At 43.8% G+C, this 144,179-nt stretch overlaps 1 protein-coding gene and 1 non-coding gene across 2 annotated transcripts; one reads left to right on the top strand and one right to left on the bottom strand.

Moving 5' to 3' along the window:
• Positions 1 to 2,203: 2,203 nt before the first annotated feature.
• PLPP3 (phospholipid phosphatase 3) lies at positions 2,204 to 92,932 on the top strand. The gene is made up of 6 exons (XM_043875616.1): positions 2,204 to 2,944; positions 48,445 to 48,602; positions 64,685 to 64,965; positions 65,364 to 65,421; positions 76,680 to 76,856; positions 90,982 to 92,932. The coding sequence occupies exons 1-6, from the start codon at positions 2,806 to 2,808 to the stop codon at positions 91,105 to 91,107; spliced, it is 939 nt and encodes a 312-aa protein (XP_043731551.1). The 5' UTR covers positions 2,204 to 2,805; the 3' UTR covers positions 91,108 to 92,932.
• On the bottom strand, positions 55,641 to 55,713 carry TRNAE-UUC. Its single transcript has one exon. It is a non-coding gene; the product is annotated as a tRNA-Glu (tRNA).
• Positions 92,933 to 144,179: the final 51,247 nt, after the last annotated feature.

Genomic DNA, 144,179 nt, shown 5'->3' on the forward strand with positions numbered 1-144,179 from the left:
TATACCATTTAACTACAGTAAAAGTCTAGCTTTTCAAAATGTGCATTCTTAAATTAATAAAAGTCATTCCATAGAGAGGGAAAAACAGACAGGAGATATAAAGGGAGGTAACTTAAAATTCAAATAATAGAACAGAGGACTCTACAGTGGGATTTAAGTGGCTGTGGCACTTACGATCCTCAGAGGACTTTTGATGCTCAGAGGAGGGAAAAATCAGAGAGGGCTGCTGAAGTCTCAGAGGCTTGTTTTTACTTTTCATCTGGGATTCCAAAGATGTAGTTTGGTGACTTAGAACTTTAAGGATGATTGTCATAACAAGGAGAGTGGGGTGGGCAAGGGTAGACACCAGAATCCCAGAGTTCCTTTTAGAATGTTAGTAACGGTGAAATTGACCTTGTATTGTTTCTGCTATTTTAACACGTCAGGAGGAAGCATTTCTCACTGTAAAGGTATCTAAGGGATTGGTTCTCTTAATTTCCCTGACTTTTACTTGCTGCTATTTGAATGGAGAATGCTGGGTCTAATCTGCAGCTAGATACCGCAGCTCCAAAACTGTCTTGGAGCTTCAATTACTCTCTCTTTCAGAAGACAACAATTTTGCCTCTCTTTGCCAATCTACTGGTTGCTATGCAGTCTAGACTTGAGCTTAATTCTGCAGGCACCAAACTCTGTGCGAGGTACCTGGGAGATGCTTCAGAGCTGATAATCTACAGAGGGCACTAGTCTTTACCAACTATAGCATCAAATCAGATTGTGATAAATGCTACGAGAGTGAAGTATTGAAGGAGAAGTTAATTCTATCCAGGGGTCAAGGAAGGGCTCAGAGAGAAGATGACATTTCAGACCGTAAAACAAGAGAAGCGTTTTGGTAGTTAGAGAAGGGATGGATGTGTATTACAGGCAGAAGAAGGACAGTGCATGGAGTGGGAAATGACAGTTGGAGAAAAGGCAAGTGGCTGGTGGTGGCTGGATATAAGGTTACTGAACCCCATAACAAGTCACTATAAAAAAGAACATGATTAATATAATGTATAAAAAAGCTACAATATTTCTATTTCTGGATGTACAAAAAAAAAAAAAAAGACACCTGGAAGGAATACCTATTTATGGTACTGTGTGTCCAGTTTTCCTATAGGCACTACAGAAGTTAAAAGGAAAGGCCCTTGCCTTGGAAATGTTTGTACTCTACCTGGAAGAAAAATTAAGAATTAAATAAATTTTAAAGTAAAATTAAAAATAAAGTAATTGAAAAGCATATAACAATCTCTAAGGCAAAGTATTAGATCACCCTCAAACTACCCCCCACCCCCTCACTCCCCCACCCCCACATAGTGGTACAGGTAGGTAGGTTGGGGAGCCAGCTGATGTAGTGGAGGGCTTGGAACGCCTTCATCCTGGAAACAGGAGTAAAAATCACGATTAACACGTATATCTGGCACTGTTCTAGGCCCTGAGGTAGATTAGCTATTTAAGTCTTCACAATTCCTCTATTTTGGAGAAACACATTAACTTCAGTTTACATATCGGGAAATCGAAGCACAGAGCCGCGTCCAGGCCAGGATTTCAAACCACAGGTCTAATTCCAGAGTCCTGCAGTTCTTTTCCTGTTTCTATCCTCGGAATCCTGAGCTTCCCTGCCTGCAATGCAGGCGATGCAGGAGACGAGGGTTTGATGCCTGGGTCAGGGAGATCCCTTGCAGGAGGAAACTGGCTACCCACTCCGGTATTCTTGCCTGGAAAATTCCATGGACAGAGGAGCCTGGCGGCTACAGTCCCGGGGTCCATACAGTCACAAAGAGTCAGACTCGATTGAGCATACATACACACATGCACCCTCAGATTTTACCCCAGTAAAAAATCTGGTGCTGGGAGTCAAGATCTTAAAAACAATTAAAAAAAAAAGATTTTTTTTTTCCTTTGAATATTTTTGGGATAATACGATTCAAATCAAAATAAAGGCTTGAAAGCCCCAAACGTTTCATGGAGAAGAAACGCTTTTGAGCTGTACAGTCTAAACTTTTGCCTGACCCAAGGCCGGCAAGAAAATGTTTCTTTTTATGCTTTTTTCCCCCTCTCCTTTTGTGACAGTTCAGTATTTCTGAACGCTAGGGGCTCCCGGATTCTCTGGTTTGAGAGTAACTTTTCCTTTTAGGATTTTTTTTTTTTTTTTGGAAGGGGGTGGGGGAAAATGTGGCCTTAATTATCCTACGTCTTAGGCTGCTTAAGGAAGGGGCTGTGCTTTCAGAATCCCTTCTGAGCCAAGTAAGGAGGTCCCTCTCTTTCCCTCTCTCTTTTTTAAAAGGACCTCGTGCAATAAAAGTGCTGAAAACAAACCCTGGTGATCACAGCGGCAGCCGCGGCGGCAGCAGCAGCAGCAGAAAGAGGAGGAGGAGGAGAAAAGTTGGAGTCGCGGCAGCGCTCCGGGGTGGCTGGGCTCCGCTCAGCTCCGCTCCGCGCAGCTCCCATTCATTAAGCAACCAGGCGCGGAGGAAGGTGGCCGAGCGCCCGGGCTGCCCACTCGCGGCTTTGCGCACAGACACGCCAGCTCTGCGCGTTGCAACCAGCGCAGAGCTGCAGAACTTTCCCCTCGAGAAGTTGGCTCTTTTCACCCTGGACTTTCGAACAATTCGGGGTTGAGACAGGAAAAGCAGAGGAGCCTCAGGGGGAGCAGAAAACACCACCGCCTGCCTTTGGAAGCGGGCAGCGGGACGGCACTCTCCCGCCGCGCCCCGAGCAGCCTCGGCCGGGAGGCGATCCGAGCGTCTGGGTGTGTGGTTGCTGTCGCCGGGCGTCTTGACCAGCGCCATGCAAAACTACAAGTACGACAAGGCGATCGTCGCGGAAAGCAAGAACGGCGGCAGCCCGGCGCTCAACAACAACCCGAGGAAGGGCGGCAGCAAGCGGGTGCTGCTCATCTGCCTGGACCTCTTCTGCCTCTTCATGGGTGAGCCCGGCCCCTCTGTCCCTCGGGCCCTCGGCGCCCGGCGTGCGTCCCAGCTCGACTCGGGCTGCGCGCGGGGCGGCGTCTCCCGGACGCGCCGCGCAGTCCGCCTCGGGGGCCCCTGCAGGCTTCTCGGGGAGCCTTCGTGCGGCTCTCGGCCCCGGGGTCCCCGCCCTCTCGGTTCCCGCCGCCTCCCCGGCCTGTGGAGGAGTGTCGGGAGCGCTGTAGGCTTTCGCGGGCCACTTGGACACAGAGCCCTAAAAGCCGAGCCGCAGTTGGAAGCCCGGGCAGAATCCCACGAAAAGAATAGGCTCGTCCCGTTAGGAAAGGGGAAGTCGATGGAACAGGGACCCGGAGCCGGCGTAGAGCTGGTTGGACATCCATCCAAGTAAGATGGATCTCCTGGAGCGCCGGGCTCCCGCCTGGAGAGCGCTGCCTTCTCCGGGCCGAATGTAAACATCCAGCCCTTCCGCTGAGACTGCCCTGGGCTTTTCACTTGCTGCTCTCCTGAACGCCCCCCAGGGGTTGGGAGGGTGCTCTCGAGGGGCTTGAAGCTTGGTGCCGACCCAACAGTCACTTTGAAAGCGTCTACTGTGTACCAGGTGATAGTTTTTACTGGCCCTCTCTGTGACTCGGTGCAGTACAAGCGAGGAGGTCCATTTCAGGGAGGAAACTGAGGCACTGGGAAAACTAGCCACCGTCCTGCATTGGGACCAGGATTAATTGTACTCCCGAAAAGTTGAGGCAGTAGCTTGCTTCTGTTTTCCAAACTATTTGGAAGTTACAGCTAGGAGTATAGGCAGTGGGGTGGGAGGGTCAGGAGGATTTATGAACTGCCCCCGGGGCGAGGGGTGGATATTGACAAGAATCTACAGGAGTTCCAAGGTTGAAGTCAGCTTAGTTTTTTTTTTTTTTTTTTTAAGCGAATCCTGGTGAAATGGAAAGCGTGCAGGACTTGTCATCAGAACAGGGCCTCTCTGCCACTTGCTGAGTGTGCCACCTAACTGCCTCTTTGGCCTCAGTTTCCTTATCAATTGAGTGAGTGGGTTGAACTAGTTGCTCTCTGAGGCCCCTTCCTGCATTAAGAACTCGGATTTGGTCCAGGGGCTGTTCTGCCAACTCTGCTAACTGAAGAAACATCTGTGTTCCCAATTTCGTTCCCTTAAAATAGAACTCCTGCACAGGAGGTTCAAGTCCCCTTTGAATTGGATTTGTGCACGCAGAGTGTGCAAACCAGAGACTTCTTGGGCTGGAGTCCCAGGTCCCTGTGTTCATGACTCTGTAGCAGGGTCCTTAGTGAGGTCCATCTGTCTTGAGGTCGATTTGGCTTGACTGTCCATAGTGAATTTTCAGAGTCAAAGAAAGAAGAGACTCTTGGAGTTTAAATACAAGAATGGCCTTTAGATACCGGAGACAGCTGAAGGTCAGTTGTGCTCTGTGGAAGAGAAGAAAGGTGCCTGTGGTTCAGGTGGCAAATCCCATTCTCACCTCTTCATGTAAATTCAACATTAAGATGTTATGTAAAGGAGTTGTCACTGGGGGGCCCACCTTCCTGAAGGCAACTGACTTATGCACAGTGGGGAGATTAGCGCTTAAAGTCTCCTTGCCAAGCTATTGAATTTTTAAGAGATCCTCCCTGGTCCTGGGAGAGTACCTGGAACCCAGAAGCACACTGAAGCTGTTTGCTGTAAGCTTATCTGGGGGCTTCCAGTCTTCACTGGTGCGTTTTGTTGGTGGAAGGGTGAACTCTTTCTAGACTGTCTGTTGCCATGTACCCTCCTATCTCCTACTTGGTGGTTAGGGAAGCAGAGCTCAGGCAGTTTTGTTACTCTTCCCTCCGCTTTCCACTGATTTCAGAAGGCAATCCCAAGAGATGGTGTGTCTTATCAAAGGAAAAAGTGTGAAGGAATTTGCAGAAAGACACACCTATCAGCTATAGGTTAGCCAGGGACACACAAATCCCAAGATACTGATATGCATCGAAGGTATGAGTAAGGTGTACATTTGTGCATTTCAGCTATTCATCTGCCCCAACTCTCCCTGTGTCCCTTCCAAAGCTAATATTCTATACCTAGCTGTTTGTTAAGTTTATTCACTCTTGGCCTGTTCCAGCAAATGGTTTTGTTTACTGTCAAAAATGTTTATAAGATAATAGGATCTTTTATTTTACCATAAGAATCATACAGCTATCCATTTTAAGGGTACATGCCTTGCCATTAACATCATGTCAACCAAGTCATTTAAAAAGTGTCTCCCCTGTGCATAGACCAAATGACAATATCACTAATTTGATGCCTCTTGGCCTTCTTTAATAGGAAACACTGCAAGTTAAACATTTACTTGAGAAATTTATACAGGAGAACTCCCTTTGACATCCAAAAGAAAATTATTAACACAACATGTGATTTTAATATTCCACACATCACAGTCCTAAAAAATTGTTTATACTTGGTTCACTTTTTGCCTGGGACTGTCAGTCATGATTTAATTTTTATATAGTCTATTGATCATGTGGTCCGGATTACAAAGCCCTAATATGTGAAAAAGGGAGACACAGTTTTCTGTTTATTCTCTCACAGGAATATACACTAAGATTCCCCTCCTTGTGTCTGGAAAAAAATAAGAGGCAACGTGCAACATATGTGTTGTTACCTTTTTGGAATGTAAAATTCTTGGTGAAACAATAGATGTCCACTCGCCTTTTGAGGGCGAAAGGAATCTGGTGTCAGAGAATCACCTCTGGGAGTTTATATCTCAGAAAATAGCTATCTTTGTCAATTATTGCTTATAAATATGGTTATGAATCTTTGCATAGTAGTTTTTCTGAAATCGATTTTGTTTTCCTTTTGGTTGCATAATATGGATGGCCTTCTGTGTTTTTAATGCAATGCTTTTGCTGTACCAGATTACAAGAGAGCAGCAGAGACCATTCCTATGCAAGGAGGAAGGAGCATCTTTTCTTTCTAAGCTCTATTAGACTCTTTGTCAAGTAAATTAGTTACGTACTTTTCACTGCAACTGATGAAGAGACTATCTCCATCTTATAAATGAGAAAACTGAGATTCACAGAAATCAATTTGAGTTGATCCCTAATCTTCAGCGGGCATGACTGGAGTTCATCCCCCTTCCCTCATCAGAAGAATCCTAAAACTCAGATTATTAGAAAATTTTTAAAGCTCTTTTGGCAGAAAGCCAGGATTTCTCTGGTGGTTCAGTTAATAAAGAATCTGCCTGCAATGCAGGAGACCAGGGTTTGATCCCTGGGCTGGGAAAATCCCCTGGAGAAGAAAATGTCAACCCACTCGAGTATTCTTGAGTGGGAAATCTCATGGACAGAAGGAGCCTGGTGAGCTACAGTCTATGGGGTTGCAAAAAGTTGGACACAGTGAGCAACTAACACACACACACACTGCCCGTCCACATTTTCCAGCTAATTATTAGCAATGAAGCAGGTGGATAAAGGTGGTTCAGCTCTTCTGGTCAATGATATGGTCTCATTGCCCTAAGGCATTGCTTTGATTTGGGGCTGTTCTAACACTGAGTAATTCCCAAATTTTGAGGGTGCTTTTTTACCCCATGAGACAGTGGTTCCAAAGAAAGCACAAACAGCAGTGCATAACTGTAGTGCAAATGTGCGAATCTGGTAAATCTATGTGGAGCTTCTCTGCTTCATCTCATCTCTTCCATGTCTCTCTCCCCAGGTATTTACTGACTGCCTCCTCCCAGTCCGTGCATTTTGATAGGTGGGCAGAATCAGGTCTAGCTTTTTGTCACGGAGAAGGCAATGGCACCCCACTCCAGTACTCTTGCCTGGTAAATCCCATGGACGGAGGAGCCTGGTAGGCTGCAGTCCACGGGGTCGCTAAGAGTCGGACACAACTGAACGACTTCACTTTCATTTTTCACTTTCATGCATTGGAGAAGGAAATGGCAACCTACTCCAGTATTCTTGCCTGGAGAATCCCAGGGATGGGGTCGCACAGAGTCGGACACGACTGAAGTGACTTAGCAGTAGCAGTAGCAATAGCTTTTTGTCAAGGGCTCTGTTCAAGGTCCTTCATCTTCTGAGGTCAGTGAGCCCATCTGTGAGATGATGATCAGAGTAGCCACTCCATTACGTTACCATGAGCATCAGAGGAAATATTGGATGTGAAAATTATTTGTCATCTCTCAATACTTGGGCAAATGCAAAGGATTTATAACCCAGACCCCTAGATGAAACTTTCGTGGCTATGTTTATATGCTGTGTTTGAGGATCATAGGTAGATGAGACCATGAAACAAAAACTCAATAACAATATTATAGCAAAGACCACAAAGCATCCATGTCCAAAAGGAGAAGTTCACACTGGCCTAGTAGGTTGAAGACAGATGATTTTCATTCGTTGTTGATCTAAACTTTAGCTGAGAACGCGACCCCTAAAATTTAGCAGTATTTTGAGCCATCACATGTTCATAGTATATTCTGATCATGCTTTAGAGAAGGTTCTTGGTTCATAATTTTGAGCATTACTTTGCTAGCAGGTGAAATGAGTGCAGTTATGTGGTAGTTTGAAGACTGTTCCTCCTTGGACTTTTGATACTAGAAGGTGGGGTAACTGAGTTTGTGGTGGGGGTGGGAGATCTTTGAAGGAGCAGGTGTGAAGACTGTGCCTCCTTTGATTTTTGATACTAGAAGGTGGGGTAACTGAGTTTATGGTGGGGGTGGGAGATCTTTGAAGGAGCAGGTGTGAAGACTGTTCCTCCTTTGACTTTTGATACTAGAAGGTGGGGTAACTGAGTTTATGGTGGGAGTGGGAGATCTTTGAAGGAGCAGGTGCTCAGGCAGGTTTGGTTTGAAAGGCTTGGCTCCTCTGCCATTCCTCACCAGGAAACATGGTTAGTGAGGCAAAGAGAAAGAAACTCAAATGGGTAAAAATAGAGAATTTGGATAGTCAGCAACTATGCTCTTAACTTAGTGGTTCTAGAATGTTTTTGGACATTTCTTGATTTGCAGTTAAATGGCTGAAATAAAATTCTAGAACTGGCTCAGTCTATGGGATAAATAAAATTATCATGTATTATTAAACTCTTCACTTTTAATAGTGAAAGGGAGGCAATGTGATGTAGTGAAGAGGATGGGAGACTTGGAGCCAGAAGTTCAGGTTCCAGGGTGGCCAGTGCCAGCAGCTAGTTGTGTGGTTGTGGCAAGTTACTTTTTAATGGGTCTCAGTTTTTTCCGACAGTGAAATGACAGGTTGGGCGGGATGATGTCTAATGTCAAAAGCTGTCTTGTGACATTCCAGGACCGATTTCTAGTAGAGAAGAATGACACTTGGGTTTATTGAATGTCTACCTGGTACCTGATACTTGTGCTCTGCTTAGCTCTTGGTTGTATATTAGCTCAAGAAGTCACAAGAATAAGGGTCTAGGAATAGGAGCTCTGGTCTTTTACGGCCGTGTTGCTGTGTGACTTTGATAACCTTCCCTTGACTTTTGTGGGCCTGATTTCTTGATTATGATCACAAAAGAAAGGGATTAGACCCCTACTAGCACTAACGATTTTATGATTCTGTGCTGATAGATAACTGGTGTAGAAACCCAGAAACTGCTTCTCATAGATTATTTATCAACAGTTGAATTTTTATGTTTTTGTATCAAAGTATTGCTGACAATTAGCTTGAACTGGGGTTCATTCTGAGGGATAAAGAGCATTATCTTTTCTTAGAGTTCATCCAATATGCTGAGAAACTGGCTAGTTTTTTTCCTGACCAGATGCGTCCTTTCACCTGCTTCCTAAAATTTATAGGAATTACAAGCAAACAAGGAAGCAAGCCCAACAGGTTTTTCCTTCTACTTTTTTTTTTTAACTCTGCTGTTTTAGTCACTAAGTGTGTGCTTTTAATAATGCAGCAGATTTTGATAACTTAATCTACCACATGAACCAAAGAATTTAGAAATAGATTTTCACTTAATAACTAGTGAACCTTCTAGCCAAGAAGCATCCTGCACTGATTGGAATGAGAAGGGAGCCTCCATTTCGCAGGTAAGCCCTGCTGACTCTTCCAGGACAGTTGAAAACCTCTATTTCTTCATTGTCTGGATTGGCTAGTTTTTTTTTTTTTTTTTCTCTTAGCTCTTTCATCCCTTTTTCTTGTACTTGATATATACTATAGGGGTATAGCTGTCTTTGTAGGAGACTGTTAAATTTAGAATTGGTGGCCTCTTCCACTTTTGATTTCCTGTCAACTTGAGATTCTTTCTTTTCCACTTCCCGTGCAGTTGTTTGGGCTGGCAAGCCCTGTTGTGCATCTCATGATGCTAATGGTGCCAAACCCCTGGGGCTGCTTCCCTGTTTAAAAAGTTTTATTAATGGAGACTCACTACCCTGGGTGTCAGTTCAACATGGTACAGATTATTTGGGGAGGGATAACTGTCAAGATTCCTGATATATCAGTACTTCATAGCCTCAGCTAATAAGGACACCTGTCTGGTGTGAAATATAGATTCTCAGGCTTCTTTCCAGAAGATTCAAATTCAGTATGCTCTGGACCACAGCCTAGGATTCTGTGTTTCATAAAAGCTTCTAGTGATTCTTATCAGGCTAGATTTGAGAATCACTATTGTTTAATAGCTAGTGTCTTAATGGTGATTGAGAAAAAGCTATTGGTTCATAGAGAAGGATTAAATGTTCTGGCACTTTTTAAATTGTTAGGTTGTTTTTTTTTTTCTTTGTGGCCAGTACACCTGTCTTTTCCAATAAAAATGTTTAGGACGCCTAGAGATGATCATACTAAGTGAAGTGAGTCACTAAATAACATATGATAGTTCTCATATGTGGAATCTAATTTTAAAAAATGATACAAATGAACTTCTTGACAAAACAGAGACAAACTTGCAGATGTTGAAAACAAACTTACCAAAGGGGAACTGTCTGGGCAGCAGAAGGCGGGACAAATCAGGAGCTTGGGATGAACCTATACACACACTATAATATATGAGATAGATAACCAACAAGGACCAACTATATAGCACAGGAAACTCTACTCAATATTCTGTGATAACCTACATAAGAAAAGAGTCTAAAAAATGAATATGTATATATGTATAACTGAATCACTTTGCTGTACATCTGAAACTAGGACAATATTGTAAATCAACTATACTCCAATAAAATTAAGAAAAAGATATTCAAGATTTTTAGAATTCTTTCAAAAGGAAAAATTACCACTGGGTGCTTGCCTGAAAGTCTCCTGTGATTTTTAGTGCAAGGACTTGGTGAATGTGAAAGTGTCCAAGTCTATGCAACCCTATGGACTGTAGCCCACCAGGCTCCTCTGTCCATGGGCTTCTCCAGCAAGAATACTGGAGTGGGTTGTCATTTCCTAATCTGGGGAATCTTCCCCATCCAGGGCTTGGTGGTGTCTCCTAATTGCTGAGAATCTTGGATTTTTACTTATTTTTAAACTGAGTTCTCTGTAGTGTACTTATTGAAGGCCAAGTAACCACTTTGGATAAATGAAGTGTAAACTCTATAAATATTTTCTTTTGAGATATTTAAGTTCGTTGTGTGTGAGTAAAAAGTAAAATGAATGAATTAGATTTCTAAAGAGAGCCTTTAAAAAATCAAAGTTAGCTTGGCAGAGTACTGGAGAAACAGTGCAAGCTTTGGATTCACCCAGAGCTGGGTGACAGAATCCTGACAGAATGTCATCTGCACATGTGACTTGGACAAAAACTGTTTAATCTTTCAGGCCTTAGTTTCCTCATCTGTAAAATACAAAAGCAAACCTCATGACACTCGTGTATGGTGCAGCTTAGATGATATCATAAATCTGAAACTACTTGGAAAAGTTTAAAAGCACTAAATCATTATTGGGTAGTATGTGGCTATTATTATTCATAGTAATAGAATTTTCCTTTTCTTCCCACTGTTCTTACTCCTCAATAGTTCTATGAAATCTTCTTTAATGTTTTGGTTGCAAAGTTGCCTGAAATATATTAGCGGAAACAATTGTGAAGAGAATCTAAGAAAAAGCCAGACAGGGAATACAAGTGTTTTCTATTAGCCAGAGGAGAGCAGTGGCAGGTTTGGGGAAAGTCAATGTGTGGGAACCTCAAGAGCCTTTGGTGGTTACTTTCTTCTCCTCTGGAAGTGACATGGCCATATCACTTTAAGGGAAAGACAGATACACCTTAGGAAGGCTGGGACGAAGTTTGGACAAAGGGTCTGTCTTAGGGTTAACTCTTATATGTGTCTTTTGAAAGCCCGGGGGGCGGGGGGAAATCTAACTAAAAAGAGCAGCCGTGTTTGAAAATAATAGAAATGCTTGACGTCCAGGGCACTCTCCATGTCTCTTGAGGAAGGGAATAACTGTGATAATGATTATATTTATTGTTCATGCCAACCATGTGCTATAGATATTAGATACTTTTAGAAAGGAGGAAACTGCAGTTCAGAGAAGTTAAGTAACTTGAACAAGAGCACCCAGCTAATAAGGAGTCACTAAATTTTCCAGAACTCTTGTCAGCTTACCTTGCTGCCCACTTTCCAATGCAGTTTATGCAATGAAGGCTCCCTCTTTCTATTCCATTCCATTTCATTTATGTCCATTTTATTGGGTCCACATATGTGCAAATGTGTTCTGCAGGCCCAATATTGCTTCTGTTTTATGTCTTAGTTCTTCAACCAGAAGGCATGTGGGATCTTATCTCCCCAACCAAGGACTGAACCCGTACCCTCTGCATTGGGAGGCAAAGCCTTAACCACTGGACCACCAGGGAAGTCCCAATATAGGACACAAATATGGGTCTTAATGCAAGGATCATATTGGACAGCAAAGGGGACAGAGTTATATAGAGATAGCTGCTGAACAGCTTGGCGTATGCTGACAAGCCTGTCTGTGGACAATAAAGAAAATTCCATCAGAGCAATTTTTCAGTGCCTAGATTTGTGGACACTTTAGAATTTGAAAGTACCTTGAGGATTTCATTATCAACAATACTGAGATCATTTTTCTGTCTCAGTCAGAAAAATAGGCCTCTTTGAACAGGGGACAGGTAGGAGATCTGAGGAGGAAGCACAGGCTCTGGAGACAGACAGGTGGGAGTTTGCTCATGGTTATAAGCTGTACACCCTTGGGCAAGTTGTGACTGTCTCTGAGGTCTCTGCTTTCTCACCTATGAATGGGATAGTATGCACTGGGGACCTGCGAGGGGATGCCTGGTATAGTGCATGGCGCTGGGCACTCACAGCTGCGGTTGTCATTGTCACCACGTCCTAGTCAATGCTCTTCACATAGGAAGACTTGGAGGCTTGGACTGGTTAGTAGTTGTGCAGTGAAGGAGCAGGGCCTGGAACCAGTGCCTCTTTACCATTTTGTTTTTCTGGTGTGTCCTTGTCAGTTTGAAACTTGATATCATCTATGAGGTAGTTCTCCAGAGAGCTCTATTCTCATTTTTCTCTTCCCTGGGTCAATTAAAAGCGGAACAAGACAAACAGGTTTAACTTTTTAATCCAAATCAGAGGATGATAGTTGAGTGAGGCTAGAGACACGTGGTGCAGATTTGAAGGACTAGGCAATTTTTTTTTTCATATATCACTTTTCTTCAAACTGGCCCTTGTTCTAGAAAGTGCTTATTACCAAAGATCACTGCTGACTGATTTGGGCTTGAACAGGCACCGTCTTTTTCAAATGATGTGTCTCAGGAAAGGAGAAAGAGAAGCCAATGTTTTCAAAGTGTTTGCTTTTGACTGAGGAGGAAACTGAGTCTCGGATGAAATAATTTCCTCAAGGTCATGCATGAGTTGATGGTCCCCACATTCAAAAGAAGGCTAGGTCCGTTTCTCTGACATCCTTGTAAAACTATTCTTCCCTGAAGTCCAAGTTAAATTATAAATGATCTGCATTAAAATTCCCAAATTTAAAACAAACTGAACCAAGCAACACACATAAGATCCAACTGGCAACTTATGAAAGGAACTTGATGATTTCTGTGTGCTTTTAAACTATACATTGCAATCAGAGTATTGGTGGGAAGTGTGTTTTTGAGGTTTGTCACAAATTAACAAAATTATATGCCTAGAGAGTTTTGCAGAGAAATGCAAATCAGTGTAAGCGCCTTGTCATAATAAGCAGTATGCTTTGGTTCCTGTTTATGTGTCCTTAAAGCATATAATACACATGATTATTGACATGAAGGAAGCTGTTCTCATTGACAGTTTCTTTATATCTGGCCCCTGAATTAGTTTGTGGCATCAATCTGTATAATTACTAGAGAACCTATTTAATTTTTATGTTTATACTTGTCTTTCAAGTTTGTCTTATCTTCTGCAGTTGTTTCCTGAGCATCCACTATGTGCAACCCCCCTCAGTCCCTTCTTCCTCTAGGTTTGGGTCAGGTGGTAGGGTTCCTTGCACTTCAAAAACTCCCAGATTGGGAATGAGTACAGACTTTTTCATAATTTCACACATTTAGTGCCACTGGCTTGGGAGTAAGTGTGGGGCTATAGCTGCACAAGGAAAAGCAATGAATTTGCCTGAGGGCATGGAGCTGGGTGTTGCTAGAGAAATAATAGCCCACATTATACAGAGTAGAGAAGGAAATGGCAAAACCCACTCCAGTATTCTTGCCTGGAAAATCCCATGGACTGAGGAGCCTGGTGGGCTACAGTCCATGGGGTTGCAGAATTGGACACAACTCAGTGACTGAGCACACATAGAGTGGGAGAGAGTAGCAGGGGAAGCAACGGATGCTGAGACTTGGAAACAGGAACATGTTTGGGAAGGGTGAGTGGTTGCAGGACGGAATGTAAGTGGTGCGTACTTGCATTGAGTTGGGGGAATAGAGGATGTTGGGAATGAGGCTGGAGAGATGGTTAGGAGCCAGGTTAAAAAGGAGAGTTATAAATGGCAGGCTGCTAAAGGACTTGAACTTTATTTTGGAGGACCAGCAAATGAAGTCATATTTTTGTTTTCATTTTCTTTTTATTGTGGAAAATTTCATATAGAAACCAAATTCAGTATATACCTAGGATCTGGGTCATAGGGCAACTCCATGTTTAACTTTTTAAGGACCTGCCAAACTGCTTTTCCATAGTAGCTGCATCAATTTAGAAGTATTGTAAGGTTAGTTAAAATGTGTAAGGAAAAAAAATTGCAAAAGTTTTACAGGCAACCTTTGGAATTAACATATTCCTGAATAGTTTTTAAGAGGGGGTGAATTTACTCTGATTTGTGTTTGAGATCTTTGGATTTGAGGAGAGGGAAACTGGAGGCCAAGGAGGGAGATCAGTTGAGAGACAGATGAATCTGAGTTACTGGGGACAGAGAGGAGAAGGATGGGTGAAGAAGGAGATTAAAGGAAATTGGGGAGGGGTAAGGTGGAGGGGGTGGGAGGATGGTGGTGGGGTTCCTGATCTCCTGGTTGGGAGCCTCTGAACCATGGTAATGCCCCTCCCTCCACAAACACTTTAAATGCAGTGGTTGTAGAAGACTTATGAAACCCATATTATAATAGGATTAGTAAATGCTTCTTTATATTCATAGCCTTATTAAAAGATGAGGCTATAAAATATATATATATATATATAATTTTATTTATCTATTTGCTCTGGAATTTTTAAATTTCTCAAATGCCCCTTAAAATAAGTAGATCGTTAGAAATCCTCTTGGTTTAGGGAAACAGTTTTCCATGGGTTATATGGTATTTTTAAAAGTTTTACTGAGACCCAATTTACATACCATAACATTAATTCATTTAAAGTGTTCAATTCACTGGCTTTTAGTGTATATTCACAGAGTTAAGCAACCATCACCACAATAAATTTTAGAAATTTTTTTAAATCACTGCAACAAGAAACAAAAACTGTACCTGTTAGCTGTCACTCCACATTTACCCTCCTCCTTCCTCATCCCGTAGCAACTGCTTATCAACTTTCTATTTCTTTGCCTTTCACTCAGCATAATATTTTCAAGGTTCATCCATATAGTGGCATGTATGTTCAGCTTGAATCAGTACTTCATCTACTTTTATTGCCAAGTAACATTCCATTATATGGACATACCACATTTGGTTTATACATCTGTTGGTTGCTGGAGCATTGGGTTATTTACCCTTTTTGGCTATTATGAATAGAGCTGTTATAAACATTCATATACAGATTTTTGTATAGACACAGAATTTCAATACTCATGGGTAAATGTACCTGGGAATAGATATGCAGGATGATATGGTAACTCTGTGTCTAACTTTTTGAGGAGCTGCCAAACTATTTTCCATAGTGGCTGTACCATTTTATCAATAGAGGTGTCTTAAGATTAATTAAGATATATATGGGAAAAAATGCAAAAGTTTTACTGAAGACCTTTGGAATTAACATATTTATGAAAATCCTATAATGTTGCTTTGTATGTCAGAGAATTTTTCACAAAGAAAGTTTTCAACAGTTTAGCAGTGTCACTGGGTTTAAGATGAGTGAATGAAGAATAATAAAACTGCTTGAGGAATAGCTGGGTGGTCAGCTAGACCCATTCACCCACTGAGTAACATACTTCCAGAAACTAGAGTGTGACAAGCAGAATCCTGCTTCAGTAAAATGAAAAGCAGCCTTGGATCTTCAGAGTACCCTGAAAACAGTTAAAAGTACAAATGTTGAAATCTATATATTCCTTAGATTTGCTTTATGATATTTTTAGGACCATGAAATAGAACTGTAGGTCCTGATAAGACTGATTTCTTTTTTCCCATCCTTTCCCCACTGGAGATACAGCTGTATATGTGATTGTCTCTCAGAAACTAAAATTACAGTCCATCTTTTAGATTTATGTGCTGGACACTGGGTGATATTAGAGTATAAGACACAAGGACAAATCCTTAGAAATTGGTTGGAATTGAAAATTACAGTGCAGATTAAGCTATAAGTTAATGAAAAATTAAACCACATACAATTCAAGAGGGTGAGGAAAAGGCACTCAGCCTTTAATATTAGGAACTTTAGATGGTGTTTCACTTGATCTTTCCAATCACAGAATAAGGTAGATGTCAATAACTGGTTTTGCAACTCAGAGAGGGTAAATGATTTGCCCAAGTTCACACAACTAATATGTGTTAGACTTGGGGTTTGGACTCAAGCCTGACTAAATAATGACAGTTGCTAACATTTACTGAGTGCAAGTATGTACCTCTCCCTGGGCTATGCAGGGTGCAGGCATTCTCTTATTTAATCCTCCCAATATGCCTATGAAGTCTTTATTATTATTATCTGCATTCACAGAATTGAGGTTCAGAGATATTAGAAATAACTTAACAAAAGTTATGAGCAGATGAGTTTGAGTGGGGGTCAGACCTGAGAAGTCCGCCTCATGAGGCCATTCTTAAACAATAGGTTCTCCTGCTTTTGTTCTTCTATTTCTGAAGTTCAAGTTTCCCCCACTGTTCCCTGCCAACTTTCATGTCAGTAACACATGAAAAATTGTCCAAAATGAATTAGTCTTGTGATCCTTACCCTGGGTTCTCTGGACCCGTCAAGGTCAATTAGGGCAATTACAGGGCATCTCGTGCTCTTTTCAGAAGTTCAAAAATATCTAACATGTATTGCACATTTTTCAATGATTAACTTGCCTAGGTTAACTGAGAGCGTTGGCCTCTGCCTGGACTGGTCAAAGCACTGGCTTTCTGTGCTTGTGATTTGAGTGTGGAATGACACCTGGCAGATCACTCTGGTCTTGCTGGTTATTTCCACTCTTTAGGAGATGTGATTGGCACTTCCCACGCTTTGATTAACAGAAGTAGAGAAATGACTTAAATGTAGTTTACCTGGTAAATAAGATGTCATAGAGAGTCATGGAAGAATGGCAAGGGATCTTTGGTGGTGAAAATGTTGAACATTCTAGAATGGACAGGCAGCTCTGTGGATAGTGGACACTGATTAAATGCCAGGTGTCTTCTTTTGAAGCAGCCGTTTGTATTGCTATCAAAGGGAGGAACTTCTGGCAGGCTGAGATTTTAAAATATTTCCAAAGGTGTCACCAACTTATAGTAGTCCTCCCTTAATCTGCTGTTTCCTTTTCCATGTTTTCGGTTACCCTTGGTCTGAAAATATTAAGTGGAAAATTCCAGAAATAACTCAAAAGTTTCAACTTGCACACAGTTTGAGTAGTGTGATCAAATCTCTCGCTAGGATCCCCAGCTGTCAACATGGGCTGCTACTGACCTCCAGCCATTCATGTTATGTCTTGATGATCCACAATCACCCAACGCAGATGGTCCTGCTCCTGACGTAAGACCAGAAGGTCAATAGTAGCTTAATTCTGTGTCAAACTTTATCTTATCATGTAGGTGTTGTATCATCTTACATCATTGCAAGAAAAAGGGTGTCTATAGTACAAGCAGATATTTTGACAGAGAGAGACCACATTCACATAACTTTTATTGTAGTATATTATCATAATTCTATTTTATTATGTTATTGTTGTTAATCTTGTCCTGTGCAAAATTTATAAACTTTCTCATAGCAAGGTATATACAGGAAAATTCATAGTACTTATATTGTTCAGTACTGTCCACAGTTTCAGGGACCCACTGGACCGTGTTAAGTCGCTTCAGTTGTGTCTGACTCTTTGTGACCCTATGGACTGTAACCCGCCAGGCTCCTCTGTCCATGGTTGCCATGCCCTTCTCCGGGGGATCTTCCCAACCCAGGGATCAAACCCGGGCCTCCCACAGCGCAAGCAGACTCTTTACCATCTGAGCCACCAGGGAAGCCCCAGAGGTCTCAGAAGTCTCCCCCCAAAATAGGAAGGCTACTGTACTAGAATCTTGTGTTTAGCAGCCTTCTCATTTAAATCTCTTTAAAGAGAGTGGCTTCAATGACACAGAAGGAGAGATGATGGTCCCACTCTTTGGATCGTCTGTACTGTAGGCATGGCGTGAATGCAGACTTCTCTGGGGCCGGCTGGGAAATTAAAGTATACTTCTCGGGTCAAAGCATTCAAAATACAGAGTTTTCAATCTCAGGGGAAAATAAGCCCTCTTGATTTTAGGTTTAATTTTCCAAAGGCCAACTGATGGAGTTGAAGAACCTTTAATTATAATTTTGCTTTACATTGGTTTTTTGTAGTTGTGTTGGCCTCAGCTGTGAAATCCAAACATTTATTGTTAATTAATAATACCTTTCACTGAATAGTGCTACCAAATGATAATGTGTGCATTAGATAATTTGAATGTAAATATTCTTTTTTCCCTCAGTTCATTTTTCTTTTTCTAGCTCTTAAGCTCCCCAGCCCTGTAAAGCCCACAGAAAAATATACCCAAACCACCCTACTGAGGAGGTCATTTTCCAGATGTCAACATGAAAAAGGCTGGGAAAGGAACATTTTTGAACCTTTCCACTATAGTCAGGCACATTCCCATATCTCATCAAAGTCTGCAACGGTGAAGGGAAGATATTACTGTAACTGATTTTACAGATGTGGCAGTTGCCCTTGGGAAAGGTCGAGGAGTTTGTTGGGGATCCTGTATTTAGAAAATGGTGGAACGCCTGGGATTAGAACCAACCAACACCTATGTGGACTCTTTCCTCCTGTGGTGAAGACTGGCATTGAAATTTGCACTGGCTGCTATTTTCAATAATAAGCATATGAAGAGCCCACAAACCGGCCAGAAAGTTTTAAAGTAAAATGACCAGGCCTTGTGAAGTATTCAAGTATATTTGGGGGTTAAAGCATTTTGCCCATTTTACTATTGTTTGTTTCTTTGTAAATTCCTGTAGGGTAGAGATTAGACTCAAAAACCTCTGGGCTGGAAGTGGGAAGGGCATGAACTAAGAACATCTATCTCCATTGCAGGCAGTCATGCAAGGGGCTGGTTAACCTGATTGAATTTCACAGCAGCCTATGGAGGAGGGTGTCAGAGTTCATTTCAGTTTTCTCAGAACCTGGTTAGCCCTACCTGTCTCAACTCTTTTTGGTGGGTGGTATATTAATAATTCAGCTAGTTCATCACTAGCGGAGATTGTTTACTAAGATTCCAGGGGTACTGCTTTGCTAGAATCTACTTGGAGCTGGTAGCTTGGACCATGTATCCACTTTGATTGAAAATATGTCACAGAGCATCCCAACTCCAGTTCTGCAGAACTTGTGACGAAAAGGGGAAAAGCCGTGGCAGGGGAATACTTTGCTGATTTTGTATAGGAAGGGAATGACTTTTCTTCATGCAAAGGGATAGGAACCTCAGATGATATTGTTAATTCTTCTTATTGGCCTTCTGCAAAGGAGTTAAAAAGGCCGAGAAATGCAACATTTTGAGTGCAGCAGCTTACACTTGGGTTAGAGGCTCTGTGTATTTCCCAGGCTATTGTAGGGCTCCTATTCAGCTGGGATTTGAATGGAGTGTGATTTGCATGAGAGCAAGTGTATAAAGTAGGTCTTTTTTTCCCTTTCCTCAAAGAAGTTTTGTGGCATTTCTTTTTCTGACAGAGTTGGCATGAAGCTTTGACAAACACAGAGCCATGGAAAAGTTAAACAGGACTGAGAGCAAGCCCATTTTGTACAGATCCTTCACACTTAGAATGCAGAGCAGCAGGCAGGAGGCAGCTCAGATCATAGGAGGCATGGCAGGGGCTGATTGACTGCTGTGAACTGGTGATGAATGGGAAGCGCTCGTAGGACCAATGGGAAAATGGATCATTGCCTATTTACCATTCTTTGTGGTTGGGGGAAGCTACAGATGAGAACATTCCTGGGACTCAGCTGGCTATCTTATCTATCCTTCAGTATTTATTGAGATAAATACAAAGAGATAACAAAGAAATACTAAGAGGCGGATCCTGCCCTCAAGGGGTAGGTAAGAAGATGAGAAGGGAGACACACATTCATTCTTGGGGAATACATGACCAGGTGTCTTGAGCTGATCATTAAATGAAAGTTTAAAAATAGGAGGTCTATGAGGCAGCTCCATGCTGATCCTGGGCTGTGTTCCCAGCTTTGCTGTATTAGTTGGGTGATAGAATGGAGATGATGATTCATTCCTTGCCTACTTCATGAAGCTCTTGAGACCAGGAGTATGGTATTATGTTTATATAAGGACAACGCTTTGAAACTGTAAAGTCATATTTGTACAATGGATATAAATGTATGTGCATGTGGCTTCCCTGGTGGCTCAGACAGGGAGACGTGGGTTCAACCCCTGGATTGGGAAGATCCCCTGGAGAAGGAAATGGCAACCCATAGTCTGAATCTGCTGTCCTCTATTCTCCCTGTTTCAATCCCATTTTATCTTTAATTAAAAAATATGTATTTGGCTGTTCTGGATCTTACTTGCACCATATGGGATCTAGTTTCCTAATCAGGGATCAAACCTGTGCCCTCTGCATTGGTAGTGCAGTCTTAGCCACTGAACCAGCAGGGAAGTCCCTATTCCATTTTAAATGAATTCCTTCACACACCTAGATCTGAAAACATTCCTTTACAGGTTTTATTTCTGTACAAAGTGCTATGATCGCCTAAAGAAGAACAAATTCTGCCCAGAGGAAATTAGAAAGGGCTTCACAGATTGGCTCTCCCATATATTATTTATGCATTAACTATAAAGGAATAATTTCTCAAAACTGCAATTTTAATCACATAGGTCCTTCTCTTCGGGACTTCTTTGACCACCACCGCCCCCCTGCCCCCAACCCCGATTGACTATACTAAGACTTCTTAGTATATTTGAGACTCTTTAGAATCTGACCCCAACCAACCTGCTATTCCCTTTCTTCCCATCCTCCCCAATCCCCACTTCATGGCTTTGCCCAGATGTTTCTATTCTGTGACTATTCCAGGAACTTTCCCACCAAATCATTTCTGTTTGTTTCATACATGTTATTCGCCTCTTATAATCAATTCAAGTGCCACCCAATCTGTGAAGCCCTTTCTAATTTCCTCTGGGCAGAATTTGTTCTTCTTTAGGCGATCATAGCACTTTGTATTGACCTTTCTTATGTCAGAATTTTTGGTTTGTTTTATCGTTTAGTACAGGTCTGTCTTAATAGACTATGACTCCCTTGTATAGAACAAATGCTTGAAAATTTTTATTAAAGTCAACACATTGAAGAAAGTGTCAATAAAAGACTGTTTTGGTAAATATAAACAAGAAGCAAACAAAAATACAATTTTGTTGCCTATACTACACAATCTTAAAGCAGCTACTGGTACAATATCTCTTCTTTCTATAAATAGCTGAATTATTATTAAGTATAATTATAAAGCTAAACACTGGGTGCTTAATACATACTTCCTGCAAATCAGTGTGATGAAATGGAAAAAGCCTTCACTTGCTAGAGTTTGTAATAGCCTATAATAAAGTATTAATTAACCTGAGAGATTGGGAGTATGTACTTAACTAAAATCAGCTAGATATTTTAAGTTCAATTTTTACATTTATATAGTGTTTTGAACTTGGTCAACAGACTGAATTTGTACTAACCATGATAGCTTCCATTAAAAAAAAAAAAAGTCAAAGTTACCCTAAAAGTTAGGGCTATATTTTAGGATGATTGGTTTTTTCCATCCTAGTCCTGCCCTATGGAGAGGCTCTGTGAATGAGCAGAGCAGAAGCCTCCCATCATAGAAAGATGCCCAAGCGGAAAGTTAAGAAATCTGGGTTTATGTTCTAACTTTCTTGTTAACTTACTGGATCACTTTAGCCAAGCAACTTTCCTTCTCTGTGACTCTGTTGCCTCATCTGTGAAATGGGGCATGGAAAATTCTCTGGGCATTTCCTCTGAAACCTCTCTCTGTTCCATAAAATACCATGAAGTTCACATTGAAGGAGGAAGGGAAGACTTTTTTCCTCCTTTCAACTCTTTTCTGTTTTTTCATATTACTGTTCTGTTTATTTCTTCTGTCACATCAACAGTATTTGATTCATTGTTTTTACCCACTGGAAAAACTTTTAAAAACAATCTCCTAATATCCTAAGATACCACAATTTGTATGTTAGGTTACCTTTTTAGATATTTATCTGGGTTAATCTCGCTTCTCATAATTCTGAGAAGGCTGAGATTGAAGTACCAAAATGTCTGATTCAGAAGAGAAAGGAACTCATAGAACAGAGCACCTAATATGTTTTATTCAATCCTTATGATATCCTTGTGTAATGGATTATCACTCGAATTTTACAGATGATAAAACTGAGGCATGAAGAGGTTAGGTACTAGGAAGTAACCCCAGTATCTACCTTCCTATAATTTTAACCCAGCATCAGCTATGTTTGGTTGTCATGCTGGTAAGTCATTATTAATATTAATAATAATATCAATCAGTTTTATAATTAGAAGCCCCTGACTAATTGGTGGTGATGCATCACTTCAACCCACATCCGTTGAGCACCTTTCATGTACCAAGTACTGTGCTTGCTGTTGACATCTAATGATGAATTGGATGTAGTCTTCTAAAGTCTTCTAGAATGGACACGGGGCAGTAGTCGTTCTAGAAATTCAACCTGGACACTGTATAGAGGTAGCAGAATTGAGCTGGTGGGGTCTGGGGGTAGTAACATCACCACTTGTTTGGATGGTCAATTCAGGAGAATGCTCTTGTGCACTGTTGTTGAAAACGGCATTGCACTGAAGAACTTCATTGAGCTGAGTGATTCCTCTGCCTAAGTTCTAACCACTGGTACAGTGACCATCCTCTAGAATAATCTTAGAATGCAGGAGTGGAGGGGCCCAAGGATCAACAGTTTCCCCTTGCCCACTCCCATCCCATAGGTGGGGAAACTAGGCTCAGAGAAGTTTACTCTCTTAAGAAAATGAGTAAAATCCAGAGCAAATAAAACCTTTACCTTGTGCAGGTTCAAGTTTAAATCCAATAAATACCTTATTTTAAAGCACCCCTTTATACCATGGATTTGGTTATTCTGTAAGTCAGATAATGGTCCCATGTGTCATAATCTACAAAACCTTTCAAACCTTAATATAACATCCCAAAGCACAGTAATGCACTCTTATAGTAAAAATATTCCAAAAATATGATTATGTTAAAAGGGGATAACCCTCTCACTATCCCTCCAAATTCCATTCCCTGGAGGCATTACTGTTAACAGTTTGTAGTTCCTGCCAACCTTATTTTGAATGCACAGGTATTCTCAGTGGCATCCACCTTCATCCACATTGGTCTCATTTTTTTTCCTTGACACACCCCACAGATGTCTGCCTTCTGGTCTTGGATCATGTCTTTGCTCTTCAAAGCACCCTCCCCTTCTTCTCTGCCTGTGGGAAACAGTATCCATCTCGAGGCTGGTTTCTGCACATCTCATGCCCTCACTAGCCCAACCTTAGGGAACTTTCACCTCCTCATTTAAGTGCTTCCAGCTGAAACTCTAGGTAGTGACCTTCAATCACTTATGTTCTATTGGTCTTTTCTTTCCTAAATAATGGGACAGGTGAGTGAGATGATCTTTAAGCTTTGCTGAGTTCATCAAATATAAAGGACTCCACATTTAGTACAGTGCTTCCTGCTTGGATATCTTGATCCATGTTGAATTGCTGAATCCTATCAGAGGGTTGCAACATAAGAGGAGAGATGAAGAGAGTCACCCTAAGAAGTTCCCACAGTTTAAACTCAAGTCAGAAAGTTTTAAACTTTCAGAGGCCCCATGACATAATGGAAAGAGAATGTGTCCTTGGGGACAGTTCTGAACTCAAATCTTGGCTCCTCCATTTGCTAGCTTATAAGTGGAGGCCAGGGTGGTCACCTCTCTGAACTTCAGTTTCATCATGTGTAAAATGGGAAGAACAATTCCTGTCTGACAGAGCACCCCAAGATCAGGAGATACAGACAGTAGGCTCTTCCACATTAATCTCCACCCTCCTTCCTAAAATCTTTTTGTTTGGAAACTCTTATCTGTCAGAGTTGGCAAGCTTCACAAGGAATACGAGATAGCGTTACCTGGATGTATAGCATATGTAGTGTACAGAGAATGGATGAGATGCAGTTTACCTGATCTGTGAAAAGTAAAACTTTGGAGTCCTTCCAGGGAGTCATCAAGCAGCTGCACAGATGTAGTTACCTTTCCATCCGTGCTTGCTGAAGGAAGGTGTTTTCCCATTTGGAGAGAACCTGTTGGAAATGTGTCTTTAATGCATTCCACTGTTCTGAGGCAAAACTTCCCAAGAGATTGAGCAGAGCCTATGAACCAATATCATTGAAAGTTGATTAAAACTATCTTCTTAATTAAATACAAGGGAACAAGAAGTTCTCAGTATTCTGGTAGCAATTAAAGACTAAAGAGTCAATTTGAAGTTGTTTTTGCAACTCTTAAAATAATACTCCCTCTCCCCCACCCCCCATGAAAAGAGTTTTTAGCTATAGACATGCCCTCACATTGAGGTTTTTGAAAGCTGTGAGGACCACAAACCTGCTGGCAAAGCCTTCTGCTGCCAAGACATCGAAGTTCTCAAAAGCAAGAGGGTTCAAGCTCAGGATACGCTGATTTGGAAAGAGAGTCCAAACAAAGGGCCTTTTGAGGCAGGAAACTGGGCTTTGGCTTCAGCACAGAGCAATGTGGGATTGGAAAAGCGCCCTGGGACTTGCTGAGGAGGAGAGGGACTATGAGATCGATGGAGGAAGTATAAAGTTTCTCCATACAGTGAGAGTTTCTTTCCAAACCCTCAAAAGTTGGTTTCAGAAGCTGTTATCTTTCCTCTGTCAGCTTCATCCGCATGCTTTTAAAATGTGGACTTCACAACATGGTATGTCTTTGAACAGAAAAGGGAAATGAGTCTCAAAGGTACTTGTGGATGTTCCCATTTTAGCATGACGCCTGACCAAAAGGCCAGTGGCTTTCTGTGAAAACCCAAAGCAACCACATTCATGAATTCATTCATTCACTCACTTAATTGCAGTATTTTCTGATCACCTGCTACATGCTAGGTTGATGGGGCTATAAAGTTAAATGGCACAATTCCTACTCACGAAGCTCAACATCTAATTAACCAACATTTGAAGTATGTCCCACTGTGTTCCGTACACATGACTCTCCTCCCCTCCATCACCCAAATAGGGTTTTACGTGTGACCTTTCCTGAGGTGAAACTTGTAATGCTCACCTTTACAGGTGTTCTAAATAGCAGCACATTGACCAGCAGGGCCAGTCCAGGCAGAGGCGTGCTATAAGCACAGGGGAAGGCTCAATGATGGAGATGAGGGAAGAGAAAATAAATTCTGATGGATTCTAGTCTTCATTTTTTTTCCTGTTTTTCATTTTTATATGTCTAGATTCACCTGTCAACTGCTTGGTAAGATGGAGGGAGGGGAGTGGAAACAGAACAGTAGGAACAACAGAAGGAAAAGGGGTGGATTTGGAAGAACCACTGGCAAGAGAACTTAGTCTGGAGGGGCTGTCAGTGGAGTCTGTCCATCATTGTAGAAGAACAGTGACTTTGGATTATACATTTGGAAAACTGAGTTTTCCAGAGGACACAGAGGACTCAAAGATTTAAGGCAAAAAGGGATGACCTTTCATGTACTAGCGATCTTAAATGTTTACTCTGTGCCCCAAATGTGTATTGATAATGTAGCCCATGCTTATGTGTCTTCCAAGAATCAAGTCTCCAAGCTTACCCAGTCTCTGCCTGGTAATGTTATGTGCCAGGTTACTATTAATTGTTTCTAAACAGTAGTTTTACCAACATATGCTCGATCAACAAACGCAAACATGCTTAAATTTGGAAGTGTAAGGGCCTTGAATTTGAGTAGAGGTTACCCTAATATTAGATGTTGTCCTGTGATATAGGGATGTCTTGATTCCTATTACAAGTGGTGCTTTTGATTACTGGACTTAATCAGAGAAGTTACAATGGCTGGTCAGTTGATTGAACAAGATTTAGAAGAAAACTTTCTGGTATGTTTGTTGGCCCTGGACCACACACATGGCTTTTCTCTTGCTCTTTGAATTAGAGCATTTGTATGGTAGATTAAAATTTTGGGAAAATACTGTCTTCCCTATGTACATGGAGAAATATAAAGAATAAGTGGGTTTATGTAGAACCTTGACAGTGAAATCTGAGGTGGGGACCTTCTTTTTCTTACTTTTCTATTTCTAGTGCCTAACTCAGGCCTGTACATATGAGTTGTTCAGTAAAAATTGAACAAAATAGAAAAACCCAAGTCAGGTTTGACACTCACATAAGCTTTATAGCCTTTTTTCTAAAGGTAAATTTGTCTGTCAACATTGATATGTTAAACTACATCACCTAAAATTTAGGAAAAAGAGGGAAGATCATGTATAATTCACCAACTTACACAAACATTATTACCATTGGGCATATTCCCTTTTAATCATTTTTTATTTAATTTTCTTTCAGTTACTTAGATTATTTCTGTGTTGCTAATAGTCACCATAATGTAAGTTGTTTTGTCTTTGCTTGATTGTATGACCCTTTACAATCATTCAGAATTAAGCATCATCCTTTAATCACACAAATTTCTCTTTCACCCTCTTTCTTTTTCCCTCATCCTGCTCCCCTAGACCAAAACTCTATTGGGGGAGGCACTATTGCCCCCAGTTTGCTTGGATGCCTGTGACAGTACCACACACTGGATGCCTTAAGCAGCAGAAATATGTTGTCAAGAGATATGGAGATAGAAGTCTGAAATCAGAGTGGTGCAGGGGATTCTTCCTGGGGGCCATGCAGGAGGGATCTGCTCCCAACCTCTCTCGTGCTTGCGGATGACTGTCTTCATGTTCACATGGCATTCTCCCTGTGTACCCGGTGTGCGTCTCTGGATCCAAATATCCCTTTTCCAGGTCACCAATCATATTGGATTAGGACCCACCCTACTGCTGTCGTTGTAACTTGATTTACCTCTCTAAAGACCCCCTTTCCAAATAAGACCACACTTGGAGATCCTGGGAGGTTAGAAATCCAATATATGAAATTTAGGGGAAGGCACAATTCAGTCTCTAACACGTCCCATTTATATGTGAGAAAATTGAGGCCCAAGCCAAGTAGCTGGAGATTTGATTTTAGGCCTAAATGACTCTGAGATCATGTGCTATCATCACATCCTGTCTTCTCACCATGAATTGAGAATATCATGAAGAAGGAGGGAAAAAAAAATCTTCCTTTATCTGAATTTATTTATCATGAGATAAGTTTGATGGTTATTAACTGATAAATTTAGCTGAGTTTGACCAGTTGAAACCTGTATAAATCATGTTATTTAAAAATAAAGTCAAGTATAGCACATTATGCTTAGTTAAAATGTTTTATTGCTCTGAAGCATCTGCTAACCCTTTACACAGATTCTTCTGTTCTTATTTGAAAGTACCAGGGAATACAATGACTGGTAGGCTTTAAAGCATCCCAGTAATTGTCTGACAATTGGACCACACTTTATAGCAAAATCAATCAATATTAGATATGGATCACCAATTTTTATCTTGTTTGTCTATCTTTTCTGTAGATTCCTTTTAGGTTTTTTATTTTCCTTCTCCTGGGTTAGTGACTATGGTAAGCTACATGCGAACACACACACACATATACATACACACAAGTAGGCCCCACGGAAAACTAGGACCAGCATTACAATGATCAGCTAATGTGGCCCATCATGGTGCAGCTGGTCAGTGCATGGACACCTGTGTCCATTGAATGCACTTAGGCAAGTCACTACTACTCTTAATTTCCTCACATGAATTAAAAACAAACAAACACTTTGACTTAATGATCACTACATCACCCCAGTTGCTGTTTTCTGTGCTTTGTTCATTGTAGGTGCATAAAAATATTTACGGGGCAAAAATGATTGAAAAGAAAGTGAACACATAGTCTCAATAGATGTGAACCAAGGAAGATCCAAGTGACATTCCATACAAACCAGCATAAACTGCTGAGAAAATCCCGTTATTTTCTTTTAGCTGGAAATAATCAAACATTGAAAAGACATTGGTGTTTTAGAAAACTCTGCATATGCTGATGGCCTTGCCTGCTTTAAAGGAAAGTAAAGCTCGGAGAAGGCAATGGCACCCCACTCCAGTGCTCTTGCCTGGAAAATCCCATGGACGGAGGAGCCTGGTAGGCTGCAGTCCATGGGGTCGCGAAGAGTCGGACATGACTGAGCGACTTCACTTTCACTTTTCACTTTTATGCATTGGAGAAGGAAATGGCAACCCACTCCAGTGTTCTTGCCTGGAGAATCCCAGGGATGGGGTCGCACAGGGTCGGACACGACTGAAGTGACTTAGCAGTAGCAGTAGCAGAGCTCCTACATAGAGACATAGGGCTACCCTCATCATCTTTCTTCGTTCTAATGTATTTTGTGGGGAGACCGTGGGAATAACCGTAGCTTCATGAATTGAGTGTACTCTGAGATGGTACTGTACCTCCAAACTTCACAGTAACCCCTCTACTGACCCCATTTTGCAGATTCCCTGGAGAGGTTAGCAGCTTATCCAGTGTCACAGGACTAAACAGAGACAGAGCTGGGCTTCAAATCTATTTGACCATAAACCCTGTGCTTTTCTTGATCATCTGTATTGTCAGTTACCCACCCCCATCTCATAAAAAAAAACCAGAGGCTTGGTGATTTTAAGATTCATGTTCAGTAACTGTATGTGAAGTACACAATGCATTTTAAAAAAATATTTATTTATTAATTTAGCTGAGCTGGGTCTTAGTTGCAGCACATGGAATCTTCAATTTTTGTTGTGGCACATAGGATCTTTAGTTGCAGCTTGTGGGATCTAGTTCCCTGACCAGGGATTGAACCCGGGTCCCCTGCACTGGGAGGGTAGAGCCTTAGGCACTAGACCACCAAAGTCCTCATAATGGATTTCTTAATGGGCCCAGGTGACACTTGTCTCGCTCCTTCTTAGAGAAGACACACCATCCCATATTCGTGATACCAGTAATATTAATTGAGCATTTCGGTGTGCCTGGCATTATATGAAGCATCTTTGCATATCATATCTTTTTCATGTCATATCCCTATGGAGAGTTAACTGACGTGTTTAAGGTAGAGGCAGGACTCAGGTGTGTCTGACTCCTAAATCCACACCATGCTACTCTTTGCCATGTTCTTCAGTAGCCAACAGATGGATTGGCACTCCCTTTAGCTGCATACTTCTTGTCTATACCTAGTTTTGTTCCTGAATAGTGCTGTGTGTTAAGATAACCTGAGAGAGTGATACTAGCAGTGAGTTTCATAGAGGTGTAGGAAACAAAGAGGGAAACGGCCCTGGCCACTCCTGGAGAGAAGGCAGTGATTATTTGGGTTGTGCTGTCTAGGACCTAGCTTGGCGTCAAGGCTTTAGTATCTCTTTTTAAGGGCTAATGGAGATGTGTTTAGAAAATACAGATTTTTCCTTGGGAAGATGCTGGGTCTTGGTCTAAAGCAGGGAGCTTTAGATATGAAGTCTTATGCTCCAACCCCTCTTCCCTGTGGCCACCAGGTGCTCTTTCTCAAACACAGCCTGGCCATGCTGTCTACCCCACACCTATCCCCTTATTTTGAGTCTCTGCAGTGCACCCAGCACTATATGATTGAATAGCATTACTGACTAACAGGATAGGATTAAAAAAATAATAATAAGATAAATAAAAAACACCATCCCTGATGGCTAGGAAATCAGTCTCATTTGAAAGCCATACCCTTAAAACATCATTTTGGAGCTGGTTAGAGATCATTCAGGCTAGCTTTTCTTAGAGAGGGCTCTGCAGAACCCTGGTTCTTCTAGGTTGTACATTTCCCTGTTGAAACTCAAAAGTGAACTCTGGTGAAAGCTCCAAGGAAAACAGTTTGTGCCAAATATGCTTTGAGATGTAACTGAGTAGTGCAGCCTCCGCTCCTTAATAGAAAAGGAGGCTTGGCGAAGAAAGGGGACTTTCTGAAGTCATGGAGGTATCCAATGTTGGACTCCAAGACCCAGCCCTGGGCTGCTTCTGCTGCACAGAGCCCGCCTAACATTACTCTCCACTCTGTTTCTGTCTTTAGACCAGGCAGTCCTAAAGTATGTATTTTCTCTTGTATCTTGAAACCATATGTTTCTTAGGTTTTTTTCCTCCCCTCCCTTCCTAAGATAAGCCTCTGATGTTTGGTGTCTGAAATCATTCTGGATTTTTTTCGGAGCCATTTCAGCAAAAACATTAGAAAGCTAGGTTTATGATGCGGCAGAAGAGAATGTGAGAGGAGGATTGGAGGTGTGGATTCTCCCGGGAGCTCTAGTAGGAAAGACAGGGTTTCTATGGGAATGTTGCTGCTGCTGCTAAGTTGCTTCAGTCGTGTCCGACTCTGTGCGACCCCAGAGACGGGAGCCCACCAGGCTCCGCCGTCCCTGGGATTCTCCAGGCAAGGACACTGGAGGGGGAATGTTACTGGCCCCCTAAATAGAGAGCTGACTGAGGGCAGGAACCCTGCTTTACTCGTTGTGATATTTCCCAGCCCCAGCACAGAACAGGTGCTCAGTAAACCTTTGATATTCGATATGGTTTAAAATTTTGTTTATGGTTTTTAGAGTAGTGATTCCCAGATTGCCTTGGGATAGAATCACCTTGAGGTCCTATTAATAAGGGGAACTTGCAGGCCCTTGCCCCTAGAAAGTCTGATTCAGTTATCAAGTGGGTTCTAGGCCGTGCCCAGAATGTGTTTTTTAATAAGTGTCCCTGATGGTTTGGATGATTGACCAAATCTGAGAGTCACTATCCAGAAGACAATCTTGTTTGATCCTCCACGTCATTCTTAAAGACAGACACGGAAATAAGCACTGACCTTCAGGCCTGGAACCTTCAAACAAACACACCCACAGAGAGGTGTGTGCAGAGGAATATGGAAAGGATGTATGCAGAACAATTGGCCAGTATAGCCTGGGTCAGATGAAGAGGGGCGATGGGCAGAAATGATTTGCAAGCCTAATTAGACCTGCTCCCCAGTTCTCAAACCTGCAGCTCTAAGCCTCCTGCTAATTGGCAGTCCCTTAATAGATTAGGACTTGGCATCAGGTCTGCATGTTATTATAAACCACACACAGAAAAACCCAGTGGCTGAGGAACTCCTGCCAAACCCAGGCCTGGGTTTTTTGTGAGGCTTTTGAAGTGCGCTGGCCTTTCAGTATTCTGTATAGTCCGTGTACTAAAAGGCATCCAACCATTCCTTTGGATGGGATTTGTGAAGGGCGAGTCTGTTGAATAATTAATTCCCCAAGACCCATTCTGTCATCTTGATGGACAGGCCAGAGCCCACATACACAGCTCTGCTCTGAGGTCCTTGGAGCACGATAGGAGAGACAATTTCCCACAGATCCCGTCCTGTTCTTAGGAATCTGTCCCCCTCCCCTTTGTGCGCTTGCAGGATGGGGAAGAAGAAACGTTAAGAGCCCATCTGCTGGAACCGGGCTGTGTGACACACCATCTCAGGAAATCCTCACAGCGGCCCTTCCGAACTGCCTCATCTGTTCTGCCAGGGAGGACGCAGATGTCCTGAGAACTCACGAGTCCAGGGTCACACTGCCACATGTGTCAGAGAGGGGTGGGACTCCTACCTGAGTCTGCTCCCTCCAAACTGCCAGCAGACCACACCAAAGCCCGAAGACCCTTTTTATTTTTCTTGGTGTTCAGCTGGTTAATCTGGGCAGTGAAGGAAAGTGTTCTGCAATTTACAGCACCTGCAGGCATACCTGTTTGCATACCTGGATGATATATGTCCTCTAAGTCCTCCCCTCCCCCCTCATGTTAGAGAGAGAATAGGGTCCCTGCCCAGAGGCGTGGTGCCTTTACAGGGTGCCATGTTGTGCAGAGGGGCACAGTGGACAGAGACGGGCTTTGCTGGAGTGCGAAGGCCTCCTACGGGCTGCCAAAGGCACACTCAAGTATTCCTGGGGCCTTCGAGCCATTCCATGGACCTTGCCCTCTGCTCTTGTCTGCCCAGTTAGGTTTCTGTGGGGGCTCCTTCCATTTTTTTCCAAGTCCACTTCCACAAAGGGTGAGCTGTGGTGGAGGCTGAGATTTCCATGAAAACCTTCCATTTTTCAGGCAAACATACCAGGCAGCTCTCGTGGCAATACCATGGTGAAGGAGAATGATGTTGTTTGGCATTTCGCCCTTTTAGGAAAGTGTGTGTGTGTGGGGGGGGTGGTACAGCGGGGTGGGAGGGCGTGGGGTGTGTGCTGGGGGGACAGGCTGCGGGGGAGGATGGGCAGAGAGAACAGTGGGGGCTTTGTAATTGACTGCAATAGAGAGGTCAGGTGGGCAGGGTCATGAGGAGAAGAGGGGAGCAGAGAAGGCCTGAACGCCCCACAACCCTTGGGCTTCAATACTCTCTACTCCCCCTTTTCCTGATTCATACATTTTGAAAGGTTGTAAAGGGGACGTTGACGAGTTCTTTTTATGTTTTTCTTTGGAAGAAGGACTCTAGACATTCTGTCCCTCTGAGAGAAGCTGGCTCCTTGCTGCTTTGCAAGGATTAAGGGCCTGGCTTCCAGAACCGTTGAAGAAACATCCCAGGAGCTACCCTTTTCTCTTCACAGCTGAAAAATGCATCATGGAGCAGTGGCTTCCTGGAGAGTTTTGGCACAAGAGCTTCCCTCTGGAACAATAGGGTTCCTATAGCAAGCCACCTAGGAGTTCTTTACTGCCGCTGGCTCTCCCACGTGTATCTGAATGCCCACATTTTGTTTCCCTGATCCTGGTGGGGGTGGGGATGGGGCGGGGCCAGAGCAGCAGAGGGTGGCCCCAGAGCACAAGGATTTCTAGCTGAGGAGGGCTGACCAGTTTATGAGAAGTACCCCTTTGGAGGTCCAGTCAAAGTCACCTATACATAGGAAATATGATGGCTGCAGGGCAGTGTGCAAAGCGCTTGACCCGGCAGCTTTCCTGCATTGCTGCTCTGTGGACTTCTCATCTTCAATTCCGGCCCTTGCAAAATCAAGCGGGTACTGTTTACTGGAAAGGATTATTGGATGAGTTAGATGGCTCAGACAGAAAAGAATCTGCCTACAATGCTGAGGACTCAGCTTCGATCCCTGGGTCGGGAAGATCCCCTGGAGAAGGAAATGGCAACCCACTCCGGTATTCTTTCTTGGAGAATTCCATGGACAGAGGAGCCTGGTGGGCTACAGTCCATGGGGCTGCAGACAGTTGGACACAATTGAGCAACTAACACTTTCACTTTCACAAATGAGAGGCAGCTCAAACTGCCCAGAATGGTATCCAGTTTGCAGGAGTAACTGATGCTAATTCCCCCCTCCTCTAACCCACACTGAAATGTTGTGGATATCCACTTTTACTGAGCCAAGAGCTGTCCATCTTGAGTTTGGTTTGTATCTGAAGATTGGCAGATTTGGGAATGTTTTCTGAGACTCTTTATTTTTATAAATGAGCATCTTTGAACCTTCACAAACTTAAAATAGCCTGGTCCCCAGTGACCCCAGCTGGGATAATGGACAGGAGGTGATGCCCACCTGCTCTGTGAGGATGCCATGGGAACAAAGCCTTTGGTTTGTTCAAAAAATGCCTTGCACTCCTTGGATAAAGGTGACAGCTCCGGAAGGTCCATTAGACACCTGGTAGGACCACCTCTTTCATTTTGCACTAGATATTGCATGCCTGTTGGCTGCCAAGTCATGTGCTAAAGGACATCTTCCATGCTCCCTGAATATTTTAGAAATGCCTCTGTCGAAGTTCCCATAAAGAAATAGAACCCAAGTGAGCTGAAGTGTGATGATATACAGTTAGCAGCAGAGCTAGTACTGATGAATACAAGTTTTTATTGTTAGTTATCATTTGTTAGTATTTGTTTTCAAGGTGTTTTGAGCCTTAGCTGTGGCTCAAATGGTAAAGAATCCACCTGTGATACTGGAGACCCAGTTTTGATCTCTTAGTTGGGAAGATTCCCTGGAGATGGGAATGGCTACCCACTGCAGTATTCTTGCCTAGAGAATTCCATGGACAGAAGAACCTGGAGGGCTACAGTCCATAGGGTTGCAGAGAGTTGGATATGACTAAGCGACTAACACTTTAGCTAGAGAAACTTAAATTCACTTTTGCTGTCTTTTTACTACCAGGCATTACTCCACTGAATTGAAAACTAGTGTGGAGATCATTTTCCTTCCAGGATATTGGTCGAGCTGAGTCAGCTCAGACTACTCTAGACTCCTCCTTGCTCAGTAGGTGAAATTTACTCAGTAGGTTAATTTATTAGAACAGACACAAAGCTGAATGACTCTAATATACTGATCTACCTTCAACTTACTACAGTTTATAGTGATCCTAGTGATGAGAAGAAGGAGAAGGGGATGACAGAGTATGAGATGCTTGGATGGCATCACCGACTCGATGGACATGAGTTTGAGTAAGCTCCGGGAGTTGGTGATAGACAGGGAAGTCTGGCGTGCTGCAGTCCATGGGGTCGCAAAGATTCGGACGTGACTGAGCGACTCAACTGAACTAAACTGAGTGATGTTTGTTAGAAACCTTTTTCCTCCAAGGAAGAGATTTTTTTCTGGAATGAATAACATTTTTAATTCTGTTTTTTCTCTTTTTGCATCTTTTCAGTATCTGAGTTTTAGGAATTAGGTGGTTCGCTCACACTACTTTTCTCATTTTTTCTCAAGGGTAAAAGGTGGGTAGGAGATGTGGGTGAAACACTGAAGCAGTTTGTGGGGAGTGGGAGAGGCTTTCCTGTTCTGGATTTTTCTCTTCTTTTCTTTTTTGTATTGCCTTAAGTACGGAATTGGCATTGGAATGACAGCAAGGAATCTTTGAAATGCATTGACTGGGCTAGTCAATAAACCGGTATTACATGCCTATTGGCTGCCAAGTCATGTGCTAAAGGGCGTCTCCCAAGCTCCCTGAATATTTTAGAAATGCCTCCGTGGAAGTTCCCGTCACGTGGCATCACGGGTAGTTGTCCCCAGAGTATGCCTTCTTAGAGGGCAGAGACCACTTCTTATTAATTTCTGTAGCTCATAATTCTCTCAGTGAGGAGTTCCCTCCTTCAAAGCAGGCTTTTTCTCCTTCACTTTCTTGCCACCCAGTGCAATTTGGAGAACTCAGTGAGGCGTGCACCAAGCCTCAGATGTCTGCGAGAGAAGTTTGACTTTACTTTAATCAGGTGTTGTGTAATGCCATTCACTCCCTGGATACGTCTAAAACGAAAATAGAGCCTAGAAGGACAGCACAGAGAGAGGAAATAAACTACAAATTAAAAAGTGATTAGTGAGTGTTTAGGCAGAAGGTCAAAGGGATTATTTTGGACTTCAAACTTTTCAGCTTTCAGGGCTTGTATTCAGTTACAAAATTACATCCTTGAATTATTTGTGCAGGTGGCAGCTGTCAGATTTGAAGAAGGTTTCTGTGTTTTACAAAAGGAACATTGACAGGGCCAGGAGTGGGGAGGGTGCTCCTGGGGTGAGGGCTGTCTTCTCAGCCACGCACTGGAATTGCTGTCATCTTGGGCAACCTGTGTGACAGTCCTTGTCTGAGCTGACACAGCCCTGTCCAGGTTAGTCCGGCCACCTTCTGGGGGAAACCAGTCAAGCTGGTTAATTGGTATCATGGAAACAGCCAGAGAGTAGATTTTTAGGACTGTGTTAAATACGAAGGTACATTTAATAAATACCTTTATTAAATATGGTATTTCATCCTCATGGCTCTTCAAAGTGGCTCTTGGCGTCCTTTTCTTTTTCTATAACTGGGCCTCAGCGAAGTTAAGCAGTTTGCTGAAGATTGTGTAGATGATAAGTAGCAAAACTGGTTTTCAAATCCAGGTCTGTTGCTTTCCTGAAATCTGTGCTCTTCCTCTTACTGGGAACTTTCTTCAGGGCAGAAATTCCCAAGAAGATCAGAGCAAATGGGTTAGGTCGAGGTGTGCTGAAGTTGATCCCTTAGCCCTGGCGGGGCAGGGTGGGCCAAGTGCTGAACCAGAGCAGCAGCCTCCTCACTTTACCCCTTCCCAGTATTTTCTGATAGTTTAAGGCTTGAAACATCTGGGAAACTCCGAAGACTAATTGTCTTAAAGATTATCCAGTCTTATCACCCATCTGGTACTTGAAGCTGGTTAGGTTCTCCATAATTTATTCCTGGTACAGTCATCTGCACTTTATGAGGGTACTGTGTTGCTTTGGGAGATTGTGTTCAAAAAACAGGATTTAGGGATATGAAAGAGATTAGATTAAGTTCAGCAGCAAGGGAGCATGGGGGGCGGGGAGGATTCACAGATTATAAAGTGTGTTAGGGGTGGAGTCATTTCTTCTGAATTTTAGTCTGTTTCCTATACATCTATTCAGTACACGTTTGGTGAGCACCCACTAAGTGCCAGGAATTATTCTTTGTGCTGAGGATACAGAGATAAATAAAATAAGGACCCTTTTCTGAAGATATTTCCCAGAAAGGAGTAATGATGATGCTAGGGTGTGGTGGGTCTCAGTATTCCCATCTAGTAAATGGAATATACTATAAAGAAAGTTGAGCCCTGAAGAACTGATGCTTTTGAACGGTGGTATTGGAGAAGACTCTTGAGAGTACCTTGGACTGCAAGCAGATCCAACCAGTCCATCCTAAAGGAAATGAGTCCTGAATATTCATTGGAAAGACTGATACTGAAGCTGAAACTCCAATACTTTGGTCACCTGATGCAAAGAACTGACTCATTTGAAAAGGCCCTGATGCTGAGAAAGATTGAGGGTGGGAGGAGAAGGGGACAACAGAGGATTAGATGGTTGGATGGCATCACTGACTCAATGGACATGAGTTTGAGTAAACTCCTGGAGTTGGTGATGGACAGGGAGGCCTGGCGTGCTGCGATTCATGGGGTCGCGAACAGTCGGACACGACCGAGCGACTGAACTGAACTGAAATGGAATAACTGACACCTCGGATCTCTTGTAGGTTCAAAACTTTATCAGCATATTACTATAATGTTCCTGACTCCACTAGAGTAAGATTTGTAATTACCAGCAACTATTTGGTGGATTTTTATTTGTAAATTCCTTCTCACTTGGCTTTTACTTTTTAGAATGAATGAGCTTCTAATCAGAAAGAGGCTTTTTCTTTTTTTAAACACTATCACCTTGAAAAATAGAACTCTGATAACTTCACTTAGTACATCACATAGACATGTATAAGTTGTGTTTACTTCTTTCTTCTGAAGCATAACCATGTAATTTATTAACATGTACACATTGTTTAACTGACCAGTGAGGCAGATGCATTCTGGCCCCACTGCCATCCTCATTGAATAAACTTGCAAAGAACTTTGTTGTTCAACAAGCTTTGGCTTCCTACCTCATTCCTTTTACTCACCATGAGATCTTTGGCAAATCACTTAGCTTCTGAACTTCAGTTTCCTTATGTCTAACATGAAGATATTATTAACTGCCTTACAGTGGTGACTTGACACAATGCTTGGCTTTGAAAACATTGATAGGAGGCACAGTCTTTGGTTAAGTCTTTGCCATACCCACGCACATACCCATCTACATGGGTCTAATATGGCCATCACTTACATGGAGGAGATGATAAGTTGAATCAAGTGTTCATTGTTTCTATTTTTATGGGTTCAACTAAGGACTTTATATTCTTGAGAGCAGGGATGGAAAAACCACACATCTCCAGGGATCCAATATTACTATTAACATAAATGACTGAAGTAGACCAGTTATAGGAAGACTGACAGTACAAACTCAGTGGGAATGGAACCAAGATGTAGCCTTGGTATCAGGGAGACAGAAGGGCATGGTAGTGCTTTGGAGAATCTGTGTAGCTAGTTACCACTACTTACATTGATTGCCACTGGACAGTAGAGCTGGCTTAAGATGCTGAAATCTGGGACTTCCTGGTGATCCAATGGTTGGGGGTCTGCTGGCCAATGCAGGGGACACAGGTTCAGTTCCTGGTTGGGGAAGATTCCACATGCCGTGGAGCAGCTAAGCCCATGAGCCACAACTACTGAGCCCTCGCGCCCCTAGATCCCGTGCTCCTCAACAAGAGAAGCCAAGGCAGTGAGAAGCCTGAGCACCACAACTGGAGAAAACCCTTGTGCAGAATGAAGACCCAGTGAAGCCATAAATAAATAAATAAATAAATAAAAGCTGAAATCTGAGTGTTATGTAAGACCTCCTGTTATTAAATATTAATAATGAATTTTAAAATATCTTAAAAATGGGGTGGGCCAAACAGAACATCTCTGAAGGCTAGATTTGGCCTTGGGCTGCCAGTGTGTCAGCTTTGACCTAGAACTTGGTAGGACTGTGTAGCTTGATGAGTTGGCTTGGAGTGCCCTGATGGCCTTGGGTTACCTGCCAGCATGTTTTTGCTCTTGCAAGGCCTCCAATAATGCTTCAGTTCTTCATTGTTGGCACTGCATCTGGCTCCAGCCTTGCTTTCTGACTATCTCTAACGTGTCTGATGTCCTGCCAGTCCCCATGCTGTTTATTGTACCACCTCATGAACCTGGTGTTTGTATACACCTGCATAGCATGACTCTGATGAGAGCACACTGCTGACGAATGTACGTTTAACTGCTGGAAAAATAAGAAATGTTTTTCACCCTTATTACACCTCCCATTCAGCCTCCTGTGATCTTCAAGAATGTGGGGCAGGGTGCCTGCTGTGATATTTTTTCTCTGTGTCAGGATGCCAGGTCCCGCTAACCCCTTCTGTTTACACAATCCCAAGAAGTCCATGGAATTAAAGGATTTTATGAGCATGCTTTTCCCGTGGGATCAGATTGCATTGGGAAAAGGGCTGGTGGGGCTGTGGTTCTTGACAGAACTCTGATCATATCTTGTCCCTGCTTAAAAGCTTTCTGTGGCTTTCTATCACATACAGAAGCAAGAAGTAACATTTACAGAGCCAAGTGACTACTGGATGCTTTATATATTGTCTCAGTTAGTCCTCCCAATCCACTCTGTATGTTAAGAACTATTGCACGATGATGGAAATGGAGTTCAGAGAGGTCAAGTGACATGCCCAAGGTCATACAGTAAGCATGATGGGTGATAGAAGTAGAATCCTGTCTGCCTGATTCCAAAATTTCTGGTTAAATTTGAAAAAAGTAACTCTGCCAGAGTGGGTTACATGGCTAAGTGGCTACTTTGTAGAAAAGATATTCAGGTCTTGAATCAGAGTTTGCCAGTGATACTTTAATCCAGATGTTAAAAACATTACTTTCCAGAATTGTCAGGAAGATCAGAGGTGATCATTTACCTAAGAACTGTGAAACCACGCATGTGATTCTTACCATGTCCTAGTTCTGGGCAGTATATTGCAAATGAACATCTCATAAGAGAGACTGAGATAGGAGAGTAGCTGGATCTGTACAAATGCATCTCAACATCTAAGGCTTTACTTTTTAACCCTTGTTCAAGGTCAACCTCCACTTTCCAGAGTTTTGTAGCTTTGCAAATCATCTAGAGTTCATGTGTACTTAAGGGCAGGCTCACTGGCCCCATCTCTGAATGAACTTTAGAGTCAAAGTGTTTGGTTACATACTCTGGTTACACCTCTTATCAGCAAAGTGGACACTGAGGCAAATTATAATCTCTGACCTTCGATGCTTTGGTAATTAACTGATAACTTAGAGGATTGTTTTGAGAGTTAAACTAGTTTATACATCCAAACCTCCTGGCACACAATAAGTGCCCAATGAGTGTACGTGTACTCCCACCCTTATTTAAAGAGGCATCAAAAGAGAGAAAGGAGGTCTTGACCTATTTTTACCTGGAGGAGAGGAATCATAAGTCTTTTGTGTAGTAGTAGAAATAAAGTATCCCATTTGTGAAATATGTAATGGCAACAAAAGAGGTCTGGAATTCTCTCAGTGAGAGGTATAAATCACTGACTGTTGGTTGACCTGTTTTTTTTTTTTACTTCTTGGTGGATATGGCAGCCCTTTAAAATTCCAACTGCAAAAGCCAAAACTGCTAGAGCTAAGATGTTTAAGGTGGCTGATATTTATTCTAAAGGATAAGATGCTTTTATAATACTTTCAGTTCAGTTCAGTTCAGTTCAGTCGCTCAGTCGTGTCCGACTCTTTGCGACCCCATGAATCGAAGCACGCCAGGCCTATAATACTTTAAGCGCTTTCAAATTAGAAAGACCATTCAAAGTCCCTTTTCATACCCACAAAAAGACTAAGTCAGGCATCTCTTTGTCATGGAACCTGAGACTTTCTGATGTTAAGGAACCCAAAAAACAGTGTTCAAGGTTGTGCGCTGAGCACTCACACAGTGCCCAGTGCTCAGGAACTGTCCATATGTGCTTGTGGAATCCAATTAAAGACCCAGGATTTAGACTCAAGGAACCCAGGATCCAGGGCTGGACCTGCCATTCCTTTCTTCATTTCTACCATGTGGTTGCTCTGGGTTCTGACAATCTTCTTTTTGTGAAAAAAAGGCCTGAACTTTCCAGGACCAAAGAACTGAGCATTTGTCAAAGAGAACCTCTAGACCAGAATACTGAATGTTCACACCAGCCAACAGCAAGTGTTTTTCATGGCAGCCTCTTTCAAAGGTGGGAAACGCCTTCATAGTAAACTTAGTTTTGTCTCATCTGGATTGTGTCCAGTCTAAAAATCTGGACAAATATCGTAAACCAAAGAAAGTTTGCACACTTCTAAGACCAGTAGCAATTAATTACTTTAAATAGAAACCCTGTCACTTACAAGCAACATAAATATTTGTATTTTGAACCTCTAAGTAGTAGTTGGGTTGACCATTCTGGCCTTAAGTGATTAAAAAAAAATCAGTTGGTCATATTTTAACAGGGAAGACATTTATAAAGAAAGGGAGGGTCAGGTCATGGAGTAAGAAAACATGAGCCAAAAGAAAGACAGACCTGAGTTCAAATCCCAGTGACCAGTTGACTCACTTGGGAACCTTGGCCACATTATAAAAGTTCTGGCTTCAGTTTTCTGTTGGGTAAAAATGAAAATAAGAGCCTGTAACTTTTCAGAGCTGTTGTGGAGATTAAAATACATTAATTCCTAATTAGGTTCTAAACTCTTTGAAATCAGAAACCTGGTGTTGTCCATTTGTATTTTTCTTTTTCTTAATATTTATTTATTTTGGGCTGCACTGGTCTTAGTTGTAGCAGCAGGATCTTTCGTTGTGGTGTGTGGGCTACTCTCTTGTTGGGGCATGCAGGCTTCAGACGGCTTTGTAGTTGGGACACACACTTTGCTGCCCCGTGGCATGTGGGATCTTAATTCCAGGACCAAAGATCCATCCTGTGTCCCCTGAGTTGACAGGTGGATTCTTTACCACTGGAAGTCCCCTGTCGCGCTCTACTTCTATGCTAGTCTGAATTGGTGCCATTTGCTCACTTTGACTTCAGATGAGCTTCTTAACCTTTCTGAGCCTTAATTTTCCATTTGCAAAGGGAGTAAAGCAATAAAATTGATAGAACTCTATACCCTAGCTAAGATGTATAAATTCCTGTCACAGAAGCATTAAACAACTAGACTTCACATGGGCTCTTTATCCCGTATTATTTTTTGAGTAGATATGTAGGTTTTCTGCAGGTATTAGTTGAATTAGTACTCGCACAGATGCTAGACTTGGCTCATTTTAGGGTGACTACAGTTTGGGTAAAGTGGAAAGTTGGACAGTTCTGGAAAAGGTCTACAGGAGTGATGGGAAAATCTCTCCCTGATGCTCTGATTTTGGTCATGCAAAAGTGCAAAAATTTCTCATTCACCCTCCCACCCCCACTCTTCTCCTACCCTCACAAACGCTTTCTAAAAATCACTTTGAGAACAGAAGGCTGTGTTTAATTTTGCACAAACTTGAAGCTGTGGCTGGAGGGAGCAGGGCTCTGGGGTTGGGTCACTTTGGTAACACTTCCCACATGACTTTATCAATGGGTGGGCCACGAAAACTTATCCCATGTTTTTTTACACCCCACCCCCAAACCGCCCAACCTGCCCAAGTGTTAGTTTTTCAAAGCCCAAGAACTTTCAAAGGCTGAACCCAACACAGGGGCTTTTCTTCATGCTTTGATTTTCTGCCCATTAAGTGTTTGTCAGTGAGTTCGTATTTCGCCTCCCCTGCAGCCTACACATCCCAAGAGGTCCCTTGAGGTTTAGGAAGTTAATTGATCCTTGATTAAAAGAAGGAGAAATGCTTGAGTCCGAGGTCTTAGAATCACCAGATGGGGGATGTGCGTGTGTGTGTGTGTGTATTCACTTACATTTTCATTCTGCTTTGCAAAAAGCTTATAATGTACCTTTCAGTATAGATAAATTTAATTCCAGGATATTGGCCTCAGAGTTTTAATAATATTAGATACTAACGTGTGTAGTACACGGTGAATGTTCAGGGAACAGGAGCCAGTGCTGTTGCCTTGAGTGTTCCAAACAAAAAACTTTCTTCAAAGACCATGAGATTTGCTGAGCTTCAATTAATGCATTAATACTCATAGCTGCTTCCTTCCCTCTATTTTAAGTGACTCATTTACTTTAGAATGTGCCCAGGAGTCAGAGCATTTGAGCCCGTCTACCTCCACAGCTTTTCTGACCCAGTGACTCTGGTAAGTCACTTTAATCCCTTTGAACCTTAGGGTGACTTAATGTGTTAGCTTTTATGACTGCTTCTCCTATTGGCCTTTGGGCCACTGGAAGGCTGGGACTGCAACTCAGTAGTTCCATCAGTGCTGAGAACTGAGAAAAGGCAGCAGGTTTGTCTGCCTTGCCGGTTTATGTGGGGATCCTCTGCACCTCGTGTATCTCTCCAAACCCTGTAGCCAGATTTAAAGTTGTATTTTCATCATAGCAGTGACCCTCATTTTGTTGGTAGCCTATTGCAGTCCTTGTGCTCTGTGCTCGGTTGCTTAGTTGTATCTGACTCTTTGTGACCCCATGGATTGTAGCCCTCCCAGGCTCCTCTGTCCATGGGATTTTCCAGGCAAGAATTCTGGCACTGTTTACCATTTCCTCCTCCAGAGGATTTTTCCTGACCCAGGGATGGAGCCTGTGTCTCTTGAGTCTCCTGCATTGGTAGACAGATTCTTTACCCCTAGTGCCACCTAGGAAGCCCTGTTGCAATCCCTAAGCTACACTGTTTTTATGAGTGTTTTTAGGACCCCAGGGAGAAGGAAATAGCAACCCACTCCAGTATTCTTGCCTAGAAAACTCTGTGGACAGAGGAGCCTGGTGGGCTGCTGTCCATGGGGTCGCACAGAGTTGGACATGACTGAAGCGACTTAGCGTGTATGCCTGCATTAGGACCCCAGAAACCTACTCACATAAGTGTCAAATTAAACCTCCCATCTGGACCATCTTTAGTATCCCCTGTAGAGTGCTCTTTTGTGTGTTCATTGTACTTTCTACATCTGTCAGTCCTCACACTGTAAAAATATTTTAGTGCACTTGTTTTCATGACTTTTTTTACAACACCATGAGCTTCTTGAGGCCAGGTACTTTGATGTACTCTCACCTCAATTTCCAGTACCTATCACTAGGAATTTTCTTGGAATGAAACAGCCAGGAAATATAGTGATTGGCAATAAAGATAGTGCCAACATTGGAAATGGACAGCCTGCTTTGGATTAGAATGGCCTCGTCTCTGTGTCCTGGAGAGGCAAGGCATCATGTCACTTGAGGACTGGCTGCCCCATTGAGGGAGACGTATTTACGCTTTTCCCATCAACTGAAGGGAATCTGAGGTTATTCTTTTTCTGGAGCCAAGTCAAGACTCGACTGGCATCACCCCCAATCATGCCACAAGTCTGTAGGGGAGACAGAAAAGGCCATTGGGTTTTCTCAATGCTGTCTCCATGCCTTTCAAGAAAATAAAACGAACCATATTCAGATCCAACTTCTTGTCTGCTTGTGGTCATCATCCATATTATTGGAACCGGAAACCCTCCCCAAGCCTTGGACAGGAAGGAAGGAAGAGGGTTTGGATGGCTCCCAGGGTGAGTGCAGAACTGACCAGACAGATCTTCTTTCCTAACCTTCTCTGTGGGACTTTCCCTTCCTTCTTCCTTACAGCATGTTTGAGTGTCCACGTGTGCACTGGACTCTCTGCTGACCCTTCCACATGCTCTTGCCTGGTTTCTTCCAACTAAAACAACTGCCTGTACTGATTTCATTCCATGTTCTGTGTCTTCCCCTACTAGACGATAAGCTTCCTGAGGGCAGGACTTATGTCGTCTCTGTACTCCTTGTACTTTGTAGACATATTTGAGACTCAATAAATACTTGTTGAATGAGTGAGTGAATGCATTAATGTATTATACCATCCCATCAATCTCAAAGCAAGTCTTCATTTTCCCATTGAGCAGATGAGAAGAGGGTCATGAGATGGGAAGTAACTTGCTCAAGTAGTGGTGCGCAGAGTTGAAATCATTAACCGAGTTCAGTCTGACTCCACAGCTCTTTTATATGTGTTTTATTGTCCTTAGAAACATATGTTTTACAGGCCTATCATGTGAACACTATTAAAAATAGAAGCTGGAGGCCTAAGAGCGGAACACAAATGTAAGGAACTGGGGGTCTGTTCCCTTCCTGAGTTTATTAGCAACGCTTTGGCTCCTCGGCACCACAGAGGCTGTGGCCAGGCTCAGATGCGAAGCTAACAGTGTTGATCACGATGTGTGGAACTTTAAAAGCGGACTATTAATATCATACTGCTGGCTTTGCAGCTCCTTTTCATAGCCAACTTGGCCACATTTCAAAGTGTTCAGGCAGTGGAATGAAGATGGCTCAGGCCCACAGGATATCGTCTCTCTCCTAGCCCCCAACCCAAGAGGATCAGCTAACTGCACTTGCCACCACTAAACCAGAACATGCATTCACTGTCTCCCCGTCCTCCTCCTTTTCTCCATCCTCGCAGAGACAGAATTTCAAGAGCTGCTGGTGATTGCCTTCCAGGGCCCCTCTGTGTTTACTTTCTGAAGGTCAGGCACAATGCTGTGGTGTGTGGCTGGGCTTTCTTTTCAAGGCACCAGTATGAATTTGATAAAGTAAATTGTTGTTCTAGCAGGAAGCAGTTAGGGGTCACAAAATAAATAGCTGTAGAATTCAAATAAATCCGAAGAATAAAACCAAATAAATCCATGTGTGTATGCATAGTGATACATAAATACACTTTTTAGAAAGTGAGCATTTTTATCACTGCTGGCCAGGACCAGAGTCATTGAAAAACTGTGGTACTTTTTTTTTTTTTTTAAAGGCAGTCTGGGCCTTTGAGCAACATGACGTGAGCTTAATTCTTTTGGAAAAACATGAAAGTGGAATCTTATCTTTTAAATGGCTGCTTATCGTATTTTTTTCCCCCACTAATGAAATTCCTATATGGATGAAACCAATTTGTAAAGTTAAATTGGGGATTTAGGCACTTTGGAGGTGGACGAAGAGACTCTGAGTGAGCTAAACAGTCATTCTGAGCCTCTCTTTTCTCTACTGGGAGATGAGTGATAGTAGTGCTTATGTGATTTTTAAATGACCACTCAGGGTTGTTGGAGGGTTCAATGCAAAAATGGATGCAAAGTGTCTTATACATTGTTGGCGCACATCAGCAGTGACTGTTATCATTGACCAGATGTTTTTCATGGTCTTCCTTAATCTAGACATGCATTGGCTCACCTTTCACTTTTTTTTAACCTTTTCCTCATCTTGGTGAGGTGGCAATGGTGCTTGGTGTTGAACTTGGAGCTGGGGGAGGAAGTGTCTTTCCAGCTTAAGAGGAGAGCATGAACCAAGACAAAGGTCCCGTGTCCCGTTTTGTTGGAGTGTGTGTCAAGGAGGTTCGGGTTGTGGGGACTCCGGAGGTTGGACTTAGGGGCGTCATCTTGTCCTGTGTGGCGGGGAACCATTTACAAACCTTGAGCATGGCCGTGACATGCTCGTGCTCAGGAAGTAAACGGGTGGGTGTGTGTAAGAGGCACAGAAGGCCAGGAGACCAATCTGGAGGCTGCTGCCTGGTCCAAGCAAGAGAGACTGTGGGCCTTCACTTTTTGCTTCAGGCTTATAAGGGCCTTTCCTGGCAGGTGATGAAATCTGTTTTCCATGACCTTTAAGAAAATGGCATCTGAACTGGACGCTGATAAACTAGCAGCAGCTGCGAGAGTGCCTCGCGGTGCTCCTGATGCCCTTGGGCTCTGCTCCAGGTCTGCAGGCAGCAGGGCCCAGCTCAGCTCTGCTCAGTCTTGTCAATGACTTGTTGAACAGTGAAAGAAAAGAATCGGAAATGCCGTTCACTGAGCAGCTTCTGTGTGCCAGCACTCTGCTGGGAGTTTTGGGTGCTTTGATCCCTTTAGGCATCAGTACAACTCATTTATGAGGGGACTGAGGCTCAGGAAGATGGACAAAGAAGCAGAAGTCTCATTGCTAGGAAGTGGTGGATCTGGGGGTTCAAATTTAGGTTATCTTACTCCAGGGTCTTCAGAATTCCATGCCTGAGTGCCTTGAGGTGAGCTTTTCGAAGGGGAAATGGTTGGCTTAAGAGAGGAAGGCACTTAGAGGCCTCATGAGACATCATTAGATTTGGAACTTTGTTAGTGATAATTATAAATCGTGCTGTGGCTTTAGCGGGATGACGTAAAGTAGTGGAAAAGCTCCTGCCCTGGTGCTTGCACTGTCTCCCTCTGTGCTCTTGGTCAAGACAAGAGGATCATTCTATACCTTCTTAGTCATGAGTAAAGGCAGGAAGGGGGTGCATGTAGAGAAGGTTTTGTTGTTTAGTCACTTAGTCAGTGTTGTCCGACTCTTTTGCCACCCATGGACTGTAGCCCGCCAGGCTTCTCTGTCTATGGGATTTCCTAGGCAAGAATCCTGGAGTGAGTTGCCATTTCTTTCTTCAGGGGATCGTCCCAACCCAGGGATGGAACCCTGTCTCTCCTGCATTATAGTCAGATTCTTTACCACTGAGCCACCTGGGAAGCCACAGAGAAGGCTGTTCAGTTCAGTTCAGTCGCTCAGTCATGTCCGACTCTCTGCGACCCCATGAATGGCAACACACTAGGCCTCCCAATCCATCACAAACTCCTGGAGTCTACTCAAACTCATGCCTATCAAGTCAGTGATGCCATCCAGCCATCCTATCCTCTGTTGTCCCCTTCTCCTCCTACCCCCAATTCCTCCCAGCATCAGGGTCTTTTCCAATGAGTCAACTCTTTGCATGAGGTGGCCAAAGTATTGGAGTTTCAGCTTCAACATCAGTCCTTCCAATGAACACCCAGGACTTATCTCCTTTAGGATGGACTGGTTGGATCTCTTTGCAGTCCAAGGGACTCTCAAGAGTCTTCTCCAACACCATAGTTCAAAAGCATCAATTTTTCAGTGCTCAGCTTTCTTCACAGTCCAACTCTCACATCCATACATGACCACTGGAAAAACCATAGCCTTTGACTAGACAGACCTTTGTTGGCAAAGTAATGTCTCTGCTTTTTAATATGCTATCTAGGTTGGTCATAACTTTCCTTCCAAGGAGTAAGCAAGCGTCTTTTAATTTCATGGCTGCAGTCACCATCTGCAGTGATTTTGGAGCCCCCCAAAATAAAATCTGACACTGTTTCCACTGTCTCTCATGAGGTAATGGGACCAGATGCCATGATCTTAGTTTTCTGAATGTTGAGTTTGAAGCCAACTTTTTCACTCTCCTCTTTCACTTTCATCAAGAGGCTTTTTAGTTCCTCTTCACTTTCTGCCATAAGGGTGGTGTCATCGGCATATCTGAGGTTATTGATATTTCTCCTGGCAATCTGGATTCCAGCTTGTGCTTCTTCCAGCCCAGCATTTCTCATGATGTACTCTGTATATAGGTTAAATATGCAGGGTGACAATATGCAGCCTTGACGTACTCCTTTTCCTATTTGGAACTAGTCTATTGTTCCATGTCCAGTTCTAACTGTTGCTTCCTGACCTGCATACAGGTTTCTCAAGATGCTGGTCAGGTGGTCTGGTATTCCCATGTCTTTCAGAATTTTCCACAGTTTATTGTGATCCACACAGTTGAAGGCTTTGACGTAGTTAGTCAATAAAGCAGAAATAGATGTTTTTCTGGAACTCTCTAGCTTTTTTGATGATCCAGCAGATATTGGCAATTTGATCTCTGGTTCCTCTGCCTTTCCTAAAACCAGCTTGAACATCTGGAAGTTCTCAGTTCACGTATTGCTGGAGCCTGGCTTGGAGAATTTTGAGCATTACTTTACTAGCGTGTGAGATGAGTGCAATTGTGCAGTAGTTTGAGCAATCTTTGGGATTGCCTTTCTTTGGGACTGGAATGAAAACTGACCTTTTCCAGTCCTGTGGCCACTGCTGAGTTTTCCAAATTTGCTGGCATATTGAGTGCAGCATTTTCACAGCATCATCTTTCAGGATTTGAAATAGCTCAACTGGAATTCCATCACCTCCAGTAGCTTTGTTCGTAGTGATGCAGAAGGCTGTAGGTCACTACAAAGGCAAGGAATTGACATCACTATCGATGCTGTTATCTGGGGTGGTGTTTGCTGTAGGGCCTTCTTCTTTGACCTCTTTGCACTGATGTTTTCCCTCTGTCTTGTTTTCTCCCCTGTATATGGTGATGACGGTTCCATCTTGACCAGCGGGCCTACCTTTCATCATCATCGAGACAAGCACCATCAAGCCTTACCAACGGGGGTTTTACTGCAATGATGAGAGCATCAAGTATCCGCTGAAAACCGGGGAGACAATCAACGACGCTGTGCTCTGCGCTGTGGGGATTGTTATTGCCATCCTCGCGGTAAGTGCCCAGACTGTGGTGGGCAACCTATCTAACTCCCTGGTAGCATGTTATGGTCTAACTGATATAGCAGAGGCTTAGAAGATCAAGTAGAATTTCACTTGATTGACACTATTTCATGCAGTTAATACTATTACTAAAAGTATTGGGTTGGCCAAAAAGTTCGTTTGGGATTTTCAAAACCCAAATGAGATTTTTGTCCAACTCAATATTTTAAAATAAAAAAAAATATATACACTGTAAGTATTATAAAAGTATGCTAAGCAACCTTCTAAAATACTTTGCATACATTATCTCTACAATAGTCAAAGTGTAGATATTGTCCTTATCTTTCTTCTACAAATTAAGAAATGGAGGTTCGCAGAGTAAAAATAATTTTCCCAAGGTCACTTGGTTCATGAGTGATAGAGTTGGGGTTTAAACCTAGTTGTCTTCCTTACCTCAGGCTTCCCAGGTGGTGCAAGTGGCAAAGAACCCGGCTGCCAATGCAGGAGATGTAAGTGATGCGGGTTTGATCCCTGGGTCAGGAATATCCTTTGGAGGAGGTCACAACAACCCACTTCAGTATTCTTGCCTGGAGAATCTCATGGACCAAGAAGCCTGGCAAGGCTGCAGTCCGTGAGCTCACAAAGAGTTGGACACAACTGAGTGAGCACACATGCATGTCCCTTACCCCAGAGTCTGAGCTCTGAGCCACCATGCTGTAAATCTGAGCCCCAGAGGACAGGAGAAATGCCTTACTGAATTTCTTGGGCATTTTCTATATTTTTTCCACACTATTGTGCTGCTGCTCTGACAGTGATAATGCTGCTGGCATGATCTGGCATATTGTTTAATTCTCTTACCTGGTAAATGAGACTTGCAGTCCAAAGACCTAGGTTCTAGACCTTGCCCTCCACTGCCAAGCTGTACATCATTAAAACCAAGGGTGACCATCTTGCTTCAAAGCTTTGCAGTGAGGAGTAAAAGAGATCATGAATATTGAAGTACTTGGTAAACTCTTAATTGCTGACCCGTCACTCATATGGTCGCTCATACCCAGAGGTAAAGTCTAGACTTATATCCAGATCTTCCCTTAGAGGATGAAGCCCTCAATGCAGGTGCAAAAATGTGCTACCAGCTTGACAAGGTCCAGAATTATTTTGAGCAATGGCAGCCACGTGGGAATTGGGGTATTGTCTATCTGGGCTGTGCTTAGATCACAGCCTTGTTTTAGATGTGTCCATTTAGAGCAGGGGAGGGGAAGAGTGAGGGAATCCAGTCTTATAATTTGTAGTTCATACATTTTCACAGCCATCCATTCCACATATCCGCTATTTTCAGTTTTTCCTTTGTCCTTGAACCCCAGCAACATGGGCAAAGGGCTAGGCATCACGTCCACCAAGATCAAAAATTCTCTCTTCTAGATTCTAAGTCGTCTTTGTGTTAATCCAAACATGGAAGCTTATCTTTGGGCTGTATCAGCAAGCCAAGAAGGGAGAAACTTAATGGACTTCTCCAGGCCAGAATACTGAAGTGGGTAGCCTTTCCCTTCTCCAGGGGATCTTCCCAACCCAGGTCTCTTGCCTTGCAGGTGGATTCTTTACCAGCTGAGTCACCAGGGAAACCCGAGAATATTGGAGTGGGTAGCCTATCCCTTCTCCAGCGGATCTTCCTGACCCAGGAATTGAGCTGGGGTCTCCTGCATTGCAGGTGGATTCTTCACCCTCTGAGCCACCAGGGAAGCCCAATATTAAGAACACTGAGTGTAAAATAGGGGCTTAGTATTCCCATCACTCAAATGGAAAATCTGAAGCTCAGAGGGGTTCAGTGATATGCTCAAAGTCAAAAGCAAGTAAAAATTGGGGTTCAAGTCTAAACCTGGTTATTCCAAAGCCCTCTGTCCGTGTTGCTGACTTGATTGTGGACAGGAGGTTGGCTGTCCTATTCAAGTGCTCAGTGGGATAGGCGGTTAGCTACTCTTGCCTTCTCTGCATCAAATATAAACAGCTGATGGTCCACAGAGTGCACTGCATGAAGTTTTTCTTTTGACTTCCCCACTCTGGGGGTGGGTTATAAACTTTGAGACCCCTCTTTGTTTTTTAATAACATCGTAAACCAGGCACACAATCAACAGTTTGACATTGGGGAGGGGGCAGGGAGGCAAGTAGAATTCTTTCCAACCTTTAAAAGAAAAACAGTCCATTTGGCAACCGTAGTAAAGGTGGACTAAGGATCTTTGTGTTCAGAAGCTGAGAAATACAAAATCTAATTTTACTCTTTGCTCCAAAGTTACAGTTGGGGTTGAGTTCTTTAGGAAGAATGGCTTTGCCTGGAAAGAAGCGTTTGTAATGGAAGGTCAATACTTAACACGGTATCTGCTGCTCAGCTTTGAGCAGGTGTTTTTGACACTTGGAAGCTCAGTTAAATTGAATTCTTTTAGAAGCTGGCTCTAACTTGGGAGCTGTTGAGATAAGAATACCGCATGGACAGGGATGTTCAGACAGATGTGGCCTCTGCTCTCTTTACGTGCAGTTATTAGCAGCCTGCCTACTGGGCTGCTCCTGGGCACAGTGCCGGGGAGAGAGGCCTGGGGCCCCCTAGATTATGTGAATCAGGTAAATCCCTGGGCTTCCCTGCTGGCTCAGTCAGTAAAGAATCTGCCTGCAATGCAGGAGACCCTGGTTCCATCCCTGAGTCAGGAAGATTCCCCGGAGAAGAAAATGACTACCCACTCCAGTATTCTTGCTTGAGAAATTCCCATGGACAGAGAAGCCTGGTGGACGCCATCCAGTCCATGGGGTCACAAGAGACGGACGTGATTTAGCAACTAAACCGCCACCACCTGGGTTTTCTAGACCTCATTTTCCTCATCTGTAAAATTGAGAGTACTGTTTGATTTCACACCTGGGGGGGCATATCCTTGGCTGCAGTGGACTAGGAGGACACAGGGTGCTCATGTCGCTTCTCCTGGGTCCTTGCTTCTTCCTTCCTCACTAAGAAAAGCCTGCTTCGAAGAACTTAGTTGTGGCTGGCCTCTCTCCTCATGTCATATGGAAGTTTTAATTAAAATGCTCCCTGACCTCCCAGGTTCCCTTGAAAGAGTCAGGCGCTGTGCCTTGGTTATGGGATGGGATGTGATGGGATGGGCAACGAGGACGTTTCCCCCACCCACACAGTGCCAGCAGACTAGGTCTGGATGGTGCTTCCCTTTGCTTCTGAGAAAGCCATCCTTTGTCAGATGCTACTGTTGCGTCATGGAAACCTGGGGCCGTGTTCAAGCCTTTTGCACCCTCCCAACACACACACACACACACACACACACACACACACACACGAGTTTTCCGATGTCTCAGTTTCACATGGGGTTAAAAGTGTGGACTCTGGTTCACCCCCAAGCTCCTCTGCTCTAGAACGTGTAGAAAATTAGTGAGCCTCCTTGCTCTCATCTATGAAGTGGAGATACTACGTCTACTTATGAAGGTCTTCAGAAATAAATGAGCTAATGTGTGGAAAGTAACTCAGTGCCTGACACAGGCAGTATCTTCAGCAAATGTTCACTGTTTTTATTGTGAGTAAACAGCATCAAAAAATGATGAAGTAAAAAAAATAATGATGAAGTGACTTAGTCAAGACCTTTTACCTGGCAGAAGTAGAATTAGGAAAGGCCCTCCAGCCTTTGGACTCATCACATCTCCCGCTCTTCCCTTGTAGTTTATTCATGAGAACTCAGGTCTCTTGACTCTCGTGCCAATACTCTTTGCAAGAAAACTTTAGCCTCCTGATCCAGATGCCCCTGCATTTCAGCTGGAGGTGTGTGTGAGATGTGGGCTGCTAATGAGGTATGCTCACCCACTTACCTGTCTTTAATGACCAGAGTAATCATGAACAAGAGAAAAAGCAAAGACCTCAGAGGAAAAGTGAATAATTCCCATTAATACATATGATCAATTCTGGAAAAGCTATACAACTTGACTTTAACAACAACAACCCTCTCTCCCATTGTGACTGGCCAGAGAGCCTTGCTGGCTCCATGCAGAATCTGCTTCTGATGAGAGGGCGTGAATGACAGTCAGGGAGGGTGAAGGGGGACCCGGAGCTGGAAATCTAATCAGCCTGCTACTTGGTGCCCTGGCCTCCTCCCGCCAAATGTCAGGTTTGTTTAAAACAACAAGAGAAGCCTTGACTGATCTGGGTGCCCCTGCTCCAGTCTGAATAGTCCCCACAACAAAGGCATGGCACACCAGTGGGGTTTCAAGATGCAAATTTCAGAAGTTATAGAGAAAGCAGACACCTTTCTATGGCAGGAGATGTGGAAAAATCAGGTCATTTTGACCTCTTTTTCAGATGTAGCTTAGATTTTGAAATTATAGCATAATAGGAATTCCTTCCAAATCCACAAGGCAATGGTTCCTATCCCTGCCTCCAAAGGGTTTAATGACTCTAGCAGCAGTTAGATTAGGAGCAAAAACAGTAAATATCATCTTTTATCTAGCCTTCTCTCCAATTGCCTTGCACCATGCTGTGCAAAGAATTATGCGCAAAGATTTTAATATGGAAAAAATGCTTAGTATTCCTTTTAAATAAACATGGGCTCAAGTGCTTGCTTTGGTCAGACCCTGAAAGGGGTTTAATAAAGATTCTTAATATCTAGGAGTTGAAGTATGATGAATCATGAGTGAATCCACTTCTCCCTCTGGCCATAAAAATGCTCCTTTTCCTCACATCCCATCCATTTTGAACCTCTGCTATGACATTCCTAACTAGAGATAAAGCTCAGATTTTGGCTTTGATTGAGGTTCGTGGCCTAAAACTTCTGAGCTTCTTCATTCTGTGACTTGTCCTTCAACTTCTGTCAAGGCATTGACCCCTTTGGGAAAAGAACTATACCTACATTTACTGTAAATTGGTGACAATAATTCACCAACTCCTGGGAGTCAAATCAACTGACATTACATGTGTCAGCAGTGAGAACTGGCCTTTTCATTTCTATAGTGTTGTACAGTTTAGAAAGTGCCCTTCATGTGCACATTCTCTTATCTGCACTTGGTAGTGATTCTGTGATTCTTGGGGGTGGATTGGTATGGCTAAGGGAACTGGAGATCAAGAAATGAAGTGACTTTCCCATAATTAATGAGTGGCAGGGCCAGACCAGGAGTCCTCTGATTCTAAGGCAAGGCTTTTTAAAATGAGACCACTGCTGCCTCCTAAAGCCTGCTTCCCTTCCACAATTATTTCTCAAGTCCGCATGGCATGGCAGGTGCTAGTGATCCAGGATTGAACCTTCGCCTAACAAGTTGTGTGTTGTCTTTTGTCACTAAACTGCCCGAAGCTGCCCCATCTCCAGCAGACAGATAGCACCTTCAATATATATCACCTTGTAATGTGATTTGTGTCCACTTCTCATCTCCCCAGCTAGATAATAGTTTCTTGCACGGCAGAGATCAGATTTTTCCCTCTTGCACATGGTAGATACTAAATAAACACCAAGCCAATGTTGCCTTCTCCAGGAAGCATTCCTTGACTGCCTCCTCCCCCACCTTCCAAAGATCCCAGAGGTCCCTGGGCCCACCTCTGTCTTTGCAGTCACTGAATCAAACTGTCATGTCTGTTTACTTGACTATTTCCTGGTGATTCTGCTAGAGTAGGGATCGGTCTGATTTTGATTTTATATTGCTAGCATACGGCACAAATTTGGGTACTCAATATATACAATTGTAAAAATCATAGAAGAGGCCATACATTTCGAGCAGAAACTGACAAGCATTAGGTCAAAAGATGTTAGAGGACCTAGACGAGCAGGGACAAGTGTCCTATTTGTCTCCCTAAAATCTGGATGATGGCCTCTGATGTACATGGGAGCCTGCTCTGTACCATATGCACATTTCTGGCTGGAGAGACAAGAAGAAGAGCTTATACCTCCAAGACTTGTTTATTCAGGATCAGGCTTCGGTTTGCCCATATCTGGACTTCATTACTTCCTCCCCACCCCCCACTCTCTTTATCTGAGAGAGCACTGCCAAGAAAACAAGGTTCCCCAAGACTGCCTCCTCATTAAAGGTTAGTCGAGTCTTCAACTCTGAAAGAAAATGTGAAGTCAGGCTGGCCCAGCGGTGCCTTGGTGGGAGACCCAGTTCCCCCAGTTTACAATCCACTATATCTGTGCAATTACCAAGACCACCAACAGAGAATGATCATGTTAATCCTTCAACTGTGTCATCCCTGATCAGAGGGCTACAGAGCTCTTCAGACCTCCTTACTGCATGAGGAGGGGCGGGGAGAGGGTAACAACCCCATTTGCAAGGTAACAAACACAGGCACTGAGATTAAGATTTAGGTTTTTCCCTGTCCCCACCCCTCAGCCCCACCACACACACACACTCTAGCAATTCTTCCTTAGTTAGTATCATTCTTAGGGGCTCAGGACTATTTGGAAAATCTATCTAATATGAAGGTGATGATATTCTCCACGTTAAGTGACAATTCTTAGGAGGCTGGGCCATCTGTTCATGTGAGTCAGTGTTAGGGGATGGGATAGAGGATTAGATACCATTGGCCCACTATCTAGTGGGCTGGAAACTAATATGCCTTATCTTAAATCCTCTTCAGCATCTGCAGGGGATAGGTATTATTGACCCTATTTTACTAATGAGGGAGGGTCTGAAGGTTTACAAGGGGAGTGTGGCCAGTGTGAGGTTATTCTGCTTGGGGAACAGGGAGGAGGAATTGATACCAGGGCTGTCTGGCTTTAAAACCCAGCACAGGAGCTGACATTGAAGACCCACTGTGCGCTTGGGGCTATGCAGAGTGCTCTGTATTTAGTGAGCTAGAAAACCTTTAGTTCCTGGTTGTAAAGAGCTCTTTGTATGGAGGAGGACAAAACATCTAGGCCCTTGGGCAGATGATTACCCAAGACTGACATGTGGGGGAGTGGGTTTTCTTTCTTTCTTTTTTAACAATTTTTTTGTTTCTTTTAAAATAGCTTTTAATTTAGTTATTACTCTCTCTCTATTTTATGTATTTATTTTTTGCCTTGCTGTGCAGCATGTGGGATCTTAATTCCCCAACCAGGGATCGAACCTGCAGTCCCTGCATTGAAAGTGCAAAGTCTTAACCACTGGACCACCAGGGAAGTCCCTGGGATAGTGTTGTGTAGGAAGTCGTTTGTTCAGAAAGCGAAAGCCTCTCTGAGAGAGACCTTCCTTAGAACATACAGGCAGCTTCTAGGCTTCCCCTTGGCCTAGAAGCTGAGATACAAGACATGGATACTGTCCTTGGAGCTTATGGAACAGGCCAAGTACATGACTGACTGTACCATTAGACCCTCAAGGAGACTAAAGAACTGGGAGCTAGAAGATAGCCAGGGCAGTGAAGGATAGTAAGCCCCAGAGAGCTTCAAGGACAAAACAAGAGAAATGCTGTAAATTAGCAGTCCCCAGCCTTTTTGGCACCAGGGGCGGGTTTTGTGGAAGACAATTTTTTCCACCCACCAGGGTGAGGGGGGGATAGTTTTGGGATGACTCGAGCACAATACATTTATTGTGCACTTTACTTCTATTATTACATCAGCTCTACCTCAGATCATCAGGCATTAGATCCTAGAGGTTGGGGACTTCTGCTGTAGATGGTCTAAGGCAGAAATCAAGTACTGTGGGAGTTGAGAGGAAGATCACTGAAGGTCGTTTTCATTGGTGAAGACTTCATCATCATTATCATCATCATTCATGGAGCACTGCATTTAATTATCACAGCAACCCTTGAGCTCTTGGTAGTGCCATCATATCATCTCCCTTTGTACACAGAAGGAGACTGAGAGTCATAGAGCTCAGCTGCCCAAGACTTTTGAGTAAAGGAGCCCAAACTCTAACCTGGTGCACCTAGCTGGCACTTGAGCCCTACTTTGAAACAGAGGTGAGACTTTCATCAGAGATCCTGATGTTCCAGACAGAAGGGATGGCTTCACCAAGACTGAAACAATAGGGCCTTTTCAGGAAATGTCAAGCAGACAGACCTGTTCAGCAAGAGAAATGGAGTATAAGGGAGAAGACAAAGATAAGGTAGGAAGAGATGACTGCAAGATTGTGAAACTCCTTGAGTGCTGAGGAGTTTTTACTCTCATTAATAGGCTAGAGATTGATGAAAGTATTTTCAGCTCACTTGGCCAACTGTTCAATGAAGGTTAAGGACGAGGTCTGAACTGCAGTGGTGGTAATGCAAAGAGAAGAGAGAGAATAGGATGGAAATGACATCCCTCCCACCTTGCAAACATGGGATGAACAGAAGTGGATGACAATGGCGTAAAGGAGAGGGTGCGGTCTAAGACTTCCTGTCTTTGCAGTTCTGTGTTTGGTTGCATCTTGAGTAGGAATGGAGGGAAGAGAAGTGAAGTTTGGGGCAGATGCTGGAATGAGTGTGACTTGGTCAGGTGGGCATGCTGATGATACTGGTTTGATAACTAGTTGGAAGATTTGGCAGAAGATTGGAGTAAGACTGATGGGGTAAAGGGTGAGCTGAAACTAGAGAGCAAAGTAAATGCCCTTTTGAAGGTCATTTTCACAGGTGAAGTCACAGAGAAAAGGCAAGGATACAACCCTAGGAAGACTGACATTTATCTAACAGCATCCAGAAGTGGAGCCACTGGGAAGAGAAAGGTGTTTGAGAAATAGGAAGAAAAGCACAGTGGTGACATTAAGGATGGTAGGAAATTCAAGGTCAAAGGAGCGAGAGGTGAGCAGTAGGCAATGCTATAGAGAGAACTCTTGCATGGATAGGCAGAGCTGATCACCTAGGAGACTCATGCCTTTGAATCCCTGACTTTGGAAAATAGACTGCTTCATCTTTCAAGATGCCTCCTTTGTAAAGTTTGGGCTTTAAGGCTTAGGGCGGCCACTGTTGATTTCGACCATAAATAGCTTCTGTGACTTCTCTCTGGCTTCTTTGCTGTCCATATTCTAGACCTACCCATAAAGCCTAGAAACTCCACTGGTGGCCTTGGACAGATTTGGGTCCCATTGCCTTTCCTGATCTGTGAGGCACTGATCTCCTATCAAGAGGTTAAAGACAACTGAGTGGGAGAAGCATGGGAGACTAAATTTCTTGTCAGTTATTTCTAGTCACTGAAAATACTGCATTTCATTGTAGTAGATGAAGCAAAGATCAAAGAAGATAGAGCAACACTTCTGTCTCCGTCCTTAGAAGCAGGACTTGGATATGTTACATTTCCCTTTCCCTTACTGAGAAATCAAGTGAGAAAAAATGATTCTTCCTTCATTAATCTCCATCATTCAGTGCTTGTTGAATGAATGAACCTCTTCTGGATTGAAAGAAGTTCATTCATCCACAGAAATGAGATGTGAAGGGGGAGCTTGGTGCTCTGTGGCTGATGGGGGTCTGGATGTACAGGTGCCTGACAGGGTGACATGACCTTCCTAGGTGCTCAGGGAATACCCGTCTCACTGGAGACTTCCATCCTGCCACCTGGTAGGGCTTCTAAGAGAAAGCCAGCTAGATGCCACTGGGCAGAACATGGGAGGCCCAGGCTGCAGCAAGCGCACGGACATTGTCCACTACCTTATCCCCAAGAGTGATGCAGTGGCCTCTCTGGCCTTCATCACACTCATTTATAAAGTATGGAGAATAATTTAGCAATTCTTAGCGTGTTGTGAGAAGCAGGTAATGCAGTAGATAGGGAAAAGTTTTTTAAATTGTTACAGACTATGCAGATGTTATCATTGAAGCAAACCAGAATATCAGGGACATTTGTCCTTCGAATTTGGCAGCAGAAGATGAGTTCTCAGACTCTGTAAGAGGGATCGTTAGGACTCTGTGCAAAGTCTTACTTTTCTTGGGATAATCTATATAGTGGACAGTTAACAAATAACACGAACAATGCAGTAGGGTGGCCCTTGCTGCCTGGAATTTAGACTTTCTTTCTGCTTTGTTCCCCTGAAAAAGACATCCTAGATGAAATGGTCAAAACCAACATCTCCATACTCATATTTTTCTGGTTCTACCTTGGAGAGGTGGTACTTCCAAATTCTTTAGTGTGTTATGTTCTTTTCCAGGGATCTCTTAGAACTATTTTGGAAAAGATGTTTTATACAAGTATAGACATTTCCTGGAGATATTGCACATTCAGTTTCAGATCATCGCAATAAAGCAAATATTGCAATAAAGTGAGTCATGGGTTTTTGGTTTCCCAGGGCATGTAAAAGTTACGTTTACACTAAACTGTAATCTGTTAAGTGTGCAATTGCATTATGTCTAAGAAATAATGTTTATGCCTGAATTAAAAAATACTTTATTGCTAAAAAATGACCACTGATCATTGATTGTGACAAATATAATAACAATGAAAAATTAGAAATATTGAAAGTATTACAAATTTCAAAACATAGTACACATAGACATGAAGTGAGCAAGTGCTGTTGGAAAAATGTTGAGGATAGACTTGCTTGATGCAAGGTGGTCACAAACCTTCAATTTGTAAAAAACAACAACCACAACAACAGTATCTGCAAAGTGCAATAAAATGGTATGCCTGTGTTAATTTTTTGTTTCTTTGTTTCCAAGGGAAGGAAAAAAAAAATTATTGTTTGCAGAGCTCTTCTGCTAGGTGCCAGATATTTGATATATCATCTTCTTGATTCCCCTGGCAAGGATCTTGCCAGGTAGATTTTAATCCTTTTACAATTTTTAATTTCTTTTTTTTTCTTTAAAATTTTTGTTTTATATTGGAGTATAGTTGATTAACAGTGTTGTGTTAGTTTCATATGTACCGAAAAGTGATTCAGTTATATATATACATGTATCAATTCTTTTTCAAACTCTTTTCTCATTTAGGTTATTATAGAATATTGAACAGAATTTCTGTTGCTATACAGTAGGTCCTTGTTGGTTGTTTTAAATATAGCAGTGTGTACTTGTCAAGATATTACTCTTATTTCATAGACAAGGAGACCTAAGCCCAGAGAGGTGAAGTCACTTGTCTAGGTTCACAGTAAGAGATGGGATATACAGATCAAGATTTTTCTGGCTCCAAAAGTCAGTGCTTCTTTCACCACCGTGTAATCTCTCCTTTCCAAAATGTATCTCCTAATGTTTTTCCAAATTTCCTCTCCAGAGCAGCTGAATATTTATGAATATGTGGGCAATTGAGCTCCTGTATACCAGAAAAGACTGGAAGAGGAGCTGTCTTAAGAGTTGGAGGCAACCTCCCTCCAAACTCAGCCATTCTCTGGCGAGGACTGATTGATCCCTTTCTGTCCCCTCATAGCGTAATTGCAATGCTTTCCCACTTTATTAGTTTCCAGATTTTGTGCCAAGTGCTTTAAAAGGCAGGTAGGGGAGAATTCTCCTCTGCTCGCCTGGCAGCCTGCCATGACCCCCAGAATTTGTTGCTTGATGTTTCAGAAAGGGATCGACATGGAAGGCATTTTTCTCAGCTGTGAAATTTACATATCACAACTTTGCTGACTGAAGCAGAAATGAGGGCTCCAGGGGCCAGAGTCTGCGAGTGGGGACAGAGCCTTTGTAGGGGGAGGGGGGGAGGGAAGAGCTTATTTTATTACCCGGGAATAAAAACATTGCGAGTAATGAATAAAGTCCGAAAGCAGTAAATCTGGAACTCCAGAGTTAGGTGTGTAACGTGTCAGAGAACAATTTAAGCCTTCGCCTCTTCTGCAGAAGTGAGGTATTTGGGCAGCCCAAATTTCATTAAATGGTCTTTTAAGGGTTAGGATTACAAGAAGCCAAACCTGGCCAGTTCATAATGATGATTTATGGCTGTATTGTCAACTCCCCGACCTTCTGTACAAGGGGATGGAGAAAATACATAATTTGTTGCTCATTAACTCCAAAATCTGTCAGGGCTGCCCCAGAAGCCATGTGGTCCTGGAGTCATATGTCTGCTAAATGGCTTCAGCCTGATCCTGTCCTTGAAAATACACAGTTGCTATTCTATAGTGGAAATTGTTTTTAATAACAGAAATAATAAAAATGATCTTGATGTAGTCTTCTGTGGGTCTTTGAGCTTGAAAGTTAGAATATCTGGGCTCTACTCTTAACTGTCAGCTTTCTAGCCTCAAATCCTTCAGATAAGTCACTATTTCTCAGTGCCCTAGTATTCCCATCAGTAAACTGGGTATATTGTCCTCACAGATTGCAGATTAAATGAAACTGTAAGTTGCAAAAGAAATATAAAAGATTGCTAGTATTATTAGAGTTGTTGTTGGGAATTTGAGGGGCCATCAGATGTTCTCTTTTTATCTTTATCTTCCCATGAGAGGAGGAAGCATTTTACTTAGCAGCTTGCTATTTGCAAGACTGTAGCATTGAAAACTGAAGTTTCAGAATGAAGGGTATCAGCGCTAAAATTGTCCTTGAGATGTAACCAGACCCTTTCTCCCTGAGATGACTGAAGCGGAGAGGTAACACCCCTGGGACTAATCAACCATGAAATGATGTAAGAGATGCTGATCTGCAGTGGGAACCCACCTGTTCTTTTTCAGCATCAAATTGGAAATCACACCCAAGACATGCCCATTTAGAAACAGTTTCTTATCTGTTTCAGTGGATGGTTCAAGGAACTCAGGAACCTAGGGCAGGAATTATGCATGGGGCCTTGATTCTGTTCTTGGCTTGTGTCATATCTGAGCAAGTATGTTTCCTTTCCTGCTGCTTATTATCTTTGCTTTGATGAGAGGCTACTGGTGAAGGCAGCACTGGAGAGCTGGGAATAAATGCCACTGCAGTTATGAAGGAATTAATCACGGAGTCTGGGGCCTTCATTTTGCAAATGGACTCGAACTCTGGCCCCTTGACTCCTAGTTTAGTGCTTTTCCCCCCATGTCTAAAGTCAAGTGAGACTTTAAAAAAAAGAAGAATAAGAAAGAGAGAACATGATGGTGGTAATAAACATCTGGAACATATTAGCCCATAAGGTTACACAGGGTAAAAGTATAAACAGGTTCAAAAGGGGAATTAGACCATGAATGGTAGGAAAGAATGCTGGGTGGAGAATTAGAACACCTGGGTCTAATCTTTAGATGTGAGTTAATTTGAACTTCAGTTTCTTCCGTATATAATGGACCCTTTCATTTATGACTGGCTGGGCTTCTCAGATTTTAATCTCTGCAGCATGTTGTCAAAGGACTCTTGGTAATGTTTAGAGGACATTTCCAATTTTGCAATGAAAACAACCGTGTGGACCACCATCTTGCCCCCTTTCATTCATTTATTCATTCATTTGATAGTCCTGCTGCTCTCCCAGAGAATGGCTAAGCCAGGATGCCGGACAGGGCTGGCCTTTGACCATCTCTCTAATGGAATCATATGATCTAGGAAATTCAATATGATCCAGGAAACCGAAGGGTAGCACTGAGAAATCACCAGCATTTATAAACACAGAATCACTGCATAAACGTTAGCAGCACTAGTAGCTGTTCTCACGGCTGCACCTGCTTGCCCCTGGGCCCAGCTGGCATTTCATGGCCATCCTCCCCTCCAGACTCGGGAGCCCTGGACTTGGATCAGACGCTCAGCCTGGATGCCTTGCTTAGCTAAAAAAGAATGAGGGGAGACTGTGAGAAGAGTGCCCGGATGTGTCGGTCTATTGCTCCCCTTGTGGTTGTGAACATGCTCCCTGTTTCCTGAAAGGGCAAGTGTGGCCCATCAGCTTTCCCTGTGAGGAAGTGTGAAAAGGACTTTGTGGTGAGTGATGAGTTGAACATCACTGTCCCTGCACTGTGACTGTGACCAGGAAGTGGCCAGGGCTGTTCTGTGGAGTTAAGTCAAGGGCAGCGGGCTGAGCAGTGGTAGATCACCAGTGCAGGACTTATCCTCAGCTGTGTAGGCATTTAAGGTGTTTACCCTACAGAGAGTCAGCTGACCCCCTTCCCTGCCCCAAGCCCCCACCATTCGTAAAAGCAGGCCGTTTCGGTTAGAGTGCTTTTCCTCTGTGAGTCTCAATCTATCTCCTGGTAGTTGTGGGGGTGTCATAAAGTATATAAAAAATAAAGACTGACATGCTGTTCATAGTCAATCGTTGCTGGCTTTTTTCCCCCCTTTTTAAAGAAGTGATGAATCTCCCCTAAACATTAAAGAGTGGACACAGTGGGATGGAGGAAGGATATGAAAACCCAGACTGACTCACTGTCTTTCAGGATGAAGAAGACAATGCAGGCACCCTTGGGAATTCACAAACTCTGAAGGGCCTTGTATAAAAGTTTCTTGGTTTGTAAGCCAGTACTCTTTTCATCATGCCCTACTTCTTAAGAGTAAAATGAAAGAATCCCTTTCTGTGACCCAGGGCATTTCCACCAGTTGCCACATTTCTGACAGTACCTCTGTAGAGGTTTACATTGTTTCTGAAGGACACCAGGTAGGTGACAGAGCCTGGATTCAAACCCAAAACCGAGTCAGGGAGCATTCACCCTTTTCCTGAAGAAACCTCAGCCAGGGCTCAGCGTGGCACAGGCGAAGGCCCTGTGAAGAGTTTGATCATGGTTGGGGATTCGTGACCCCCAGTCCTAGAATCTGGAGATTTGCTCAGACCCTCTGACATCTTGTCGTGCTGTGCTGAGTCACTTTAGTCATGTGTGACTCTGTGCGACCCTGTGGACTATAGCCCTGGCTCCTCTGTCCATGGGATTCTCCAGGCAAGGGTACTGGAGTGGGCTGCCATTTCCTCCTCTAGGGGATCTTCCCGACCCAGGGATCGAACCCACGCCTCTTACGTCTCCTGCATTGGCAGTCAGGTTCTTTACCACTAGCGCCACCTTGGCCAGCTTTAATCATGATTTTGGTTCCTCAATAGCTAAGTCCTTGTTTGTCTCTCTCTTTGTTAATGTGTGTGTGTGTGTGTGTGTGTGTGCGCACACGCGCATGCACGCGTGTATGTGTGTGTGTATCGGGTTGGCCAAAAAGTTCATTCAGGTTTTTCTGTACAATGGTATGGAAAAACCCAAACTAACTTTTTGGCCAGCCCGACACACACACACACACACACACACACACACACACACACACACACACACACACACACACACACACCTGGATATCTATACTTTTTGGCCAGCCCGACACACACACACACACACACACACACACACACACACACACACACACACACACACACACCTGGATATCTATACTTTTTGGCCAGCCCGACACACACACACACACACACACACACACACACACACACACACACACACCTGGATATCTATAAAGTTCATTCAGATTTTTCCGTAAGATGGTATGGAAAATCCCAAACTAACTTTTTGGCCAGCCTGACACACACACACACACACACACACACACACACACACACACACACACCTGGATATCTATAAAGTTCATTCAGATTTTTCCGTAAGATGGTATGGAAAATCCCAAACTAACTTTTTGGCCAGCCTGACACACACACACACACACACACACACACACCTGGATATCTATAAAGTTCATTCAGATTTTTCCGTAAGATGGTATGGAAAATCCCAAACTAACTTTTTGGCCAGCCTGACACACACACACACACACACACACACACACACACACACACACACACACACACACACACACACACACACACACACACACACACACACACACACACACACACACACCTGGATATCTATAAAGTTCATTCAGATTTTTCTGTAAGATGGTATGGAAAATCCCAAACTAACATTTTGGCCAACCCAACACACACACACACACACACACACACACACACACACACACATACATGTATGGATATCTATATCTTAATATATATATTAAGATATATATTATATGTTATATATTTACATATGACTGTATTTGATTGCATATGTTTCTTCTTACAAAGGTACTATATGGCCATGTAGGACTTTTTATATAAGGAAAAAATGACTGTGCTAGTACTGTTTAGTACTTCAGTCTTTTCTCCCGTGCACATTGGTGTCTTATATACTTCTTGAATAGAAAATTGGGATTTTTCTAGATTATAACCTATAGCTATGTCCTGAATATCTTCTTATGTCACTGAATATCCTTGCAGGCTCACTTTTGTTAATAGGTACTGATGCTGCCTCACTTCCCTATCCGTTGTCTTTCAGATCATCACAGGGGAATTCTACCGCATCTATTACCTGAAGGAGAAGTCCCGCTCGACGATTCAGAATCCCTACGTGGCAGCCCTCTACAAGCAGGTGGGCTGCTTCCTCTTCGGCTGTGCCATCAGCCAGTCCTTCACAGACATTGCCAAGGTCTCCATAGGGCGCCTGCGTCCTCACTTCTTGAACGTCTGCAACCCTGATTTCAGTCAAATCAACTGCTCTGTGGGCTATATTCAAAACTACAGATGCAGAGGCGAAGACAGCAAAGTCCAGGAAGCCAGGTGAGACCCCACCTCCCATGGCACGAGGTTCACGCCTTTGCTGCAGGCAGTTCAGGGAGTCCTTAGTACCAAGCTCAGTGCTGGGGCCCTGGTTTAGATGGATGAATAAGGCAACGTCCGCATTCTTAAGGAACTCACAGTCAAATAACTGATAGATCATAAAAACAATTACAATGGAGCTTTGGTAAGTCCATTCATTCATTTGTTTTTTCTTTCATTTACTTGTTCACTCATGGGTGCTTGCTACGTCGCAGGCAAGGTGTCCAAAGCACCACCACGGATGCAGGGATGAACAGGTGCTCCTCTCAGGGTCACCGTCCCGGGAGGGAAGACAGACCAACCAGCATGTAGTGGGGATGTGAATACGGCCCTTACACAGCCATCTGTTGCTCTTGCAGGAAGTCCTTCTTCTCCGGCCACGCCTCCTTCTCCATGTACACTATGCTGTATTTGGTGGTAAGTACTTTGTCTCTGATTCCAATGAAGTCCAACCCCAGCTTAAATCTTGTCTGTACACAGAGCCCTCATAATGGTTAGGGGCAGACTTCACCGAGGAATCTTTGAAAAAGAGGTTGGCTAGAAGAATTAGCTTCTATTCTGAGCCCTGCCACTGCGTTAGCAGAAGTCATTTCCCATTTTTTAAATAAAAATAATATTTACCATGGCTGCTTGGTAAAGATTGAGCACCCATTTTGGAATGATTAAGTGATAAAGACACTTGTATAACATGTTGTGGTAACAAGCACCATTTTCTGAAAATCCATTAACTCAGTTGATCCTTCCAGGAAATTTGTTATAAGTAATATTATCTCTACTGTGGGAAAGGGTCACTAAGTAAGGCTCAGACAATTCAAGCAAAGTGCCAAAATTCACATAGACATAGAACTATCACTCAAATCCATGCCTTCTGATCAAATTCCTCATAATGTTCTCCATGCCATGTCCTCCTCCATTGTTTTCTGATGGATAGGCTTTAAATGTCATTATCTGTCTACAGAGTGATTTTGAGTTTTGCAGAATCCTTCTGCATCCATGAGCACAGGTGACCTCATAATAACACAATGAACTAGGAAATCCTTAGCCCCACTGCTCAGGTCTAGAGACCAAGGCCCAGAGAGGATCACAGTGTGTTGGAGGGCCTTCAACTAGTGGTGAAGCCATGGTCTGAGGGCCCGTGTTGGCCTTGCCGTGGCCATGCTTCCTGGAAATGCTGGGACGGCTGGTGCAGGTGAAGCACCCTATCCCCTCCGGCTGCCACACAGATAGACAGCTGCTGGTCTGTTTCTGCTCGTCAGTTAAATATGGTCCCCCTGCCTCTCCTCTCCCCTTGAATGAGGTTCCTATGCCAAGGCACTTCCTGCTTTTGGCTGCTTTGATGGAGTTTAGAGCGAGAAGGCGCTGAGAGGTCAGACATAGCTCAGAGGAGCATAAAGTTGTTTGGAAAAAGAGCGTGTTGCTTTCGTATTTAAAAAACATAATTAAGAGTTGGAAAAAACAGCAGAGAGGTTTTTTTGTTTTGTTTCTTTCCCCGAGTCCTTTCCAAGTCTGGAGGCCTCCGGGCTTCTCGTTACCTAGCATACAGAGCTACAAGGTGGGCCCCAACCTCTAAAAATATTAAACATGGATTTTTAAGTCATGGATAGCACTTCCCACCATACTTTATTTTTCTGTTGTTTTTGTTTTTGCTTTGCTCTGAGAAAGGACAGTTTAACAATGATATTTCATTTCCTGCTCCATTTGTATTTTACCCAGGTCTGGAAGCAATTTTACAAAATATAATTTCACTGTTTTGTAAAGTAAAAGTGCTGATAGGTTTCTGGTGCCTACTATGTGCCAGGCACTGTGTCGTGCTCATGCTATGACTTTGAGATTCTCTCAGTAACCCAACAAGATGTGTTTTGATTACACTATTTTCAGTTTCAGACACTGAAACAAACAAATCTGAATTTAAGAGGCAGGAAAGGTATTTGAAGGCTGGTCTTCATGACCCGAGCCTCGTTGTATGTTCTTTTCATGGTGCTGTGTGATAAAAAAAATCAAACAAACCTCTGCAGGATAAACTTACAGATACAAGCTCCAACGCTAATTCCAATGTCACTTGAAGGCAACCTGCTTTTCTTCAGATCTGCTCTAATGGTTGAGATGCCGCCTTACCCCCACCACCCATCACTTCCTGGCAGCTATGATTATAGCAAGAGCTCTCTACGAGGGTGTTGGGTAAAGCTTAGATTGTGACTGAGTGTTTATTTACATCTTTAAGGGAGGAAAAAACTACAGTGGCTTTATATTCCAAGAAGGAAGGACGGGAGGAAAGAAAGAGGAAGAAAGAAAAGAACCTCCTTAACCCTTCATCTCTGCAGCATATTTTTATACACTCTTTGGAGCCCCTGCACACACACATTCGCAATTCACAGGCACCCACATATACAATGTGCAAACTCAGGACTCTCTTTTTAGCTCTAAGATTATCTTGTCTTAAAATAACCTCTGAAGGTAAGGGCTGAGAAGTAGGGAGGACAGTGTCCTTCACCATGGCTCCTTTTTATGTGATGTTACACAGAAATCTCAACCCTTTGAAAGTCCAATTTGCAAAGCTTTCAAAGGAAGTTCGAAGAACACTGTTGTCGCCTGTCTGGGGAAGTAGAAGATACTGTAGTCCATCGGAGAAGCTCCTCCCGCAGCTTTTATGTTGAGCTGCAGGAAGTGCCTGAGTTGGACACTTGAGATTCTGGCAGCCCCCGGAGCCCTGTGGGATTTTGTTCAGGCACCCTGGGTTCCACAGCTTCCTTGGAGCCTTGGGAATACTCCCATTTGGACTGGCTGAGTATGGCATTGACAGTGTTTGCCTTTAGAGTCAGACAGACCCGGGAGATTCTGGCCGTGCCAGTTACTAGCCGTGGAACTGTGAGTTGGTTTCTTAGGTTTTGAACCTCAGTGTACTCTCCTGTCGAGTGGAGACAGTCGTGTCTGTTTTTGGAAGCTGGTGCCACTTTTCTTCTCTAGGCTCTGCTTTCCCCAGCTGTCAAATGTCAGAGTGGAATTAGATGGTGTCTACCATCTAATTGATTTCTCAGTCCCTCGTGGTTGTTTTTAAAAGAAGTTTGGATTAGGTGTTGAAAGGGAAGATGGGAAGCAGGCAGAGACAATTCTGTCCTGATTTCCATGGAGTTCAGAAAGTGGCGGACCGGAACACCAGCCGCGCCTTTGCCAGGCTGCCATCTAGAGCCTCCCATGGCGTTGGAGGGCGCTCCATATTAGGTTTTGATTTGTAAAATGGATAGCTTGGAAAAACCATAGCTCCAAACACCAAATTATCCTGGGCACAGAAGCTTAAGGATGAGGTTAAGGCTTGTCGGAGATTAATGCAGATACAAATCAGAGAAATCCCACAGCATATATAAACCTAAACGTTGCTCCCTACCCTTGAGCCCTGGTCTAAACTCCAGAGGACCACATCTGGATTGGCCCTGGACCTCCATGGTCAGGGATTGAGGATGACCTGGCTGCCTGGATAATATGCCAACACGGTTGGGGGAGGGCAGGGGGGCACCAATTCGCATAGCATATCTGGAGTTACCTCTGTTGTACCAGGCACGCTGCTGCCTTCTGGGGCTACTAGATTAATCAGCCCTGGGCCCTGCCCTCAAGGAACTCACCTATGCTTTCAACATTCATCATTTAGCACCAGTTTAGTGAGGAATTGCTTCCCAGGTAGAGCTACTGGTAAAGAACCAGCCTGCCAATTCAGGAGACATAAGAGATATGGGTTTGATCCCTCGGTCAGGAAGGTTCCCTAGAGGAGGAAATGACAACCCACTCCAGTGTTCTTGCCTGGAGAATCCAACAGACAGAGGAGCCTGGTGGGGCTATAGTCCATGGGGTCGCAAAGAATTGGACATGACTGAAGCAACTTAGCACACACACAAGCATGCCCATGCTAGAGGTGGGAATGTAGTGATGGGCAGGGCATGGTCATGGCCCTCAGGGAGTTCAGTCTAGAGGAGCAGATGGACAATGACGATAGGCTTGTCCACGGTGCTGGAGGGACGGGTATATGTATAGGTTATTATGGAAACTCAGAATTGTGACACCCTCGCTAAATTGCAGAGGGGGGTGGAAGCCAAAGAGGGTGTCCTGCAGGGTAATCTCTTGATGGTGGGAGGTTAGAAGGACATGAGTTCGGTGGTATGGGATCTGCACATGTTCAGTTGAGCATGGCTTTGATGGCTGATAGGAAGCTGAGAGCTGAGAAGACCCAGTGAGCATCAGCCCTAGCTCCTCCTCCTGTTACTCAGATCAGGCAGCAGCAAGTTTGAGTGAGGCCTTTCCTGGACTGCTGAGTTCCTCTCCCAGGAATCTGTACCTTGCCCCTCCACTTTCTCGGGATACTTTGTCAGAGAAGCCTTTCCTGGCTGCCCCGTCTTATGCTCCCAAGCTTCCTTTGCAGCCTTATCTGCCCCCCCCCCCCCCACCCAGTTTCTCATCATCTGATATAGCCTTTGTGTATCTCCACTAGATATCTTACAAGCTTCGTGGAGTAGAGGTTTTTGTCTCTTGATTTATTGCAGTCCCTCACTTCCCCACAGTCTGACAATTAAGAATGCAATGAATGCTTGATGAATGAATGAATGGATGGACCCAAGTAGTGTCTGACAGTTAAGTATGCAGTGAATGTTAGATGAATGGATGGATGGATGAATCCTGTATCTTCTGACACTTCCAGGCCATGCTGCTTTCCGTTCCAATCAAAACTTTGTTCACCTCCTCATCACTGACTTATAGATCGTGAAGGGCCCATGTGACGTAGGGAAGGCCTTTGCTGCCTCTGAAGTATTTACCTGTGGGCTCTTCACTGTGGCGCCCATGAGAATTGTTGATGTGTCCGAGGGTTTGTCGGGTTCCAAGGAAACAGGGAAGTGGCCATGTTCTCCATCCTGTGGTTGTTAGTCATTGAGGTTTTGTTCAACATGTTTAGAATCCCAGGGTAGTGGGGTCTGGTATGTCCACGAGACATGCCCGCAGATCCTGGGAGTGTCTGGTGAAACCCCTGCCAGGAACAAGGTTGTTGTTTTCACTGGGGAATAAAGAAACCACTGGACCAGATGTTTTTCCTCTTCTTCCTCTCTGCTTCATCCATCCATCCAGCCTTTTCTGAGTACATGTTCTGTGCCAACACCTGGGGACACCAAGAGAGCTCACGTTTTGTGAGGAAAGCTTGAAAAGTCAATAGTTGCAAAGCAGCAGGCTGAGTTCTCTGATTGGGGTGGACTGAGGGTTTGGAGGTCAGAGGAAAGGGCTCTGAGGCACGCTGAGTCAGTTCACAGGCTCTGTTGAACTTAAGATTAGGTCAGAGGCTCCTGTACCCTCACCCTTACAGAAGCTGTAAGAGTTTTCAGACATGCGCACTTAAAAGGTGTGACAGGTGAATTAGAGGAGCCTGAAGTTGTAAATGTCCCATTCAGGTTGTCCTTTAGTCCGTGACACCTGTGTAGTCCCCTCAGATTGCTTCTCCAGAGACAGAAATCCAATACAAAAGACCAATACTTGGCTCGCAGAGCACTCATTCCCAAAGGAAAGCCAGGTGGTTCTGTGGTTAGAGCATGGACCTAAAAGAGGCAGCTCTTACTCAGTGTCAATCATGATCCACTGTTACCTTGAGCGGGTGGCATGGCCTCTTTTGGCCTTGATCTCTTCAACTGTAAAATGAGTACAATGGTGTCTGCTTATCAGGATGGTTGTAACGATTGTAGGGAATGTAATTTAAGGCCCCTTGCTCAGGGTCTAAATGCTGAGCAAACTGGTGGTTTCTTTTTCTCCCCACCCCCGATAGTGACAGAAAGCAAGACCTCTTTCCTTCTCAAGGAGGAGAAAAGTCAACTAAAAACTCGTCTTTGTCCTGAATGGAGTTGAGTAACTTCCCAGTTCTGTGCCGTGTAGACTCACCAGCTCTGTGAACGAGAGTCAAGTATGAGCTCTGGAGGAGAAGGGAGAAAGTTTCTCCCTGTGGATGTCAGCGATCTAGACAGACTTCCAGGAAGAGAGTGGGCAGGGACAGAGGAAGGACAAAAGCCTCCTTCTCACTCTTAGCAGAGAGCTCCCAAGAGCGATGGAAATGAAGCCAGAGGACAGTACAGACCTGTTTCACCCGTATGCAAATCATGTAATGAAGCACAAATGACTTAGCAAGAACCAGTGAGACTCACCCAGGTCTGACTTGCTGGTTCAGCCCCGAGCCAGCTTGAACTCAGCCAGACTTTTCTAAGGAGGTTTTGTTGGAATTCCACAGGACCACAGTTTTGAAGCTCGAACCAGAAAGAAGAGAGCTCGGTTTTTGGAGTGAGTTCTGTGTGCTGAGGACTTTGCTGTACCTTGGGGTTGGGGGCAGACATATACTTTTCTACCGTAGTTTCCATATCTACAATCAGCAGTTTTATTTTAGCAATTGGAAGAACAATCTTAGCCCCAGGAAAGGACGGAAAGTTTATATTCTTTTGTGTGTGTGTGAAGGAATTTGTTTCATTCGTGTCTGTGTCTTTCACAGAGTTTTGGACAGAATTGATGCTTAGAACATTTTTTTAAATGAAAAAAATCTCCGTATGTTACATATGGGAAAGCAGAAATTCAGAGAAGCGGAGTGCTTTGTCCAGGTCAGACAGCTGGTATGTAGCAAAAAAAAAAAAAAAAGGATTCACATCCGGTTGTTCTGTTTGCAAGTTAGACACTTTCTGTGGCATTGCACTGATGCCCAGGAAGTGGGTTCTCTGAGCCCAGAGGCCTTAACACCGGTGGGGAAATAAAGACAGAGAGCTTAGGACCTTGGGGTTGCTGACCCCCAGGAGAGGTCAGGCTGATTTAGGCTTTCTGGTTTTGTCCAGTTCTGCTCACCTCTTTCTAAACCACCCTTTTCAGGGGGCCTGGGACTTTGCTGAGGCCCCTGCAGGAGATTTGATTCTTGGAAAGGTTCCGTGCTCTTTGGCCCATAACAGGACATTACATCCTTGTGGCTGGTATGTTTGACTCCGTCTCCTGGATAAGGGCTACCTGCCTCTATGGAGTATGGAGCCTCCTGACCCACATAGCATTCCCAGGTGGAATTTCCAAGGGAGCAGGGCGCTCCAGAATGTACTTACAGATTCTGAGAAGGCCTGAGCCTCTGGCCCTGGAGTGAGTAGCTCGTATGAACTGGACTTTGAGCTGACAAAATCCAATCCGTTTAGCACTTAGATTGGGGTGGGATAGAGGGTGTTATCAGATTCTTAGATAAACTTCAAAGCCTGAAGCCCTCAGCTGCCTTCTCATTTCTGAAGTAGTCACTGGGCTAAAGGTCATTGCACAATCTTTTTCTTCAGTGATTCACTTATTTTGGTGAAATCAGCTACAGTCATTTGAGTCAGTCTCATCTATCAAGGCGAATGGGTGGTGTTGATTTCTAAACAGTGGCTTCAGTCCCTGTCTTCTGCCAGGCAGGGTCCTGTGATGTCTCATTTGATGCTGGCAACCCTGAGAGGAAGATCCTGTCCTTCCTGTTTCACAGAGAAGGAGACTGAGCCTTAGAGAAGTTAGTAAGGGACTGAAATAGGGGCCTGTTTAGATGCTAAGTCATGTCTGACTCTCTTGTGACCCTATGGACTGTAGCCCGCCAGGCTCCTTTGTCCTTCGCATTTCTTAGACAAGAAAACTGGAGTGAATTGCCATTTCCTTCTCCAGGAATCAGGGTAATCTCACCCCAGAATTCAGTTGGATACTCCTGTGCCCCAGCTGCGGACACCAGGCTTGATCCTGAGATCTCGAGACATTTCTCAATAAAAGTACTAGTTACCAGTGGATGTAGGGGAACAAGCTTCCATCTACCCACTAATTCCATGTCTCTCTGTGTGTGTGTGTGTGTGTATGCTTAGTCATGTCTGACTCTTTGCTATCCCATGGACTATAGCCCACCAGGTTCCTTTGTTCATGGAATTTGCCAGGCAATAATACTGGAGTGGGCTGCCATTTCTTTCCCAAGGGGATCTTCCTGACCCAGGGATCGAACCCATGTCTCCTGCATTGACAGGCACATTCTTTACTGACTTCCCCACCTGGGACTGCCCGCCAAAGGAATTCTAGCCCCATGGTGGCCCCCTCCTCCTTCCTAAGCACTCCCTTCCTGAAGCTATTCTGACGACGTGTCTCTTCCTCCCTCCTCAAGCTCCTCTCACATATTTATTCTTTTCTTGCATTAAGCTCTAGCTTTCAGTATCTGAGTCGGTGGATGGGGAGATGTGTGCCTCGTCCAGTTGGGAAACCTGCTGTTCTTCTGCTCCACCTCCATCTCCAGGGCTGGTGACTTAAAGGCTACATGGAGTGGGGCAGGGAGACTTCGAGGATTTTTGAACAATCATTTCCTGAGGACCTGTAGATTTTTAAGTTGAGAGAAATGAGAAAATCTTGAGGTTATCAGGTCCAAATGAAGAAAAATAAAAGTGGTTAGAGAGTGAAATCATCTGTTTCTTTGAGCAGTACGTGGTGCCAGGCATTTATCACCAATCTCTGCTACAGTCTATGAGGTAGTTGTTACATTTATTTTACATGGGAGAAAAGTGAGGCTCAGTGAGGTTTATCTGATGAAAACCTGTGCCGTTTCAGCTACCCCCTTCATCCCTGTTCCTTGCCAAGACTGGCTGGAAGAAGGCTGGACCATGGTGGTCACACTGCATATGGACTAGTCCTTTTTCCCTGAATTTGCCGTTGTCTTAAGGACCAGGTTGAGTTGGGGCTACCAACATCATTCCCATTATCATTCTCAAAAGGAAGAGATTCCTTTGACTCATGGTTGCAGAATCTGCTGTTTGTTGGGTTATTTCACTAGAAATGAGGGAGTGGCCTTTGACCTGCACATTATTTGGGGGGGGGGGTGGGGTGGGTAATGAGTCTCTTGCTTAAAAATAATTTGATTTTTTCACCATGGCTAACAGTAATATTTCCCAGTTGGGATTCAATAGGTAGATACTCTATAAAAATAATAAGTTTTATAAATGATAAAAATAAGGATTAAGTATTTATCAACCTTTTTTTAAAAAAGAGCTTTGGAATGTTCCATGAAGTCTGGTTTGGGAAAGAAAGACTGACCTAAATAGAGGCCACATTCCTTTGACAGGCAACCCCCTTCATGAATTGCCCCTCTTGCCTCTGTAGCCCTGTGTCTCACACTCTGCCAACCCCACACCCCCACTGATCGCATATATACTTTTCTGTTATTACTGAACTTCCAGAAGTTCTTTTCAGCTCTGACTGGTGACTTCTAAGCCATTGAGCTTCCTGGGATACACGCTTCTCAATACATCCCCTTAACTCCTAGCAAATACTTATGTATCTTTAGGATTCAAATCAAGTATGCATACCCCTTAGTAACTGACCCTGGTTCCCCAGCTTCTTTCATAGTTTCTATAAAATCCATAAGTGCACTTAAACCTGTTTTCATATATTCATCTATATTTCAGTTCAGTTCAGTTCAGTCACTCAGTCATGTCCGACTCTTTGCGACCCCATGAATCGCAGCACGCCAGGCCTCCCTGTCCATCACCAACTCCCGGAGTCTACCCAAACCCATGCCCATCGAGTCGGTGATGCCATCCGGCCATCTCATCCTCTGTTGTCCCCTTCTCCTCCTGCCCCCGACCCCTCCCAGCATCAGGGTCTTTTCCAATGAGTCAACTCTTTGCATGAGGTGGCTAAAGTATTGGAGTTTCAGCTTCAACATCAGTCCTTCCAATGAACACCCAGGACTGATCTCCTCTAGGATGGACTGGTTGGATCTTCTTGCAGTCCAAGGGACTCTCAAGAGTCTTTTCCAACACCACAGTTCAAAAGCATCAATTCTTCAGTGCTCAGCTTTCTTCACTGTCCAACTCTCACATCCATACATGACTACTGGAAAAACCATAGCCTTGACTAGATGGACATCTATATTTAATATATTTCATATATTGCCCCTCGTAGGGGAGGAATGATAACATCTCATTTTTGTGTGCTTAGCACTTAGCATAGTGCCTGGCTTATGTATTGATCTATTTGTGTGTGTTTGTGTGTGTGTGTGTGTATTTATTTATTTGACCTTTTAGGTTAATTTTATAATAATTTTTTAAAGCTTTTTCTCTAAACCTTTTTAGGATGTTCCTAGGAATCTGATTTAATTTGCATATTATCTTTTGAGTTTATAAGTTGAGTGTTCTTAAAAATAAAAATTCTGTCTATTCAAATTGTCCTCCATGTCCTTTATTTCATTCTGGCTCTATGCAGTTCTTGGTGAGCTAATTTCTGCTTATATCATCATCTGGGCTATTATGATGATTTTACCTCTTCTTTTAGATTACTTTTTATTTTTTAAATTGGCATATAATTGCTTTACCTCTTTTTGATATTTAGTGGGGTATTTTTAATATTTGAAAAATGATTGGTTTTTATCACTTGTTTAGCGGCCAACAACATCAGTGCATTGTCCTTTAAAATTTTTGATCTGTTGTTCTTAGATTTCTCCAAAATATATTTATGTAGTTTCATAATGATTATAAAGTTGCCTGCTGTTTTCCAGGTCTGGGTTTTTTGAAATTGTCTTCCAAGTAGTTGAGGAGTCAGTGTTAGGCATTCTTTCTACATGGGCAAGAATGATTCTGGAATCTTCCACTCTTCTGTCTCTCAGGTTTGCTGCTGGCTTGTCTTTCCTGACCACCCAGAGGAAGGTGTCCATTTGTCTCAGGAAGGGCAGAGTCACTCCCTTGCCGCTGCCCCAGGTCTATCTTTAGGCCGCTGCCCCACCCCTCTGCTCTCCTCCCCTCTCTCTGGTCTCCAAGCCCCTTGCTTTGATTTGTGTCGGAAGTTCCCCTTCGTCCTCTTGCCTCTTCCCCTTCATTTCCCAAGTTCCCACAGGAACCTGAGAAGTAGGTTGTGCCCAGAGGTTAGAACGGAAACTGCAGCAAGATAACTTCAAGGGACAATACCCAGTTGACGTCATTGCAACTTCTTTGCTTCGGCCAGAGTGGCTTTTTTCCTTCCATTTTCCTTCAGGTTACTTTTCTACCCCACCCAGTCCAGTCTCTGTCAACCTCTGTTTGAAAGATCTCTTGCATTGTCTGGTTGGTTTATGTGTTTCCTCATGTTGTGATGCAAAATCCATAGTTCCAGGTGGTGACTTAGAAATTTGTTCTTTGTTAGAGTTGCTTTCATTTGAATCAGAAGCATTGCTTTGTGACTGTCATAATAACCTTCCCTGATCAGCATGCATGAGTTTCCATGATGCTTCTGAGAGGTGGGAAGTGAAGGAATTTTGTAGCCATAATCTCTAGGAAAATACACACATGCATTGAATGAGTTGTCACTGAATATAAAAAAGAAACCGTTATGAACCCTGGTTAGTATTCTTTAATTGGTTTCAATCAAAAAATGAGAAAAGGAAACTCCCATTTATGGAATGTCAGGCAGCGTGCTAAGGCCATTCTCTTGAATTTTTTTCTTCAATTTTCTCTAGCTTAGCTTCCTAGAAAAGCTCCATTTTCCCCCTAGTTTTTAGTAGAGGAACTAAGGCTTAAGTTAAAACAAACAAAAAAATGGGCTTGAGGTCAAGTCCAGTTTGAATGCTCTTTCTTGCGGATGATTCCATGCATGGGAATTGACCTGGGATTAGAATGCAGGTGAGCAGCCAGTCACTCGGTGTCTGTTGTTCTGTCTCCTCCCTCCAGCTGTACCTGCAGGCCCGCTTCACCTGGCGAGGGGCCCGCCTGCTCCGGCCCCTTCTGCAGTTCACCCTGATCATGATGGCCTTTTACACAGGACTGTCCCGCGTGTCTGACCACAAGCACCATCCCGGCGATGTCCTGGCGGGATTTGCTCAAGGAGCCCTGGTGGCCTGCTGCATAGTAAGTAGCCTCTGGTCCTCAGCACATGAGCAGGGTCATGAACAACTTGCTCATTAAATGTTTTTGGTTCACTGACCGGAGCCGGGGCAGTCTCAATCCTCTTCTCTGCCTGGTGTCCCGGGAGCCACCCTGCCCCGGGACCTCTTCAATGAACTGAGGATAATTCCTGCTTCTTTCCAACCTGGAAGTTTTATTTTATGTTTAAATTTTTATTGAGTTATAATTTACCTACCATACAATTCACTTGTTTTACTTGCATAATTCAGTGATTTTTGGTATATTTACAGAGTTGTATAACTATTGCCACAGGCGTCAGACTTTTTCCCCACAAGGCATATGGGACCTTATCTCCCCAACATAAGGGGGATTTTATGCCCCCTACATCAGAAAATGGAGTCTTAACCTGTGGACTTCCAGGGAAGTCCCCATGGAAGTTTTAATCCAGCAGACTCTATAAATCCTCTTCTCCAGAAGGGTTAGGCTCATAGTTGCAATTGCAAGGTATCTTAGATAGTATCCTACTCACTTACTCTATTCATGAGGGCATTTAGGGTTCAGGAGGGGAAGAAACTTGTCCCAAGTCACATGTCAAGAGTCTAAGTCTGTGACTCATCTGTTGCTCACATGCTGCTTTGGTGATCACTTACTATTCAGAGGTACTTCCCAGTGTCTTGAAAACTTATACCCTTCCTACTGTGACCTTGGGCTTCTCTTGGAGCTCAGTCAGTAAAGAATCTGCCTGCAATGCAGGAGACCTGGGTTTGATTCCTGGGTCGGGAAGATCCCCTGGAGAAGGAAATGGCAACCCATTCCAGTATTCTTGCCTGGGGAATCCCATGAACAGAGGAGCCTGGCAGGTTACAGTCCATGGGGTCTCAAGAGTTGGACATGACTTAGTGACTAAACCAGCACCACCACCGTGACCTTTACTGGACTTAGTCAGACTCTTGACTAGGTGTTGGCTGGGTGAGAGAGAGCTTGGCGAAGGCTCAGCCCTCTCCTGACCTGGGGGCTTTGTACATCAAACCACAGAGCTTCCTGGAGAATGGTCTTGAATGGATCACATTCTGATTTGCCCCAGATGGCAGGGTTACCCCTTCACATACCTCCTCCCTGACTCCTGGTGAGGGTGGGGTGAGGCATTCTACCTCTGAGCCTGTTTCTTCAGGTATCTCTGCTTTTCTTGCCTGCAACAAGTTGTTTTTAAGAGTCAAAAAGAGAAACTTAAAAAAAAATCTGTACAACATTAAATTTTGTGCTGGAACCTTTGAGGGGCTTATTACAGCCAACATGACTGAGCACCTCCTCTGACACCATGCTTTCCTGGTCTGTACTAAGGGGTACTTACCCCAGTCCAGCAGGAGTTCTAGAACAGAGTACTGGCTGGGTGTTCAAGAACTACACGCGCGGGTCATGTTGTTAGTTTTAACCCTTGTTCATTCCCAATAAGAATCATGAGGTAGAGAGATCTAGACTAGCCCCTGGTCCTTTCCTGTGTACTCTGCCTGGCTGACGCCTGGTATCTCCCTGCACTAACCACCTTGTCTTCTGTATTCATCACTCTGTGTTGAAACTGTAGACATGTTTCTCCCTTTAGACTATTCCTCCCGGACAGGAACCCTAGTCAATATATATGTTATTCTCCCTATGTCACCAACGCCTCTCAGGGATGCTAGCGCAGACTAAGTGAATGGATGTGTAATCAACAAAGCTAGGATCCGTGAGTTGATCCACTTTTTCTTGAGAACATTGTTTTGAAGGCAGGGGGATGGATAAGGCACAGTCCTTGCTTTCAAGGCAATCCCAGTTCAGTTGCTCATTCCCAGGCCAGGCTCAGGAACTACAGTAGGATGAGGGGCCATCATGGAGACTGACCAGGGCACTTTAGCAGGCATGCAAGGTGAGAAGCGGGGCATGGAGTTAGGGCAATCAGAGTGGGCACCACGGAGAAAGTAGCATCTGAGCTGCCAGCCAGCCTTGGCCTGGAAACCCTAGCCTAGGCACTGTCTGTTTTGCGGGCTTTATTCTTTACTTTCTTAAGTATTTTTTTTTCAGTCAAGGCCAGGAGGGAGAGAAATTGGGAGAGCACAGCGTTAATGAGAGCAGCTGTCACCGGGCAGCTTGTTCTCTGCAGCCTGGCCCTTTAATGTGAAGTGACAGTGGGGGATGGGTGTTTGCACGACAGGGTAACCCTCTGCTGACCATGCTGTCTGGGCGTCACTCTAGGCAGGAGCTCGGCCCACGGGGGCCTGCTGTGGTGTTTCCTTTTTGGCGCCACTGCCCTAATTAAGATCTCCTGCACCCCCAATTAAAAAATTTGAAAGATCGGGGGTGGGGGTCCTTGATAACCTTCCTGTCTTTTATAGAGCACGTCGTACTACGTACAATGGGACAAAGTGTATGGGAGGACCAGGGTTTATTTTCGAGAAGGGAAATGAGGGGTCTGACTTTTATCCTGTTTGGCTCTGGCAGGCTGGAGCACTGGATAGGAATTTGGTCCGAGTGTTTGTCAAGCACCTACTCTGTGTTGGCTCTGTTCTAGATTCTTTACTCATTGACTCCTTTTAAGGCACATGAAGCCATTGGAGACTATAGCCATTTTACAGATGAGGTAACTGAGACTCAGAGAGATGACTCAGGTCATCCAAGATAAGAGCTCCCGGGGATGCTCAAGGCTGTGCCCTCTGGGCTTGGCAAGGAGGCGTGGTCACCTGAGCCAAAGTAGCGTACACAGCTGCTTCCAGAGCAGAATTTGAGGGTGTCAGGGGCCTTCCCAAACCTTTAGGCTGCTCCAGTTGCTGCTTTGGGTTTGCTAGCCTGTTTTACAGTGTAAAGATAGCTCAGGAAAGGGTTGTAAGCATTTTTCCTTGTCCCACTTAGCTCTGAACACACAAGAGTAAGGACTCAATATTTATCATTCTTCTCCCAGCACCTGACTCCCAGCTTAGTCCTCAGGAGCCCATGGTCCCAACTGCCTCAGGATTCCAGCACCGAGCGAACCATTTCATGTAAGCTACTCAGGCCAGAGCAAGGTGTGGGGTCAGCCAAGGAGCTTGAGAATGCCCAACCGGGGGAAAAGAAGGCAGTGTGTCATTTTCCATCGTAAGAAGTATGAGGAAGACAGAAACAAAACTCAAGACACCAGGATGAGCTGGATATTGGTCTGGGGAACTAAGAAGAGGGGACAGGAAGGTGGATGAAAGAAGTCTGTCTTCTAGGTTTTGCTGCACCTCTTATCAGGTGCTTACTTGGAGTTGTACCAGGTAGCTTGCAGCCTAGGCAGGAGTCTGGGGCCTCTGCCCTGCTGTGTCTCATAGCAGAACTTGGTCCCAAGAAACAAGGCTACCCAGGCACATCCCAGGCAAAACCATATTCTCTTCTCACCCATGAATGTGGCTGATATGAGTGAATCTTGACACAGTGCATCACCTGAGACTGGTTAGGAGGACCAAGAAGAGGCAACCCAATAAGGTACAAGGCCACTTCACAGGGGGCCAAGGACTATAAGCCATTTCCCACCCTTACCAATAATCTCCTGAGCCAAGCTTCAATGCACCCCCAGCGACACGGGCATCACATTTGCTAACATGCATGAAAAGCTCATGTACAGCTACTATGTTAAGTACTTTACACTGATCATCTCCAGTGCCCGGAAAAAACCCTACACCTTTCACTGTGCTCACTAAAGAGATGAGGAAATGGACAAGGAAGGATGAAGTAACACAGAGAAAGGGTAGAATGTAGTGGGTCGACTCCAGGCGGTTCAGCAGGGCCAGCTCTGAAGATCCCAGCCTCTTGTAAGGCCTCATCTCCCACTCCTCTCACACCCCCTCACCTCCAGGCACAGCACTTGAAACAGGTTTTTCAGCACCCTGAGCTCCTATCTTAGACAGCTGTTCCCTTTTGGTGGAGCACAGTTTCAGTTTCACTCCATCGCTGATGAAACCTGTGTTACTTTCGCATGTCGCTGCTCTAACAAATTGTCACAAACTTAGTAGCTTAGAACAGCACAGATGAATTTTCTTAGAGTTCTTGAGTTCTGAATTCCACAATGCATCTCACTGGGCTAAAATCAACATGTTACAGAGCTGCATTCCTTCTGGAAGATCTGGGGAGAGTCTCAAATATCAATGATTGCTTGACATTTCCAGCTTCCAGAGGCTGCCTGCATTCTTTGGCTTGTGGTCACTTCCTCCATCTTCATAACCAGCAGCGTAGCATCTTCATCTCTCTTTCAGACTCTCTGGCCTCTGATCCCATCAGCACATCTTCTGTGTTTCTGACTCTTCTGCCCTTCCTCTTTTGAGGGCCTCTGTGATTACATTGGACCCACCTGGATAATATAGGATCATCTTCCCATCTTGATATCCTTAACTTAGTCACATCTGTGAAGTCCATTTTGCCATGTAAGGTAATGTATTTGCAGGTCCTGGGCATTGTTGGGGGTGGCATTGTTTAGTTTGCCATGTCTTCTCTTCTGCCTTTTCTGAAGACAATTGCTTAACTTTCTTCTAATGGTGCCATGGCCCCTTGAATGTTTTCCATTATGACATTCAGCCTGGTTCTGTCATAACTGCTCAAATGTCTGTCTCCCCAGGTAGCCTTATGGGTACCTTGATGGCAGAATCCATGGCTTAACCCACGGTTGTTCATTCTCAGTGCCTAGTGCTGTGGCTGACATGCAATAGCTGCTTGAGAAGCATTGGTTAAAGAATGAGTGATGTTAGCTTGTGACTTTCGGCAAGATACTTCCTCCCTGAGCCTAGTTTCCTCATCTGTGAATTGATCGTGGAAGCCCTTTAGCTCCATGACCTTCTCCCACAGGGATTCCAAGGCTCAGCCAACTTTGGGCTTTGTAGTAACTGAGCTGGATTTGCCTTCTCGGGGTTTCCCAGGTGGCTCCATGGTAAAGAATCCACCTGCCAATGCAGGAGACACAGGAGATGTGAGTTCTATCCCTGGGTCAGGAAGATCCCCTGGAGAATGGCCATGGCAACCCACTTCAGTATTCGTGCCTAGAATATTTCATGGACAAAGGAGCCTGAGGGGCTGCAGTCCATGGGGTCTCAGAGTTGGACACGACTGAGCACACATGCAGAGAGAAACCCGCCTTCTCAGACAGAACCGTCTCTCTGCAATGTCTATGTAAGTGGCCTCTACTGGGGGCCACAGCATATCTTATATATCCCCAAGGGTTACAACGCATCACTCCAGAATGTTGGCTCAGCCACTGCCTTGGGCAATAGGCTATGACAGCCAAGCACTTTGACCTGGGTCTTGAGAGCAAGTTCTGTCACAGCAAAAAGATATGTCTAGACAAAAATCACATGCCAAACAGGAGAGGGTTCTGTTCCCTCCCCCACTGCTTGGTAGTTGAACTCTTTCCAGAGGAGGGGCAATGGTGCCCAACACAGACAAAAAACCTACACGGCATCGTGGACTCAACACAGAGATACAGTCACATGGGGTCCGAAGGTCAGGCACACTGATGTACACCTTCACACATGTGGATGCAGGTGCATGGCACAGAGGCACATGGTCAGACCCAGTTATACACAGACAGTCATCCATCCTCTTTCTGTCACCAGCTCTCAGAACCACGGATACACAGACAAGCCAAGGCAAACACAGGCACATACTCACTGTACCCCCCGCCCCCCGACACACACACACAGTCACCCCTCCCAAGATTTGAACTCCACAGCTGGGCTCAGCATTCCCACCCTTGGAGTAACCCAGGGACCCGGATGAAGCGACAGACAGTGGGTTCATTTCCTGTCTGGTGACAACTTGCCTATCTGGCCACCTCCTCCCTGACCCTCCAACAGATGGCAAATTACGGGGCCCTGGGAGGGGTCAGGGCAGGGCCAGGCCGCCATTGCAGTGGTGCAGCAGAGGAAGCAGCTGCTCGTGAATTTCATAAACACGCGGCAGAGTCTTTCCTGGTTTTCCTCTCGTGGGGGGTGTGGCTCAGACAGCCGTCGCTCTTTTGTGTGCTACTGTCTTCCTCCAGGATGTAGGGAAGGGCGAGGGTGTTCTTTGTCTCTGCCCCAGAGAGGTGACCTTGAGGGAGGAGACAAACGAGGATGTGAATGGGAGAAGAGTTCAGTGATGACAGCCCCCCAAGAGGAAACTGGGGTGCAGGGAGACAGTGAGACACACCTGAGGGCACATGGTGGCAGAGTAGGAACCAGATCCTGGCTCTCCTGATCTGATCTTATAAGATTAAACTAGGAAACCCCAACCATGTGCAATCTATATCATGAATTTGTGGGATGATCTCCTTCTGTACCGGGAGATTCCCCTCTATTTCCACTGGATTTGTTCCACTGCTGCCCAGGCACAGGGAATGGATGAAATAACCTCCCGAATCTCTCTGGCCCTGCAAAAGCCTGGCTGTTTGTCCAGGAGCTCTGGGATGACCTCGCCACTCTGGGCCCCCAGTCTCAGATGGGCAGGGGTGACAGGAGCATGGGTGTGAGAGAGAGAGAAGAAAGCAGAGTCAGAGGTAAGCTCTGCCCCTCAGTAGATCATGACAATTTGCAACGTCATTCTATTGGGTTGGCTAAGGAGTTCATTCAGGTTTTTCCATAAGATAAAATCTCCTTTCTTGTTCCCCTGCTGAGATGGATGGGATGGATGCAAGGCCTACTCAGAAGGGGGGAGTTGTATTCCCACCACTTAACTTAGATATATTGGCCAAGTTACTTCCTCTCAGCTGCCTTTTCCCATCCCACCAGGTGGGGATGATGCGTCTTAACACACAACCTCATCTTTGGATTGAGGAGTCAATGAATTAAAGATGTGTCATGCTTGGCACATGTAGCACATCGATTGAATGTGTATTCCATGTTAAGTATGATGCTTCGTTTTAAATATTCACAAGCTAAAAAGAGTTGGTCCTTAAAGAGCTTATGGTTCAGTGGTTTCCCAACCACAGTCCATAATAAGAAACACACCGTGCATCATAACCCATTAGAGGCAACTGTGCATGCATGCTCAGCTGTGTGTCTGACTGTTTGCGACCCCATGGACTGTAGCCCACCAGGCTCTTCTGTCCATGGAATTTTCCAGACAAGAATACTGGAGTGGGGAGCCATTCCCTCCTTCAGGGGATCTTCCTGACCCAGGGGTTGAACCCACGTCTTGTCTCCTGCATTGGCAGGCAGATTCTTTATCACTGAGCCACCTGGGAAGCCTAATAAAGGTACCGACACATAACTAAAATATTTCACAAAATAAGACTTACACTTACTGTAGGTGATACAGTCTAATGTTTTAAATTCAACCTTTAAAATACTGGTAGTGACCACCTAATAAATTGATATTATAGCTTATTAATGACTTGTACTGTGCAGTTTGATAAACGCTGCTCTAGTGGGAAGGACATGAAACATACAAGTGCGATAGACAGGCACAGCCATTAGGATGGGCTCCTGTCCTGGGGAGAGTGGGGCCAAGAGAAGGGGAGTGCTCCTTTTTCTTGAAGGTGATGGATGTCTGGAAAGAATTCTTACAGTAGGAGAATATTGAGCAATGTATGGGTATTTTCTCTGAGATACAAAAGATAAGGAAGGGCATTTCATGTAGGAGGAATTACACAAAGACATGGGGATGGATGTGTATATGGCATGACTTGTGACCCTAAAAATTTCAAAATGATGGAACATGTGGGATGCTTGGGAGAAGTCGGTTATAGTAGCCTCCTTTACCCTTTCAACTTCAAAAGGTGGGATTTCTGGAAGTGGTCTCCTGCTTCCTCCAGTGTCTATAATTCTTGGGGACCATGTTCCTGAACTCTGGCTGATGCTGGATCTAGCATCCTAGTGACCGAGTGTCTGCTCTCTGGGTCCTCCTTACCAGCCACCCTCCTCCGTATTAACTGAGAAGTACCCTCCTGTGAGGCTCTTTGCAGAGTTCAGATGCCTGTTCTCCTTCAGAATTGCCCATGACCTTCCTCTACTGCTCCAAACCCCTCTTCTTTTCATGGGACTGACTTCCTTCATGACCCTCGGTATTGATGATGGTCATGAAGGATGATGACTATTTGAAGAGCCTTTCATAGGTAAGAAGCGTTTTTACATGAATCCTTCCATTTAAGCCTTACAGAAACCGTAGGAAGGTAGATTTTTAAATAGCCACAGCACACAAATGAAGGGCAGACCCATCATCTGAAATCACAAACTTCTTCATCTTGCACAAGTGCAAACCTAGACAAGAGTGTGCATTGGCCTGGGTCACACAGCAGTCACAATTTGGGGACTAGATCCTGTAGCCTGACTTCTTGTGTGACACTCTTTCTACCTCATCAAGTTCCCACTCAGATACACAAGGAAATTACTCAGTATGGACACTGGTAGTTTCCCAGGGCCAAACAGTCACTGACACTGGCCTTATTAAGGTCAGAAAATAATTATTGTAATAAAGTAACTCCTATTTAGTCAAAAGACAGGGCTGCCAAAGATGACTTTTCTTTGCATGTGTGCTCAGTCACTCAGTCGTGTCAGACTCTTTTGTGACCCCATGGACTGTAGCCCATTAGACTCCTCTGTCCATGGGATTTTCCAGCCAAGAATACTGGAATGGGTTGCCATTTCCTCCTCCAGGGGAACTTCCGGACCCAGGGATCAAACTCTCGTGTCCTGCATTGGCAGGTGGACTTAAGGTGTGAGGGTGAGCCAAGACCCAAGGCAGGGAAAATTATTCTGTAATCGGTGAGATTGTTTCTTATGGTAGAGCAGGATGCCTGAAGGATATCCCAAGACCAAGGCATTGGGTGGGGGGGGCGGTATGCAACAGGGACAGCCCATGGTTTCTACCCTCACAAGGGGAGTGAGTGGACCAGATTTACTGAGGGTTATGCATGCTGGGCTCCAGTTCATTCCCTTGAGTAGCTTGTTGTCGAAAGGGAAATCATGACGTCACATTTAAAGCACTGCACCTGCACCAAAGTCTAGGCCTCATACTAATACGGAAGGTCATTAAAAGCTCAGTGTGGGTACTGAAGAGAACAGGTAAGAGCAGCTCAAGGAAGGGCTCATGGAGCCCCAGTGTACAGATAGCGGAGTTGCTCTCAAAGAGATTACAAGATGTCTAAGACACACAAGCCATTGAATGGCGGGTCTAGCAGCCCATCTGATCATCTGGAGATTGGTGAGCTGTAGGCAGGCAGCTCCTCAGCTGGGTTGGGCTGTGTGCTCTGGGGAGTGGCGTATCAGAGCTGGTGAATGCCGGCAACACGACACTGGAAGCATCTTTCTTTTTGATTGGCTGACTCATTCCCCCCAAAAGCCCCAGAAATTATTGGCCTTAGAGAGCAGATCCTATGTGTCCTATGTAAAACTCCCATTTCATATGGTCTTCGTGTCTGACTTGAATCGATACAGGCTTTCACCTATTCATTCATATTCTTGATCATTTCTATTTCCTTCTAATTTTTCTTGTTTCTACTTTCTTCTCTTGTTTCTTTTCTTTTTACCCAAGAGGCTGGGGAAGAGGTGACTGGATGTGGGCAGGCATTGAACACACAAGCCAGTGATCATGGCTGTTTGCTATCAAGCCCCACTTGTGCCTTTTGTGACACCACGTATTCCTTAAGTAAGCCTGAGGTATTGTATCCCTCATTTAGATATTTTTCTGAAAGTGGCAGAACTTAAATTTGAAGACAATTTTGCCCTACTCCCAAGAGCAAAGCCTGTCACCGGTGCTGCATGTGTAGGATGGGAGCGGGAGATGGCGACCCATTGGCACAGTAATAAGAGTCAGCATTTATATAAGGAAAACTCCTATACATTTCTCATCTCATCACCTCCAGTGGGATTCCCCCAGCCTGGAGTTGTCGTGTTTGTGTGTAGCCTTGCTCTGGATGGAAGGACTACATTCTCCTGACAGCTTGCCTGAATCAGATCACTGTACCCTCAGGTTACAGATCCTCTGTGACTCAGGAGGTCAGAACCATATCTCTAAGCCAATGTCGGAGGGAGCCAGAATATTAGAAGGCAGAGGAAAGCAGAACTATAAATTCCGCACCACTCCCCCACAGGATAGTTACCCAAACAGAGTTTTGATGGGAACAAGTGCAAGATTTCTAGAGTTGAAAACAAGACTAGAAAGAAACACAGGTCCCCCTGCGCACACATCCACCCACATACATATGCACACCTCTCAACCGCAGTTCTGGCCTCAACCTGTCAGAAACCCATCTCGTCTTCTTTGTCTTCACTGCGTGATGGTTGCACAGGACTCATCGTCTCCTCTTCTGCAACAGTGTCCTGACCAGTACCCCTGCCTTCAGGTGCCCAGCTCCCTTTCTGATGCCTTCTTCTTAGATAATCGTGATCTTAAAGCAGGTCTCCCCACCATGCTGCTTTCCTGCTTCAGCCTTGACCATGGCTTCTCAGGCTGTGTCATCCTCCTTCTCAAGATCTGGCTCCCCCCTGCTGCCCCCCTGACCGCTCGGCCTTCCCCACACTGAGCTTCCCGCAGCTCCTGGACTTGCTGGGCCCCCTCACTCTCCTTGCCTAGAACAACATTCCTGGCATTCACCACCTGGCTCCCTCCTACTTATCCTTCAAAGCTAAACTCAAATAGACCTCCTCTGGGGGAAGCTTTCTCAGGCCCTCTTCCCTCCCCTTCATCCTGGGTTAGATGCCGTGTTCTCTGTACTGCTTTAACACCCTGGCTTCCCTCTATCATAATCCTAAACCACGCTATTGTATTGCTCTATTTACTTGAGCTATGAGGTATGACCTCATTGACCTATGAGCTCTTAGAGGGCAAAGAATTCTGTCTTCTGTATAGTTATCTTTATCATCTCAGGACTTGGAACAGGGCAGATGTTTAATAAGTGTTTACGGATTGTGCTTTTCCAAAAGGCAATTTATGAAATGCAGAGAAGAGGAGAATAGGAATTGAAAGCATATGCTCAGGGCGAGACATCTTAGAACTCTTAGTGGTGCTTCTCACATCGATTTTGTGTTTGCTGAGACTGTTGCCTGCTGGTTCTTTCCCATGGCAGAGAAGTTCTGTGCAGTGGGCTATGGGCTGGGGTGGGGTGGGGGGTTTGTCCCACATACCTGGGGTAGTCACCTAATTTGTACAGACCCTTCACAGCCTGGGCTTCTGGGTTTTCTTTCTGGGTGGAAGTCATCTTTTGTGGAAAATAGAGCTGCTCCAGGAAAAAAAAAATTTTTCAGTTTTTTTAGTTCTTTTTGTGTTCTGCTGTTCAAGCATGAAGAAGACAGAGGCCTGTTTGAGTCTCAACAGGATCATGTTTCATGATCCCCAAAAAGTGTTTGTGTAACTTCAAGCCACGCGGAAGGTGAAATATAGCTTACAGGGGGATCCTGTTGGACCAGAGTCTACTCTTCATCTTGCTGTGGGGCTGTGTGCAGTTGGTGTGGGAGGATTCGATCCCCCTGAGGTCTGTAAGAGTTCTACATGGTGATAAGATCCAAGGCCAGAGTGCCTGCTTCCAGTAGAGAGAAGTGTAGAATTTCAACACCAAACATTTTATAGGCTCCTAGTATGTGCAAGGTTCAGTGCAAAGTGTGTAGGTGATGCAGGATGATCAGATTTGGACTCCATCCTTAAGAAGAAGGATGGGACTTGATCCCATCAGAAGAAAGGCTGATGAGCAAAGTTTTGCAGACACGAGAGCACATGGCTTACTCTAGGCCCAGACATGACTTTGGTTCCCAGACAAGGTACGCCTTTTATTGAACTATGTGCCAGACATAGGTTTAGAATTCTTATCAAGTACTTTCTCACCTTTAACCTTCATTTCATTCTTATCTCGCAGTTGGGAAACGGAAATTCTTAATATGTATTGGGTGTGAGCTCAGGAAATTAAATTGGGAAATCAGCCAGTAGACAGAGGTGGTGTCAGGATCTTGAAGGGAGGGATGTTTGTTTGAGGGTGTCCTCTGCTCTCCTTGCTCTCAGTAGATGGCATGTAGGCTGGGAGAAAGATCTTTAAGAAATGAGATCAGTAAGAGCCTTTATTTGGTGGGGCTCGCTGCTGGGCTAGAGGAAGTGGAGTTGAGAGCCTGACTGAAACCTCTTCCTTGGGGACAGAGCAAAGGAGGAAGGAGAAGGTAATTTCCAGGTAGCAATGAGGACATATGTTCTGCACCTGTCAGAGAAGAGTTGAAAAGTTTTATTGATCTCTACATTCAGCTGTGTTTGTTCAGATTTCCTTATACTGAGGCATCTGAAACCCACTTCCCCACTTGTTGGTAAAGAGTTCCCAGGCAGGGCAGCCTCGGGCCTCCTGGCAGGACTGAGCAGACCTTTTCTCCCCTGAGTCTCAACTTGTCCCTGGCTGTGAGACAAACCTTCCTGTGTCATAGTTCTTGCTGTTCACACCTCCTTAGAAAATGAGACAAAAGGTTTAATTTTTTTCCTTTGCAAAGGGTCCATTCAATTGCACTCAGACTGTAAATGTTTTCAAATGTTCCATTTCTTGACTAACATTTCACTTTTCTATTTTTTTTTTCACTTTCTTATAACTTAGAAATTGCCTGGCCCTTCATATTTTTTTTTCAACAAAGGAATAATAATAAGATCTTTGAGTAGGTCATCTATGAAGTGGGTACAAAAACTCAAAAGGTACAAAGGATTTTGTGGTGGCTAGTAAGCCAATGCTTCCTTTGGCCTTCTGGTCACGGAGTTCTCCCAGGGTAACCAGCATCCAGTGATTTTGGTTGCATTTTGCTGATGACTGTATCACTAGAGAGAACACTGTGGAAATTGGTTCAACAAAGGATACAAGTCCTTTCTGTGGCCAGGCTCTGGCTGTTAGAGGCTTGGTGTTGGTGCAGTCTTACTAAGAACTTCATTTTTTGTGTGTGTGTGTGCCTGTAATGTGTCCAGAATGAAGTCACAGGGCTGTGCTTATTAGTGAGTGCATTACCATCTGTAGGACAAAGACTCTTCCATCCAGAAAGCTGTTAGACATAGGAACTTTGAAGTGTTTTAGTCCCCATTTCGAAACCCAGCCTTATGTTTCCTATTAAATTACATGGCTGACAGCTGCCTCTTACAGTTACTTCATACAAACTCCTGTTGCTAACTTGCTCAAATGGGGATCTGTGTATTTATTTTCCCACCTAATACAAAGCATAGATTTCTCTTATTTGGGTAACTGAGCAAGTTCTTGAATCTTTCATGATAAGCTAATTGAGGCAGAAACTCTGCCTGAGCCATCCTTATACACTTGCCAGTAAGCACTCAGTAAATGTTTCTCAATGATTCTAAGACAACTCAGTGAGGTCATATGCTCAGAAGGAGGAAGGAGGTTGGGGATGAGTGATAGGAGAGTTTTCATTGACCTTTCCTCTGGGTTAGTTGCTGACTCCTTCAGCCAAGAGACCCTGGCTTCTTGACCTCCATCAGCTTGTTGACATCACTGGGCTTTCAGGAAAAAGCGATCATGACTGCTTCCTTGCTCCAGTGCCTGCTGATAGGAATTCATATTGGCTGATCTCTTCTGGTTACACCCTAGATTCCTTTGTGAGGAAAGGGAAAGTATTGAGGACTAATGACGGTGACTAATGCTTCCTTTGTTTGAGAACTTATCTTTCACTGCTGCTCATTTACCTTGAGAAATAAGGAAGTGGGGCATGTAGATAGGGAGCACTGGACTGAGAGTCCATGGATATGAGGTCTGCTCCTACCCTGGCTGTGCAACTTTGGGCCTGTCACCACCCTTCTCTGGGCCTCAGTTTCCCTCTCTGTGCAATAAGAATTGGACTCTGTGGTCTCCATGTTGTGCATTTAGTTGCTCAGTCGTGTCCGACTCTCTGCAACCCTTTGTACTGTAGCCCCCTAGATGCCTCTGTCCATGGGGTTTTTCAGGCAAGAATACTGGGATGGGTTGCATTTTCCTCCTCCTGGGAATCGTCCTGACTCAGGGATCCAACCCACGTCTCCTGTGTCTCTTGCGTTGCAGGCAGATTCTTTACCTGCTGAGCCTTTGGGGAAGCCAATAGTCTCTGTGGTCCTTCCCTATTCAAAGTTTGGGGGCCCCCTTCCCTAAAGTCCACAATCCTAGGATCTTCCCTTTGCCTGTCCCCAAGGCCCAAATGTTAATGACTGATTGGGATCTCTGATTTTATGCTTCTAGGTTTTCTTCGTGTCTGACCTCTTCAAGACCAAGACAACACTCTCCCTGCCTCCTTCTGCCATCAGGAAGGACATCCTTTCACCTGTGGACATTATCGACAGGAACAATCACCACAACATGGTGTAGGTGCCACCCACCTCCTGAGCTGTTTTTGGAAAATGACTGCTGACAGCAAGTTTTTGCTGCTCTCCAATCTCATCAGACAGTAGAATGTAGGGAAAAACTTTTTGCCCGACTGATTTTTAATAAGGAAAAAAAAAAACAAAAAAAGTCTTACCTTGTGGCCTTCCAAAATAGGTAGCGTTCACCTATATGGAAACAACAGCAAACTAACAGCAAATGCGGGAATCCTGGATATGCAGTTGGTTTAAGTGTTCATGTTCTAGTGAACACGGGCTTGTTCTGGAACAAACACTAAGATGATCTGAGTAGAGTCTGCTGGTCACCTTTGTGACCTGAGGAATCCCAGGCCTGTTGGGAAAGCTCACATTCACCTTGTAGCACACGATGCCGGAAATAGCACTGAATCAGCAAACTAGCCATTGGGGGCTCCCCTCTCGTGTCTCTGTCCACACCACTCAATTCTCTACTGTGACTTTGGTTCAGGAACCTTATTTGTTTGTTTGTTTTTGCTTTTAAATATAAGAAAAGAGCAGGTTTGCTCAGCCCAGCGGTCAAATCCTGAATCCAGATTCCCAGTCATGAGGCCTCATCACTCACTTCCTCAGCCCATAGGCCAGCAACCACAGTCCCTCACTTATAGTGATTAGGTGACTCTTTGTGGATGAGTGAATTTCACAAATAGCACAATTTTGGAAGAGCTGGAGGGTTTGGGCCCTCCCGTGTCTTCTCTTGACGCGCCATCCTGTGATGCTGAAATGCTGATTACGGGATGCTGATGTTGTGTACAGCAATCACCCGGGCACTGGCACACTCAAGTAGTGATGATTAGCTTCGGCTACTGCTTTCTCCCTGGAGACCCTTGCTGGGTGCCCACCGGGATGGCCTCTGAGGGCCCAGAGACGAGCACAGAGGTAGTCTGCCATCAGCTGATGGAAAGCAGCCTTCCATGCAAGAGATGGAGGAAGGAAGGGGCAGAATGAAAAATGAAGCAACCCTTTGGCTACTCACAGTCTGAATGAGCCAGAGTAGCAGACGGTCTCACATCCCAGAGGCGGCCCTTCCAGATAACTGAGTTGACAGGGGCAGGGTCTCTGGGAGAGCCGCTCTTGCTAAGCTGTGTAAAGCACTATTGTCTTGGGGTTGATCTCTAGGGCAGTTCTCGGTAGGTTCTGCTGGGCAGAACACGTGGGTTAAATCTCCGTAGAGTTTCCTCATCCTCTCTCCATAAGTGTCCTTCCAAGCAAGGTCCCCACTTGAGGCAGCAGTCAGGGACCGCTTCTACTGAACCTTTGAGGAAAGGAGGAAGGAAGAAATGCTTTCAGATCTCGGATGCACACCTTTCAAAGGGCTAAATGTAACCACATGGGTCAACCACATGCACAGCCTTACTACAGAAGCCGTCCTGTCATTTCAACTTATAGCAAGCTATGATTTTTATATATAAATATTATATAAATAATGTATAAAACATTAAAAGTTAACTATGTAAAATATTATTTCTGAAACAATTTTAGCTATATCCACTATGATTATAAACTGTGTCTCGACCTGTGTTATTTACATTAGCTGCTTAAAAAAGCATGGAATTTTTTTTTTTAATATCAACTAAAATACCGTAGTTCTGTGGTAGATGTTTTTACAATGAAAGAAATAACTGCAACTAGAGAAAATTGTATAAAAACATTAAATTGCCAGTATTTTTGTAAGGTTCCATTTTGTAAAGAGAATAATATTCAAAGACTTTTGTAGAATACAAAGTGAAAACTTGTATCTGCGAAACTATACTTGTATTAAATGTGCTTTTTAAATAAAAGCTCATAACAACTAAGGAGGGAGCTGGAGACTTGGAATGGTTGAGGGGGTTGGTCTTGGTGGTTGGGAGGGTGGGAGGCTCCCTTCCCCCACAGGGCACCACTGTGGGATTCTCTCCCTGGGAAATATAGTGGCTCTGGTGTAGATACTGATGCCCTGAGCTCTTTCATCTCCAAGAGCCTGTTTGCAGAGTGACGCTCTGGTCCTGCTCTCCTCTCGGAGAGCTCCCCTCTTCTAAAGAGCTTTTGTATTCTAAAAGGGGGTTTCCCCAGGGAGGGGGGAGTTGTGGGTCCCCCAAAGGCAGATAAGGAGAAGGCTGTTGATGATAAGTTGTGCTTGGGAAGTTCACTGCAGCAATCCTTTACACAGCCAGCGACATCAAAGGCAGGAGGGTGCACTGCTAAGAATGGCATCTGGCTCCTGCTTTTCCTCTCTGATCCCCTGGAGAAGGGACGGCTATCCCGTCCAGTAGTTTTGCCTGGAGAATGCCACAGACAGGGGAGCCTGGTGGGCTACAGTCCATGGGGTTGCAAACAGCTGGACACAGCTGAGCGAATTTCACTCACTCACTTTCTTCTGTGTTTCCCCAACCTGGAAGAGCAGGGGAAGCTGGACATCGTTTAAGCACCAGTGTGCCAGGCACTACAGCCTGTTTGTTGCTTTTGATCCTTCCAGGAGTTCTGATTTTGAGAAATAAGGAATATGAAGGAATGCAAAGATGATGTTTAAGATTGTGGAGGAGTAAACCACAGGCCAGAACTTGGATTCCTTTCCTATTGCTGCTGTAAAAAATTACCCACTAAAACAGCACAAGTGTATTACCTCCTAGTTCTGGAGGCTCTAGAGGCACTGTTTCCTGGTCTTTTCAAACTTATGGAGGTCATCCACTTTCTTTGGTTTGTTTCCTCTCTTCAAAGCCAGCAATGTTGGACTGAGTCTTTCTCATTCTGTCATCTCGCTGAGTCTCTTCTGCCACCCCTTCCACATTTAGGGCCCTGATGATGACAGTGGATCCACTCAGATAGTCCAGGATAATCTACCCAAGTTACAGTCAGCTGACTAGCAACCTTAATTCCATCTGCTACTTAATTCCCACTTTGTCATGTTTCACGGGTCCCAGGGATTAGGACGTGGACATCTTTGAGGGGACCATTATTCTGCCTACCTCTGGCTCCCAAAGATTTACATCCATCCCATATTCAAAGTACATTCATCCTATCCCAACATTCCCCAAAGTCTCAACACTTTATAATATCAGTTCAAAATCTCAAATCTCATCATCCAAACTACATTATCTTAGTAAGGTAAGAATGAGGTTCTGGGTTTAATCCATCCTGAGGCACAATTGCTCTCCATCTATGAATCTAGGAATCTGTGAAACTTAAGAGATAAGTCATCTGCTATTCAAAAGAGAAAATGGAAGGGAAAAAAGGAGTCACTGGTCTCAAGCAATTTTAAAATCCAGCCAGACAAACTCCATTTGGTATCTCCACTCAGATACCTGTCCTGATTCAGCATTTTCTCGGCATTTTCCTATGAGTGGACATAACTTTGGGTCCCACAATGCAGAAAGGGAGATTCTTAAGGCCAGAGTCCAAAGTGTTCCCTTCAAATCTAGGGGAACAAAGGTCCAGATAGATAACTTGCTGGCAGGAGGAGAGGGATACACAGCAAGTTAGTGGAGGAGCTGTGGAGATCAAGTCAGTGCATACTACTAGTCTCCCTGTCTTCCCCTTATACTTATCTAATAGTACTTGATGAATTAAACTAGTCTCAATGAGAAATGGCACCATTTCATGGGTACTTAAGGAAAGAAGGGCTTCCTTTATGGCTCAGTTGGTAAAGAATCTGCTGCAATGGAGGAGACCCAGGTTTGATCTCTGGGTCGGGAAGATCCCCTGGAGAAGAGAATGGCTACCTTACCCAGTATTCTTGCCTGGAGAATTCCATGGGGTTGCAAAGAGTCAGACATGACTGAACAAATAACACATTCACTTAAGCAAAGATGGAGCCACACCATAATATAGGGCAGCTCTGGGATTCAGATTCAAATTATTTCAGTTATTTGTTGATTAATACTCATTAAGTACTCTGTACCAGGCACTGGTAAATCCATGAAGAACAGTGGGTTAAAGGGACGAGATCACAGCTTCAAGGGACTTATGAGTTAGAGAAGGATGCAAAAAGTCAAATTTAACTAGGTAATTAAGAACTAAGACGAGTGTTACAAAGAAAGAATACAGGAAGTTAGAGAGATTAGCTGGAGGACCTATCCTGTCTGATGGTGGCTTTTCTGAGATCTACCAAGGGCCAAAGCCTTTTTACACTATCCGCACCAATGACATGAATGGAAAGGGCTCTGCAAGATGTAGGTCTAGGAGAAGAGACAACCGAATGAGTAAGAGATTATGGTAGTATGCTAATGGGCGGAGGAGCCTGTGTGAAGTGTTGCAGGAGCGCAATGAGTAGAATGAGTTAGACTTTGATGTCCTCCCTGTGGACGCTCTCCCCATCTCTGGTAAGCATCCATTCTAGAATATCCAACCCGGAAAAAAATTCCAGCTTTTGGATGAACCCTTCCAATGACGCTCACTTTGCCTCCAACAGCCCACTGCAGTCTTTGGAAAACTTGAATGCACACATCACATTTTGATTCTCCTCACCTCCTTTGAAGAGAAGACAAGACATGAATGGCCCAAGATATCAGAGGTGAATGTTAGAATCAGGGAGGTTTTGGTAGTTTTCTTTTGATATCAGAATGGTTTGTAAATAATGATGAGTAAGAAAGAGAGAGACAATCCATTTTCAGAACTTTCTAACAGAGGGTATCTCCTCAGTGTGGCTCCAGCGCTGCACAGCCACCACTCCAGTGCCTACTGTCTTGGTGGCGCTTCTCTGACTTTGGACATGTGGTATCTCCTCCAAGTCGCTCTAGTGCCGCGCAGCCCCCACTCCAGGGCTGTGTACTGTCACCGTGCTTATTTAACTTACATGCAGAGTACATCATGAGAAATGCTGCGCTGGATGAAGCACAAGCTGGAATCAAGATTGCTGGAAGAAATATCAATAACCTTAGACATGCAGATGACACCACCCTTATGGCAGAAAGTGAAGAAGAACTAAAGAGCCTCTTGATGAAAGTGAAAGAGGAGAGTGAAAAAGTTGGCTTCAAACTCAACATTCAGAAAACTAAGATCATGGCATCTGGTCCCATCATTTCATGAGAAATAGATGGGGAAACAGTGGAAACAGTATCAGACTTTATTTTTTGGGGCTCCAAAATCACGGTAGATGGTGATTGCAGCCATGAAATTAAAAGATGCTTACTCCTTGGAAGGAAAGTTACGACCAAACTAGGCAGCATATTAAAAAGCAGAGACATTACTTTGCAAACAAAGGTCCATCTAGTCAAAGTTTTGGTTTTTCCACTGGTCATGTATGGATGTCAGAGCTGGACTATAAAGAAAGCTGAGTGCCAAAGAATTGATGCTTTTGAACTGTGTTGTTGGAGAAGATTCTTGAGAATCCCTTAGACTGCAAGGAGATCCAACCAGTCCATCCTAAAGAAAATCAGTCCTGAATATTCATTGGAAGGATTGATGCTGAAGCTGAAACTCCAATGCTTTGGCCACCTGATGTGAAGAACGTACTCATTTGAAAAGACCCTGATGCTGGGAAAGATTGAAGGTGGGAGGAGAAGGGGATGACAGAGGATGAGGTGGTTGGATGGCATCACCAATTCAATGGACATAAGTATGAATAAACTCTGGGAGTTTGTGATGGATAGGGAGGCCTGGCATACTGCAGTCCATGAGGCTGCAAAGAGTTGGATGTGACTGAGTGACTGAACTGAACTCAACAGAGGTTATACAAATGGTAGATAAACATAGAAGTGTGCTCAGCTTTGTTAGTCATAGGAAAATGCAAATTAAAATTACAGTAAGATATTGCTTCATACTTGTGACACCCTTGTCTAATTAAAAAAAAAAAAAACTGGTAGTATGATATGTTGTTGAAGAGGTAAAACAACTGAACTCTCATTCACTGCAAACAGGGATGTAAATTGGTTCAGCCAGTTTAGAAAACGTTGGGAGTATCTACTAAAGCTAATAATATGCATACCCCATACCCCTGAAACTCCACTCCTACCTAAATATACACCCAACAGAGGGATGTATATATTCTCACCAAAACTTGAAACAACTCAAATCCACATCAACGATTGAGCTGATCATTAAATAATGAAATTAAACATTCACATGAGGATAGCATTTAGCAATGAAAATGAACAAACCCCTTCAATGCACAACAATACAAGTAAATTTCACATAATATTGAGTGAATGGAAAAAGGCACAACAGAATACATATAGTATGAGTTCGTTTTTATGAAGTTCGAAATAAACTCACAGCAAAAGAGACAATCAACAAAATGACAGTCTACTGAAAAGGGAAGATAAATATCTGCAGGCTTTTATCCAATAAGGCATTAATACCCTGAAATATAAAGAAATCATACAACTCAATAGCAAAGAACAAATAATCCAATTAAAAAATGGATAATGGTCCTAAGTAGACATTTTTCCAAAGTATATGGATGACCAACAGGTACTTGAAAAGATGCTCTACATTACTAATCACTAGGGAATGCTAATCAAAACTGTAATGAGATATCACTTCATGCCTGTTAGAATGACTAACATCAAAAAACAAGATATAATAATTGCTGGTGAAAATGTGAAGTACAGGGAACCCTTGTGCAAGTGGTGGGATGTAAGCTGATATAGCCACTACGGAAAAACAATATGGAGGTTCCTTAAAAAAAAAAAAAAATAGTAGAATTATATGATCCAGCCATTCCACCTCTGGGTATATATCTGGAGAGAGTGAAAACTTTGTGTTGAGATATCTGCACCCCCCATGTTTTTAACAGCATTATTTATAATAGCCAAGACATGGAAATAATCTAAGTGTCTATCAACAGATGAATGGATAAAGAAGTTATGGAATATATTATACATGTAATGGAGTATTATTCCAGTATAAAAAAGAAATTCTAACATTTGCAACAGTGTGTATGTAACTGAAAGGCATTATACGAAGTGAAATAAGTCAGACAGAAGAAGGTAAATGTTGTGTGATCTCACTTATATGTGAATCATAAAAAACAAAAACCAAACTCTTACGCGCCAAGAGGGAAAATGATGCAAGATAAGTGGTTGGTGATTAATGGAATACAGTAGAGTCAAAATAACTAAATCTAGATTGTTTGTGCTTAGTTGTGTCTGACTCTTTGTGACCCTGTGGTTGTGGCCCACCAGGCTTCTCTGTCCATGGGATTTTCCAGGCAGGAATTTTGGAGCGGGTTGCCATTTCCTTCTCCAGAGGATCTTCCCAACCCAGGGATCAAACCCATGTCTCTTTCATCTCCTGCATTGGCAGGCCAGTACTTTACCACTGTGCCACCTGTGAAGCCCAACTAAATCTAGGTTACTAAATCCCAAAAGAACAAACACGTCATGAGTGACACAAAAAAGGATTGTTATAAGCTTTCTCCAGTTCCTTTCATCACCTACTAGAAGATCCCTCCAAATATTGGGATCTAATCCCTCTTCTTTACATTTTATTTCCTCTAAATCTGGGTTATCTAGGAATTAGTATAATTATGAAAATGGTAAAACTATATGAAAAGTCAGTTTCTTTCACTGGGGGTTTCAGGTCTAGACTCCTCCATTGGTCACTGATAAATACGTTTTCAAGAGTGGCTGTTTGCTTGTTTCAGTTTCTTTTATGTCCCAATAAGCCAATTTATTTTCAAGATATACATCTTTTATAAATGAAAGAATATATGACAAACAGAGTTATAAATTACCAAAACAATGTGGGTTTAGAATGATGCTAAGAGGTAGTTTAGTTAAACTGACATTTTCATTTTTAGAACTAAGTTATTTTGGCAAGAACTAACATGACCCTTTCAACATGATATTCACATTTTTATGACAAATTTAAGAATGATTATCACTACTTTACCAGAAAAGATAATCTTTAGAGAAATGTTAATGCTTGCCCATTTTTTGCTGATATTTATTATATCCTGGGAATTTTAAATTTTATAGCAGAAATCAGGGAGAACAAGAATTTTAATATACATAATTTTGATTTAAGGATAATGTCCCTCTCAAATACGTTGGCTGGAAAATGTATATAAAATTTTAAATTTAACTGTCACCCTTATTTTATTATATACTCCAACTCCATAGGCATTGTAAGTTCATTTGTTTAAAACAGCTTGTGATTTTATCTTAAAAAAACAAATAAACAAGCAAGAAAAGTGGAAACCAAACTCAAAGAAAAAGAGATCAGATTTGTGGTTACTGGAGGCAGGGGCTGTAGGGAGGTGGAATTGGATGAAGGTGGTCAAAAGGTACAGACTTCCAGTTACAAGATAAGAACTAGGATGTAATGTACAACATGATGATGTAGTTAATACTGCTGTAGGGTATACATGGAAGTTGTTAAGAGAGTAAATCCTAAGAGTTCTCATCACAAGGAAAAAATATTTTTCTTAATCTTTTTTTTTTTTGTATTACAAGAGGTGATGAATATTGACTAAACTCATTGTGGTAAACACTTCACAATGTATGTAAGTCAAACATTATACTTTACACCTTAAATGTGTATAGTGCTATATGTCAACTATATCTCAATAAAACTGAATAAAAAGAAAAAAACCCAAAACAAGCAAGTAAAAACAAGGAGTTAGGTAAGAACAGAAAATTCCAAAGCAATGATGAAACATTAGTCAGAAAAACTTTACACTTGAACCAAAAGTAAATATTTGTACTACTTGATTCCTAGTGTTGAGTGGGCCTGGTGGGAAACCAAGGAAATTATTTGACTGTCATAATGATAGCCAACCTTGTTTTTTCTACTCATTTCCCATCATAGATTCTCGAAATGGGGATCACTGACTTTTCCAGCTCCGAGAAGCTGATCATGTTCTATGTATTTGAGAAAACAGGAAAGCACTTGAGATGTCTCAGTAGCCTGGTTATTGCTGCGTCCTTCCTTCAACATTTTGTTGTGAGGGTATGATGTTTGGGGCTGTGGCAGCCATCTTGCCAGCCATAAAGGAAAAGTCAGAACTTCACAGAGTCATTGACCCAGTGCCCTGTGTGAATCAGCTCTGGAACCAACTGGCATCTAGACGACTCATTATGTGTGATAACTACTGTGTGTGTGTGAGGTCTGTCGTGTCCAGCGCTTTGTGAACCCATGGACTGTAGCCCACCAGGTTTCTCTGTCCATGGGATTCTCCAGGCAAGAATATGGGAGTGGGTTGCCATTTTCTCCTCCAGGGGATCTTCCCAACCCAGGGATCGAAACTGCATCTCCTTCGTCTCCTGCATTGGCAGGCAATTCTTTACCACTCTGCCACTTGGGAAGCCATGATAACTAAATGCCTCTGTTACTTCAATAAATTCAAATCAATATTTTAAACAAACACAGAAAATTTATCTATGATGATAAATGTCAGGTTTGTGATGACCTTTAGGCACATATTGACTGGCAGAGGACTTAATGCGGGTGTTGGTCACTTTGTGAAAATGTATTAAGCAGCGTACTTTGATTCATGTATTTGTCTATTGCTGTGTCATACTTCAACTGAAAAAGGGAAAAGAGCAAAGTTTATTAAAAAACAAAACAAAACAAACCTCAATACCAAAGGAAAAAGATTGACAATATATTGGCAATTTTTACTTCATAAATAGCTTTCAGACTCGCCCCTCCCCTTTATTCCCTTCATTTGAGGCCTCATTAACTCTTCAAAATATTATTTATTTATTCACTTGGCTGTGCCAGGTCTGCTCTCTAGCTGTGGTGTGCAGACTCCAGAGTGCTTGGGCTCAGTAACTATGGTCTGTGGGCTTAGTTGCTCTGTGGCATGTGGGATCTTAGTTCCCCGAACCTGTGCATCGCCTCCATTTCAAGGTGGATTTTAATCACTGGACCACCTGGGAAGTCCCTCATTAAGTATCTTTTAACCAACTCCAATAGCCTCTGGTAATCAGGTTTTCCCTGCCCGAGTCTACATTCTGGTAAGAACTCTTCTGCATCGGGGCTAAAGGGAGCCTTCAAAACAGCAATCTGACCATGTCACTCACCTTCTCAGGGAATACAATCCTTCACATAGTATTTATTCTTCTTTTTAAATTTGAATTCATTTCAAAAATGTAATATATACAGAGAATAACACAAGAACCGTGTGCCTACCACTCAACTATAAGAGATTAGCATATTGCCCTATTTGTTCCAATCAAATATTGTTGCTAAGAAAGAAGCAGTTAAGATACAATTTCAGCCCTGTCCCTTAATTCCACACAGTCCCTCCCCTTTATCCTGAATTTGGTATGTATCTTTTCGAATCAGGTTTTCTTATTAACCCAACATAAGTATACATCCATGAACTCTATATAACTGTTTTGTGAGTTTAAAATATGTATATATGTAAATAGTATCAAAGTTGTTTGTTTTTTATATAACCTGTTCTGATCACTTAACATTGTGTTTTTACAATTTATATGTGATGGCATATAGATCTACAATATTCGTTTAACATGCTATAGCATCACTGTATGGGTAAACAATACCTTCAGTTCAGTTCAGTCGCTCAGTCGTGTCTGAGTCTTTGTGATGAATCGCAGCACGCCAGGCCTCCCTGTCCATCACAAACTCCCGGAGTTTACCCAAACTCATGCCCATCATGTCGGTGATGCCATCCAGCCATCTCATCCTCTGACGTCCCCTTCTCCTCCTGCCCCCAATCCCTCCCAGCATCAAGGTCTTTTCCAATGAGTCAACTCTTCGTATGAGGTGGCCAAAATATTGGAGTTTCAGCTTCAGCATCAGTCCTTCCAATGAATATTCAGGACTGATTTTCTTTAGGATGGACTGGTTGGATCTCCTTGCAGTCCAAGGGACTCTCAAGAGTCTTCTCCAATACCACAGTTCAAAAGCATCAATTCTTCAGCGCTCATCTTTCTTCACAGTCCAACTCTCACATCTATACATGACCACTGGAAAAACCATAGCCTTGACTAGGCAGACCTTTATTGGCAAAGTACTGTCTCTGCTTTTTAATATGCTGTCTAGGTTGGTCATAACTTTCCTTCCAAGGAGTAAGCATCTTTTAATTTAATGGCTGCAATCACCATCCACAGTGATTTTGGAGCCCCAAAAAATGAAGTCTGATACTGTTTACACTGTTTGCCCATCTATTTCCCATGAAGAGATTGGACCAGAAGCCATGATCTTAGTTTTCTGAATGTTGAGTTTGAAGCCAACTTTTTCACTCTCCTCTTTCACTTTCATCAAGAGGCTCTTTAGTTCCTCTTCACTTTCTGCCATAAGGGTGGTGTCATTGTCATATCTGAGGTTATTGATATTTCTCCTGGTAATCTTGATTCCAGTTTGTGCTTCTTCCAGCCCAGCGTGTCTCATGATGTACTCTGCATATAAGTTAAATAAGCAGGGTGACAATATACAGCCTTGATGTACTCCTTTCCTGATTTGGAACCAGTCTATTGTTCCATGTCCAGTTCTAACTGTTGCTTCCTGACCTGCATACAGGTTTCTCAAGATGCTGGTCAGGTGGTCTGGTATTCCCATGTCTTTCAGAATTTTCCACCGTTTATTGTGATCCACACAGTCAACGGCTTTGGCATAGTCAATAAAGCAGAAATAGATGTTTTTCTGGAACTCTCTTGCTTTTTTGATGATCCAGTGGATGTTGGCAATTTGATCTCTGGTTCCTCTGCCTTTTCTAAAACTAGCTTGAATATCTGGAAGTTCATAGTTCACGTATTGCTGAAACCTGGCATAGAGAATTTTGAGCATTACTTTACTAGCTTGTGAGATGAGTGCAATTGTGCAGTAGTTTGAGCATTCTTTGGCATTGCCTTTCTTTGGGATTGGAATGAAAATTGACCTTTTCCAGTCCTGTGGGCACTGCTGAGTTTTCCAAATTTGCTGGCATATTGAATGCAGCACTTTCACAGCATCATCTTTCAGGATTTGAAATAGCTCAACTGGAATTCCATCACTTCCACTAACTTTGTTTGTAGTGATGCTTTCTAAGGCCCACTTGACTTCACATTCCAGGATGTCTGGCTCTAGGTGAGTGATCACACCATCGTGATTATCTGGGTCATGAAGATCTTTTTTGTACAGTTCTTCTGTGTATTCTTGCCGTATCTTCTTAATATCTTCTGCTTCTGTTAGGTCCATAGCATTTCTGTCCTTTATTGAGCCCATCTTTGCATGAAATGTTCCCTTGGTATCTCTAATTTTCTTGAAGAGACCTCTAGTCTTTCCCACTCTGTTGTTACTGACCTATTATAAACTTGGTGAACATTTAGATATTTTCAGCTGTTTGCTATTACAATCAATGCAGAAATGGACTCCTTTATGTATTTCTTCCTTTAGTTCCAGTATACAAAGAAATGGAATTGCTAAATGGTAGGAATATATTATACCTTCACTTTAACAGATATTATTGCCAACATGCTCTCAGAAGTAGTTGTAAGAAATTTGTGCCATTATTATTAATAGCAGCATATGAAATTTTGCAATTGATTTCCATCCCCAACAACTGGTATTGTTAGAATTTTAAGTTTGAACAATCTGGTAAGTATGAATATGTAAAATCCCTTTGAATTTTTATCTTCATTTTGCATACCAGATAGGTTAAGCTTGTGTGGTCTATAATTTTTTTATTGTGAGCTTATCTATAGCAGGGCTTATGTTTTCTGTGGGAATCCCATGCACCCTGGTCTCTAGAAAGCCGTTTTGTCTTTGTGCTGCTAGGAAGGAATCCCAGGGGGTTCATGGGTTGTAGGCTATGCAAATCTAATTTTATTACTCTCTTTTTAAACTTTCTACAGAAAGATTTCAGAAAATAGTCCAGTTTCATTGGATGGATGTGTAAGACTGCATGATTTGGCTTCTACACACTTCAACTTCAGCTTAGAAGCTTATTATCTTGATTTTATACTCTCCTTTTATTTCTGATATATGGAATGTCTGATCCATGCATCAGAGTTCATTTGATCTGTATTCAGTGGAGGGAGCTATTATATTTTATTCAGTATTTCTGTGTGTGTGCTTTTTTTTTCTAGGACGGCAGTTCTATGTTAATGAAGTCTGCCATGTTGCTAGATTTGGAATTTCAGCATGGAATTCCTTTCATGAGTTCGTATTTCCCTATCCCTCTACCCCTATTTTTTTTTGTGATTCAGCTATCTTTCCCCTTGTCCTCTAAAATCCAGCTATGCAATTCTGCTTGCAATTCTCCCAAACTCATGTCACTTTGCTTTTGTATATGCAGCTACCTTTTCCTAGTCATTGCCAAGGATCAGACCTGCCTATACCTCCCTGGAAAAACTCTGAGCTCAGAGGTTGGGCAGGATGGCTTTGCTGAACTTCCACTGTCTTGTGGCTCTGCAATTGACTAGATGTCTATCTATTTTACCTATTGTCTGTGAACTTCTGCAGGCAATGACAATGTCTTACCTTTCTTTTATTTAGGATGGAGCATAGTGGCTAATACAGAGTAAGTACTCAGTTAATTATTTTTTGACTAAATAGATGCTTAGAGGGTGCCTTTTTTAGTATAGGTGAAAACATGGTTATGTGTTAATTATATGCAAGGATGTATGTATAAATGCAAACACACGGTTGTGTATCTCTGAACATGCATGCAAGTGTATGTGTGTCTGAGTATATGCATGTATGCATATATTTGCTCTGCTACTTCTGACTGGGTGACACGAACTCTTAGGTGGCATTTGTGGGGATGCTAAGATGTTTGCGGTGACAGTGGAAAGAGGAAATAAAGGATAATTGCCACTTTGGAGACCAAACTGTGGAATATGTGGTCCAAGCAGCTCTCAGAAACTCATCCCATGGAGGGTGCCTTTTATGGGGGTGGGGGTGGAATTCAATGTACCTAAGTAAACATTACATTGCTTTTGAAATCAGGGGTTTGAGAGGAAGGGTTGGAAGGAGTTTTGACATCAGTGGGATAGCCTCAGCAGACAAATCCTATGGACCTGATCTCTTTGATTCCAATTGAAGCTTTGTGCCAAATTTTCAATTTTCCTTTTCTTTTTAATCCTTTAGGGGCAGTTCCTGCCTCACACTGGAGCCTCTTTCCATCCCATTAAGCCTCTGCTTTCTATTTTTTGTTTCCTTTCCTCTCATTACTCTGGCATGTGTGGGCAAACAAACTTTCTACCGGCACTCCCAATCGACATCTTTCTCTTTCTGCCGGATTCACAGGATGCTGTCTGGGGTCCACCTTGATTGGCAGAGGAGTTCTATGACCATGATGTCACCTCTGCTCAGTTGGCGAACCCCAGCATGAATCAAGACATCAGAAGAAATGAGTGGTGATCCCCCAAGGAGACAAGCTCATAAAGTCATCATCGGTGACAGCAAAGGAAATTAAGGAAAACTGAGGTCAGAGTTATAAGAGTACAACCAGTGTTTGTTTATTCATTCCTCATTCATTCAGTGACTATTCACTTTGTTCCTACACTGTGAATTAGACATAGTTCCTGCCCTCACGGAATTTCCAGTCTAACAAGGAAGGCTGATTGGATGGACAAAGAGAAAGACAAAGGGAAGCCCAGGGTATTCTGAAAACCTATAAAAGAAGAATCTAAATGGCAGGATGGGGAAACAGTGGAAATAGTGACAGACTATTTTTCTGGGGCTCCAAAAAACACTGTAGATGGTGACCGCAGCCATGAAATTAAAAAATACTTGCTCCTTGGAAGAAAAGTTATGACAATCCTAGACAGCATATTAAAAAGCAGAGACATTACTTTGCCAACAAAGGTCTGTCTAGTCAAAGGTATGGTTTTTCCTGTAGTGATGTATGGATATGAGAGTTGGACTATAAAGAAAGCTGAGTGCCAAAGAATTGATGCTTTGAACTGTGGTGTTGGAGAAGACTCTTGAGAGTCCCTTGACTGCAAGGAGACCCAACCTGTCCACCCTAAAGGAAATCAGTTCTGAATATTCATTGGAAGGACTGGATGTTGAAGCTGAAACTTCAGTGCTTTGGCCACCTGATGTGAAGCACTGACTCACTGGAAAAGACCCTGATGCTGGGAAAGATTGAAGGTGGGAGGAGAAGGGGATGACAGAGGATGAGATGGTTGGATGGCATCACCGACTCAATGGACATGAGTTAGAGTAATCTCCGGGAGTTTGTGATGGACAGGGAGGCCTGGCGTGCTGCAGTCCATGGTGTCTCAAAGAATCAGACATGACAGAGTGACTGAACTGAAATGGCAGGAAGATCAGAGAAGAGACAAATTTTAGACACACTAATGAAAGAACATGGGCTTAGAGTCAGATAGACCTGGGTGTAAATCTCCACTCTGCCACGTAACTACAGAAGCCTGTCACTCCTTGAGCCTATTTTTTCAGTTGATGTTGGAAATAAATACTTAGATAAAATGGTTGTGACTATTAAATGAAATGAAGTTTTTTCTTTAGCTTAGAGCCTGACTCACAGCAAGCATTTAAATGGAAGATATATTCTATCTTATATATATGATGCTTAAATTTTGAATCAACAAATAGAAGAAGGCTAGATGAAGAAAAGGGAACATGATGTTCTGGGCAGACAGTACAACTATGTCCAAAGGACTGACATATTTCATAAGCTGATATTAATATATAGTATGTTGTGGTTGAAATAAAGGGGTTACATGTGGGAGCAGTGGCGGATGAAGTCAGAGAGGTAAGTTGAGGCCAAACCATGTAGTCTTATAAATCTACCCAAGAAGTGTGAACTAGTTTCTGAGTTCTGTCTTTAGAGATTTTCAAAAGGGAATAACATGATTAAATTCATGTTTTAAAAAAGTTTCTCTGAGGTAACTTGACAAAAGTGTTAGAAGCCTTAAGCATGGCCATATAATTTGCTCTCATAATTTTATTTTAGGAATTTGTCATAAGGGAATAATCAGAAATAAAGACAAAAATTTATGTCCAAGAATGTGCACTGAAGACACATTAGTGAAACTGGAAAGAATCTAAATGCTGAATAATTAGAAAATGATTAAACAAATTATACTACATGCAACTGATGTGATATTTTAAAGCATTCAAGTCATCTGGCAACATTTCAAGGTATAGGGACACATGCATAATAAAATGCCAAGCCAAAAAGAAGAATGCATGATTCAGGTTTTGATTTAAAATAGACAAATAAATATGTGCACAGCAAAACCAGGAGGAAATGTACCAAAACCAAAAAATAACTATAGTTATCTCTGCATAGTGGAATTATTGGTGATTTCTGTTCTCTTTTTCAAGTTTTTCTGTACTTTCCATATCTTTAGAATGAAAATGCAGCTTTTACAATTTAAAATATATTTTAAAATGATCACTTGTAGAACAGAGTCTTATGTAGGAGAGACAGAAAGAAATGAGATAATTAGTTGACTCCTACAATAATTCAGGAGAGAAATGATAAGATTTTCAACCAAGGCAAACCCAGAAAGAATGTAGAAGTAGGGGGACAAATTCTAGAACAATAAAGAGTTAGAATTGAGAAGACTTCATTGCCCATTAGATATGGGTAAAAATAGAGAAAAGAAATCAAACACGGTGCCCAGGTTTCTGACTTGGGCACTGGAATGTGCACTGACCTCAGAGGGAGAGGAAACATGAAAAGGGCAGTTGGGAGGAGAGAGTAGCAGAGATGAGGAATCCTGGGATATGCTGAATTTCAGGTGTTTGTGAGATGTTGAGATGGATGTGTCCAGTTAATAGTTGGATAGACAGTTCATTTATTTGCTCATTCATTCATTCAACAAATGTTTATTCAGTAACTGCTGTGTGTAAGACAATGCTTTGGTTTTGGAGAGCTGGGTACAGACAATGCTTTGGTTTTGGAGACCTTGCATTCCAGTTGGGGACAAGGATCTGTAGCTCAGAATAGACATAACAGACATCTGGCCTGGGGGCAGACTTTCAGGAGTCAACAACCTGGATATAGTAGAGGTGGAGAAAGACACAAGAAGTGGATGAGATAGACGACCCAGTGGGAGAGGGTCAAATGAGAAGCGTGGCTTATTTTGGATCAAGTTCAGTCAGGATATTTCTTTTCTATGGCTTAGAGGATTGAACTGCTTTGGAAAATGTCTGCACACCACTTAAATATGATTACTTTCTGACTGTACCTAATTTCCAGTCTAGCTACCACTTCGGTGAGTGGTGGACAAGTCACTGAATCTTAGATTTGATGGTCTTATCTCTAAACTAGAAATAATATAGCTTTAACTTGCATCAGTATTACTTTCTTGCTTCAGGACCTCTGCGGTCTCTGTTCCTTCTGTCCAGAATGTTCTTCCCCATGACGTTTCCCTGTTGGGCTCTTTCTTCTCATCAGATCTCTGACCCACTAACACTCCTGCAGAGAAGATGTCCCTGACCCTCCAGGATAAAGCAATATAAACCCTAGCCCTTGCCTGCTGTTTCTTTCACTGTGCTTCACTCACTGTTGATTCTCTCACTCCCTAACCAGAATGTGTTAGAGTTTGAATAAAGTTTGCCTTGTTCTTTGCCATAGTCCTATCTCCTAGAACAGACTCTGGCACATAGCAAGCAAGCAGTACTTTTTGAATTTTTTTTTTCCCAGTAAAAATGGGTATATATGGAATCAGCCAGGAATTGCACTCCAGAGTCTGCAACCACAGTGAGACTCAGGCAAGTCTCCCTGAATTATTTTGAATTTCAATTATTTGAATAGTTTAGAACAAATAAAGGATTTTCCAGTTTTATCAGTAAATTAAAAAAAAAAAACAACTCTTGAACATTTCTATGTGCAAAGGCTTCGTCAAAGTCCTGGGGATACATAACTAAACCTTTCTTGCTTCTTATTTGCAAACAGATTTATAATCTCATCAGAGATACAGACGCTTACACAGCTATTATAAGGGAGTGAATAAAGATGGGGGCAGAGGTTTGGGTTGGTGTGAGGAAGGGTCTGGAGATGTGCTGCATGTGTGGAGGATGGAACTAGGTGGTCTCAGGGCTCCAAACTGGAATACTGGCATTATGATGCCATCTTGCTATTCTGACCCAAAAGGTTGATTGATGGATTAAAAGATAGGACAGGAGACTGAATCCACTTTCATCTACACTAGACTATGAAAGTGAAAGTGTTAGTCACCTAGTCATTATATCTGTTTGACTCACATGTACATCACATCCAGATGTATATACGCAAACATAGTAGGTGCTCGATAAATATTTTTGAATAAACAGAAGTCTCATTTCAATGTGGAATACAATTCACAGTTGGTGAATATGGAATGGAAAATGGAATCTCATTCAGCCTAACAAGGAAGGAAATTCCAACACACGCTGCAACATGGATGAATATTGAGGACATTTTACTAAATGAAGTAAGCCAGTCACAAAAAGACAAATACTGCATAACTTCACATATATGAGGTACCTGGAATAGTTAAAGAAATAAAAGTAGGAAGTAGAATAGCAGCTGCCAGGGACTACAGGGAGCGGGGAATGAATAGTTGTTTAATGGGTATAGAATTTCAGTTTTGCAAGATGAAAAAGTTCTGGCAATTGGTTGCACAAGAGTGTGACTATACTTAATGCTACTGAACTGTACACTGGTAGAACTGGTTAAGATGGCAAATTTTATGTTTTCTGTATTTTACTGCATTTAAAAATTAAAAAAAATAGAACAGATAAAAATCAGAGTGTGACTAGTGATTCAGTCGCATCTGAATCTGTGTTATTCTAAGTTAAAGAATTCAAAAATTCTGCGTTCCTAGCGAGAGTTCCTCCTGCTTTCAGAATGTGTGGACATGCATGAAAGGGGCAATGGGAAACTGAAGCTCAGAGAGGTTTTATCATTTGTCCCAGGTCACACTGTCATTAGCGCTGGTCCCGTCATTAGAACCCAAGACAGGGGCAGTCTCTGCAGCTACCTCTCACATCCTGATCCTTCCTGGGGCACCCCTATTCTTTCCGCAGGACATATGCATCTTGACATTTTTGCATGAAAATCTAATAGGCACCTTGCAAATAGCTATGTGGAGCTCCGATCTAGTAGTTATCAGATAGCGTATTTTAAAAAATATTTTAAAATATTATTTATTTTTGGCTGTGCTGGGTCTTCATTGCTGCATGAGGGCATTTCTCAAGGTACAGTGAGTGGGGGCTACTCACTAGTTGCAGTGCCCGGGCTTCTCAGGGCACTGGCCTCCCTTGTGGTGGAGCACCAGCTCTTGGGCACACAGACTTCAGTAGCTGCAGTTCCTGGTCATTAGAGTACAGGCTCAATAGTGTGGCTCATGGGCTTAGTTGTTCTGCAGCATGTGGGATCTTCCTGAACCAGGGATCAAGCCTGCGTCTTCTGCATTGGCAGGCAGATTCTTCACCACTGAGCCACCGGGGAAGCCCCCTTAAAAATAACTTTTGATGACAGTTCGCTATGTGATTTTTGGCATATAACTTAGAAAGAGTTCAAAGAATGAAGTCACATTTCTATAAACAAAACTCTTTTCCAGTGAACTGATTTTTGACACTAATTGCTCTCAGTGCTAACATCTGTAAATAAGAAAAATAGTACTAGAATTGATGCTTAATCCTCTGTCACTGCAGCAATAAATACTATATACCAGTGGATATTGCATATTGTTTAGTCACTAAGTCGTGTCTGACTCTTTTTCGACTCCATGAACTGCAGCTTGCCAGGCTCCTCTGCACATGGGATTTCCCAGGCAAGAATATTGGAATGAGTTGCCATTTCCTTCTCTAGGGAATCTTCCCTACTCATGTCTTTTTACCACTGAGCCACCAGGGAAGCCCATATCAATGGACACATAAACTAATTAAAGAAAAATTTCAGATATCTCATTATGAGATAATTTCCTGTAACACTTTATGTGTTTAGGAATTATTTCTAAAAAACCATATTTGCTATTTTGATCAATCATGATAACTCAATGCAGATGGAATTTTTTAATGTTTACAACCATATGGTTAGAGGAAAGAAAACATTTTACATTTCCATTTATACACATTTTGTTAGATATAGATGACATGATCAATTAGAGACTTTCAATCTTACAATCTGTGTTAGGTTAAGATTTTAGAGGAGAGGTAAATAGAATGAAAACATGAGTTCAAGAAATAAAAGAAACTAAAATTTCTGATTGTTAAAAGGAGCTCTTTCATATGCTAATACTTTTAAAGTAAATGTAAATATCAGAATGCCATGATATTCACATTGAATTAGATTTTTTAAAAGAGGGACTTAGTATCTTCATTTCAAATTTTCAGTATTTACAAATTGTCATAAATTACCTCTTTTCAAGGATTAAACTTACAATGAACAATTTTAGATGTCAGTTTGAAATGTGTGTTAGAGTACATAGTTTTCAAAATTCTTTTGTGGGTATGTAAACCAAATCAGTTTGAAAACCGCTGGCACAGACTGTCCTTGGTATGTGGTACTGTAAAGGATACTCAGAAATGGGTAGGTAGCAAGAGGAAAATATGGAACCTAAAGAGACGCTTGATTTGTGTTTCCTCTTGTTTCTAAAGATGAGAGAAAATGCAGAATGTGCGCGGAGGAAAATGATTTCGACAGGAAGGGAAAAGTGAGGGTGCCGAAAGGTGGTTTGGGGCAGTGAAAGACGTGGGCACGGAGTACCAAAAGAGGTGAGGCCCTTGAAAGGGCAAGGCAGAGCGACATGGCAGCCTCGTCGCGGGGGCAGAGAGGAAGCGCGAAGGGCAAGCGCGGATATCCATAGGGGCTGGCGGGGAGCGGGTGGTGGCTGGAGGAAGCTGTGCTGGGATCCAGTCTATTTCCTCAATAAAACCGAAGCAAGATTAGCAGCTGTGAGGAAGGGTGGGGGAGAGGTGCTGGGGATGACACGAGAGAGACGTCGAATGGTCGTTTAGAGAAGTGGGATGGAATCCACTCGGGAAGTGTATTAGGACTTCGGCCTGGTTTCTGGAATTTGTTCAGAGGAGTCAGCCAGGGGATGTGCGCCGGGTGGTCGCACGTGAGGACGGACGGGAAAACTGCATTTAACCGGTTTGGCAGGTGCTCACACTGATGCGTGAGAGGGCAAGGAAGCTGAGGCCGAGTCATTAAAATGATGGAGTCTGGACTTGAAGTTGCGGGAGGGAAGGGACGGCATAAGGATGGGTGATAAAATCCATGAATTATTAATTCCCTGAGGGGGTGGGGCGGTCAACTGCTGTGTTTGGAGTTAGGACTCTTTTTAAAATGTCAGCCGTCTTATTTTTTTCCTAAGTGCAATGACTCTCCGATTCTCCTCTTCCTTCCTCAATACTTCTGCCGCCGTTTTCACAGGTGGAATATCTTCTAACATCTTGAAGGAAGTCAGTTGCGGTTTCTGGCAGCGTTACTTCTGCTGCCCGATTGGCCAGCCTTGTGCATTATCTCGGAACTCACTTTTCAGTTTGTTTTGATCCGGGGCTTTCTTCCCGCCGCAGCGCAATGGGGCGGTCCCTTCAGGGTCTGGGAAAGAAGGAAGCGCTGATTGGTTGCCCTGCGAACCGGGGCGGAGCTTGTCGTCAGGGGCGGAGAGGGCGGCCTAGAGGAGCGCCAGCCCCGGTGCTTCCTGGGTCGCTGGTCTCTCGCGATCGCAAGGTCCCGGGTCAGAGAGACAGGCGCCCGGGACGGGACTGCACGGGCCGCCTGGGACCTGATTCCTTGTTTTCTGCCCAGCTGGACGTTTTGGCATGCAATGCAGATGCTTTGGTAGCTGGGCATTTATCTGGGAGAGTTTGCGATGACATCACAGTTAAAGGTTTTTGTTTGGCCTGCCCCCTTCTCTGCCAGCCTCTTCGGGTGGGCAGGCACGGGCCCAATGGGGGCAGCCCAGGGCTTCCTGCCAGTATTCCTTTTGAAGGACACAGGGTCAGAAGGGCAGTTGAACATTAACTCTTTGTGGCGGCAGTTTATCTATCGGGAGGTCTGGCGGCTGGACGATTTGGACTTCCAAGCAGCTCTATACACAGAGTGCCATCCACCAACACTTTATTTCCTGCTTCCTTCATGCCATATCCTCAGGATGTTTCCAAAGAGAAAGGCAACTTCCAGCTCGTTCCAGTGACTCTCTCTAGTTCTCAAGTCCCAGTTCTTGGTGGTCCCTGCACTGAATTCTGACAGCCTGTGATGTCGACATTAGTCTCCCATTTTTCAGATGAGGGTCTTAGAGAGTTGAAGTGACTTATCAATATCATCTAGATAGGCGGGCGGGACAGAATTTGGTTTGGCCCAGATCTGCCTTTAAAGCCCAAGTACTATCTATTATTCTGCTGGAGCCATGTTCTTCAGGGCTACTGGGTTTGCTGAGTGGGAGAGAAAAAGAGAAAGAATAAGTCGGAAGTGATGAATCCGGGTGACTGTTAAAAGCAGGAAAAAGAAGATGATTTTCATCTTCTCTTCAGATCACACTGGACAATACGGCTTTCCCCACCCTTTCACACTAGAGAGTAATCCAGGATGTTTTCAGTATGACCCAGTAGAAACAGTGATAGTAGGGGTTAAGAGGGTTTGGGACTAGACCTGCCTTTACCATAACTAAATGTGTTATGAAGGGCAAGATACTTATTGCTATATCTCAGTGCCATGGTGTACAGTGGGGTATGATAGGTTGTGGCACAGAATTAATGGAGATAGTAATAAAGTCACTATATAAACATGAGGAAAAAATAAAAGCAGAGAAAGTACTGTGACTTACTTTGATTGTTTGCTTTTTTTTCTGTGCCTGTCATGGAAGTATGCTCGGAGGAAGTCTGTTTAACCTGGCCCTACATGATGGGCAGGGAGTTCCACGTGCGGACAATGGACATTTCAGACCCTGAAGAGTTCAAAGGGGCAGAGGTTTGGGTACCCACAGAATGTAATGAGGGAAACCCTTAGGGAGGCCCCATCCCTTCATTTTACTGAGGGAATAAATGGAGGACCAGAGAGGGTATTTAATTATTTAAGATTAGGAAACAGGAGTGCCCAAACTGGAGCTGAAACTCTGGGTCATTCTTGTTTAGTTGCTCAGTTGTGTCCAACTCTTTGTGACACTACAGGCTGTAGCCCTCCAGGCTCCTCTATTCATGGCATTTCCCAGGCAAGAATACTGGAGTGGGTTGCCATCTCCTCCAGGGGAATCTTCTCAACCCAGAGGTCAAACCCACATGTCCTGCATTGGCAGGTAGATTCTTTACCACTGAGCTAATCTATGGTCTGTTTTTATTAGTAACTTAGTAGTCAGACAAAATATAAGAGTTATTCACACTTGTTTGGCAGTTACTAAATAAGTATGTTATATGCATTCCTTTCTTTTAGCCTTGGGACAAACTCTGTGAGGTAGACAGTATTTTACAAGAAAGAAAGAGACTGAGAGAAGTAACTTGCTCAGGGTCACACTACAAGTCTAAGCCGGGAGCCCAGGCTCTAGTAGTTATAAGCAGATAAAGAAAGAAGGGTGTGACCCAAAAAACCCCTTTCAACGTATATATTTTTATATTCCTTATTTATATGAGGAAACCAAGATTCAGAAACAGTCAGTGACTTGCCCAAGGTCACAGAGCAATAAAGCGGTGGAGTAGGCAGTGGTCTGGATCACATTGTACCCAAAGACCAAAGTGCGAGACCATTCCTGGGTTCTCTACTCTTAGCACAGCCCCTGTCTTGCATAGAGAAGCAGTTAAAGCCCCTTGTCTCTTGCTCACCTTCAAATCTTCCAGGCAGCTCTGCCTTGGAATGTTTTCCTCTTTATGCAAAGTGGCTTTAGTCAAATCTCACTTTCCAATGAGGAGTTATTAATATTATGCTAACAGGAGAGTGACCCAGTTCTCCCCGCTGCCAATGTGGTGATTTTCTGCATTCCTCCTCACTTTTTCTTGCACAGCTTTGTTATCAGGGGGTCTGGGTCACATTATACCCAAAGTACCAAAGTGTGAGATGCTTTTAGCTCCACAATCCTTTGCAGAAGCCACTTGGTCAAGCCTCTTTGGTTTATGTTTGCAGGATAAGCATCAGGGGACAAAGCCTGGTCAGGACAGTGGTGCTGGAGGCATAAGGCCTACTTGAAGTTCACTAGCACCTTTTAAATCTGGGTGAAGAGTGACAAGTAGACAGAATTATGAATTGGGGGTGGAAAAATGAGTCTTCTCCAATATTTCTGTTCATGAGTAACCTTCACTGACTGAGTGAACAAGATGCATGCAAGGGTTCAAAATTAACTTGGCTCATCTGGCTTGTCTTCACTGCTAAATAAGGTATCTCTGAGGGCTTGGCTTCCAGAAGGAGTGTTTGGAAGGAGGGTTTCTACTGTAGAAGGAAGCTCTAGACCAGACCCCAGGAGGTTTGGGGGGCTTGAGCCAGTTCTGCCAATGGCTGACCGTGTCACCTTGGAAAAGGCAATTCACCTCTCTAAGCCCATCATTATTCATTCACATTTCTAGAAGTGCTCCTGTGGGCCTGGCACTGTTGTAATGGTTGAGACAACTTCTAACAAGACAGCTGCTGCAGTGGAAGATCTCATGGCTTCTGTGGGGAAATGAGCAAGGCCAGAGATTGTGAGTGGATTCTATGCTGCTCTGGGCTATGGCCCAAGGAGCCCTGGAGGACCTGATATCAATAGGACCCTAGCCCTTATGGAAGCTGCATGATAATTTAAAAAGTTGCTCCCTTTTTCTAGATAAATGCAGCCCCTAACCTGTCTGTACAGCTTGACAAGCAGAGCCCAGGCAGATCATTGTGTCCCCAGTTGCCTCCTGGGCTGATCACTCTTTTTTTTTAATTTAATTTTTATTTTATCTTGGAACGTAGTCACTTTATAATATTGTGTTAAGTTTCCAGATCACTCATGACTGATGAACAACTTGCTTATCTGAACACGGCAGCCCTGAATGTCGACTGAGATAGAAAGGTCCTGTAGAGGAAAAGTTGGCAGAGGCCATTTCAGGCTGAGGAAAGAGCATGCACAAACCCTGCTGGCTGGAGAGAGAGCTGCCTCAGCTTGGGGACCTGCCTGTGGTTCACTGTCTGGAAGGCTGAGTGGGTTGTGTCTTATTAGGGGGGTTGAAGAGAGATGAAGTTGGGAAGATTGGCAGAGGCTGTTTCTTCACTTAAGAAGCAAATAGTGGGCATCAGTTCAAGTGTAGTATTTAAACACTAGGGAAATAGTGGACAAAAATCAACCTAATCCCCTTCCCTGGGGAAATTTACATTCTAGTGAGACCCTGATGGGCTTCCAGTGTCTCTGACGGTATCAAGAAGTCATATTGATTTCTGACCCACTTCCCCTGTAGCACTGAAAGAACCTCCAACTGAGATAATGTATGTAAAAGGCCTTTGGGAAGTGGGAACTTCCGGATCATTCCAATGAATAATCACTTTTAATGTTTTCTTTTTTTTTTTGGTGTGTGCTGTACACCGTGTAGGATCTTAGTTCTCTGATTCTCTGATCAGGAATTGAACCCAGGCCATGGCAATGAAAGCATCAAATCCTAGCCACTGGACTACCAGGGAATTTCCAATCACTTCTCCCCCCTACCCCATATTAAAAGTCTTTATTGAATTTGTTACAATATTGCTTCTATTTCATGTTTTGTTTTGTTTTTTGCCAAGATGCATGTGAGATCTTAGCTCCCACCAGGGATTGAATCTGCACCTCTGGATCACCAGAGAATTCCCCCCAATCACTTTTAATATTAATCTGAGTGACCAATACTGGTGCTCAGGGATTTGGGGACCTGTTCCTGGCACCCACCTGATCCTCCCTTCTGGGAAGAAGACATCTTTGGTTGTGGTCATGATGTTACAGGAAATGTGATGCCTTCCTTTGCTCTGCTGTCAAGACCCATTCTGACCAGGAGAGATCCATCCCTCTGTGGGTCAGTTGAGCAGGCTGGACAGCATGTGACGTCCTGGGGCCAGTATCGGAATTCACTGGCTCGTTCTCAGGCTGTGAGCACCTGCTGTGGTCAAAGGTTCTTTCCCTTCTGGCTGAAGCACCCATGCGGATGAGAGAGTCACTTAAAAATCACAAAGGGAAACTCTGTCTCTGTGCTAAGAGAGGGTTGTCCCTGGGCTAGCAGTTGTGTCTGTCCTGATCAATAAATAGGTCTGGTTCAGGGAAAGAGGCTGATTCCTAGGCCTGGGAACTTGTCCTCTCCCTCACTGTGTGACTGTAGGCAAGTCAATTCCCCTTTCTGGGTGCTAGTTCTTTCTTTTATTAACCAGGAAGTTGGACTTACTCAGGTTTGAGCACAGAATTATTTGAACTTTTCTGGGGAACCTCAGTATATAAAGCAGATAAGAGAAATGAAGGTGCAGTTGAGGCAGGTTCCTGGAGGTCTGCTGACCTCGCCTCATCCTGTCTCATCCCCCCTGGACAGACTTCTCCCACTATTGCCCTGCAGTCATAGTGGAATTTGGTTTAAAAATAAATGGATTATATAATTTTCATTCTAACTGGGTCTTCTGGCCTCTAGGCTCAGGGTAGGGGGTGAGGGCAATTAAAAAGTCTTGTGATAACTTCTACAATTTTGTGTATACATGGAAATGGTTATCCAACCCTCTTTCTATTCGATATAAAGATAATTTGAATTATCTAGGGGACCCTCTATTTCCATGCATAGACATGAAGTTTCATTGGCCCCATTTGACTTTGTATCTATGACTGTGACAATACCATGAACGTGTCTAAAATGTTTCCCATTTCACTTTCCATGCAGCATATTTCCCAAATTGGACAATCTGTGATTTTTTTTTTTCCATAAAAGGGATGTATTTGCTAGAGGCCAGCAGCATAAACAAGATAGGAACTTATTTCTCTCTCACATATGAAGGTCAGGTAGATTATCAAGGGATAGAACGATGGCTTCTTTTTTCCCCACTTTATTTATTTTTTAATTGAAGGATAATTGCTTTACAGAATTCTGTGGTTTTCCATCTGTCATCCAGCAACAAGAATCAGCCATAGGTACCCCCATATCTCCTCCCTCCCAAACCTCCCTCCCATCTCCCACCCCATCCCACCCTTCTAGATGGTCACAGAGCCCCTGTTTGAGTTCCCTGAGCCGTACAGCAAATTCCCATTGGCTCTCTATTTTGCATATGGTATTGTAAGTTTCCTTGTTACTCTCTCCAGACACATACATCTCACCCTCTCCCCCCTCCCCTCCCCCACTACCACGTCCGTAGGTCTGTTCTCTATGTTTCTTCACTGCTGCCCTGCAAATTAATTCATCAGTACCACCTTTCTAGATTCTGTATAGAATGATAGAAGAACCCAAGTTCTCCCTATCGCTGCCTTATGGTCCTCATCATGTGCCTTCCATCCTATGATCCAGGATGGCAGTAGTTCCTGCCATCAAGTGTGCATTTCATCCAACAGGAAGAGGAAAAGAGGAACTGGGGAGAGCTTACCATTTCTTTTTCAGGGAAGAAGTTGCATATATCACTGTCTTTCATATTCCACTACCTATAATTTGATCATATGGTCACCCTTACCTTTAAGTAAGGCCAAGAAATCACTTTACCTGGGTAGTCTTGTGACTAGATAAAAATTCTGTTATTATGCAAAAGAAGAGAACAAACAGGTGGGCCAAGTGGAAATCTCTACCAAGAGTCTAGCCATTTCTTGGGCATGAATTTTTACACTTTTTTTAGATGTGAAATTCTGTGATGTAAGTAGCATCTAAAAACTTCAGCCTGGACAGGTGCTCAAGATTTCAGCTAATCCAGTCTCTTTCATCAAATGATGATGATGTTATGAACCCATTTTACAGATAAGGCAGCAGAGAGATTAGGTGACCTGCCCAGGGTTAACTTTGTCAGTAGCCCAAGGAGAAATTCATGTTGTAGAGATAATCACAGAAATGGTGGGATTCCCTGAGCACCTGAAAGGGCCCTTTTCTCTGTGCTTTTTATTCCTCTTCCCATGACATCCTAGCTCTTCAGACCATACCTTACCACTGATGCTATACTTTGGGGGATAATGTGAACTTTGATCAGGGGCCTGGGATGTCCTGAGGGACCCCGAGCTTTGCAGTCACATATAGCTGGCTTTCAATAGTAGTGTGCGTTTTATGACTGTGTTGCTGTGGGCAAGGCATTTTCTCTTGACTTTAGTTTCCTCTTGTTTAAAAAGAAGAGAGTATCCATCTCCAAGTTTTCTTCCCACCCTTCCTTCCTTCCTTCCACCCTTTCTCACTGCCTTGTCCTCTTTCCTCTTTTCTTTTTTTCACTCACAGAATAAATATATAAAGGAATCTGGTCTGGGACATAGAACTTATAAGTGAAAACCAGTGGTCGTTTCCTACCTTTCTTCCTTCTTCTTTACACTTCTTTCACTTTCTTCCTCTTGTTTCAGTTTCATGTAATTTTAACATATTTTTTCCAATCAGGTTCATTAGAGGACCCAAAGGGCTTAGATTCTCTGGTGCCCAGAAATAGTTGCCCTGATGGGTGAACTTCTAGTTCCCTTTACCAATTTTTTTTTTTTTTTTCTTTCTGAATCAGACAAAGAGAACTTCAGTACCTCTTGGGTTTCCCCTTCTGATACCTTATCACTGTACCCTAACTTGGTAATCTCTTCCCTTCTTCTATGTGTCTTTTTGAATGCTTGAAAATGTCATGCTTTCTGTGGGGTTTTCTCTCCCTTGTATGTAGCTCTGGTTCTTTATAAGCTCCTTGAGGACAGGGACTGACATCTGTGTATTCCCACCTTTATGTGTTACAGAAGTGAAAACAGAAGCCTGATTGGAGATGAACTTCCTCTGAGTGAGGACCCTGTGTTCTACTTCTTCGCATTCATCCTTTGTTATGTGAAGAACAAAGGAAGAAAAGAGGAGTGAAGGGAAAGGGAAAGAAGGAAGGCCGGGGGAGAAGCGGGGAGGTTGGAAAGTGAAAATGCTAGTTGCTCACTTAGTGTCCTACTCTGTGACCCCATGGACTATATAGCCTACCAGTCTCCTCTGACCATGGAATTCTCCAGGCAAGAATACTGGTGTGGGTAGCCTCTCCCTTCTCCAGGGGATCTTCCTGATCTAGGGATTGAACTCGAGTCTCCTGCATTGCAGGCAGATTCTTTACTGTCTGAACCACCAGGGAAGCCAGAAGGAGGAAGGGAGAAGGTGGGAAATCAGCATTTATTAAGCACAAAAAGTACCAGCTTTTAAAAACATGCTGTCTTACTTAATCTTAACAGCACATATGTGAGACAGATTACAAAGGATAAGATTGAGGCCCAGAAAGGTGCTGTCACTTGTCCAAGTTCCCATAGCACATAGGAAGCAAAATGAGAAGCGGAAACAAGGTCTGTGAAGCTGAGGTCAGGCTCATAAGAGCCTTGAACCTTGAACCACAAGTCAGAGTTACTGACACAGTCAAGTGTGAGAATTAAATGGACTGTGTAGGAAGCCAGATCTGTCTCAGGGATTCCTTTTAACAATAGTAATAAAAAGTTCTGTGACCTTGATAAAGTCGCTGGCTGTCTTGGAACCTCAGTTTCCCCATCTGTCATGGAGGGGGCCCTCTGCAAGTGTGGGGGTCTCTCTCAGCTCTTGTGTGTGGGCTGCAGTCTCTCTCCCTGAATTCCTCAACCATCAGTGTGAGCCATTTAAACATGATAGATTCTTCTAGGAGGAACCGTGCCTCTTTAGCTAGGTCAGGCCAACTAAACTTATTTGGGGTTTTTGATGAGATTTCTCTTAATTGATTGGGGTGAGGAGTTCAGAGCTAAATTGGAAGACTAGCTTCTCAGCTCCAAGATGGAAGAGACTGGGGCCTGACATGACTTGAGGTTGTCTGCCCTTTTTGAAGGCTGATGAGGGAGCATTCTGCACCCAGCCACACCCCCTCCTTGCTTGAGAGCACAAGGGGAGCTGATGAACAATGAATAATAAATAAGCTATCTTGGTCCTGGAAGAAACGATGTCAAATTTCTGGGGCTTTCCTTTTTGCCTATCTCCATTGCCTGGACAGTTTTCAATGTTCTTTTGTTATATTTTGTCTATCTCTTTTTCTTTTCTTCTCTGCCTCCTCTCCTCCTTCTCTCCTTCCCTCTCTCAACTTTCTTTCTTCCTTCCAGATATTTTCTTATTCTAAGTTTCAAAACATTTAGGAGAATAAGAGATTTGAATGATAATGCTCTCCAGAGTCTAGTTTACAGTGATTTTTATGTCTTCTGATCGTTAGTATCTTCTGTCTCTTCCTTATTCATGTAACTAAAGATTCATTAATAGTAGCGATAGTTAAAACTGGGAGAACTTAACAATGGATACCAAGCACCATTCTTTCAGGTCCTACAAGGCACTACATTCTTTCACTCAACAAATATTTATGAAGCATCCAACCATTTCCAGGCTCCATCATGGAAAAGATTCAGCCACGACCAAGGCAGAGTCTCTTTTCCTAATGGAGCTTACATTGTAGTTGGAAGCAGACAATAGCAAGTAAACAAATATTTACTATATTTTCAGGTTATTTAATTACATCTTCAAAACAACCTCATGGCAGGTATTATAAGTTCATTTTACACATGCATAAACACTGAGGTGTGGATAATGAAATTATCTGTCCAAAATCAGATGAGAAGTTTGAATGCGCCCCAGCCCAGTGGTCTTTGTAGGACCCAATGAAACTTTTTATTATGCGCCCAGGGGCAGTAAACTGTGAAACTATGAAACTGAAGCTCCAGAGCTCTTCACTTGCATAGGCCCTTCCTCAAGTCTCTTAGGACCTAAGTTTTAATCCCTTCCTTAGTGAGGGCCCTTCATATTTTATAAGCCTTGGGCTTCACAAAACCTGGACCAGTCTTCACTGACATGAGGATTCACAGACTTCTAGTTTTCTTCAAGAACTCAGAAGCCAATGGAGGAGAAAGACATGAAAAGAAAACATTGTAATACATAGAGATGAGCGCTATAATGGAGGTGTTATGGACTAAATTGTGCCCTTCAAATTCGTATGTTGAGACTCTAACCCTCAATGTGATGATTGTATTTAGAGATAGGGCTTTTAAGGGGGCAATTAAAGTTAAAGGAGTTCATAAGGGTGGGGCTTTTTATGAGGAGAAGAAGAGACAGCAGAGAGCTATCTCTCAGGGTGCACACACAGGGCAAAGCCCATGTGAACACTCAGAGAGAAGGCAGCGGTCTGTAAGCCAGAAAGAGAGCTCTCACCAGAAGCTGAGTTTGCTGACATCTTGGTCACGGATTCTAGCCTCCAGAACTCTGAGGAAATACATTTTCGTTGTTTACACTGCCCAGTCTGTGGAATTTTGCTGTGGTATCCCCGAGCAGACTTGTATAGGATGGATGTAGAAGGGAGATGGATTTGAGGATGGGAAAGCATTCCAGGCAAAGAAAACAGCTGAGTAAAAGGTGTGGAGACCTGAGAAGGCACAGCTTACCTGTCCCCAAGGCATGCATGTGTGCGTGTGTGTTCAGTCACTAAGTCATGTCTGACTCTTTGAGATCCCGTGAACTGTAGTGCACCAGGCTCCTCTGTCCATGGGATTTCCCAGGCAAGAATATTGGAGTGGCTTGCCATTTCCTCCTCCAGGGGATCTTCCCAACCCAGGGATTGAACTGGCCTCTCCTGTGTCTCCTGTATTGGCAGGTGGAGTCTTTACCACTGAGCCACCTGGGAAGCCCCAACATACCTGTAGAACCATAAATGGTAATTATGCATACTTATGGAGTACAGAGGCAGAGATCAACAATGGCAAGTGGGTGGGGGAAAATCGAAAACATGTGAGATGCCAGGCTCAAGACTGGGTTTTACTGATAGACGTGGGAGTGCCCCTGGTTTGCCCTTGAGCAGGGCAGAGTCAAAACCATCATGGTGGCAGGAGGAGGGAGATGGATGGGCGGGAGGGACACTAGTCAGGTGACTAGTGTAATAGCTCTGGTAAGAAAGGGTATAGCTCTAAAGTAGGTCAGTGGAGTTGGAGACAAGGACATGTTTTGGAACTGGGAGGAGGGAATGGGAGAGAGGAGGAGGAGCAAGAATCACACTTGAGTTTCTCACTTGGATGTCTGGTGCTTGGAATATTTTGGCCACATCGAAATTGACTTGTGTATATATATAGATTTAATTTAATTATGAGAAAAAGGGTTTGGAGTTTTTATATTTCAAAGAAATATCAGGTGGAGGTGTGCTATGGTCCGAGATTTGCAGATTTGGTCAGCTGGATGCTCTGCTGTTTGGAAGCTAACAGAGTGGGAATAGGGTGTCCAGGAGGCATGTGAGTGGATCTACAGGCAGCCTTCATTAGCAGCATTATGCTTCTTGATAGGATGAGGGCCAAGGAGGTTGCAATGTTGTGGTGTCAGTGTCAAACTTGGTAATTGCTTGGCTTAGGACAAAGCGTCTGATAGGGTTCTGATCTTGACCTAACTTACTGTGTGCCTTTGGGTGGATCATTTACTGTCTCTAGGTCTCAGTCTCACCTTCTCAAAATTGAACCACTTGGGTTAAATGATCTTTAAATTCTGTTTTAGTGCTCACATTCTATATATCACTGTTTAACCAACATTATGTTTAAAAGTGTACATAAATCAAGAATTTGGGGAAAGATTAGGGTTTTATTTCCAAGGGCAATACCTAATTCAGTCCCCAAATAACAAGCTTTAACTCCTTTGTCATTTCATCTCAGCTGGACTTATAGAGGACTCTGGGGAAAAGAGATTATTTGGATACCATCTAGTTCAGTTTCTTTATTCCACACTTAAAGGGAATGAGGAACAGCAAGAGCATCACCCAAGGTCATACAGCTGGTGAATAGCAGAGTCAGGAATTGAACCCAAGTCTCCCAAAGAGGGCCATGAGGGGCATATAACCACCAGGTTATGCACTGCATGACTTTGTAGACTCTGATGTGAGTGGTACCCCTGAAATTATGGAGGCAGAGATCCTGCTCTTGACCCCCTACTTTGCATTCCTCTCATTCTATGTATCTAGTTGTTTAAAATGCCTCCTCACCCCCCTGGATACCCAGCACCTCTCTTCTTCCCTTTTCTTTGCCTGTTGGAATCCTATTCATCCTTTAAAACTCAGTAGAAATATGACTTCTGTGGTCCCCTTTCTTCCCTTTTCACAGACCCCTATGGCCATATATGGGACTTCCCAGGTGGTTCACTGGCAAAGAATCTGCCTGCCAATGCTGGAGATGCAGGAGACATGGGTTTGATCCCTGGGTCAGAAAGATCCCCTGGAGAAGGAAAAGGGAACCCACTCCAGTGTTCTTGCTTGGAAGATTCCATGGACAGAGGATCCTGGTAGTCTACCGTCCACGGGGTCGCAAAGAGTTGGACATAACTGAGTGACTGGACACTCATGCATGCAATGGCCATTGATACATAACACATTACCTGGGAATGGTTTCTTCTTCATCTACAATGAACCCAAAAGGGTAGGAATTGTGTCTTATTCATCTTTGTACTTCTAACGTCTAGCCCACATGCTCAATTAATGTCCATGAAATGAATGATTACAAGGATAAATAATAGGATGAGTGTAAAATGAGTTTTGCTGGAGAATATAGCATCAAACAGAAAAGCTTAGGAAGCTATGTCCCATGAGGTGTAAATGAGACTATGGTTTTCCTCTCATCTGGCTATTTCTTGGACCCGCAGGTCATCACCCTCATTAATGACAGCTCCCCTAAGCTGTAAGCAGGAAATGCTTTGGTATCAGGCCTGATGGCCCATATTGAAGACATAATCCTTTGGCCCGTGACTCACCAATGGATTCCAGAAGGCTCAGTGTGGGTGGCCTTCCTCAATCAATCAATGGTTGGGCGTCCCAACTTGTGATTGAATCCAAGCCACCCAAGCGTAGAGGTCTCCCAGATGCAGCCTGTATGGAGCCCTCTGGCCATCAGGCCTGTGTAAGTTGTAGCCAGCCACCAGGAGATGCAGACAAGCATCCATAAAAGCCAGGTTTTATGACCACTGATACCCCCTTGAGTGTGGTCATTATGATTATTTAACATTTATGAGACACCCTTGGTGCAGTGGGGCTAAAGGAAAGCCAGTTTGGCAGTCTCAACACAAACGGATGTTTCTATATAACCGTACAAAGGTGATCCCTCCCACCCAGATTAGTTCATTTGCAACTACATTCAGGAGCTCATATAGGCCAGGGCAAACCTCAATGTATTCTGTATAGTATCAATCCCAGCATTAACCCAGGGAAACCTCAGTTAATCAAAACCCAGCAAAGGAAAATTCTCAACTCTATTTTGATTTTTACACTGCCAGTGGTTTGTTCTCTGAATGATGTTGATGTGCCAAGTCTTTTGTTCATTCTTTCTCATTCAATAAAACATATAAACTGCTGACCATGCCACATCATGTGTCTGCTCTTGACATTGTAAAGATAAATAAACAGCCTATGCCCCTAGACAAGGCAATCTTATGGGGAAGAGAGGCATGGAAATAGAAATATAGTCTTGCAGGTGATGTGTAAGAGCCAAGTTGATAGAAAAGTGGCGGGCTAGAGGAAGGAGTGGTTAAGAGGTTAGGCAAGCTTTACTGGAGGAAAAGTTCAAGATGACATTTGATTGATGATGATAATTTCTGGTGGGTTCTGTGGAACCACACAGGAATGTGTGGACCTTACAGGAGAAGAAATTAATGAACAAATGAATGGGAAGGTAGAATGTCACAGAAGATTGAGAGAACCCTAAGATATGCAGAAGGGCTGAAATTTACAGTGTGAGGGGATGAGGTAGAAAATCTAGGCAAGGACTAGATTATAAAGGCCTTGCTCATTGTTTAAGAAGTGACTGCTGGAGGACTTTCTTGGTGGTCCAGTGGTTAAGACTCTGCACCCCAAATGCAGGGAGCTCAGGTTCGATCCCTGGTTGGGGAACTGATCCTACATGCTGCAGCTAAGAGTTCCCATACCACAGCTAAGACCCAGCACAGCCAAGTAAACAAATAAATAAAAGAAGAAGTGATGGCTGCATTTGGAAACACTGGTCCCTTTGGAGTGCTCTCATCCCTTGATTTGGGTGGCATCACATTCTGATGGAGTGGCTCCTACCTCTTTGGCCACATCCCCTCTGTTATTTCAGAGGAGGCACTGGCAACCCCACTCCAGTACTCTTGCCTGGTAAATCCCATGTACGGAGGAGCCTGGTAGGCTGCAGTCCATGGGGTCGCTAAGAGTCGGACACGACTGAGTGACTTCACTTTCACTTTTCACTTTCATGCACTGAAGAAGGAAATGGCAACCCACTCCAGTGTTCTTGCCTGGAGAATCCCAGGGACGGGGGAGCCTGGTGGGCTGCCATTCATTGGGTCTCACAGAGTCGGACATGACTGAAGCGACTTAGCAGCAGCAGCAGCCTCTGTTATTTACATGGAACTATCTTCCTTTGCCCATGCTTTAATGACAGTGTTCCTCAGGGTTCCCGCCCCTGTTTTTCTCACTCTAGATCCTTCTCTGAGCAATTTTGCTACTGCAGTGATTCCCCAAATGATATCCCTTATCCAGATGCAGTCTTTTCTGAACTCCATATAGGTACATAGAACTATATGTACCATATAGGTACATAGATCTAACTGCCTATGGGACATCTCTACCCAATGGGGCAGCCATCTACTCCTTAAACCTTCATTTGTTGTGTGTTTCCAGTCTTATGAAAAGTGTCACTACCTGGAACTCTCCTAGACTCTTCTTTACTATCCCTCATTTGTTGTTGTTCGGTCACTCAGTTGTGTCTGACTCTTCAAATCAATTCCACCAACCATGCATTCATTCACCCATTAGGCATTTATGGAGTTCTTATGATTTTTCAGAGATTTGACCAGCATCTGGAGATGTGGAAATGAGTAAAACACAGCCCTGACCCTTGAGGAGGAGTCAGAAGAAAGGGACATGATTAGCTGGCTGTTACTGTGGGTGTAGCAAGACAGGGCTGTGGGTGCAAGGTGAAAGCCCCTGTCCCAGCTGGGTAGCTGGGCTGGTATGAGGGACATCTGGCAAAGCCTCTTCAGGAGATGATGCCCCTGCTGGGTCTCAAAGACTGAGTAGCATTTGGGCAGTGCAATAAGAGGTGGGAGATGGTGAGGGGAGGGAGTTGTTCCAGGAAGAAGCGTCACAAGAGGAAGTGAATGGAGATGATACGTGGCACAATGTGGCTGTAACTGCAAGCAGCTGAGAGCTGCTGGGGAGAAGAATGGGAGCCAGAGGTGGAAAGAGATAAGGAGCTGAGGTTGGGTTATATAGAGCCTGATGAAGAATTTGGGCATATATCAAGGGAAACTCTTGAGAATCCCTTGTACAGCAAGGAGATCAAACCAGTCAAACCTAAAGGAAATCAACCTTGAATATCCATCAGAAGGACTGATGTTGAAGCTCCAAATACTTGGTCCACCTGATGCGAAGAGCTGACTTATTGGAAAAGACCTTGATGCTGGGAAAGATTGAGGGCAGGAGGAGAAGGGGCAACAGAGGATGAGATGTTTGGATGGCATCATTGACTCAATGGACATGAGTTTGAGCAAACTCCAGGAGATAGTGAAGAATGAGAAAGCCTGGTGTGCTGCAGTCCATGGGGTCAGAAAGAGTCAGACATGACTTAGTGACTGAACAACAACAACAACAACAACAGAAACAGGAACCTGGCGTTTGGAGCTGGGAACTGACCTAATCAGGTTAATTGTGCAGGAGAGCATGTCAACATGTGGGGTAGGTTGTCAGGGGAGGGAGGGTCTGCTACAATAAGAAGGTCATGCAAGAGGTGATGAGGTCAGACCTGAGGTAGGTGCTCTAGGGATGGAGAGACAGTGATGCTGGGGAGACAGTTCTCAAGTTGGGTGAGCTGCCTTACTTATCATTTGACTGTGGGTATGATCCCAGGATAGAAGGAAGGGACTGAGGCTTCATCCTTGAATGAGAGGTGAATATTGCTCGTGTTTTTGGAACACAGGAGTGGAAGCAGGCTTCCAGCATAAAAACCTTCAACTTTAGACCAGATTTGAGATATTATATCCCCAAATGTGTTGCATGCTTGATTTTCTCCCTGTTCATGGGGAATGGGGGCAGACTGCAGCTCCTGGATCTGACGTTGACCTCTCTGGGTTGAATCCATAACCTTGAGCTTGGCACAGAGATCCAGGGCAGAGCAGAGGGCTGCTGGGCCATGTGGATGGTGGGAGTGAAGTCACAGTCACCTTTGCTGCCCCGCAGACTGCTGGCTGTGGCGGGGCTCCTGCTCCCCTCCATTTCCCACTAGGAATGCTGGGTCCCTGGAGAAATCCAGCCATCCCCATCCATTCCAGAGAGGGAGAAACTCCATGAACCCTGTCCATCCCTGCCGCCATGCCCCTCCGCCTCCACAGTTCAGTTCAGTTCAGTCGCTCAGTCGTTTCCAACTCTTTGCAACCCTATAAACTGCATCACGCCAGGCCTCCTTGTCCATCACCAATTCCCGGAGTTCACCCAAACTCATGTCCATTGAGTCGATGATGCCATCCAACCATCTCATCCTCTGTCATCCCCTTCTCCTCCTGCCCTCAATCTTTCCCAGCATCAGAGTCTTTTCCAATGAGTCTACTCTTCACACGAGGTGGCCAAAGTATTGGAGTTTCAGCTTCAGCATCAGTCCTTCCAATGAACACCCAGGCTTGATCTTCTTTAGGATGGACTGGTTGGATCTCCTTGCAGTCCAAGGGACTCTCAAGAGTCTTCCCCAATACCGCAGTTCAAAAGCATCAGTTCTTCACATGTTTCTCATTAAAGGGCTGATGGAGGGTCTGCTGTGGTTGGTGGATTTATCATCACTCTGTCCTCCTCTGATTTAATCCTCCAGAAAAGTTTATGGTCTTAAAGGGAAAGGGGCACTGAAGAAGAGCTTGCCATTCTCAGGGAAAAATGAGTTTTAGGGTTCTGTCTAGATGACAGTTTCCTTTTCTCTTTCTTTGTTTTGCTTTTTGTTCATTTTATTACAAAGGGCAGGTGCTTCCTGTTGTCTTTGAACAGAGTAGCATCCCTGTGGTACTTTCTTAGAGCAAGTGAAATGGGGTCAGTCTGAAGGAAGGATGGTGAGCATGGGGTTGCCAGCTCTGAGCCTCTCCTTCCTCATCTATAAGAGGCTGGCCTAGATGAAGTCCATGTCCTCCTAGCTCTAAGCATCTAAGATATGGTTCCAAGGGTCAGTGAGTTGGGGCAGCAGCACCACGAATGGAAAAACACGGAGTCAGAAGTCCTCGCTCTGCTTGCTAGCTGTGAGAGCCTGGGCAATTCAGTTCACCCCCCTGAATCAGGATTTTCCTGCCTGTCAAATAAAGACAGTTATCCTGTTTATATATTTTCAGGCTATTCGGAGGAACAAATGAAAATGTCAGACTGTAATTTGTAAACGGCTGTGCCCTTCAAGGAACTTGGGTCCAATGGGTGACTGCTCATCTAGGTCCTTCAACAATTTGGGCCAGTTGAATTGTGCCCTAGAACATGGTCAGTATGAATAGTGTGAATAGCCCAGATCCCTCCTCAGTGAGACCAAGATTTCCTCATCTGTATAATAAGTACAATAACAACTATCCCACAAGGTTGTAGTGAGGAATAAATAACATAATTCCATTCACTTCTTCTACCCATTCATCTGTCTATCAGTCCATCCATCCATCCATCCAACCATCTGTATAACAAACTTATCACACCTGTTGTTCACCAGATTCTTTGCTGACCTCTGGGGACACAGAAATGAATAGGACATGGTCCTGTCCTCTGTGAAAGCACAATTTATGTAGAAAGAAACAAAACTAACAAAAAAAATTATAAAACAAGTTGTTGAGGGATACCTGTACTCTAGGTGTTTGGGAGTCCATAGAAGGGCAGCATTTAGCTTAGCTTGGGGGTCAGTCAAGTCTCTTTGGAAGAGAGGGCATCTAAGCTGAGACTAGAATGAGTTAGCTGGTGCTGGGAGGGTTAGGAGAGGGTGCTGGCAAGGGCCCATCCAGACAAAGGGGCCAACATGGAATATTCTGTCTTCACAACTTCGCATGACTTACTCCCTCACGTCTTTCAGGCCTCTACTCAAAATATCCCCTCCTCACAGATACTTTCTGTAAGTACATTGTTCACTGTCCATCCCTTTATCCTGCTTTAGTCTCCTTCACATCACTTATCATGACCTGAAGTTGCAGTGTATTTGATTTTGTATTCTTAGGGTATTCTCTACTGAGAGGTAAACTCAGCGTGGGCAGGGACCTCACCTGTGTTGCTCAGTGCTGATTCCCATAACTTCATGTCTGATGCTGTATTAGTTTGTCAGTATTGCTGTAACAAGGTGTTATAGGCTGGGTGACTAAAGCAACAGAAATGTATTTTCTCACATTTCTGGAGGCTAGAGATCTGAGATCAAGGGGTCTGCAGACTTGGTTCCTTCTGAGGGCTATGAGAAAGAATCTACTTCATGTCTTTCTCCTAGCTCCTGGTGGTTTGCTGGCAGGCTTTGGTGGTTCTCATCTTGTAGACACATGCCCTTGCTCTCTGCCTTCATCTTCCTGTGGTATTACCCCTGTGTGTATGTGTGCAAATTGTCCCTGTTTATAAGGACACAATTCACCCTATTCCAGTGTGACTTCCTCTTAATTAATTAATTACATCTGCAATGACCCTATTTCCAAATCAGGTCACATTCCAAGGTATTGGAGGTTAGGACTTTAAGATATGAATTTTGGGAAGGGGGACACAATTCCCCTCACCAAAGACCCATAATAGATAGTTAGGATATCAATGTCGAATGAAGGAATACATGGATAAAGAGGCAAGAATTACCATGGTGCCTCTTGGGGGCTCTGGGTTGTTTGGGATTCTTGAAGCTTCAAGGGCAAGTCAGGGACTGGTAAGCGCTGACACCCAGGAGGTGTGTGTACCTGCTCGTTAGCACACAAGAAGCCTCCAGTCAGAGGTAGCTGCTACCATTGTAATTTCTACTGGTTGTTAGGTGGAATGTAGGTCCATCTCTGTGGCTATGCATCTCTGCTCTTAGAAGACCTCTTTCACATCATGGCAGAGATGAGTGTTAGCAGTTTGGGCCAACACCATCCTGATTGTTGTTGTTGTTCAGTGACTAAGTCATGTCAGACTTTTTGTGACCCCATGGACTGAAGCATGGCAGGCTTTCTTGTCCTTCACTATCTTCCAGAGTTTGCTCAAACTCATGTGCATTGAGTTGATGATGCCATCCAACCATCTCATCCTCTGTCATCCCCTTCTGCTTCTGCCCCCAATCTTTCCCAGCATCAGGGTCTTTTCCAGTGAGTCGGCTCTTCACATCAAGTGGCCAAAGAATTGGAATTTCAGCTTCAGCATTGGTCCTTCCAGTGAATATTCAGCGTTGATTTCTTTAGGATTGACTGGTTTGATCTCCTTGCTGTCCAAGGGACAAGAGTCTTCTACAGCACCCCAGTTCAAAAGCATTAATTCTTTGTCACTCAGTCTTCTTCATGGTACAACTCTCACATCCATACATGACTACTGGAAAAACCATAGCTTTGACTATATGGGCCTTTGTCTCAGAGTAATGTCTCTGCTTTTTAATATGCTGCCTAGGTTTGTTTTAACTTTTCTTCTAAGGAGCAAGTGTCTTAGTTTTGTGGCTGAAGTCATCATCCGCAGTGATTTTGGAGCCTAAGAAAATATCCTGTTTACCAAGAACCATAGGCATATCAGCTTACTCAGCAGGTCCCAGAGACCCATGTCTTATATGAGGCTTTTAACCTGGTCACCTTTTCTTTACGTCCCAACAATGGGCTGCCTTCTGCTCTCTGATAAACAGCCCATCATTCATGAGCTGAGATCAGGAATGGTTACAGAGGCTCTAATATATTTCCTTTAGGGTTATAACCGCTGAGAAACAGTTTCTGATTAATCAACCCTTGTGATAAAGCTTGGGAAAGGTAACAGGACATAAATAGCAAAGGAAACCAAGATTAATGTGGAAATGTCCTTGAGATATCAGGATAGGAAGTTGGGAAGGAGCCAAGGGGGCTCCTTAGAGAATAAGCCGGAGTCAGAGGGAGATAACCTCAGAGCAGAGTGAAAAGGGTGGTGACTGCCTGTCATGAATCCAGCCTCTGCCACCTACTTGCTCTAGAATCAGGGTGTAAGTCATCCTCCCACTTGAACCTCAGTTTCCCTAGCTCAAAGGCAAGGATCCTATGACCTGAGTCATTGTGAAAATGCTAGAGGATGAATAAGAGTTTAACATAGAGCCTGGAATTTAACAAGATTTCAATGCATGGTAACAACTATAATATCACATACAAATTAAGTTCTTATAATGGTCAAGGCATTATTCTAAGTGATTTGGCCCTGTGAAGTGGGTACAATCATAAAACTCATTTTGCAGTTGAGAAAACTGATGTTCAGAGGGTTTAAGTAAATGCCCAAGGTCACATAGTTACTAATCAGTGAAACTGAGATTCACACTCAGGCCGTCTGTCCTGGACCCATGTTTTAATGGTTATGCTGTGTAACTCTTGGCCTAATTATAATTGATATTAGTGTCCTTTAGTTATATGATGAGAATTTAGGGCATTTTCAATCAAGAATACTGGAGGTAAGATAAATAACAAAAGTTATTAAATGATTCCTAGGTGCTAGGCAACAAAATACTTACATTGATTAACCCTCAGATGCAGTCTGGAAAAAATGCATTTGTCACCTACATTTTAGAAATAAGGAAATCATGACTCAGAATTATTGTATAGCTACGATTCAAACCTAAGTCTGTCTCAGTCCAAAGCCCAAGTTCTCTCCACCACTCCCTCTGCATCCGGGAAAATCACTGGACATACAGTGGAGGGGTGGCTTGACATCCATAGCCCCATCTCTAAGGAGTGACTAAACCTGGGAAGCTCTTCCTCACTTGCGTCAGAGCTGAGTAAGGTAAGGAAGACCATTATCAAGTTCACAAGGCACCGGGTCCAAAATGAGTAACAGGTCAGACTCCCAGGGGAAGTTAAGAGGGCAATAGGAAAAATACTGCTGAGTTTGGTAGTCCTTGAAAGCACAGAGGAAAATTCAGCCAGTAAGGAAGATGGATAGGAGAGCTTATAGTTAAAACTGGCTGGAGGTAAGGAAGGAAGTGATTGACCTAATTTTAGAAAGCCTCAGACTCTGAGGCTCCTAAGGTATGAGACAGGGAGTTTGGGTGAGGAATATTTGTCATTTATCATCCCTTGGCCTCTGCAGGAGGACTTGGGGTTGATCCAGCTTGGAGACATCCTTCAGTGGGGTAGTAAAAGGATGAGCTTAGAAGTCAGGGAGAACTAGGGTTGAGCAGCAATGGTCAATACTAGAGATGAGGTGGGAAAGGCTTTCCAGGGATCATCCGTAGGGTCTCAACCAAAGATCTAATTTATTTAAGAATCTGAAAACATTCTGCAATGAAAACTGTTATTAGATGCAGCTTGTACTGTGCTATGGGCCATGCGTATACTGCCATACTGTTTCCAGAAGACTTGAAATGCCAATAATAGCTTAAACATTGTACACTTGATGGAGAAGGAAGACAGTTTAATGTTTTATCTGGATCCAGAGATGCATCAACTTAAAAGATAGCTCCAATCAACAAACATAATGATATCCAAGAAGAAATGGTTGGTGATGGACAATTCAGAAATGCTTGCCTGAAAGGTGAATGGTTCTTTCAAAAGTTTCAGGTCCTAACCCTTGTAGAAAACACTGATGCCCAGCATGGTAATTCTCAGTCCAAGAAACACGGGTCTTCCAGGTATTAAAAAAAAAAAATAATGGGACTTCCCTGGTGGTCCAGTGCTTAAGAATCCACCTGCTGATGCAGAGCACATGGATTGGATCCCTGGTTGGGGAAGTAGGATCCCCAAAGCAACGGAGCAGCTAAGCCTGTGTACCACAACTACTGAGTCTGCACTGTAAGCCTGCAAGCCACAACACCTGAAGCCCGCGCTCCCTAGATCCCGTGCTCTACAATGGGAGAAGCCACTGCGAGGAGAAGCCCATGCACCGCAACTAGAGAAAACTTGAGGCCCAAAAGCTAAATAAGTGAAAATTTAAAAAGCAACCAAACAAAAACCCCAACTTCTTTCATCTCTCTGAGGCTTGTCTTCCTCATCTCTGAAACGGGACAAAAGTGTCTGCCTGCTAAACTTTTTGTGAGTGATTATATGAGAAAGGTTGAAAGGGCCTAATAAATTGCCTGGTCCATGGTGGGCTCTCAATTAATGTTCATTGGGTGAATCTCATGGGGAGATGAAATGTTTGTAAAAGGAAGTCTTCACTGAATCATGATAAAAGTGTCATCAGTAGATTTCTTATTTCTTTAGATCAGAAAAGAAGTTTTCATGTCTTCTTTGTTTGGCCTTTCTTTTGTTCAATACCTACTATGGTCTGAAAGTTTTAAGATTGCTTAATAACTGCATGAGCATAAATGAGTATACTCAAACCCTGGCATACAGTATTGTTGCCAATACATAATGCTTGCTGAAGTTTACCTTATGGGACTTTAACGTCATTATCTCTTTTTTCTTCAAACTTGAGATATATTTATGGTTGCTTTCCTGATTTCAAAAATAATATTGTTTTATTTTTTTATTGAAAATAATTTTATTAATTCAGGATGATATGGAGAAGCAAGTAAAAGAATTCTCCCTAATTTGACTTTCCAGACATAACCATTTTTTAGTGTTTATATGCTTCTAGAGTTTATTCTATATGCTTATAAACCTATATGTTGCATTCTACACACACACACACACACACACACACCCCTAATGCAGAATTTTGATCTCTAGCTGAGCACACTTCCACCTAGAATAAAGACTACATTGCCCAGCTTTTGTTCTAGCAAGATGTGTGCAGGGTATTAAGTTCTAGCCAATAGCATATAAGCAGACAGGTTGTACAGCACCCAGAAGGTTGCTTAAGAGAGGCTGATGCAGGTGGAAGCATGTCTTTTCAGCCTTTTCCCCTGACTCCTTCAGTTCTGTTCAGTCGCTCAGTTGTGTCCAACTCTTCGCGACCCCAAGAACTGCAGCACGCCAGACTTCCCTGTCCATCAACAACTCCCAGAGCCTACTCAAACTCATGTCCATCATGTCGGTGATGCCATCCAACCATGTCATGCTCTGTTGACCCGTTCTGTTCTCCTTCCACCTTCAATCTTTCCCAGCATCAGGGTCTTTTCCAGTGAGTTGGTTCTTTGCATCAGGTGGCCAAAGGATTGGAGTTTCAGCTTCAACATCAGTCCTTCCAATGAATATTCAGCACTGATTTCCTTTAGGATGGACTGGTTGGATCTCTTTGCAGTCCAAGGGACTCTCAAGAGTCTTCTCTAACACCACAATTCAAAAGCATCAATTCTTCAGTGTTCAGCTTTCTTTATAGTCCAACTCTCACATCCATACATGACTACTGGAAAAACCATAGCTTTGACTAGACTGATCTTTGTTGGTAAAGTAATGTCTCTGCTTTTTAATCTACTGTCTAGGTTGGTCATAGCTTTTCTTCCAAGGAGTAAGTGTCTTTTAATTTCATGGCTGCAGTCACCATCTGCAGTGATTTTGGAGCCCAAGAAAATAAAGTCTCTCACTGTTTCCATTGTTTCACCATCTATCTGCCATGAAGTGCTGGGACTGGATGCCATGATCTTAGTTTTCTAAATGTTGAGTTTTAAGGCAACTTTTTCACTCTCTTCTTTCAACTTTCATCAAGAGGCTCTTTAGTTCTTCTTCGCTTTCTGCCATAAATGTGGTGTCATCAGCATATCTGAGGTTATTGATATTTCTCCCGGCAATCTTGATTCCAGCTTGTGCTTCATCCAGCGTGGCATTTTGCATGATGTACTCTGCATATAAGTTAAATAAGCAGGGTGACAATACACAGGCTTGATGTACTTCTTTCCTGATTTGGAACCAGTCTGTTGTTCTATGTCCAGTTCTAACTGTTGCTTCTTGACCTGCATGCCTGACTCCTTCTTAGCTACAAACAGATATGAAGGTAGAGTTTCATAGTCATCTTAGGCCATGAAGGGACTCTGAGGATGGAAGTTGCACACTGGGGACCAGAAGAGAAGAGCTGAGACATCAATAACTTAAAGGAATAGCCATACCACTCCCCATCATCCTGTTCCAGGCTTCTTTAACTTTAGAGAATAACTCCCTGTGATTTTAAGCCGCTGTGATGAGGTCTTCTATGACTGGTGCCTGGACACAATTTCTAAATGATACACCCTTCCACTTAACTTAATATTATATATATATTTATTTTTTCCCTGTCAATGCATAAAAAATCTACTGTATTCTTTTTCCTGACTATATAACTGTTTCATTGTAAGAGTATACCATCATTTCCTCAATTCCTTATTGATGAAACTTAAATTCTTTTCAATTTTTGGAAATGATACACAGTGTAGAACATAAATCTTTGTGTAGATTTTAATATTTTCTTAGGATAAGGAAAGGAAATTTAGGGGTCTTCCCTGGTGGTCCAGTGGTTAAAACTGCATGCTTCCACTACAGGGGGCATGGGTTTCATCCCTGGTCAGGGAACTAAGATTCTGCACACTGTGAGGTGTGGCCAAAAAAAGAAGAAGAGGAATTTTAGGGCTAAAAGATGTCTGCATTTTAAATTGGTAATTTAATTAATGAAATTAATGGCTTTGTGTATTGTAATTGATATGTATTACCAAACTGTCCCTAGAAAAGAGACTGGTAGATTTAAATAAAATTTTGTTTTGTGAGATTTTTCATATATGCAAAGCACAGAGAAGAGCATGAAAAATCTACATACATAACTATTCAGCTGAAGAAGTAGAATATTTCCACAATGGCCTGATGTGCCCTGTCTATCTCATTCCAATGAGACCATCCAACTCATCTCACCCAGCAGGCATCCCTAATCTTTCAACAACCCTGTGGCCAGTGGGTAAGTCCATAGAATTCTTTTACTTGCAAGCCATAGACTCTCTTCCCCACCCAAAAACAATGCATTGGTGCATCCAATTTAAATGTGCGGGGTAGAGCTTGCTGGAGAGAGGGGTCAAACGATGTCATCAGGACCCCGTCTCTCTTCCCCTCTCAGGCCTCCTTTCCTCCACGCTGGCTTCATTCTCAGTTTCTGTAAAGCGCTCCTCCAGGCCTTCGTCCTTTAGGTTCACATCCTGAACCTGCAGGAAAAAATAGTACCTCTTCTCAATACCTCCCACCTAAGGCCAGGTTTCACTGATTAGATTAACCAAGGTGAGGTGCCCATTCTGACTGTATCTATTAATAGCTCCCATTATGGATTTCTCATCTGGAATCTCTCAAAGCCTTCTGATGCTCATGAATATTTTTTGCCTGAGATGGGATAACAAGCCCCAGGGTTAAATACCTTTTTGGGAATGTGGCCCTTGGCAGCGGATACAAGGATAAGCAAAGCTAACAGTTACTGAGTGCTATAAAGTGCTGGGTCTTTAACTCATTCATCTGCAAGGTGGGTATAACACCTGTTTTGTGAATGAGGAAAGCAGAGGCTTCAAGAAGATGAATGGCTGCCCTGAGCCCACGCAGCTTGTGTGTTTTGAGGACTGGGGCTCGGCCCTAGGGTTCTCTCACTTCAGTGTCCAGAGGAAACGCAGCCAGGGCACACTGTCTCTTTTGCAATAGGTATGCGTTCACCTCACAAGGCTGTTGCAAAGTGTAATGTGAAAACATTGTGTAAACTGAAGCGCTTCACAAACATTAGCACATTGACCTCTTTGTAATGTCCTAAATTTACCTCCTTCAGGCCCCCTGGGGGAGGGAAGGAGATAGCTTGGTAACTGGCCTGATAATCCTGAGTAAACAGATTAAGTAAGCGCTGAGAGAGACGAGTTATTCCCTAAACTATTCATTTTTTCTTTATTTCTACAAATATATTTCAAAAGGATATCTACAACTCTTTGAGATTTTGGGAGTCATTTAACACTTAGAGGAAAGACTTACTCTGGGTGTGCTGGGAGGACCCTACAAGGTATGATGAAAAGAAGCAGGGTTCAGGATGGACTGGTGGGGTGTCTAGCCTGCCTCTGATCGTTGTTGGCCCTGCTGTGTAACGTGGAGCTGGTACCATCTCCTTGATGACCTCAATTTCCCCATCGGTTTCATGCGAGCTTAGGATAAAGACGTTCCCATCCTAAAGCTTTTCATCCATTGAATAAGTGTGGGGTGAGGGTGATTAGGAGGTGTTGGTGACCCCCAGCTAGCCAAGTGTCATCCATGAGAGTCTTAGAAAGAAAAGGAAATTATCTTCCACTGCTGCAGAGCAACCTTTTTGTGGGCCGAGGAGGAGCTGAGGAATGGGACCCTAGGGGTTTTCCTGCTTCTGGAAATATTTGGCGTTGGTTATTCCCCAGCCAAAAACTTTGTGACCCCTGCAAGGAGTCACTTGGAGAACCTGGCCAAGCTCCAGTTTGAATGTGAGGAATATAGGTCATTAGCAAGAGACTTTAATGTCCCGTAAACTGGCTTCCTGGAGGGGAGAGCTCACCCGGCATAATCAAGCTTTTAGCGAGAAGCTCCGCCAGTTTCCAGCCTGGGGCACACTGGGCTTCTGGAGGACGGGCAGTGCCGGGAGGTGGGAGGAGCGCTGGACCGGGGGTGACGGGGTCTAGTCCAGGCTCTGCCGCTGCCCTGGGAAGGCGTTCCCTCTCTCTAGGCCTCCTTCTCTTCATTTTCAGGATGAGGGGTGATTTTGGATGTGCTCTGGGGCTTTCCAGCTCAGACAAAAACCACACGAGGAGATGAAGAGAACAGACTGTGGAGCCGCCTCGCCTGTGTCCTGACACAGCCTTGCTGCTCGCCGTCTTTGTGTCTTAGCTCATTTATTCAAACACGCTTCTCAGATTTCTCATCTGTAAACTGGAAATACTCAGTTTACACACTCCACTGGGTTTTGTGACGTTTCAAGGTAAAGCCCTTCAGATAGAGTCTGGCTCAAGTAAACTCCCTCCACCTATAAAATCTCACTGTGCGAGTGTGCTAAGTCTCTTCAGTCGTGTCTGGCTCTTTGTGACCCTATGGACTATCGCCCACCAGGCTCCTCTGTTCATGGGATTCTCCAGCAAGAATACTAGAGTGGATTGCCATACCCTCTTCCAGGAGATCTTCCTGACCCAGGGATTGAACCTGCGTCTCTTATGCCTCCTGCATTGGCAGGTGGGTTCTTTACCACTAGCGCCACCTGGGAAGCCCACACTCTTACTGTGATCATCACTGAATCCACAGCAGTCAGTGCCCGCTCTTTAGGAGGGTGGGGTGAGCAGACCTTCTGGGATTGGAACCTCAGGCCTGCAAGGCTCTGGCAATGCATGAGGCTTCCTGTGGTCTTGAGAAGAGGCCTTTATGCCCAACTCAGTCTGCTGGGGACTCTGAATGAACGTCCTTCAGCAAGGAAACCCCTGGAGGGGTGGGGGTCAACGTGTAAGACTTAGAGGTGTCCTGCTGGGAAGAGGGGAGGGCAAGAGGAAGAAGGGAGAGAGGAGGTGGAAAGACAGGACCAGGCTGACTCGGGTTTAAGTCCTGGCTATGCTGCGTCCTTGCTGTGGGAGACTTGAATGAGTCACTAGATTCCTCTGAACTTCATGTCGCTCTTCTTAAGTGAAGAGCATGGTGCCCAGATGGCGGATTTGTTCAGCATGTGAATGAAACAGTGGAGTGAGAACACCTGGCCTGGTGGTAGCTACACTAGGGATGCTCATCGACAGATGTGGGCTGAGTGGGAATCAGAGACCTGAAGGATGCAGCCTGTGATGGCAGCAGGGTGTGAGGGGTGGTGGCGGTGGTGTGTGCGTGTGTGTGCCCGTGCCAATGTGTCACATTTGGGGCTGGGAAGAGGAGGGAGAGGAGAGATCTGCCTCTTACCTAACGACTGTCAAAGTCTCTTTATTTGAAACACCACTGCTGTGGTTCCTGCCCACACCCCTCCCACCAGACATTGCCCTCCTATCGGACATCTGCCGCAGCCTTGACTGGCCACCCTGCCTCTGGTTCTTACATGCCGCTCATTTTCTTTCACCTGTGACCGGAACCTTCCTTCCAAAATAGAGATCTAGTGTCACTCCATGACTCTTTGCTGTCCCTAGGATAAGTTAACAAAGCCCTGGCCAAGCATGTCTTCTGATTGCCCCCTGCAGGGCCACCATCCTCCCTTCTTCTCCCTGGACCCCGATCTCTAACGGACCCATCACGTTCATGTTCCCAGCTTGGTTCAGCCAATGTAGCCATGGAAGATGGGAAGGGAGAAGGAGAGCGATCAGAGCACTGACCTCCCACTTGCCTCCTGCGGGTTCCTGGGGAAGGTCATGTCTGTCTGCCAAAGACTGCAGCTTGCATCATAGTCTTCCCAGTACCCCGCCTGCTCAGGTCCCTTCAGGCTTCATGGTGGGCCAGCTAGCAGCCTGTGAATGCTGCAGCATCCGTCATCACTTCTCCTGTTCCCCGTCTACACTTTCTGTCAAGTTTCTTACACTTTTCGTAAATCACTCAGGTAAGCGTGCCATCTACGTCCTGCTGGGACGCTGCCTGATAAATAAGCACTGCTTACAAGGCCCCATATGATTTTCCCTAGCTAGTCTGGCCTTTGCATCCTATGTGTCCACTTCTCCCCATTAGTCATACCACTCAGCCTTTTTCTCACCCCAAGACTTTCCCACAATTGGAGCTCCTGTCAAGATCACATTGTTAGTCTGTATTGCTTCTTCCAAGAAGCCCTCCTTGATACCTGCAGGCTTGGTTGGAGCCCCGCTTCTGGCTCAGTGGTCCCTTTGTACTCCCTCTATCCCAGCATGAATCTTGATAGTGCAGTTGTCTGCTTACCTGTCTTTCTTTCCTACCAGACTGTGGACCCCATATCTCACTGGTGGAGAGTAAGGTAGAGGTTAGGGGCACAGAGGCTGGAGCTGTACCTCCTGGGTTCATTTCTAGCTCTGCACTTCTCAGCTGTGTCTATGGAGCCTTAAACAAGTCACTTAACCTCTGAACAGTTACCCTGTAGATAAGATGGGGATATAGAAAATATCTACCTTTAGGGTTGTTCTGGGGAGAAGGCAATGGCACCCCATCCCAGTACTCTTGCCTGGAAAATCCCATGGATGGAGGAGCCTGGTAGGCTGCAGTCCATGGGGTTGTGAAGAGCTGGACACGACTGAAGTGACTTAGCAGCAGGGTTGTTCTGAGGATTACATTAGCTAATATATGTAAAACTAAATTTTTTTGTAATTCCATATGTTAACTAAGTTTGAACACATATAACTGTTAATATTAACTCCTATCTCTAATACTTAGTTTTATACATATTAACTTAGTTAATATATGGAACTTGATATATGGAGTTATTAACTGATTTGGTTATAACTGGTACCCAGAAAACATTAGGTATATTTAAAAAATTTTGGCCATTCCGTGTGGCATGTGAGATCTTAGTTCCCTGAGCAAGCCTCGAATCTGCAGCCCCTGCAGCGGAAGTACAGAGTGTTAACCACTGGACAGCCAGAAAAGTCCCAATATTAGGTATTATGGTCCGTTGGTGAAACAAAGGTTCTGCTCATTGGAGAATGAATGGCTTCTCTGTGACAAGTGTGTCATTGCACAACACTGTACTTTCCCTTTTAGTTTTTACAACAAGCTTGGAGGAAGAGAGGCTAGCAGTTCTGTCCCCACGTGACAGATGAGAACACTGAACTTGGACAGACCTGCCCGGGGACCTCCAGCTGACGCCGAGCCGAGGGGCAGCGCAGCATGGAGGTGGAGGCCCCTGGCTGGGTTCCTCTGCCTTCGGCTGCCGCAGGGAGCGAGGTCTGTGTGCTTCAGCCCTGGCCGGGTCTGCCCAGGGAAGGGGCAGCTGCAGAGTGGGTGGAATCCGGGGGCTTTAGAGGCCTCGACTTTGGTCACTTTCCCTGAAAGTCTCTGAGTCACCTTTGGGATTTTCCAGGCTAGAAGATCCTGGAGGCTTAAAAAAAAACCAAAAGCCCAACGTGTTGCAAGTTCTGAAACCAACTGCCAGTACAAGTTCTGTTGGCCCAGGCATCTCATCTGAGAAATACGGATGTTGAGGGAGAGCCCCAGGCCAGAGATGAGAGGGGAAATGAGCCTTCAATGTGCCAATGATTCTCCTAAGTTTCAGAAGAACATTAACCCAGTGCATCTGGGCAGCAAACAGTTCTCTGATAATGCTCGACATGCTGCCTTCCGATTGGCTGCATCTATCTTTTGTCCTTGACATTGGACATTCTCATTCAGCCCCCAAGCCCCAGACCCCAGCTCAGACACACCGAAGGAGTCCCGGCAGTGGCTGTGGATCGACCAGCTGAATATGGGTTGGATCTAGTTTTCTTGGTCCCCACACGACTCTGTTATACAGATAAGACGACTGAGGTTCAAAGGGGTTAAGTGCTTTGACCAAGGCGACACTGTTAATAAAGGGAAAGACTGAAGAGTGCAGGCATTTCCTGTAGGAGGTGTAAATGCAGCCAAAGCATTCAGGTCCAGCAGACCAGGGTTCATAGTTCCAATCTGCCAGCTACCTGCTGTGTGATTTGTACAAGGGACTCAATTTCTTTGAGCCTCAGGGGGCTGTGTTGATGGATACAGTAAAAGTAAATATTTTTTTGAGTTGTTAGGAGGATTAACACAAGGTATGCAAAGGGACTGGCACATTGGCACAGAGAGAGAGCTCCCTAAGTGTCCTTGTTCTTATTGTCCTTATTCTCCTTTTTAAATTGCTGTTATTACTATTATGTAAAAAAAAAAAAAACAACAACCTCAGAATTGGTTACTTCTATCATTGAATATATGCCTGATAGACAGATGACCTGAAACAAATTAGTTCCTTCCTTTTCTGGGGGTTAGTCTTTGGTAGCGTCTACTATGACTGGTGGTCCCAGGACTGAACGTTTGCCATGGATTCGTGATGTCCAACTCAGGCACATTGTGGGGGTATGGACAAGAGATTGGAGGTGATGACCTCCAAGTACATTTGCTCTAGGCAGGTGGATATACCTCCTCCTTCTAAGCAAGTGCAGAATCACTTCACACAAGCCCCAGCTCACCCACACTGTTCCTGCCCTGCTTGCGTGAAGTGGCTTGGAGAGCTCTTGCAGGGACTTTCCAAGGATTTCTCTAAGCTTCTTGCTTCTCCCAACACTCCAATACCCGAGTCCCCCTCCCAGCCTCTCCCTACTGGCCGGCATAAAGTCAGTGCCTTCTGAGGTATTTTCCTTCTACAAAGATAGCTCAAGGACCTGCTACTTAAACAATATCCATTTATAATCCAGCCAGCAGCCAGGTCATCTCTCCAACACACAGAATCTGTTCTGAGGGGTCTCCGTTGTCTCAATTTACAAACCTGAGAGGCACTGGAGGTCTTTTCACAATTCAGAAGAGGAAACTGAGGTTGAGAGAAGCAAGCAGTTTTCTCCAAATCACACACTGGTTAGTGGCAGGGCTGGGAAGAGACCCAGACTTTGAAGCTCATTGTCATTGAGGAGCGTAAGTGGGTGGAAATTGAGCCTGGACTGTGGCCTGGTTTGGCTACTTACTGCCTGTGTGGCCTTGGCAAACACTCCCACACCCAGAACCTCTATTTTCTTGCCTAGAAGTGGGTGTAATTATGCCTTCCTCACAGGAGTGATGGAAGGAGTAGAGGAGACCCTGAAGAGGACGTCACTTAGCACAGTGCTTGGCATAAAATAAGTCCCCTTCCCCTCCTACCTGCCTCTTCCTTCTGGACATGAACAAAGGCTTTGGAGTCAGACAGTCTTGGGCTTAACTGATGTGTGGACTTGAAGAAAGCATTCACTTTGGGGGTCTTGGTTTTTTCCTTATTTGTCAAATGGCAACAGGAATGACCATATTGAGGGGTCTTTGAGGAATTCAAAGTATGAAAACTGAGGAATTCAAAGAGATGATAAGTGTAATATAGGAATCTTTCAAGACAAAGCTGCTCTTTTTTCTCTTTCCCTCCACAGACCCACAGATTCAGGGCCCCAGTTTCCCAAGTTGCAGAAGCAAGAGAGTGTGTGAGTTTTTGCATCTTCCTCTGGGCACAGAGCGGGGCAGCTCTGGGCTCAAGCAGGCCCCAGGTTCAGCCAGCAGAGCGATGGCTCCAGGGACAGAAATGCTCCCTCTTGCCCAGTCTTTGGGCCA

This window comes from Cervus elaphus, chromosome 20 (genome assembly GCF_910594005.1).
Source record: "Cervus elaphus chromosome 20, mCerEla1.1, whole genome shotgun sequence".
NCBI classification, from domain to species: domain Eukaryota; kingdom Metazoa; phylum Chordata; class Mammalia; order Artiodactyla; family Cervidae; genus Cervus; species Cervus elaphus.

Excerpts from the sequence above, each read along its gene's own strand:
- PLPP3 (XM_043875616.1), top strand. The coding sequence starts at position 2,806 with ATGCAAAACTACAAGTACGACAAGGCGATCGTCGCGGAAAGCAAGAAC. Across the intron at positions 64,966-65,363 it reads AGCAAAGTCCAGGAAGCCAG|GAAGTCCTTCTTCTCCGGCC; the intron begins GTGAGACCCCAC and ends TTGCTCTTGCAG. Across the intron at positions 65,422-76,679 it reads ACACTATGCTGTATTTGGTG|CTGTACCTGCAGGCCCGCTT; the intron begins GTAAGTACTTTG and ends TCCTCCCTCCAG.